This window comes from Rhamphochromis longiceps, linkage group LG18 (genome assembly GCF_057381845.1).
Source record: "Rhamphochromis longiceps isolate RC_006_pf linkage group LG18, R_longiceps_female_GT1.1, whole genome shotgun sequence".
NCBI classification, from domain to species: domain Eukaryota; kingdom Metazoa; phylum Chordata; class Actinopteri; order Cichliformes; family Cichlidae; genus Rhamphochromis; species Rhamphochromis longiceps.
The window spans coordinates 4,205,938-4,344,216 of NC_140574.1; the positions used below are offsets into that span (position 1 = coordinate 4,205,938).

The window sequence follows — 138,279 nt, forward strand, 5'->3', positions numbered from 1 at the left end:
CCTGTGTCTTAGGCTCCATTTCTATTTGAAATACTTCCTTCTCCTCCGTCGTTAAGTCCTCATTGGTAATCATTTGGGAGGGGGGCACTTCAGCTTGTTCCCCACCCCAGCTGAAGGTCGTTTGATCCTCAACCTCTTCCTGCTGGAACTCGTTGACTTGATTGTTAATGACATTTTCAACAGCTGGCAGACTTCCTCCAATTAAACTTGGCATCTCCTCTAATTGCTGTTGATGAGGTCTTTTCACTTTATTTGCGTAGGATTGGGGGCATGCCCTAAAGGTATGTCCTTCACCCCCACAAAGATTACATTTCCGCGGGAAAGGACAGTCACTTGTAGTGTGCTCTTCACTTTTACAGTTTTTGCAGACTACATTTTCACACTCTGTGGCTAAATGGTCATTAACGCCACATTTACGGCATGTTTTTGGTTGCCCTGGGTAGAAAACATATCCTCTGATTGCCCCCAATTGGATAGTTGGGGGCAGATGGATCAAATCACCAGAGGTCTCATCTCTATGCAGGTGGATGTAAAAACGATATGCTCCAGTTCTAATTCCATCTTCGTCGTTTAAGTCCAAACCTCTCTTCACCATACATTTGAAAGACAACCAGGTCTTAATGTCTTCCACTCTCACATATTCAGAGTGCATAATGACTGTCACAGCTTTGGGCTCTCTACCCGATAACGGTGTCATTTTGATGTTCTCCAGCTGAGGCCTAGTTTGCCTGAGTCTATTAAACTTATCCAGACATGATTCGTAGAAGGTACTGGTGGCAAAAATCACCTCGTAACTTTTCTTTCCCGGCAAGCCAAAGATATAGTCGATCTGCGTCGGCGAGAATCCCAACTCTTTCTGGATAACAATCCTGCTGAACTGTTGTCGGTCCATTTCGCAATCTCAAAACGCACAGCAATCCTCCTGGAACCTGTCATGTTAGCAGTCGTTGTCGCCATGGTGGGTCTGGGTGAACCAATCAATTTTTTTTCAATTTTCAAAATTTTTTATTGTTCATAACACAAAAACCACTACAAATTCTTAACTTTGAACAGAAACAAGACTAAACCCCCCCCCCCCAAAAAAAAACAAACCACAAACTCTCCAATGAAGAATAAAAGAAAAAATAAAATTAAACCTTAAAAAAAAAAATTAAAGATTTCCATAAGGGGTCCCATATTCTAATTTTTTCAACTAAACAACCATGTATTTTTATACTCCCTTCTTCAAAGGGATATTTTCTCTTAGAAAATAATCATTCAACAAATTAAAGGCACCATTTACCACAACTCGTGCAGGAATTTCATATTTTTTAAAAAGGCAAATATTTCTCGCTCTCCATAATGCATCTTTAACACAATTCACAATTATCCACCAACGATCTTCCTCCCCCCCCCCCCCCCTTACCTTTCAAAATCCCATACATTATACATTCATATGTTAGGTCTCCTTTATATAACTCTTTCAACCGGTGTCGTAATAAACACCATACCTTCTTAGCAAAAGGACATTCCCAAAACAAATGCTTAACCGTCTCGTCATTTCCACATCTCAACCTTGGGCACTGTGCACTCTTCGTGCACGCTCTTGCTTTCAAAAAGGCTCTTGTAGGTAAGCATTCCAAAACTGCCTGCCAAGCTAAGTCTTTATGAAGATTTAACAAAAGCTTATTATTAACGTTAAGCCATGCCATTTTACAGAGGTTTTCTGGAAGTTTCCCTACTGGAGTCATTCTATCTGTTGGGAATAATAGTTCTTCTATATTAGTCCTGGTTATAGCCTGGGGCATGATTTGAGATGAAAAACACTTTAATGATTTTATCACTATGTCGTAGACAACAGAATATTGTTCAGAAAGGGGGGTACTAAGGGGGCATCTCCTGCCCCGTGCCTTCAAAACTCTCTGTCCAATCCAAAATCTTGTAAAATATGGCCAGATCAAATCATTAAAGTCACTAAAACAAGCCTTAAGGACTGGAGTAATAAACATTGCATTAAGTTTAGATGCAATCTCTGGAACAGCTCTTCCCCCCATTTTTATTGGTCTATACATAATGTCTCTCTTCAATCTTTCATGTTGGCTTCCCCAAAGGAAGCGAAACATGGCCTTCCGCAGGGAGGCCAACATTGTATAAGGAATTGGCAATATAGTTGCTAAACAAGCTAAAGACACGATTACTTCGGCTTTCAACACCAGAACTTTGCCTACAAAGGAAAGCTCTCTGTCTTTCCATCCCAACAGCTTCCCCTGTATTTTGGGTAGTTTCATATTCCAATTCTTAAATTGCATATCCATTCCAATTTCCACCCCTAAAATTTTTATTGTTTCAAATTTTTCGGTCAATCCCCAATTTTCTTTAGTCTCACGCCAGTTAAAATAAATAACTTTGCTCTTACTTTTATTAATTTTCATTCCAGAAGCTGCCACAAAGGTTTCACAAACCAACAGACTTCTGTCTATCGACATATTATCTGTGAGTACCAAAGTTGTATCGTCCATGTACATAGTGAATTTTATTTTCTTCCCCCCACTACCTAGGGGGATTAACCCTGTAATTGAATTATCCAGTCTTAAAGCACATGCAAGTGACTCCATTACCAATATAAACAGAATAGGGGACAACGGACATCCCTGACGTACCCCCGACTTGATCGCAACTGGATCAGTAAACATTCCATTAACAACAACCACACTACTATAGCTACTATATAACACATGAATCCATCTCCTGAAACCTTCCCCAAAACCCAAAATTTCAAGAACCTTCATCAAAAACATGTGATTAACATTATCAAAAGCTTTTTCTAGATCAATTCCTAAAACGCAAAGGGGAATATTCTGCTCCTGGCTATAAAAATAACTATCTCTTATAATAGCCAAGCTGTCTGTCATCTTCCGTCCCAATATCCCACATGTTTGCTCTACACCAATAAGTTTAGGTACAACCGCCTGCAACCGGAAAAATAAGGCTTTTGTTAAAATTTTTATGTCCACACCTAACAGTGTTAGGGGTCTCCAATTTCTTAAATCTTTTTTTGAGCCCTTCTTCCACAACAGCGAAATCATCTCTTTATTCATAGACAACGGTAATACCTTTTTGTCCCAAGATTCTTTGTAAACTAAAAGCAAAGAGGAGCTAAGCTGTTCCCAAAAGGTAAAATAGTACTCTTTAGGCAAACCATCCAGTCCTGGTGCCTTATTATTTTGCATACTTAGCATTGCTCTTGTAATTTCCTCTACAGTTACATCTTCTTCTAACAAAATACTATCAGCCGAATCTAATGTTTATGATAACTTTGAAAGAAAGAATGTTGCTATTTCTTCATCAATACCTTGTTCTTTATATAAATTGTTGTAAAAGGAATGAGTCAGTTCAAGAATTTCTTGTGCTTTCCACTTCCTTCCCTTCATCATCCCTCAAACAATCAATAATTAGTCTGGATTTATGCAATTTCTTAAAGAAATACCTTGTACATTTTTCGTTTTCTTCAAAATGCTTTACTCCTTATTAATACCCCTTTGCTTTTCTCATTCAGACACACCATCATCTCTTTTTTTAATCTCGTGATCTCCTCACCCACATCAAAACCCAAAACAAGAAGGTTATAATATCTTTGCAAACGAGCCTGTTTTCTTCTTTCCCATTGCTTCCTCCCTTTTGCCAAATTCTTCCCCTGCAAACAAAAAAAGGCCTAGCTTTAATGCTCTCCCACCACTCACCCACAGACTCATATAAAGGTTGGAGAGAAAACCATTGTTGTAACTTAATTTTATATTTCCCAACCACTTTTTTATTTTTTAATAAATTTATATTTAACTTCCATGGTCCCGAAACCGGGTTAAAAAAGGACTGCACTTCAAAAGTACCTTTTAACCTATGATGATCTCAAAAAGGCACTAGCTCCACCTCACAAGAAATAGGATTCAGAGCTTTTGATACGAACAAAAAAATCAATTCGGGAAAAGGATTTCCCATTGGACCAAGTATATCCTGGGTCTTTTAAATTAAGTGACTTATAAACATCATTCAAATTACCATCAATAATTAAATTTTCTAACACACAGGAGCTCCCATCCCCTCTATCCACAGGGTTCTCACTCCGTCTAGCTCTTTTTTCGAAGGTACAATTAACCCCCTCATTACTATATTTCTTCTACTACAAAGAAAGGGTTGCAAAGTTTGAAAAAGTGCAGTTCGTTCTTTTTTGTCAGTATATCCATAAACATTGATAATCCTAAATTTGACCCCACATCTTTCCACATCAACAAGTAACACTCTCCCATCCACCACAGTCTCCACATTTTCTATATTAAAGGTTCTATTATTAAATAACACCCCCACTCCAGAAAAACGGTTTTGGTTATCCCCTGACCAAACAGATTGCCCATATACCCATCGTTTCTCAAACTTTGCATAGTTGTCCATGTAGGATATTGCACACTCCTGAAGTAAAAAAATGTCACTACCAGCTTCATGTAACAAGTTAAAGACTGACTGACATTTCACAACGTCATTCAGCCCTCTCGTATTTATAGTAGTTACTTGAAGTGTGTTCATTGACCCCTAAAGGAGAAATGTTAATTCTGCTGGACCTTTGCCTTTTTCTTCTTCTTCTTTTTGGATACTAACCAAACCGCTGATGTTACTTTCCCTACTTTATCCCTCACTTTGGTTATCTGGGTAGTTTCCTGGGTGACTTTCGAAACTTGCTCCTCAAACTGGGGTACTGGTGAGGGGGTGGGGTGACTCGTACCATCCAAATCCACCTCTCCGGTTGAAGATTCCGTTGACGTATTTATTTGTCGTTTGAGTGAACTTGACACATCATTAGACCCAGGTTGTATTAGAAGTTCTGGGGGAAGGGGGGGGGGGCTTGTCTTTGCTTGCATGCACAGGTAGAGGAAGAAAATCTTCGTCAAGCTTTACAGCATGTTTTGTTTCCCTCCATAGGAGGGTCCATATAGTCCAACAAATCTCTACACTCTTTCGATGTTGAAGGAAGCGCGAGGTCTGGGGTTCTTAGAAAAACTTCCATCTCTTCCTGAATAGTTTCAATTCTATTGGACTCTCTAACATTTCCTGCTTGACAAGATGAGCTCCCAGCTGTTTCACCGTCCTGGTCAGCCCCCCGTTTGGTTCCCAACGGCTTCCAGCTGAGGTTCATTACTTTGATTGTAACCTCTATCCGCATTCGTTGGTGCAGAATTCCCTGTTACCACTGGAGTTTCTTCTGCTTGCTGAACCTGGGGCATTCTCAACCAATTTGCATAAGACTGTGGGCATGACCTAAAGGTATGATCTTCTTTCCCACATAAATTACAATTTTTTTGGGTAAGGGCAATCTTTTATAATATGTTCACCACTTTTACAGTTCCTACAAACCACGTTGACACACTCCATGGCCAGATGGTCATTAGAACCACACACATATCCTCTAATTGCATCAGTTCTCCAGAGTTCTCATCTCTTTTCAGATGTACATAGAAGCGATATGCTCCAGTTCGAATCCCATCTTCGTCTTTTAAATCCAATCCTCTTAACACCGAACATTTAAAGGACAGCCATGTTTTAATATCTTCGACTCTCACATACTCTGAATGCATACTGCTTTAGTCACTGCTTTAGGCTCTCTGCCTGATAGTGGAGTCATCTCGATATGAGCCAGCTGGGGGCTGGATTGTCTCTTTCTATTGAAGATGTTAATACAAGACTCATACAAAGTTGTCGTGGTAAAAATCACTTCATAAATTCTTCTTCCAGGCAAGCCAAAAATGTAATCCAACTGGTTAGGTGAAAAACCCAGTTCCTTCTGAATAACAGTCCTAAACTGCAATCGATCCATTTCACAAACCTCTTGTAGCTCAAAACGTACAGCGTTCCGCCTGGAACCTGCCATGCTAACAGTAGCATCAGATGTTGTCATCATCATGGGGGCGAACCATCTCCATTGAATGAACCAATTTCAATTTTCAAAGAGTTTTATTGTTCAAAATCAAAATTACATCAGTTCATTCATAAAGAATTAAAACAAATAAGCAACCAAGACTCTGAAATCAAAAACCCAAAATGGGGAAACCCACAAAGGGAAAAACCCCCCACAAAAAAAGTCAAGTAAACAACAACTAATACTCTCACATTTTCCTACATACAAATATTCAAATACTTCCTTGGTACTTTCCAGATCTTTCTTTTGTCTTCTTCGCTATCCCCAACTGAGATTCTCATAATGTAATCCTTTAACAAACAAACCATACTATTGATTACAACTCTTTCAGATATTTCATATTTTTTAAATACACAAATGTTTCTCGCTCTCCACAGAGCATCTTTAACACAATTCACCATTATCCACCAACACGTTTCCCTTTTCTCCCAAGTTTTTTGAAAAAACCCATACATTATAAGTTCATATGTCAACTCTTCTTTACTTAACTCATTCAACCACTGTTTTAATAGGCCCCACACTTTTTGTGCGAAGAAACATTCCCAAAATATATGTTTAATCGTTTCGTCACCCCCACACCTCTTTCTTGGGCATTGTGCACTCCTCGTGCACTCCCTTTTTTTCAAAAAGGCTCTTGTCGGCAAACATTCTTGAACAGCTTGCCACTCTAAGTCTTTATGAGGATTTAGCAGGCATTTGTTATTTACATTACCCCAAGCCATTTTAGTGTGGGTTTCACGCAATTTTCCTATCGGTGACATGCTACCTGTTGGAAACAATGTCTCCTCTATAGTTGCGCGCGTTATCTCCTGAAGGGTTATCCTAGTCGGAATACGTTTCAGCAAACTAAACACTACCTTGTAGATTACAGGATATTGTTCAGAAAAGGGCACGTTAAGGGGGGGGCGCACACCCCACGCCTGCAAAACTTTCCGACCCACCCAAAACCTAGTAAAGTATGGCCAAAGTTTATCTTTAGGATCACTAAAACATGCCTTAAGAATTGGGGTGATAAACATCGCATTGCACTTGGACTCTAATTCTGGTACTGCTCTCCCCCCTTTCCCTACTGGTTTGTACATAACTTCCCTCTTTGCTCTCTCATGTTGACCTCCCCAAAAGAAATGAAACATCGCCTTCCTCAGTGAAGTTAATATTTCATAAGGGATTGGCAACGTCGTTGCCAAAAAGGCTATAGAAGCTATTACTCCAGCTTTTATTACCAGAACCTTACCTATAAAGGAGAGTTCCCTATCTTTCCAGTTCAACAGTTTCCCTTGTATTTTTTGTAATTTTGAATTCCAATTCTTATGTAGCCTGGGAAATGGTTAGCCACGCAGGACACAATTACTGGGGTTCTTAATGTGCAGTTTTATTGTCAATGACGACTGGATAAACAAAAAAAAATGTCCTTTGACCTTTACTTTTGTCAAACAGCGGCCATATGGACTTGTACTGAACACCTACAGCACGAGAGGTAACGTGGCAACGTAACAGAATGACCTATTAAACAAAGATGCGCCACTACAATACGAGGAATAAAAGAAATGAAATGAAATACAAAATACAAAAATACGGCAGTGGCCTCTGTCTGTGCAGAACAAAATACAAAGAACTAAATCACACAAGGCTCCTTTAAAAAAATGTGGAAGGGTTACATACATGTTTATAAACACTTACATTCCACAGAAATCTCAGCTCACTTGCAATACTGGAGCACACAGATGATCTCGCAGCTTATCCCTTGCATGGAGAAAATGGCCGCTCCACGCTGCACATACAGGTCCTTTGCATCATACATTTAAGAAATACATCATCTTGTTAAAATACTGACGTTTTGCCACTGCACTACAATTATAACAATATGTTTCAATGAGTTATGTGCATATTTAACAATTCCTTACCAACAATTTAACTCCTTCACAACATTCCCGTTCCACATCCACAACAAAAAGAAAAGTAAACAGGAAGTCCCAAGACTCATTTCTTGTTAAGTTTTTTTTTGGAAAACTGCAGTTAACCCTTAAGCACTGCCCCCCCCCCCCCCCCCCCCCCCCCCCCCCCCGTGACCACAATATGCAACTACACTAACCTATAAAATTAACAGCTTCAAGTGCACACAACATGCAGATAACCAAAGAAATAGCACCAGCAATAACATTAAATTACCCAATAACATTCTTGTCTTACCATACATGGAAACAAAGAAACAACATTTTAAGACCCCTTTTTGAACCTTAAATGGATATTTGGTTAACTGAAATGGAAAATATTATTATTAATTTACCACTCGGCTACACTTAATTCTCATATTTTCTCCTATTTCCACCCCTAAAATTTTCAACGTTTCTGGTTTTTTCTTGCAATCCCCATTTTCTTTAATCTCCCACCACTTAAAGTAAATCACCTCACTCTTCTCTTTATTAATTTTCATCCCTGAGGCTTTTGTAAAAGCTTCACAAACTGCCAAACTTGCTTCAATCGACTTATTGTCTGTAAGCAGCAGAGTTATATCGTCCATATACATGGAGAATTTTATTTCCAACCCTCCGCTACCCGGTGGGATCAGCCCCTTAATTAGATCATTAGCTCTTAGTGCGCATGCCAGTGGCTCCATCACCAATATAAACAAAATAGGGGACAAGGGACATCCCTGTCTTACTCCAGATTTCACTGGGACCGTAGCGGTCTGTACCCCATTCACAACGACAACACTACTACATCCAGTATATAACACCTGGACCCATCTCCTAAAACCTTCCCCAAATCCTAAACTATCAAGAACTTTCATCAGAAAGGCGTGACTGACGTTGTCAAAGGCCTTTTCTAGATCCAGACCTAACATACAAAGGGGGATGTTCCACTCTAAACTATAGAGGTAACTGTCCCTTATAATCGCTAGACTATCTGTCATTTTACGACCTTGTATCCCACATGTTTGTTCCGTTCCAACTAACTTAGATACTACTGTTTGTAGACGGAAAAAAAGGGCTTTAGATAAAATCTTAATATCTACCCCTAACAATGTCAGTGGTCTCCAGTTTCTCAAATTTTTTTTGGTACCCTTTTTCCATAGTAGGGAAATCACTCCGGTATTCATGGACGTTGACCATACGCCTTTATCCCACGCTTCTTTGTAAAACCTTACACAACGAGGGGCTAAGTTGTTCCCAAAAGGCCTGGTAGTATTCCTTAGGTAAGCCGTCCATACCTGGTGACTTATTATCTTGCATACTTTCCATGGCTCTTGTGATTTCCTCTAATGTTATATTTTCGTCTAAAATTATACTATCTTCTGGGTCTAATTTTTGTGTTAACTTAGAGATAAAGGATTCTACAGTCTCCTCATCAATACTTTGTTCTTTGTACAAATTGGTGTAAAAGGAATGTACTACCTTTAAAATTTCTTGAGTGCTTTTCACTTCTTTCCCTTCTTCATTTATAAGGGTGTCAATTGCGGGCTTAGCTTTATACAATTTTTTAAAGAAGTATCTCGTGCATTTTTCATTTTCTTCCACATGTTTTACTCTACTCCGTATTAATACTCCCTTGCTTTTCTCGTTTAAAGAAACCATCATTTCTTTTTTCAGATTCGTAATCTCTTCGCTAACATCAAAGCCCAAATTCAGAAGGTTATAGAACCTTTGTAATTTTGCTTGCTTTCTCAATAACCATTGTCGCCTCCTCTTTGCCTGCCTTTTCCCTTCAAGACTAAAAAATACTTGGGTCCTAATCTTTATACTCTCCCACCATTCCTCTACAGATTCATATAGTGGTTGTAGGGAGACCCATTGCTGTAATTTAAGTTTATATCTTCCCGTCACTTTACCGTCTTTCAAAAGATTCAGGTTTAGTTTCCATGGGCCTGGGGCCGACTGAAAGGAAGTTTGAATCCTGAATCCACACATTACCTTATGGTGATCAGAAAAAGGTACTGGTTCCACTTTACATGATAGGGGTATTAAGCTTTCACTGGCAAACAGAAAGTCAATCCGTGAAGAGGACTTATTATTAGACCAGGTGTATCCAGGGTCTGACGGGTTAAGAACTCTGAACACGTCTTTTAATTTACCGTCTTTAATTAGGTTGTCTAAAGCACAAGTACTTGAATCTTTCTTCACTGTTGGGGCCACACCCTGGATTCCACTTATTTCCGGTGTACAGTTAAAATCCCCACCCAATATTACCTGTCTTCTATTACAAAGAAATGGTTGTAACAGTTGAAATAATGCTGCCCGTTCTCTCGAATCTGTGTGTCCGTAGACGTTAATAATCCTGATTTTACTCCTGTTTATTTCTACATCCATACATAAAGCTCTTCCGTCCACCACAACCTCCACTTTTTCTATCTTAACTGTTTTATTGTTGATCAAAATACCTATACCAGACATCTGATTTTGATTATCCCCTGACCAAAGAGATTGGCCATATGTCCATCGATTTGTGAACTTTGTATAATTGTCCATAAAGGGAAGGGCACATTCTTGTAGAAGACAAATGTCCCCACCTGTTTCGTGTAACACGTTAAAGACGGATTGACACTTCACTGCATCGTTCAACCCCCTTGTGTTGATTGTCGATACATAGAAGGAGTTTATGTTTGTACTAAATAGGGGGAATCTTTTACTCTCTGGCTTTATTAATAAAGTCTCTTACTATGTTTTTACCTTTTTCTTTTTCCGTGGGAGCCATGCCGTAAAGGGGGCGCTCACGTCATTACCTTCCTGTTGACTTTCACGAACAACTCCCTGAGTAGATATCAGTCTTTGTTCTTCCAGTACGGGTATTGACGAGGAGTCTATTTGGTCCCCACTTTCTGATTCCAAAATCCCTGTAGACGATTCCGTTGAAGTGTTTATCTGTCGTTTTTGTGATGTCGGTGCTACACTTACATTTACTTGTGGTAGCAATTCAGAAAAAATAGTTATGTTATCTTCAATGTCACAAGGTGGTAATGAAAAACCTTCTTCTTCCAAAGTGATAGTTTTGTTTGATTGTAACGTTGAAATCTCAGAAAACATGTAGTCAAGCATGTCTCTGCACTCTTGGGATGTCGATGGCTGTGAAGTGGTATGAGTACCCGAAGGCACGGTCATCTCCTCCTGGACCTCGTCCTGTGTCTTAGGCTCCGTATCTATTTGAGATACTTTCTTCTCCTCCGTCACTACATCCTCGCTGGTGATCACTTGGGAGGAGGGGGGGGGGGGGGCACTTCAACTTGTTCCCCACCCCAGCTGAAGGTCGTTTGGTCCTCAACTTCTTCTTGCTGGAACTCGTTGACTTGATTGTTAATTACCTCTTCAACAGCTGGCAGACTTCCTCCAATTAAGACTGGCATCTCCTCAATTAGTTGTTAATGAGGTTTTTTCACTTTATTTGCGTAGGATTGGGGGCATGCCCTAAAAGTATGTCCATCACCCCCACAAAGGTTACATTTCCGCGGAACAGGACATTCAATTGTAGTGTGCTCTTCACTTTTACAGTTTTTGCAGACTACATTCTCACACTCTGCAGGTAAATGGTCATTACCGCCACATTTGCGGCATGTCTTCGGTTGCCTCGGGTAGAAAACATATCCTCTGATTGCTACCAATTGGATAATTGGGGGCAGGTGGATCAAATCACCCGAGGTCTCATCTCTCTGCAGGTGGACGTAGAAACGATATGCTCCAGTTCTAATTCCGTCTTCATCTTTTAACTCCAAACCTCTCTTCACCATACATTTGAAAGACAACCAGGTCTTAATGTCTTCCATTCTCACGTATTCAGAGTGCATAATCACTGTCACAGCTTTGGTCTCTCTACCGGATAACGGTGTCATTTTGATGTTCTCCACCTTGGTGATCATGGTATCTCCCCTGCCAGGTAAGTATCATGGATCTTGCTTTTGGACACAAGAGTGAGGGGAGAGCGCGAACGCAGTCCCCCACTACCACAAATTATGCAGTTGAGATTCCCGCATTTGGGGAATTCACAGGGGTCAGCACAACCGCAGTGCAATGGTTGAGCCTCGCCCTGGGTGAACCACCTTCGTGATCATGGTATCTCCCCTGCCAGGTAAGTATGAGTTGCCAGCGTGGGAGACAGGGGTCCCCTTTCCACATCCAGCACTCTGGCTGATGGTGCCTAACACACATTTTGTGCCAGTTTAAAGGGCACACCGAGAGAAGAGCAGACACATCGGCTGTATCCCAATTCAGGGTCTGCAGCCTTAAAGTACGCAGCCTCAACGATCCTCAAGGGCCGCGTACTTAAAGACCGCTAAGGCCGGAAGTGCGAGGCTTGTGAAATGTGACGGTCTAGCCTCCGTTGCGATGCCCAGGTTGCCTAGCAACCATGATACTAACAGCTGGAAACGCTACATACAGCATTGTTTGAAGGAATTGAAGGAGAAAATCTTTTGTACATTTGTTTGTTTGTTTCTACATGAGCTTTGATCATTCTCTGTAAGATTAAGGTCAGCTATTGAACGGCGTATTTTTTTTAAAGTAAAGGCTTTAAAACCAAGTTAGTACAAACGTCACTAATGTCACATAACTTTGCCGACATGTGGCCAACAGTAATGTTTTCATGTTCTTCGTTATTAAACATTTGCACATAAATAAGTGACATAATATTCAGTACTTACTTAAAGTTTACTCTTCGGCTGCCCCTCGTCCGCCGTTTTTTTTTCGGCAAAATTATCCACACCCACTGAGGCGCTATGCATTCTGGGATATGTTGGGCCGAGAAGTCTACACCGCCACGTCCTTAAAATTCAGGGAAATGAAGGACGCATTTGAGGGCCGCATTTCGAGCAGCCTTCGAATTGGGACAGCCTTTGTCGCCTCACGGTGACGTAATCGGCCTTAAAATGCGGCCTTTAAGGCTGCAGACCCTGAATTGGGATACAGCCATGGATCTTTGCTTTTGGACACAAGAGTGAGGGGAGAGCGCGAACGCAGTCCCCCACTACCACAAATTATGCAGTTGAGATTCCCGCATTTGGGGAATTCACAGGGGTCAGCACAACCGCAGTGCAATGGTTGAGCCTCGCCCTGGGTGAACAACCTTCGTGATCATGGTATCTCCCCTGCCAGGTAAGTATGAGTTGCCAGCGTGGGAGACAGGGGTCCCCTTTCCACATCCAGCACTCTGGCTGATGGTGCCTAACACACATTTTGTGCCAGTTTAAAGGGCACACCGAGAGAAGAGCAGACACATCGGCTGTATCCCAATTCAGGGTCTGCAGCCTTAAAGTACGCAGCCTCAACGATCCTCAAGGGCCGCGTACTTAAAGACCGCTAAGGCCGGAAGTGCGAGGCTTGTGAAATGTGACGGTCTAGCCTCCGTTGCGATGCCCAGGTTGCCTAGCAACCATGATACTAACAGCTGGAAACGCTACATACAGCATTGTTTGAAGGAATTGAAGGAGAAAATCTTTTGTTCATTTGTTTGTTTGTTTCTACATGAGCTTTGATCATTCTCTGTAAGATTAAGGTCAGCTATTGAACGGCGTATTTTTTTTTAAAGTAAAGGCTTTAAAACCAAGTTAGTACAAACGTCACTAATGTCACATAACTTTGCCGACATGTGGCCAACAGTAATGTTTTCATGTTCTTCGTTATTAAACATTTGCACATAAATAAGTGACATAATATTCAGTACTTACTTAAAGTTTACTCTTCGGCTGCCCCTCGTCCGCCGTTTTTTTTTTCGGCAAAATTATCCACACCCACTGCGGCGCTATGCATTCTGGGATATGTTGGGCCGCGAAGTCTACACCGCCACGTCCTTAAAATTCAGGGAAATGAAGGACGCATTTGAGGGCCGCATTTCGAGCAGCCTTCGAATTGGGACAGCCTTTGTCGCCTCACGGTGACGTAATCGGCCTTAAGGGATACAGCCATGGATCTTTGCTTTTGGACACAAGAGTGAGGGGAGAGCGCGAACGCAGTCCCCCACTACCACAAATTATGCAGTTGAGATTCCCGCATTTGGGGAATTCACAGGGGTCAGCACAACCGCAGTGCAATGGTTGAGCCTCGCCCTGGGTGAACCACCTTCGTGATCATGGTATCTCCCCTGCCAGGTAAGTATGAGTTGCCAGCGTGGGAGACAGGGGTCCCCTTTCCACATCCAGCACTCTGGCTGATGGTGCCTAACACACATTTTGTGCCAGTTTAAAGGGCACACCGAGAGAAGAGCAGACACATCGGCTGTATCCCAATTCAGGGTCTGCAGCCTTAAAGTACGCAGCCTCAACAATCCTCAAGGGCCGCGTACTTAAAGACCGCTAAGGCCGGAAGTGCGAGGCTTGTGAAATGTGACGGTCTAGCCTCCGTTGCGATGCCCAGGTTGCCTAGCAACCATGATACTAACAGCTGGAAACGCTACATACAGCATTGTTTGAAGGAATTGAAGGAGAAAATCTTTTGTACATTTGTTTGTTTGTTTCTACATGAGCTTTGATCATTCTCTGTAAGATTAAGGTCAGCTATTGAACGGCGTATTTTTTTTAAAGTAAAGGCTTTAAAACCAAGTTAGTACAAACGTCACTAATGTCACATAACTTTGCCGACATGTGGCCAACAGTAATGTTTTCATGTTCTTCGTTATTAAACATTTGCACATAAATAAGTGACATAATATTCAGTACTTACTTAAAGTTTACTCTTCGGCTGCCCCTCGTCCGCCGTTTTTTTTTCGGCAAAATTATCCACACCCACTGAGGCGCTATGCATTCTGGGATATGTTGGGCCGAGAAGTCTACACCGCCACGTCCTTAAAATTCAGGGAAATGAAGGACGCATTTGAGGGCCGCATTTCGAGCAGCCTTCGAATTGGGACAGCCTTTGTCGCCTCACGGTGACGTAATCGGCCTTAAAATGCGGCCTTTAAGGCTGCAGACCCTGAATTGGGATACAGCCATGGATCTTTGCTTTTGGACACAAGAGTGAGGGGAGAGCGCGAACGCAGTCCCCCACTACCACAAATTATGCAGTTGAGATTCCCGCATTTGGGGAATTCACAGGGGTCAGCACAACCGCAGTGCAATGGCTGAGCCTCGCCCTGGGTGAACAACCTTCGTGATCATGGTATCTCCCCTGCCAGGTAAGTATGAGTTGCCAGCGTGGGAGACAGGGGTCCCCTTTCCACATCCAGCACTCTGGCTGATGGTGCCTAACACACAGTTTAAAGGGCACACCGAGAGAAGAGCAGACACATCGGCTGTATCCCAATTCAGGGTCTGCAGCCTTAAAGTACGCAGCCTCAACGATCCTCAAGGGCCGCGTACTTAAAGACCGCTAAGGCCGGAAGTGCGAGGCTTGTGAAATGTGACGGTCTAGCCTCCGTTGCGATGCCCAGGTTGCCTAGCAACCATGATACTAACAGCTGGAAATGCTACATACAGCATTGTTTGAAGGAATTGAAGGAGAAAATCTTTTGTACATTTGTTTGTTTGTTTCTACATGAGCTTTGATCATTCTCTGTAAGATTAAGGTCAGCTATTGAACGGCGTATTTTTTTTAAAGTAAAGGCTTTAAAATCAAGTTAGTACAAACGTCACTAATGTCACATAACTTTGCCGACATGTGGCCAACAGTAATGTTTTCATGTTCTTCGTTATTAAACATTTGCACATAAATAAGTGCCATAATATTCAGTACTTACTTAAAGTTTACTCTTCGGCTGCCCCTCGTCCGCCGTTTTTTTTTCGGCAAAATTATCCACACCCACTGAGGCGCTATGCATTCTGGGATATGTTGGGCCACGAAGTCTACACCGCCACGTCCTTAAAATTCAGGGAAATGAAGGACGCATTTGAGGGCCGCATTTCGAGCAGCCTTCGAATTGGGACAGCCTTTGTCGCCTCACGGTGACGTAATCGGCCTTAAAATGCGGCCTTTAAGGCTGCAGACCCTGAATTGGGATACAGCCATGGATCTTTGCTTTTGGACACAAGAGTGAGGGGAGAGCGCGAACGCAGTCCCCCACTACCACAAATTATGCAGTTGAGATTCCCGCATTTGGGGAATTCACAGGGGTCAGCACAACCGCAGTGCAATGGTTGAGCCTCGCCCTGGGTGAACCACCTTCGTGATCATGGTATCTCCCCTGCCAGGTAAGTATGAGTTGCCAGCGTGGGAGACAGGGGTCCCCTTTCCACATCCAGCACTCTGGCTGATGGTGCCTAACACACATTTTGTGCCAGTTCAAAGGGCACACCGAGAGAAGAGCAGACACATCGGCTGTATCCCAATTCAGGGTCTGCAGCCTTAAAGTACGCAGCCTCAACGATCCTCAAGGGCCGCGTACTTAAAGACCGCTAAGGCCGGAAGTGCGAGGCTTGTGAAATGTGACGGTCTAGCCTCCGTTGCGATGCCCAGGTTGCCTAGCAACCATGATACTAACAGCTGGAAATGCTACATACAGCATTGTTTGAAGGAATTGAAGGAGAAAATCTTTTGTACATTTGTTTGTTTGTTTCTACATGAGCTTTGATCATTCTCTGTAAGATTAAGGTCAGCTATTGAACGGCGTATTTTTTTTAAAGTAAAGGCTTTAAAACCAAGTTAGTACAAACGTCACTAATGTCACATAACTTTGCCGACATGTGGCCAACAGTAATGTTTTCATGTTCTTCGTTATTAAACATTTGCACATAAATAAGTGACATAATATTCAGTACTTACTTAAAGTTTACTCTTCGGCTGCCCCTCGTCCGCCGTTTTTTTTTCGGCAAAATTATCCACACCCACTGAGGCGCTATGCATTCTGGGATATGTTGGGCCACGAAGTCTACACCGCCACGTCCTTAAAATTCAGGGAAATGAAGGACGCATTTGAGGGCCGCATTTCGAGCAGCCTTCGAATTGGGACAGCCTTTGTCACCTCACGGTGACGTAATCGGCCTTAAGGGATACAGCCATGGATCTTTGCTTTTGGACACAAGAGTGAGGGGAGAGCGCGAACGCAGTCCCCCACTACCACAAATTATGCAGTTGAGATTCCCGCATTTGGGGAATTCACAGGGGTCAGCACAACCGCAGTGCAATGGTTGAGCCTCGCCCTGGGTGAACCACCTTCGTGATCATGGTATCTCCCCTGCCAGGTAAGTATGAGTTGCCAGCGTGGGAGACAGGGGTCCCCTTTCCACATCCAGCACTCTGGCTGATGGTGCCTAACACACATTTTGTGCCAGTTTAAAGGGCACACCGAGAGAAGAGCAGACACATCGGCTGTATCCCAATTCAGGGTCTGCAGCCTTAAAGTACGCAGCCTCAACAATCCTCAAGGGCCGCGTACTTAAAGACCGCTAAGGCCGGAAGTGCGAGGCTTGTGAAATGTGACGGTCTAGCCTCCGTTGCGATGCCCAGGTTGCCTAGCAACCATGATACTAACAGCTGGAAACGCTACATACAGCATTGTTTGAAGGAATTGAAGGAGAAAATCTTTTGTACATTTGTTTGTTTGTTTCTACATGAGCTTTGATCATTCTCTGTAAGATTAAGGTCAGCTATTGAACGGCGTATTTTTTTTAAAGTAAAGGCTTTAAAACCAAGTTAGTACAAACGTCACTAATGTCACATAACTTTGCCGACATGTGGCCAACAGTAATGTTTTCATGTTCTTCGTTATTAAACATTTGCACATAAATAAGTGACATAATATTCAGTACTTACTTAAAGTTTACTCTTCGGCTGCCCCTCGTCCGCCGTTTTTTTTTCGGCAAAATTATCCACACCCACTGAGGCGCTATGCATTCTGGGATATGTTGGGCCGAGAAGTCTACACCGCCACGTCCTTAAAATTCAGGGAAATGAAGGACGCATTTGAGGGCCGCATTTCGAGCAGCCTTCGAATTGGGACAGCCTTTGTCGCCTCACGGTGACGTAATCGGCCTTAAAATGCGGCCTTTAAGGCTGCAGACCCTGAATTGGGATACAGCCATGGATCTTTGCTTTTGGACACAAGAGTGAGGGGAGAGCGCGAACGCAGTCCCCCACTACCACAAATTATGCAGTTGAGATTCCCGCATTTGGGGAATTCACAGGGGTCAGCACAACCGCAGTGCAATGGCTGAGCCTCGCCCTGGGTGAACCACCTTCGTGATCATGGTATCTCCCCTGCCAGGTAAGTATGAGTTGCCAGCGTGGGAGACAGGGGTCCCCTTTCCACATCCAGCACTCTGGCTGATGGTGCCTAACACACATTTTGTGCCAGTTCAAAGGGCACACCGAGAGAAGAGCAGACACATCGGCTGTATCCCAATTCAGGGTCTGCAGCCTTAAAGTACGCAGCCTCAACGATCCTCAAGGGCCGCGTACTTAAAGACCGCTAAGGCCGGAAGTGCGAGGCTTGTGAAATGTGACGGTCTAGCCTCCGTTGCGATGCCCAGGTTGCCTAGCAACCATGATACTAACAGCTGGAAATGCTACATACAGCATTGTTTGAAGGAATTGAAGGAGAAAATCTTTTGTACATTTGTTTGTTTGTTTCTACATGAGCTTTGATCATTCTCTGTAAGATTAAGGTCAGCTATTGAACGGCGTATTTTTTTTAAAGTAAAGGCTTTAAAACCAAGTTAGTACAAACGTCACTAATGTCACATAACTTTGCCGACATGTGGCCAACAGTAATGTTTTCATGTTCTTCGTTATTAAACATTTGCACATAAATAAGTGACATAATATTCAGTACTTACTTAAAGTTTACTCTTCGGCTGCCCCTCGTCCGCCGTTTTTTTTTCGGCAAAATTATCCACACCCACTGAGGCGCTATGCATTCTGGGATATGTTGGGCCACGAAGTCTACACCGCCACGTCCTTAAAATTCAGGGAAATGAAGGACGCATTTGAGGGCCGCATTTCGAGCAGCCTTCGAATTGGGACAGCCTTTGTCGCCTCACGGTGACGCAATCGGCCTTAAAATGCGGCCTTTAAGGCTGCAGACCCTGAATTGGGATACAGCCATGGATCTTTGCTTTTGGACACAAGAGTGAGGGGAGAGCGCGAACGCAGTCCCCCACTACCACAAATTATGCAGTTGAGATTCCCGCATTTGGGGAATTCACAGGGGTCAGCACAACCGCAGTGCAATGGCTGAGCCTCGCCCTGGGTGAACAACCTTCGTGATCATGGTATCTCCCCTGCCAGGTAAGTATGAGTTGCCAGCGTGGGAGACAGGGGTCCCCTTTCCACATCCAGCACTCTGGCTGATGGTGCCTAACACACAGTTTAAAGGGCACACCGAGAGAAGAGCAGACACATCGGCTGTATCCCAATTCAGGGTCTGCAGCCTTAAAGTACGCAGCCTCAACGATCCTCAAGGGCCGCGTACTTAAAGACCGCTAAGGCCGGAAGTGCGAGGCTTGTGAAATGTGACGGTCTAGCCTCCGTTGCGATGCCCAGGTTGCCTAGCAACCATGATACTAACAGCTGGAAATGCTACATACAGCATTGTTTGAAGGAATTGAAGGAGAAAATCTTTTGTACATTTGTTTGTTTGTTTCTACATGAGCTTTGATCATTCTCTGTAAGATTAAGGTCAGCTATTGAACGGCGTATTTTTTTTAAAGTAAAGGCTTTAAAACCAAGTTAGTACAAACGTCACTAATGTCACATAACTTTGCCGACATGTGGCCAACAGTAATGTTTTCATGTTCTTCGTTATTAAACATTTGCACATAAATAAGTGACATAATATTCAGTACTTACTTAAAGTTTACTCTTCGGCTGCCCCTCGTCCGCCGTTTTTTTTTCGGCAAAATTATCCACACCCACTGAGGCGCTATGCATTCTGGGATATGTTGGGCCACGAAGTCTACACCGCCACGTCCTTAAAATTCAGGGAAATGAAGGACGCATTTCGAGCAGCCTTCGAATTGGGACAGCCTTTGTCGCCTCACGGTGACGCAATCGGCCTTAAGGGATACAGCCATGGATCTTTGCTTTTGGACACAAGAGTGAGGGGAGAGCGCGAACGCAGTCCCCCACTACCACAAATTATGCAGTTGAGATTCCCGCATTTGGGGAATTCACAGGGGTCAGCACAACCGCAGTGCAATGGTTGAGCCTCGCCCTGGGTGAACCACCTTCGTGATCATGGTATCTCCCCTGCCAGGTAAGTATGAGTTGCCAGCGTGGGAGACAGGGGTCCCCTTTCCACATCCAGCACTCTGGCTGATGGTGCCTAACACACATTTTGTGCCAGTTCAAAGGGCACACCGAGAGAAGAGCAGACACATCGGCTGTATCCCAATTCAGGGTCTGCAGCCTTAAAGTACGCAGCCTCAACGATCCTCAAGGGCCGCGTACTTAAAGACCGCTAAGGCCGGAAGTGCGAGGCTTGTGAAATGTGACGGTCTAGCCTCCGTTGCGATGCCCAGGTTGCCTAGCAACCATGATACTAACAGCTGGAAATGCTACATACAGCATTGTTTGAAGGAATTGAAGGAGAAAATCTTTTGTACATTTGTTTGTTTGTTTCTACATGAGCTTTGATCATTCTCTGTAAGATTAAGGTCAGCTATTGAACGGCGTATTTTTTTTAAAGTAAAGGCTTTAAAACCAAGTTAGTACAAACGTCACTAATGTCACATAACTTTGCCGACATGTGGCCAACAGTAATGTTTTCATGTTCTTCGTTATTAAACATTTGCACATAAATAAGTGACATAATATTCAGTACTTACTTAAAGTTTACTCTTCGGCTGCCCCTCGTCCGCCGTTTTTTTTTCGGCAAAATTATCCACACCCACTGAGGCGCTATGCATTCTGGGATATGTTGGGCCGAGAAGTCTACACCGCCACGTCCTTAAAATTCAGGGAAATGAAGGACGCATTTGAGGGCCGCATTTCGAGCAGCCTTCGAATTGGGACAGCCTTTGTCGCCTCACGGTGACGTAATCGGCCTTAAAATGCGGCCTTTAAGGCTGCAGACCCTGAATTGGGATACAGCCATGGATCTTTGCTTTTGGACACAAGAGTGAGGGGAGAGCGCGAACGCAGTCCCCCACTACCACAAATTATGCAGTTGAGATTCCCGCATTTGGGGAATTCACAGGGGTCAGCACAACCGCAGTGCAATGGCTGAGCCTCGCCCTGGGTGAACAACCTTCGTGATCATGGTATCTCCCCTGCCAGGTAAGTATGAGTTGCCAGCGTGGGAGACAGGGGTCCCCTTTCCACATCCAGCACTCTGGCTGATGGTGCCTAACACACAGTTTAAAGGGCACACCGAGAGAAGAGCAGACACATCGGCTGTATCCCAATTCAGGGTCTGCAGCCTTAAAGTACGCAGCCTCAACGATCCTCAAGGGCCGCGTACTTAAAGACCGCTAAGGCCGGAAGTGCGAGGCTTGTGAAATGTGACGGTCTAGCCTCCGTTGCGATGCCCAGGTTGCCTAGCAACCATGATACTAACAGCTGGAAACGCTACATACAGCATTGTTTGAAGGAATTGAAGGAGAAAATCTTTTGTACATTTGTTTGTTTGTTTCTACATGAGCTTTGATCATTCTCTGTAAGATTAAGGTCAGCTATTGAACGGCGTATTTTTTTTAAAGTAAAGGCTTTAAAATCAAGTTAGTACAAACGTCACTAATGTCACATAACTTTGCCGACATGTGGCCAACAGTAATGTTTTCATGTTCTTCGTTATTAAACATTTGCACATAAATAAGTGCCATAATATTCAGTACTTACTTAAAGTTTACTCTTCGGCTGCCCCTCGTCCGCCGTTTTTTTTTCGGCAAAATTATCCACACCCACTGAGGCGCTATGCATTCTGGGATATGTTGGGCCACGAAGTCTACACCGCCACGTCCTTAAAATTCAGGGAAATGAAGGACGCATTTGAGGGCCGCATTTCGAGCAGCCTTCGAATTGGGACAGCCTTTGTCGCCTCACGGTGACGTAATCGGCCTTAAAATGCGGCCTTTAAGGCTGCAGACCCTGAATTGGGATACAGCCATGGATCTTTGCTTTTGGACACAAGAGTGAGGGGAGAGCGCGAACGCAGTCCCCCACTACCACAAATTATGCAGTTGAGATTCCCGCATTTGGGGAATTCACAGGGGTCAGCACAACCGCAGTGCAATGGTTGAGCCTCGCCCTGGGTGAACCACCTTCGTGATCATGGTATCTCCCCTGCCAGGTAAGTATGAGTTGCCAGCGTGGGAGACAGGGGTCCCCTTTCCACATCCAGCACTCTGGCTGATGGTGCCTAACACACAGTTTAAAGGGCACACCGAGAGAAGAGCAGACACATCGGCTGTATCCCAATTCAGGGTCTGCAGCCTTAAAGTACGCAGCCTCAACGATCCTCAAGGGCCGCGTACTTAAAGACCGCTAAGGCCGGAAGTGCGAGGCTTGTGAAATGTGACGGTCTAGCCTCCGTTGCGATGCCCAGGTTGCCTAGCAACCATGATACTAACAGCTGGAAATGCTACATACAGCATTGTTTGAAGGAATTGAAGGAGAAAATCTTTTGTACATTTGTTTGTTTGTTTCTACATGAGCTTTGATCATTCTCTGTAAGATTAAGGTCAGCTATTGAACGGCGTATTTTTTTTAAAGTAAAGGCTTTAAAACCAAGTTAGTACAAACGTCACTAATGTCACATAACTTTGCCGACATGTGGCCAACAGTAATGTTTTCATGTTCTTCGTTATTAAACATTTGCACATAAATAAGTGACATAATATTCAGTACTTACTTAAAGTTTACTCTTCGGCTGCCCCTCGTCCGCCGTTTTTTTTTCGGCAAAATTATCCACACCCACTGAGGCGCTATGCATTCTGGGATATGTTGGGCCACGAAGTCTACACCGCCACGTCCTTAAAATTCAGGGAAATGAAGGACGCATTTGAGGGCCGCATTTCGAGCAGCCTTCGAATTGGGACAGCCTTTGTCGCCTCACGGTGACGCAATCGGCCTTAAGGGATACAGCCATGGATCTTTGCTTTTGGACACAAGAGTGAGGGGAGAGCGCGAACGCAGTCCCCCACTACCACAAATTATGCAGTTGAGATTCCCGCATTTGGGGAATTCACAGGGGTCAGCACAACCGCAGTGCAATGGTTGAGCCTCGCCCTGGGTGAACCACCTTCGTGATCATGGTATCTCCCCTGCCAGGTAAGTATGAGTTGCCAGCGTGGGAGACAGGGGTCCCCTTTCCACATCCAGCACTCTGGCTGATGGTGCCTAACACACATTTTGTGCCAGTTCAAAGGGCACACCGAGAGAAGAGCAGACACATCGGCTGTATCCCAATTCAGGGTCTGCAGCCTTAAAGTACGCAGCCTCAACGATCCTCAAGGGCCGCGTACTTAAAGACCGCTAAGGCCGGAAGTGCGAGGCTTGTGAAATGTGACGGTCTAGCCTCCGTTGCGATGCCCAGGTTGCCTAGCAACCATGATACTAACAGCTGGAAATGCTACATACAGCATTGTTTGAAGGAATTGAAGGAGAAAATCTTTTGTACATTTGTTTGTTTGTTTCTACATGAGCTTTGATCATTCTCTGTAAGATTAAGGTCAGCTATTGAACGGCGTATTTTTTTTAAAGTAAAGGCTTTAAAACCAAGTTAGTACAAACGTCACTAATGTCACATAACTTTGCCGACATGTGGCCAACAGTAATGTTTTCATGTTCTTCGTTATTAAACATTTGCACATAAATAAGTGACATAATATTCAGTACTTACTTAAAGTTTACTCTTCGGCTGCCCCTCGTCCGCCGTTTTTTTTTCGGCAAAATTATCCACACCCACTGAGGCGCTATGCATTCTGGGATATGTTGGGCCGAGAAGTCTACACCGCCACGTCCTTAAAATTCAGGGAAATGAAGGACGCATTTGAGGGCCGCATTTCGAGCAGCCTTCGAATTGGGACAGCCTTTGTCGCCTCACGGTGACGTAATCGGCCTTAAAATGCGGCCTTTAAGGCTGCAGACCCTGAATTGGGATACAGCCATGGATCTTTGCTTTTGGACACAAGAGTGAGGGGAGAGCGCGAACGCAGTCCCCCACTACCACAAATTATGCAGTTGAGATTCCCGCATTTGGGGAATTCACAGGGGTCAGCACAACCGCAGTGCAATGGCTGAGCCTCGCCCTGGGTGAACAACCTTCGTGATCATGGTATCTCCCCTGCCAGGTAAGTATGAGTTGCCAGCGTGGGAGACAGGGGTCCCCTTTCCACATCCAGCACTCTGGCTGATGGTGCCTAACACACAGTTTAAAGGGCACACCGAGAGAAGAGCAGACACATCGGCTGTATCCCAATTCAGGGTCTGCAGCCTTAAAGTACGCAGCCTCAACGATCCTCAAGGGCCGCGTACTTAAAGACCGCTAAGGCCGGAAGTGCGAGGCTTGTGAAATGTGACGGTCTAGCCTCCGTTGCGATGCCCAGGTTGCCTAGCAACCATGATACTAACAGCTGGAAATGCTACATACAGCATTGTTTGAAGGAATTGAAGGAGAAAATCTTTTGTACATTTGTTTGTTTGTTTCTACATGAGCTTTGATCATTCTCTGTAAGATTAAGGTCAGCTATTGAACGGCGTATTTTTTTTAAAGTAAAGGCTTTAAAACCAAGTTAGTACAAACGTCACTAATGTCACATAACTTTGCCGACATGTGGCCAACAGTAATGTTTTCATGTTCTTCGTTATTAAACATTTGCACATAAATAAGTGACATAATATTCAGTACTTACTTAAAGTTTACTCTTCGGCTGCCCCTCGTCCGCCGTTTTTTTTTCGGCAAAATTATCCACACCCACTGAGGCGCTATGCATTCTGGGATATGTTGGGCCACGAAGTCTACACCGCCACGTCCTTAAAATTCAGGGAAATGAAGGACGCATTTGAGGGCCGCATTTCGAGCAGCCTTCGAATTGGGACAGCCTTTGTCGCCTCACGGTGACGCAATCGGCCTTAAGGGATACAGCCATGGATCTTTGCTTTTGGACACAAGAGTGAGGGGAGAGCGCGAACGCAGTCCCCCACTACCACAAATTATGCAGTTGAGATTCCTGCATTTGGGGAATTCACAGGGGTCAGCACAACCGCAGTGCAATGGTTGAGCCTCGCCCTGGGTGAACCACCTTCGTGATCATGGTATCTCCCCTGCCAGGTAAGTATGAGTTGCCAGCGTGGGAGACAGGGGTCCCCTTTCCACATCCAGCACTCTGGCTGATGGTGCCTAACACACATTTTGTGCCAGTTTAAAGGGCACACCGAGAGAAGAGCAGACACATCGGCTGTATCCCAATTCAGGGTCTGCAGCCTTAAAGTACCCAGCCTCAACGATCCTCAAGGGCCGCGTACTTAAAGACCGCTAAGGCCGGAAGTGCGAGGCTTGTGAAATGTGACGGTCTAGCCTCCGTTGCGATGCCCAGGTTGCCTAGCAACCATGATACTAACAGCTGGAAACGCTACATACAGCATTGTTTGAAGGAATTGAAGGAGAAAATCTTTTGTACATTTGTTTGTTTGTTTCTACATGAGCTTTGATCATTCTCTGTAAGATTAAGGTCAGCTATTGAACGGCGTATTTTTTTTAAAGTAAAGGCTTTAAAACCAAGTTAGTACAAACGTCACTAATGTCACATAACTTTGCCGACATGTGGCCAACAGTAATGTTTTCATGTTCTTCGTTATTAAACATTTGCACATAAATAAGTGACATAATATTCAGTACTTACTTAAAGTTTACTCTTCGGCTGCCCCTCGTCCGCCGTTTTTTTTTCGGCAAAATTATCCACACCCACTGAGGCGCTATGCATTCTGGGATATGTTGGGCCGAGAAGTCTACACCGCCACGTCCTTAAAATTCAGGGAAATGAAGGACGCATTTGAGGGCCGCATTTCGAGCAGCCTTCGAATTGGGACAGCCTTTGTCGCCTCACGGTGACGCAATCGGCCTTAAGGGATACAGCCATGGATCTTTGCTTTTGGACACAAGAGTGAGGGGAGAGCGCGAACGCAGTCCCCCACTACCACAAATTATGCAGTTGAGATTCCCGCATTTGGGGAATTCACAGGGGTCAGCACAACCGCAGTGCAATGGTTGAGCCTCGCCCTGGGTGAACCACCTTCGTGATCATGGTATCTCCCCTGCCAGGTAAGTATGAGTTGCCAGCGTGGGAGACAGGGGTCCCCTTTCCACATCCAGCACTCTGGCTGATGGTGCCTAACACACATTTTGTGCCAGTTCAAAGGGCACACCGAGAGAAGAGCAGACACATCGGCTGTATCCCAATTCAGGGTCTGCAGCCTTAAAGTACGCAGCCTCAACGATCCTCAAGGGCCGCGTACTTAAAGACCGCTAAGGCCGGAAGTGCGAGGCTTGTGAAATGTGACGGTCTAGCCTCCGTTGCGATGCCCAGGTTGCCTAGCAACCATGATACTAACAGCTGGAAATGCTACATACAGCATTGTTTGAAGGAATTGAAGGAGAAAATCTTTTGTACATTTGTTTGTTTGTTTCTACATGAGCTTTGATCATTCTCTGTAAGATTAAGGTCAGCTATTGAACGGCGTATTTTTTTTAAAGTAAAGGCTTTAAAACCAAGTTAGTACAAACGTCACTAATGTCACATAACTTTGCCGACATGTGGCCAACAGTAATGTTTTCATGTTCTTCGTTATTAAACATTTGCACATAAATAAGTGACATAATATTCAGTACTTACTTAAAGTTTACTCTTCGGCTGCCCCTCGTCCGCCGTTTTTTTTTCGGCAAAATTATCCACACCCACTGAGGCGCTATGCATTCTGGGATATGTTGGGCCACGAAGTCTACACCGCCACGTCCTTAAAATTCAGGGAAATGAAGGACGCATTTGAGGGCCGCATTTCGAGCAGCCTTCGAATTGGGACAGCCTTTGTCGCCTCACGGTGACGCAATCGGCCTTAAGGGATACAGCCATGGATCTTTGCTTTTGGACACAAGAGTGAGGGGAGAGCGCGAACGCAGTCCCCCACTACCACAAATTATGCAGTTGAGATTCCCGCATTTGGGGAATTCACAGGGGTCAGCACAACCGCAGTGCAATGGTTGAGCCTCGCCCTGGGTGAACCACCTTCGTGATCATGGTATCTCCCCTGCCAGGTAAGTATGAGTTGCCAGCGTGGGAGACAGGGGTCCCCTTTCCACATCCAGCACTCTGGCTGATGGTGCCTAACACACATTTTGTGCCAGTTTAAAGGGCACACCGAGAGAAGAGCAGACACATCGGCTGTATCCCAATTCAGGGTCTGCAGCCTTAAAGTACCCAGCCTCAACGATCCTCAAGGGCCGCGTACTTAAAGACCGCTAAGGCCGGAAGTGCGAGGCTTGTGAAATGTGACGGTCTAGCCTCCGTTGCGATGCCCAGGTTGCCTAGCAACCATGATACTAACAGCTGGAAACGCTACATACAGCATTGTTTGAAGGAATTGAAGGAGAAAATCTTTTGTACATTTGTTTGTTTGTTTCTACATGAGCTTTGATCATTCTCTGTAAGATTAAGGTCAGCTATTGAACGGCGTATTTTTTTTAAAGTAAAGGCTTTAAAACCAAGTTAGTACAAACGTCACTAATGTCACATAACTTTGCCGACATGTGGCCAACAGTAATGTTTTCATGTTCTTCGTTATTAAACATTTGCACATAAATAAGTGACATAATATTCAGTACTTACTTAAAGTTTACTCTTCGGCTGCCCCTCGTCCGCCGTTTTTTTTTCGGCAAAATTATCCACACCCACTGAGGCGCTATGCATTCTGGGATATGTTGGGCCGAGAAGTCTACACCGCCACGTCCTTAAAATTCAGGGAAATGAAGGACGCATTTGAGGGCCGCATTTCGAGCAGCCTTCGAATTGGGACAGCCTTTGTCGCCTCACGGTGACGTAATCGGCCTTAAAATGCGGCCTTTAAGGCTGCAGACCCTGAATTGGGATACAGCCATGGATCTTTGCTTTTGGACACAAGAGTGAGGGGAGAGCGCGAACGCAGTCCCCCACTACCACAAATTATGCAGTTGAGATTCCCGCATTTGGGGAATTCACAGGGGTCAGCACAACCGCAGTGCAATGGCTGAGCCTCGCCCTGGGTGAACAACCTTCGTGATCATGGTATCTCCCCTGCCAGGTAAGTATGAGTTGCCAGCGTGGGAGACAGGGGTCCCCTTTCCACATCCAGCACTCTGGCTGATGGTGCCTAACACACATTTTGTGCCAGTTTAAAGGGCACACCGAGAGAAGAGCAGACACATCGGCTGTATCCCAATTCAGGGTCTGCAGCCTTAAAGTACGCAGCCTCAACGATCCTCAAGGGCCGCGTACTTAAAGACCGCTAAGGCCGGAAGTGCGAGGCTTGTGAAATGTGACGGTCTAGCCTCCGTTGCGATGCCCAGGTTGCCTAGCAACCATGATACTAACAGCTGGAAACGCTACATACAGCATTGTTTGAAGGAATTGAAGGAGAAAATCTTTTGTACATTTGTTTGTTTGTTTCTACATGAGCTTTGATCATTCTCTGTAAGATTAAGGTCAGCTATTGAACGGCGTATTTTTTTTAAAGTAAAGGCTTTAAAATCAAGTTAGTACAAACGTCACTAATGTCACATAACTTTGCCGACATGTGGCCAACAGTAATGTTTTCATGTTCTTCGTTATTAAACATTTGCACATAAATAAGTGACATAATATTCAGTACTTACTTAAAGTTTACTCTTCGGCTGCCCCTCGTCCGCCGTTTTTTTTTCGGCAAAATTATCCACACCCACTGAGGCGCTATGCATTCTGGGATATGTTGGGCCGAGAAGTCTACACCGCCACGTCCTTAAAATTCAGGGAAATGAAGGACGCATTTGAGGGCCGCATTTCGAGCAGCCTTCGAATTGGGACAGCCTTTGTCGCCTCACGGTGACGTAATCGGCCTTAAAATGCGGCCTTTAAGGCTGCAGACCCTGAATTGGGATACAGCCATGGATCTTTGCTTTTGGACACAAGAGTGAGGGGAGAGCGCGAACGCAGTCCCCCACTACCACAAATTATGCAGTTGAGATTCCCGCATTTGGGGAATTCACAGGGGTCAGCACAACCGCAGTGCAATGGCTGAGCCTCGCCCTGGGTGAACAACCTTCGTGATCATGGTATCTCCCCTGCCAGGTAAGTATGAGTTGCCAGCGTGGGAGACAGGGGTCCCCTTTCCACATCCAGCACTCTGGCTGATGGTGCCTAACACACAGTTTAAAGGGCACACCGAGAGAAGAGCAGACACATCGGCTGTATCCCAATTCAGGGTCTGCAGCCTTAAAGTACGCAGCCTCAACGATCCTCAAGGGCCGCGTACTTAAAGACCGCTAAGGCCGGAAGTGCGAGGCTTGTGAAATGTGACGGTCTAGCCTCCGTTGCGATGCCCAGGTTGCCTAGCAACCATGATACTAACAGCTGGAAACGCTACATACAGCATTGTTTGAAGGAATTGAAGGAGAAAATCTTTTGTACATTTGTTTGTTTGTTTCTACATGAGCTTTGATCATTCTCTGTAAGATTAAGGTCAGCTATTGAACGGCGTATTTTTTTTAAAGTAAAGGCTTTAAAACCAAGTTAGTACAAACGTCACTAATGTCACATAACTTTGCCGACATGTGGCCAACAGTAATGTTTTCATGTTCTTCGTTATTAAACATTTGCACATAAATAAGTGACATAATATTCAGTACTTACTTAAAGTTTACTCTTCGGCTGCCCCTCGTCCGCCGTTTTTTTTTCGGCAAAATTATCCACACCCACTGAGGCGCTATGCATTCTGGGATATGTTGGGCCACGAAGTCTACACCGCCACGTCCTTAAAATTCAGGGAAATGAAGGACGCATTTGAGGGCCGCATTTCGAGCAGCCTTCGAATTGGGACAGCCTTTGTCGCCTCACGGTGACGTAATCGGCCTTAAAATGCGGCCTTTAAGGCTGCAGACCCTGAATTGGGATACAGCCATGGATCTTTGCTTTTGGACACAAGAGTGAGGGGAGAGCGCGAACGCAGTCCCCCACTACCACAAATTATGCAGTTGAGATTCCCGCATTTGGGGAATTCACAGGGGTCAGCACAACCGCAGTGCAATGGCTGAGCCTCGCCCTGGGTGAACAACCTTCGTGATCATGGTATCTCCCCTGCCAGGTAAGTATGAGTTGCCAGCGTGGGAGACAGGGGTCCCCTTTCCACATCCAGCACTCTGGCTGATGGTGCCTAACACACAGTTTAAAGGGCACACCGAGAGAAGAGCAGACACATCGGCTGTATCCCAATTCAGGGTCTGCAGCCTTAAAGTACGCAGCCTCAACGATCCTCAAGGGCCGCGTACTTAAAGACCGCTAAGGCCGGAAGTGCGAGGCTTGTGAAATGTGACGGTCTAGCCTCCGTTGCGATGCCCAGGTTGCCTAGCAACCATGATACTAACAGCTGGAAACGCTACATACAGCATTGTTTGAAGGAATTGAAGGAGAAAATCTTTTGTACATTTGTTTGTTTGTTTCTACATGAGCTTTGATCATTCTCTGTAAGATTAAGGTCAGCTATTGAACGGCGTATTTTTTTTAAAGTAAAGGCTTTAAAACCAAGTTAGTACAAACGTCACTAATGTCACATAACTTTGCCGACATGTGGCCAACAGTAATGTTTTCATGTTCTTCGTTATTAAACATTTGCACATAAATAAGTGACATAATATTCAGTACTTACTTAAAGTTTACTCTTCGGCTGCCCCTCGTCCGCCGTTTTTTTTTCGGCAAAATTATCCACACCCACTGAGGCGCTATGCATTCTGGGATATGTTGGGCCACGAAGTCTACACCGCCACGTCCTTAAAATTCAGGGAAATGAAGGACGCATTTGAGGGCCGCATTTCGAGCAGCCTTCGAATTGGGACAGCCTTTGTCGCCTCACGGTGACGTAATCGGCCTTAAAATGCGGCCTTTAAGGCTGCAGACCCTGAATTGGGATACAGCCATGGATCTTTGCTTTTGGACACAAGAGTGAGGGGAGAGCGCGAACGCAGTCCCCCACTACCACAAATTATGCAGTTGAGATTCCCGCATTTGGGGAATTCACAGGGGTCAGCACAACCGCAGTGCAATGGTTGAGCCTCGCCCTGGGTGAACCACCTTCGTGATCATGGTATCTCCCCTGCCAGGTAAGTATGAGTTGCCAGCGTGGGAGACAGGGGTCCCCTTTCCACATCCAGCACTCTGGCTGATGGTGCCTAACACACAGTTTAAAGGGCACACCGAGAGAAGAGCAGACACATCGGCTGTATCCCAATTCAGGGTCTGCAGCCTTAAAGTACGCAGCCTCAACGATCCTCAAGGGCCGCGTACTTAAAGACCGCTAAGGCCGGAAGTGCGAGGCTTGTGAAATGTGACGGTCTAGCCTCCGTTGCGATGCCCAGGTTGCCTAGCAACCATGATACTAACAGCTGGAAACGCTACATACAGCATTGTTTGAAGGAATTGAAGGAGAAAATCTTTTGTTCATTTGTTTGTTTGTTTCTACATGAGCTTTGATCATTCTCTGTAAGATTAAGGTCAGCTATTGAACGGCGTATTTTTTTTTAAAGTAAAGGCTTTAAAACCAAGTTAGTACAAACGTCACTAATGTCACATAACTTTGCCGACATGTGGCCAACAGTAATGTTTTCATGTTCTTCGTTATTAAACATTTGCACATAAATAAGTGACATAATATTCAGTACTTACTTAAAGTTTACTCTTCGGCTGCACCTCGTCCGCCGTTTTTTTTTCGGCAAAATTATCCACACCCACTGCGGCGCTATGCATTCTGGGATATGTTGGGCCGCGAAGTCTACACCGCCACGTCCTTAAAATTCAGGGAAATGAAGGACGCATTTGAGGGCCGCATTTCGAGCAGCCTTCGAATTGGGACAGCCTTTGTCGCCTCACGGTGACGTAATCGGCCTTAAAATGCGGCCTTTAAGGCTGCAGACCCTGAATTGGGATACAGCCATGGATCTTTGCTTTTGGACACAAGAGTGAGGGGAGAGCGCGAACGCAGTCCCCCACTACCACAAATTATGCAGTTGAGATTCCCGCATTTGGGGAATTCACAGGGGTCAGCACAACCGCAGTGCAATGGCTGAGCCTCGCCCTGGGTGAACAACCTTCGTGATCATGGTATCTCCCCTGCCAGGTAAGTATGAGTTGCCAGCGTGGGAGACAGGGGTCCCCTTTCCACATCCAGCACTCTGGCTGATGGTGCCTAACACACATTTTGTGCCAGTTCAAAGGGCACACCGAGAGAAGAGCAGACACATCGGCTGTATCCCAATTCAGGGTCTGCAGCCTTAAAGTACGCAGCCTCAACGATCCTCAAGGGCCGCGTACTTAAAGACCGCTAAGGCCGGAAGTGCGAGGCTTGTGAAATGTGACGGTCTAGCCTCCGTTGCGATGCCCAGGTTGCCTAGCAACCATGATACTAACAGCTGGAAACGCTACATACAGCATTGTTTGAAGGAATTGAAGGAGAAAATCTTTTGTACATTTGTTTGTTTGTTTCTACATGAGCTTTGATCATTCTCTGTAAGATTAAGGTCAGCTATTGAACGGCGTATTTTTTTTAAAGTAAAGGCTTTAAAACCAAGTTAGTACAAACGTCACTAATGTCACATAACTTTGCCGACATGTGGCCAACAGTAATGTTTTCATGTTCTTCGTTATTAAACATTTGCACATAAATAAGTGACATAATATTCAGTACTTACTTAAAGTTTACTCTTCGGCTGCCCCTCGTCCGCCGTTTTTTTTTCGGCAAAATTATCCACACCCACTGAGGCGCTATGCATTCTGGGATATGTTGGGCCGAGAAGTCTACACCGCCACGTCCTTAAAATTCAGGGAAATGAAGGACGCATTTGAGGGCCGCATTTCGAGCAGCCTTCGAATTGGGACAGCCTTTGTCGCCTCACGGTGACGTAATCGGCCTTAAAATGCGGCCTTTAAGGCTGCAGACCCTGAATTGGGATACAGCCATGGATCTTTGCTTTTGGACACAAGAGTGAGGGGAGAGCGCGAACGCAGTCCCCCACTACCACAAATTATGCAGTTGAGATTCCCGCATTTGGGGAATTCACAGGGGTCAGCACAACCGCAGTGCAATGGCTGAGCCTCGCCCTGGGTGAACAACCTTCGTGATCATGGTATCTCCCCTGCCAGGTAAGTATGAGTTGCCAGCGTGGGAGACAGGGGTCCCCTTTCCACATCCAGCACTCTGGCTGATGGTGCCTAACACACATTTTGTGCCAGTTCAAAGGGCACACCGAGAGAAGAGCAGACACATCGGCTGTATCCCAATTCAGGGTCTGCAGCCTTAAAGTACGCAGCCTCAACGATCCTCAAGGGCCGCGTACTTAAAGACCGCTAAGGCCGGAAGTGCGAGGCTTGTGAAATGTGACGGTCTAGCCTCCGTTGCGATGCCCAGGTTGCCTAGCAACCATGATACTAACAGCTGGAAATGCTACATACAGCATTGTTTGAAGGAATTGAAGGAGAAAATCTTTTGTACATTTGTTTGTTTGTTTCTACATGAGCTTTGATCATTCTCTGTAAGATTAAGGTCAGCTATTGAACGGCGTATTTTTTTTAAAGTAAAGGCTTTAAAACCAAGTTAGTACAAACGTCACTAATGTCACATAACTTTGCCGACATGTGGCCAACAGTAATGTTTTCATGTTCTTCGTTATTAAACATTTGCACATAAATAAGTGACATAATATTCAGTACTTACTTAAAGTTTACTCTTCGGCTGCCCCTCGTCCGCCGTTTTTTTTTCGGCAAAATTATCCACACCCACTGAGGCGCTATGCATTCTGGGATATGTTGGGCCACGAAGTCTACACCGCCACGTCCTTAAAATTCAGGGAAATGAAGGACGCATTTGAGGGCCGCATTTCGAGCAGCCTTCGAATTGGGACAGCCTTTGTCGCCTCACGGTGACGTAATCGGCCTTAAGGGATACAGCCATGGATCTTTGCTTTTGGACACAAGAGTGAGGGGAGAGCGCGAACGCAGTCCCCCACTACCACAAATTATGCAGTTGAGATTCCCGCATTTGGGGAATTCACAGGGGTCAGCACAACCGCAGTGCAATGGTTGAGCCTCGCCCTGGGTGAACCACCTTCGTGATCATGGTATCTCCCCTGCCAGGTAAGTATGAGTTGCCAGCGTGGGAGACAGGGGTCCCCTTTCCACATCCAGCACTCTGGCTGATGGTGCCTAACACACATTTTGTGCCAGTTTAAAGGGCACACCGAGAGAAGAGCAGACACATCGGCTGTATCCCAATTCAGGGTCTGCAGCCTTAAAGTACGCAGCCTCAACGATCCTCAAGGGCCGCGTACTTAAAGACCGCTAAGGCCGGAAGTGCGAGGCTTGTGAAATGTGACGGTCTAGCCTCCGTTGCGATGCCCAGGTTGCCTAGCAACCATGATACTAACAGCTGGAAACGCTACATACAGCATTGTTTGAAGGAATTGAAGGAGAAAATCTTTTGTTCATTTGTTTGTTTGTTTCTACATGAGCTTTGATCATTCTCTGTAAGATTAAGGTCAGCTATTGAACGGCGTATTTTTTTTTAAAGTAAAGGCTTTAAAACCAAGTTAGTACAAACGTCACTAATGTCACATAACTTTGCCGACATGTGGCCAACAGTAATGTTTTCATGTTCTTCGTTATTAAACATTTGCACATAAATAAGTGACATAATATTCAGTACTTACTTAAAGTTTACTCTTCGGCTGCCCCTCGTCCGCTGTTTTTTTTTCGGCAAAATTATCCACACCCACTGAGGCGCTATGCATTCTGGGATATGTTGGGCCACGAAGTCTACACCGCCACGTCCTTAAAATTCAGGGAAATGAAGGACGCATTTGAGGGCCGCATTTCGAGCAGCCTTCGAATTGGGACAGCCTTTGTCGCCTCACGGTGACGTAATCGGCCTTAAAATGCGGCCTTTAAGGCTGCAGACCCTGAATTGGGATACAGCCATGGATCTTTGCTTTTGGACACAAGAGTGAGGGGAGAGCGCGAACGCAGTCCCCCACTACCACAAATTATGCAGTTGAGATTCCCGCATTTGGGGAATTCACAGGGGTCAGCACAACCGCAGTGCAATGGCTGAGCCTCGCCCTGGGTGAACAACCTTCGTGATCATGGTATCTCCCCTGCCAGGTAAGTATGAGTTGCCAGCGTGGGAGACAGGGGTCCCCTTTCCACATCCAGCACTCTGGCTGATGGTGCCTAACACACAGTTTAAAGGGCACACCGAGAGAAGAGCAGACACATCGGCTGTATCCCAATTCAGGGTCTGCAGCCTTAAAGTACGCAGCCTCAACGATCCTCAAGGGCCGCGTACTTAAAGACCGCTAAGGCCGGAAGTGCGAGGCTTGTGAAATGTGACGGTCTAGCCTCCGTTGCGATGCCCAGGTTGCCTAGCAACCATGATACTAACAGCTGGAAACGCTACATACAGCATTGTTTGAAGGAATTGAAGGAGAAAATCTTTTGTACATTTGTTTGTTTGTTTCTACATGAGCTTTGATCATTCTCTGTAAGATTAAGGTCAGCTATTGAACGGCGTATTTTTTTTAAAGTAAAGGCTTTAAAACCAAGTTAGTACAAACGTCACTAATGTCACATAACTTTGCCGACATGTGGCCAACAGTAATGTTTTCATGTTCTTCGTTATTAAACATTTGCACATAAATAAGTGACATAATATTCAGTACTTACTTAAAGTTTACTCTTCGGCTGCCCCTCGTCCGCCGTTTTTTTTTCGGCAAAATTATCCACACCCACTGAGGCGCTATGCATTCTGGGATATGTTGGGCCACGAAGTCTACACCGCCACGTCCTTAAAATTCAGGGAAATGAAGGACGCATTTGAGGGCCGCATTTCGAGCAGCCTTCGAATTGGGACAGCCTTTGTCGCCTCACGGTGACGTAATCGGCCTTAAAATGCGGCCTTTAAGGCTGCAGACCCTGAATTGGGATACAGCCATGGATCTTTGCTTTTGGACACAAGAGTGAGGGGAGAGCGCGAACGCAGTCCCCCACTACCACAAATTATGCAGTTGAGATTCCCGCATTTGGGGAATTCACAGGGGTCAGCACAACCGCAGTGCAATGGCTGAGCCTCGCCCTGGGTGAACAACCTTCGTGATCATGGTATCTCCCCTGCCAGGTAAGTATGAGTTGCCAGCGTGGGAGACAGGGGTCCCCTTTCCACATCCAGCACTCTGGCTGATGGTGCCTAACACACAGTTTAAAGGGCACACCGAGAGAAGAGCAGACACATCGGCTGTATCCCAATTCAGGGTCTGCAGCCTTAAAGTACGCAGCCTCAACGATCCTCAAGGGCCGCGTACTTAAAGACCGCTAAGGCCGGAAGTGCGAGGCTTGTGAAATGTGAGGGTCTAGCCTCCGTTGCGATGCCCAGGTTGCCTAGCAACCATGATACTAACAGCTGGAAACGCTACATACAGCATTGTTTGAAGGAATTGAAGGAGAAAATCTTTTGTACATTTGTTTGTTTGTTTCTACATGAGCTTTGATCATTCTCTGTAAGATTAAGGTCAGCTATTGAACGGCGTATTTTTTTTAAAGTAAAGGCTTTAAAACCAAGTTAGTACAAACGTCACTAATGTCACATAACTTTGCCGACATGTGGCCAACAGTAATGTTTTCATGTTCTTCGTTATTAAACATTTGCACATAAATAAGTGACATAATATTCAGTACTTACTTAAAGTTTACTCTTCGGCTGCCCCTCGTCCGCCGTTTTTTTTTCGGCAAAATTATCCACACCCACTGAGGCGCTATGCATTCTGGGATATGTTGGGCCACGAAGTCTACACCGCCACGTCCTTAAAATTCAGGGAAATGAAGGACGCATTTGAGGGCCGCATTTCGAGCAGCCTTCGAATTGGGACAGCCTTTGTCGCCTCACGGTGACGTAATCGGCCTTAAAATGCGGCCTTTAAGGCTGCAGACCCTGAATTGGGATACAGCCATGGATCTTTGCTTTTGGACACAAGAGTGAGGGGAGAGCGCGAACGCAGTCCCCCACTACCACAAATTATGCAGTTGAGATTCCCGCATTTGGGGAATTCACAGGGGTCAGCACAACCGCAGTGCAATGGTTGAGCCTCGCCCTGGGTGAACCACCTTCGTGATCATGGTATCTCCCCTGCCAGGTAAGTATGAGTTGCCAGCGTGGGAGACAGGGGTCCCCTTTCCACATCCAGCACTCTGGCTGATGGTGCCTAACACACAGTTTAAAGGGCACACCGAGAGAAGAGCAGACACATCGGCTGTATCCCAATTCAGGGTCTGCAGCCTTAAAGTACGCAGCCTCAACGATCCTCAAGGGCCGCGTACTTAAAGACCGCTAAGGCCGGAAGTGCGAGGCTTGTGAAATGTGACGGTCTAGCCTCCGTTGCGATGCCCAGGTTGCCTAGCAACCATGATACTAACAGCTGGAAACGCTACATACAGCATTGTTTGAAGGAATTGAAGGAGAAAATCTTTTGTTCATTTGTTTGTTTGTTTCTACATGAGCTTTGATCATTCTCTGTAAGATTAAGGTCAGCTATTGAACGGCGTATTTTTTTTTAAAGTAAAGGCTTTAAAACCAAGTTAGTACAAACGTCACTAATGTCACATAACTTTGCCGACATGTGGCCAACAGTAATGTTTTCATGTTCTTCGTTATTAAACATTTGCACATAAATAAGTGACATAATATTCAGTACTTACTTAAAGTTTACTCTTCGGCTGCACCTCGTCCGCCGTTTTTTTTTCGGCAAAATTATCCACACCCACTGCGGCGCTATGCATTCTGGGATATGTTGGGCCGCGAAGTCTACACCGCCACGTCCTTAAAATTCAGGGAAATGAAGGACGCATTTGAGGGCCGCATTTCGAGCAGCCTTCGAATTGGGACAGCCTTTGTCGCCTCACGGTGACGTAATCGGCCTTAAAATGCGGCCTTTAAGGCTGCAGACCCTGAATTGGGATACAGCCATGGATCTTTGCTTTTGGACACAAGAGTGAGGGGAGAGCGCGAACGCAGTCCCCCACTACCACAAATTATGCAGTTGAGATTCCCGCATTTGGGGAATTCACAGGGGTCAGCACAACCGCAGTGCAATGGCTGAGCCTCGCCCTGGGTGAACAACCTTCGTGATCATGGTATCTCCCCTGCCAGGTAAGTATGAGTTGCCAGCGTGGGAGACAGGGGTCCCCTTTCCACATCCAGCACTCTGGCTGATGGTGCCTAACACACATTTTGTGCCAGTTCAAAGGGCACACCGAGAGAAGAGCAGACACATCGGCTGTATCCCAATTCAGGGTCTGCAGCCTTAAAGTACGCAGCCTCAACGATCCTCAAGGGCCGCGTACTTAAAGACCGCTAAGGCCGGAAGTGCGAGGCTTGTGAAATGTGACGGTCTAGCCTCCGTTGCGATGCCCAGGTTGCCTAGCAACCATGATACTAACAGCTGGAAATGCTACATACAGCATTGTTTGAAGGAATTGAAGGAGAAAATCTTTTGTACATTTGTTTGTTTGTTTCTACATGAGCTTTGATCATTCTCTGTAAGATTAAGGTCAGCTATTGAACGGCGTATTTTTTTTAAAGTAAAGGCTTTAAAACCAAGTTAGTACAAACGTCACTAATGTCACATAACTTTGCCGACATGTGGCCAACAGTAATGTTTTCATGTTCTTCGTTATTAAACATTTGCACATAAATAAGTGACATAATATTCAGTACTTACTTAAAGTTTACTCTTCGGCTGCCCCTCGTCCGCCGTTTTTTTTTCGGCAAAATTATCCACACCCACTGAGGCGCTATGCATTCTGGGATATGTTGGGCCACGAAGTCTACACCGCCACGTCCTTAAAATTCAGGGAAATGAAGGACGCATTTGAGGGCCGCATTTCGAGCAGCCTTCGAATTGGGACAGCCTTTGTCGCCTCACGGTGACGTAATCGGCCTTAAAATGCGGCCTTTAAGGCTGCAGACCCTGAATTGGGATACAGCCATGGATCTTTGCTTTTGGACACAAGAGTGAGGGGAGAGCGCGAACGCAGTCCCCCACTACCACAAATTATGCAGTTGAGATTCCCGCATTTGGGGAATTCACAGGGGTCAGCACAACCGCAGTGCAATGGCTGAGCCTCGCCCTGGGTGAACAACCTTCGTGATCATGGTATCTCCCCTGCCAGGTAAGTATGAGTTGCCAGCGTGGGAGACAGGGGTCCCCTTTCCACATCCAGCACTCTGGCTGATGGTGCCTAACACACATTTTGTGCCAGTTCAAAGGGCACACCGAGAGAAGAGCAGACACATCGGCTGTATCCCAATTCAGGGTCTGCAGCCTTAAAGTACGCAGCCTCAACGATCCTCAAGGGCCGCGTACTTAAAGACCGCTAAGGCCGGAAGTGCGAGGCTTGTGAAATGTGACGGTCTAGCCTCCGTTGCGATGCCCAGGTTGCCTAGCAACCATGATACTAACAGCTGGAAATGCTACATACAGCATTGTTTGAAGGAATTGAAGGAGAAAATCTTTTGTACATTTGTTTGTTTGTTTCTACATGAGCTTTGATCATTCTCTGTAAGATTAAGGTCAGCTATTGAACGGCGTATTTTTTTTAAAGTAAAGGCTTTAAAACCAAGTTAGTACAAACGTCACTAATGTCACATAACTTTGCCGACATGTGGCCAACAGTAATGTTTTCATGTTCTTCGTTATTAAACATTTGCACATAAATAAGTGACATAATATTCAGTACTTACTTAAAGTTTACTCTTCGGCTGCCCCTCGTCCGCCGTTTTTTTTTCGGCAAAATTATCCACACCCACTGAGGCGCTATGCATTCTGGGATATGTTGGGCCACGAAGTCTACACCGCCACGTCCTTAAAATTCAGGGAAATGAAGGACGCATTTGAGGGCCGCATTTCGAGCAGCCTTCGAATTGGGACAGCCTTTGTCGCCTCACGGTGACGTAATCGGCCTTAAAATGCGGCCTTTAAGGCTGCAGACCCTGAATTGGGATACAGCCATGGATCTTTGCTTTTGGACACAAGAGTGAGGGGAGAGCGCGAACGCAGTCCCCCACTACCACAAATTATGCAGTTGAGATTCCCGCATTTGGGGAATTCACAGGGGTCAGCACAACCGCAGTGCAATGGCTGAGCCTCGCCCTGGGTGAACAACCTTCGTGATCATGGTATCTCCCCTGCCAGGTAAGTATGAGTTGCCAGCGTGGGAGACAGGGGTCCCCTTTCCACATCCAGCACTCTGGCTGATGGTGCCTAACACACATTTTGTGCCAGTTCAAAGGGCACACCGAGAGAAGAGCAGACACATCGGCTGTATCCCAATTCAGGGTCTGCAGCCTTAAAGTACGCAGCCTCAACGATCCTCAAGGGCCGCGTACTTAAAGACCGCTAAGGCCGGAAGTGCGAGGCTTGTGAAATGTGACGGTCTAGCCTCCGTTGCGATGCCCAGGTTGCCTAGCAACCATGATACTAACAGCTGGAAACGCTACATACAGCATTGTTTGAAGGAATTGAAGGAGAAAATCTTTTGTACATTTGTTTGTTTGTTTCTACATGAGCTTTGATCATTCTCTGTAAGATTAAGGTCAGCTATTGAACGGCGTATTTTTTTTAAAGTAAAGGCTTTAAAACCAAGTTAGTACAAACGTCACTAATGTCACATAACTTTGCCGACATGTGGCCAACAGTAATGTTTTCATGTTCTTCGTTATTAAACATTTGCACATAAATAAGTGACATAATATTCAGTACTTACTTAAAGTTTACTCTTCGGCTGCCCCTCGTCCGCCGTTTTTTTTTCGGCAAAATTATCCACACCCACTGAGGCGCTATGCATTCTGGGATATGTTGGGCCACGAAGTCTACACCGCCACGTCCTTAAAATTCAGGGAAATGAAGGACGCATTTGAGGGCCGCATTTCGAGCAGCCTTCGAATTGGGACAGCCTTTGTCGCCTCACGGTGACGTAATCGGCCTTAAGGGATACAGCCATGGATCTTTGCTTTTGGACACAAGAGTGAGGGGAGAGCGCGAACGCAGTCCCCCACTACCACAAATTATGCAGTTGAGATTCCCGCATTTGGGGAATTCACAGGGGTCAGCACAACCGCAGTGCAATGGTTGAGCCTCGCCCTGGGTGAACCACCTTCGTGATCATGGTATCTCCCCTGCCAGGTAAGTATGAGTTGCCAGCGTGGGAGACAGGGGTCCCCTTTCCACATCCAGCACTCTGGCTGATGGTGCCTAACACACATTTTGTGCCAGTTTAAAGGGCACACCGAGAGAAGAGCAGACACATCGGCTGTATCCCAATTCAGGGTCTGCAGCCTTAAAGTACGCAGCCTCAACGATCCTCAAGGGCCGCGTACTTAAAGACCGCTAAGGCCGGAAGTGCGAGGCTTGTGAAATGTGACGGTCTAGCCTCCGTTGCGATGCCCAGGTTGCCTAGCAACCATGATACTAACAGCTGGAAACGCTACATACAGCATTGTTTGAAGGAATTGAAGGAGAAAATCTTTTGTTCATTTGTTTGTTTGTTTCTACATGAGCTTTGATCATTCTCTGTAAGATTAAGGTCAGCTATTGAACGGCGTATTTTTTTTTAAAGTAAAGGCTTTAAAACCAAGTTAGTACAAACGTCACTAATGTCACATAACTTTGCCGACATGTGGCCAACAGTAATGTTTTCATGTTCTTCGTTATTAAACATTTGCACATAAATAAGTGACATAATATTCAGTACTTACTTAAAGTTTACTCTTCGGCTGCCCCTCGTCCGCTGTTTTTTTTTCGGCAAAATTATCCACACCCACTGAGGCGCTATGCATTCTGGGATATGTTGGGCCACGAAGTCTACACCGCCACGTCCTTAAAATTCAGGGAAATGAAGGACGCATTTGAGGGCCGCATTTCGAGCAGCCTTCGAATTGGGACAGCCTTTGTCGCCTCACGGTGACGTAATCGGCCTTAAAATGCGGCCTTTAAGGCTGCAGACCCTGAATTGGGATACAGCCATGGATCTTTGCTTTTGGACACAAGAGTGAGGGGAGAGCGCGAACGCAGTCCCCCACTACCACAAATTATGCAGTTGAGATTCCCGCATTTGGGGAATTCACAGGGGTCAGCACAACCGCAGTGCAATGGCTGAGCCTCGCCCTGGGTGAACCAATTTCAATTTTCAAAGAGTTTTATTGTTCAAAATCAAAAATTACATCTGTTCATTCGTGAAGAAATAAAAACAAATAAACAACCAAGACTCTGAAATCAAAACCCAAGATGGGGAAACCCAGAAAGGGAAAAAAACAAACACAAAGGTCAAGTAAAACAAACGCACAATACTCTCACATTATCCTACATGCAAAATATTCAAATACTTCCTTGGTACTTTCCACATCTTTCTTTTGTCTTCTTCATTATCTCCAACTGAGATTCTCATAATGTAATCCTTTAACAAACAAACCATACTATTGATTACGACTCTTTCAGATATTTCATATTTTTTAAATACACAAATGTTTCTCGCTCTCCACAGAGCATCTTTAACACAATTCACCATTATCCACCAACACATTTCCCTTTTTTCCCCGGTTTTTTCCAAAATCCCATACATTATAAGTTCATATGTCAACTCTTCTTTACTTAAATCTTTCAACCACTGTCTTAATAGGCCCCACACTTTTTGCGCAAAAAAACATTCCCAAAATAAATGTTTAACCGTTTCGTCACCTCCACACCTCTTTCTTGGACATTGGGCACTCCTCGTGCACTCCCTTTTTTTCAAAAAAGCTCTTGTCGGCAAACATTCTTGAACGGCTTGCCACGCTAAGTCTTTATGAGGATTTAGCAGGCATTTGTTATTTACATTACCCCAAGCCATTTTAGTGTGAGTTTCACGCAATTTTCCTATCGGTGACATGCTACCTGTTGGAAACAATGTCTCCTCTATAGTTGCGCGCGTTATCTCCTGAAGGGTTATCCTAGTCTGGAGGCGTTTCAGCAAACTAAACACTACCTTGTAGATTACAGGATATTGTTCAGAGAAGGGCACGTTAATGGGGGGGCGCACACCCCACGTCTGCAAAACTTTCCGACCCACCCAAAACTTAGTAAAGTATGGCCAAAGTTTATCTTTAGGATCACTAAAACATGCCTTAAGAATTGGGGTGATAAACATCGCATTGCACTTGGACTCTAATTCTGGTACTGCTCTCCCCCCTTTCCCTACTGGTTTGTACATAACTTCCCTCTTTGCTCTCTCATGTTGACCTCCCCATAGGAACTGAAACATCACCTTCCTCAATGAAGTTAATATTTCATAAGGGATTGGCAACGTCGTTGCCAAAAATGCTATAGAAGCTATTACTTCAGCTTTTATTACCAGAACCTTACCTATAAAGGAGAGTTCCCTATCTTTCCAGTTCAACAGTTTCCCTTGTATTGTATTCCCTTGCCCTGGGTGAACCACCTTCGTGATCATGGTATCTCCCCTGCCAGGTAAGTATGAGTTGCCAGCGTGGGAGACAGGGGTCCCCTTTCCACATGCAGCACTCTGGCTGATGGTGCCTAACACGCATAATGCCTGAATCCAGTGACGTGAGCACGCCATCGCATTTTGTCCCAGTTCAAAGGCCACACCGAGAGAAGAGCAGACACATAAATCTTTGCTGCTGGACACAAGAGTGAGGGGAGAGCGCGAACGCAGTCCCCCAGTACCACAAATTATGCAGTTGAGATTCCCGCATTTGGGGAATTCACAGGGGTCAGCACAACCGCAGTGCAATGGCTGAGCCTCGCCCTGTACTAAAACGGGGGCCAATATAGTCCCAAGAAGCATTATTAGTATACGTACTAGGTGAGGTATACTTGGGAAATATAATTGAAGTATACTTATTTTTTGTATGGCCAGCAACAAAAACTAATGGCTACATTTAGAGAAATGTTTAAAAATGACTTCATTTAGCAGGGTGTTCCTTTTTTCTCTTCTTATTCTTTCTTATACTGGACCTTCATTTGTTTTGTATAAGGTGGTACTTTTTAAGACACCTCTGCCTAACTACAGTGAACTAACCTAATAATATGCTCTGGTCGTCATTTTACACAAGTTAAGGTGTCACATCCATGAAACCTACACCACTAACCAGCATCAGTCCTACAATTCACTCTCAAAATTAATAAATTCTGGGACAAGCAGAAACTGTATTTTTAGAGGTGCATTTTGTGGCAGGCCAGACTGCTATTAAATGCACTCTCCTAAAGAAATAATTCCTTTGTAGCACCACTTCGTCTAGGTTCAGAAGAGATGTCCTGGATATATGTGATAATGTAACATATTATAACAGTTTAGCGCGTTGGGTTGTGTTTTTAAAGCAATTGTTACGTTTTTAAAGCTTTTTAATGTGACTGGTGCGATAGCCGACACCACACCTTCTTCTTACATACAACGTGACGTATGACGCACACGTCGGGTATTCACTTTCTAAACAACAATGGGGATACAAAATATTGCTCGAGGTGGTTAATGCTCCTTTTGCTGGTTGCCAACCACCATTAAATAACAACAAGAAGAAAATTTTGATCTGCTTTTCTTAGTTTTGCACGTTTAAGCCGCAATTCAGACTCAAACAAAGCTGCAAAGCAGGAGAACAACATGGCCATCAACTATTCTGTGCCACAGATCCAGTTCGCTGCAGCACAGAGTGATGATGAGACCGTTAACATGTACAACTTAGAAGTAGTCTGAGGTAACTGGATGTTCAATTGGGTTAAATGCAAGGTTGATTGGATTATATCTGAAGATCATATGCTATTCGTGATAACTCTGCTAGACTCCAAATCGCTCATCCATGCGGGAGTATTTCAAAATTAAATGAAACCACTTAACACTTTTTCCCTAAAACGGACTGACATGGAACACATTAAAGTTGGATTGACACCAGCTAATCAGTCTGAAGGTAAGTGTTTTTTTCACTTATTCGAGAGAAGTCTGAAATGCGTTCTTATTACTGTTTGTTTTGAATTTAAGCTACCTTACCAGGATATTTTAATTCAAATGCTAAGACAAAATGTCAATATCTATGAATGTGGAGACTCAAAAGACTAGTTAGGTAATAGTTGCCGATGGATTTATGAGACTTGATAGAAAACTTTTGCAACAGGTGAATCGGTGAACTACCGAGGTTGCGCCCAAATGCTTAAAGCTGTTAGCTGGTCAGTGTTTTCAGGTGTGCTTGTACTACCTGTACGGTGCGGAGTGCTGACTAAGTCATGTTAAACCCATTAAAGCGTCAAGCTCAGATATCTTTTCATTTTTGTGCACTGCTCTCTTGTCGACATACATTTTCTGTTTATTGAAGCCTTTTGTGAATAATTTTGATCATGTAAAAACTGGGAATTGGTCCCTATTGACAATACTCTTATTTTTTGCATTGCATATGTCATTTAGGAAAGGTAATTGGTCACTGAACTTTTTGCAACTGTGTGTATTTCTAAATTTTGTGGCTTCAGTGCACGGAAATTTATATTGTTCAGTTTGCATGTTAAAAGCCACAAACATGTAGCTAACTATAGGCTTTCTTGTGGAACTGAGAACTGCCCTGCCACTTTCAGAACATTTTCTGCCTTCATTCACATATGCCTAGGAATCACAGGACAAGAAGGGAGACCACTGAGGAGGAGTTTTATAAGTTCACTGGTGACCTCAGCTGTCAAGTTCCTGGATGTGGGTATGCTGCACAAAACTTCACAGCTCTTTGTGCCCCTCTCAGATTTCATATCAAACATGGGGGGGGAGTATTATGTCCATTTGAAGGTTGCTCTAAATACTTCAGTGTCCGAACATCATTTTCCAGCCATATTTCTCAAAAACATAAATAGACAGTTCAGCAGTCAAGGAAACAAGAAATTGGGGGATTTGCCATAATACAAGGACAGGAAACAATCTATTAGAAGACAGTTGACTTTGTGTCATTTAAAAATGCAGGCTAAAATGCTCTTGCCAACCAGCACTATACAGAGCATCATAGAGGAATTTCAGGATCTTTGAAGCTGTGCAATGCACGAAGCAAAAGTAGACACTGAATCTAACACCATTAACCTTTCGTTGGTAATGGTAGGACTAAGGTTGGAAATTGTGACAAACTGTAAAATATACTGTATTTTACGATGTATTTTTCAACTTTTCAATGCAAGACCTTGAGTTTGTATTTCTTTTGCAGTCCTGGGATTGATTTTCATCTTCAGACAAGGTCCCCAAAACTGCCTTTCTGTTAGTACTCAATCCTAATTGCAGGGTTCATCTTTTAGTGAGGACATATTTGTTGAAATAGCCATATAAAGTTGCTTTTCCAATGATCTCTCTCTCTCTTTTTTTTTTTTAGATGGCAGACCAAAGAATTTGAATGACACCATTACTCTGGAGGAATCTGGAGAACTGGTGCCAGAGGAACAACCTCCTTCTAAACGTCAGTAAGACAAAGGAGCTGATAGTGGACTTCAGCACTAAGCAGGAGAGGAACTACCAGACCCCCGTCATCAACGAGTGCCCAGTGGAGAGAGTGGACAGCTTCAAATACCTCGGAGTTCACATCACGCAGGACCTGTCATGGTCCTGTCACATCAACACCGTGGTGAAAAAGGCCCGACAGCGTCTCTACCACCTCAGACGCTTGAGAGACTTCCAACTGCCCTCCAAGGTGCTCAGGAACTTTTACTCGTGCACCATAGAGAGCATCCTGGCGGGAAACATCTTAACCTGGTTCGGGAACAGCACCATGCAGGACAGACGAGCTCTACAGAGGGTTGTGCGGTCAGCTGAGCGCACCATCCGCTCCGAGCTCCCTGACCTGCACTCAATCTACAGCAGGCGGTGCTGGACCAAGGCCAGGAAGATTGTGAAGGACCTCAGCCATCCCAACAACAGACTGTTCTCTCTGTTGAGGTCAGGAAAGCGATTCCGCTCCCTGAAGACCAACACAGAGAGACTGAGGAGGAGCTTCTTCCTGCAGGCGATACGGTCTCTCAATCACACCACCACACAGTACTGACCCACACATATGGTTCTTACACACACACTGGACTTTCTGGACTTTGGTTTTGCACAACACTGGTCACTATATTCTTCATTTCCGGTTAATACTTGTACAGCTGCTGTTATTGTGTATATATTTATTTATATTTATATTTCTTCATACATTCTTATATAGTTCTATATTGTGTATTGTGTATTTTGTTGTACAGTTATTTTATTTTCAACTTTAATTTATATATTTATCTTTATCTTATTCTTCCCAGTCAAATTTACCCTTCATTCTAATTTGTGTTGTACAGTTATTTCATTTTTAACCTTAATTTATATTTTATTCCTTCCTAGTTAAATTTACCCTTTTTAATTTTTCATATTTATTTCCTATCTTATTCATAGCCTTTTCCTTTTTTGTTCTCTTTAGGTCACGAGCAGTTGTCCAAGCATTTCACTACATATCGTACTGTGTATGACTGTGTACGTGACAAATAAAATTTGAATTTGAAAAAAAATTTGAGCTTGGGAAAGATTTCCACTCCAACTGTCGCATGCAATCACAAGAGGAGACAGAGGTCATCCAGAGGACAGGAGAAGTATGGTTAGAATTGTTGTGGAGGCCATGCAAGTTAACTGCAGAAACCCTAAACGTTGCATCTTGTGAAGAGGTTGCTAAGATCATTGTTAACAGATACCCTCAAACATTTGCAGATTTTACTGAAAAGGGAGAAAGACTGGGTTGTGGACGTTATTCACTACTAAGAAGCATCAAATCTAGAGTTGAACATGTTAATCAAGATAATACAACACATAGACTTCGTCAAACAAAGAGAACCAGGAATGAGGAAGACTTTAGTCCCAACAAATTAGATTATTAGCTGATCCATAGTAAGTACATCTGATGTTATGTCAGATTTTAAGTCCCAGTTTTGTCAGACAGTCGATTATTATTTTGGTCATAAAATCATCTTGATTAAGCTGTTAAAAGTTTGATTTGAAATATAGCCATACATTTAAAGGAAGATTCTACTATATTACTTGATGTTAAAGAAAATGTAAAAATCTGATGAGTTCTGAATTATGATCTGCACAAGGTTTTATTTATTTATTTATTTTACTTATAGAAGACATGAAACACTACACATAAAAATGCTAATTTAAACCTTTGAGCCCTGATCTCAAAAACAGATATAGATATAATGCTGTCTGTGAAGCTGGAATTAAGAAATAAGTGCTCAAAGTTTTAAAAACATATTTAGTGCCATATTCTGTCAGTATGGAACATCATCCAATGTCATGTTGTTGGTTTGTTAGTTGCAGCTAATAGACTTAGATTAGTTTATGTTAGCTAACTAGTGGCAGAATGGATAACTCAGAGGAAAATGAATAACACTAAAACTAAAAATCAGTCTAAGGGATCACTTTTTGGGCCACACCTGTCTGCAACAATGAGTGTTATGTTAAGAAACCAAGGATATACTGTTCACTTTCACTGTCTCTCTCTTTAGGAGTAAGTGGCTCTATGTTGTTTGGCTATTTGAATTAAAACACAAATATCCACCTGTTAGTAGTCGTGTTCGGATTTGTAATGCACTTTATAAATAAGAACAGTGTGGAAAAGAGCCTGTTTGAGTTACCAGACTGACAAGCTGCAGCCCAGCACTCCAGCTTTTCCACACTAGGCCGAGTGTACATTAAATTCACAACTCACCATATTTACCTTAACTTGAGTTAATGGATGATCCAGTTTTGGGTTTCTTGTTATTGAATGTCCTTCTGTGTTTGTACAAGTAGAATTCTGTTAAATAATATTAAAAACAGTTAAATAATTGAGGAGAATCTTGATGTTCATCTGAATGGGCCCTAGGACATATAAATGTCATCAATTTATTTCAGACAAATTAACTTTATTAACAATGTTATACATCTGTGTTGTGTTTCAGCCCACAGCTCATTGCTGTTGATCTCATCTTTGCACACTGTCTCAGTAAAATAAGGTAAATGCAATTTTGTGCAAAAAGGTTTTGCAGAACATCTGGAATCGTGGGCTTATCTTGAAAGTTAATCCAGTACAACAGAATCCGTCTCAGTCATTTAGTTTTTTTCTTTTTTCAACACTGTCTGTATTTTATATATTTGTAAAATATAAATTATGAGTTAATGATGCAGTGTTTTCAGTCTGTGTTGGTGTCTCTTCTGATGTCATGTACAAATGCAAATGGATGACCATAGAAGAGTCAGAAGGGAAAAGTAGGATGATACTCTGTGAAATGCACTATACACAGGTACACACACACACAGGTCTTTATCACCAGTCTGACAGCTGTCGGTCCCAGCTGATTTCCCTCTCTCTCCGCTCCTCTCCGTCTCACTATAAAAAGGGAAGGAAACCACATACTCAATTTCAGGTTAGTTGTGAGCCACAAGGTTCATCTTCTTCTCTTTTAAAGGTTTATAGGTACTGTGTCTAGTTTGCTCACTAATCTTAAGGAAAGGTCCTCCTTGTGTGAAGTCAGCCTCAATAACATACAGGGTTTTTGCTCAGAACAGGCTTTTGGGAGATGATGCAGGATTTGTCTGGCTATAGAAATGGCAATGATTCTGTGTTACCTCGCTTGGGGTTGTGGACTTCCTTGTTCTTCCTGAGCATTTGGCATACAGACATTTATTTTATGCTTGAATAAATTAAACCCCCACTGGGTGAAATATGCTTTATTACAATGTTCCTTTGACTAGAGGCCAAAACCTCTTGGGAGGGGTGTTTAGCAGAGGGTACAGTGAACAGGGATACACTAGAAGTCCAAAAACTCAAAACCTTTCAGGATCCAGGATTATGACCAAGAAGAAACAAGCAAATAAGATTTCTTTTCTTTTAAGGGGTACATAAAAATTCACACTTTCATATTGATTATATTATATTTTTGGTTCTTATTTAGTGGGTATGAAAGTAAACAGTAGAAAGCTGTGTGGTGAAGATGCACAATTTGTTGTACATCTTCTGGAGTTTGTGGTTTCAACGTGGCAGTAAGATGAGGAAGACATGAGTCCATGGAAAAAGGTCAGTTAGTAAATATTCTGTTTTTGAAGGAAATGTTTCTATAATATTACATGATACAGCTCCAAATTAATTAGCTAATGACAATTTGATTCTTTTTACCATGATTTGCAATACAATCGACTCATAAAGGGTTTTATCAGGCTAAAAACATGTCAGAATCTAAAAAATGTGGACAAACTGAGCTGAGGTGTTTTAACCTCCTCTACATCCCTGTTAGCAGGATGAAGGTGCCCTCTTGTGTTGTGCATCAATTTTAAAATTAACCTTCAGAAAAACATTTAAAAAAAAACTTCACTGAGCTTTCAGCATCTTCAGCAACATCAGCAAAGAGACATTTGTAAAACCACACCGTGTCAGTTTGTTCACAGGAGTCACAAGAAGTGATTGTTTTTATGGCTAGACAGACACAGTAAAGAGCTCAATCTAACAAGACCTCAAAAACATCAAGAGAACATTTAGAACATGTCAAGGTACCACCTGTAATGTGTAACTGATTTCTGTGCATTGCAGAATGCCACAATAATGATGGAAATAAAAAAAGAAATGGAAACTAAAATACTGTTTTAATCCCACAACAGTATGAAAGGATTCAGTCTATTTCAGTTTAACAAACTCAGCAATGTCCCCATAAGAATAACAAAGCCAAAGTCCAGCATAGAGCGGCTGAGTGAATGTGGTCTGGACTCTGTGGAGGAGAGTCATGGTTTCAGAGACGCTGTAGAAGGACAAAATACCTGCTCTGTGATCCAGGTACACTCCTACTCTGGAGGAACGAGGACCTGAGACACGAGTTTGGATGTTGTTGTACTGAAATGTATAACTATTTTTCAAACAATCTAATGCCCAAGATTTGTCATTATGTCCAAACCAACATCCAGTTTCTACTCTGCTGATATTCTTGTACGCAGCTGCTACAATAATTCCTCCACCTCTCCACTCCACCTCCCAGTAACAACGTCCAGTCAGACTTTGTCTACTCAGGACCTGCCACCATCCAGTGAATCTGTCTGGATGATCAGAATAAGACTGTTTCTTTGTGGATGTTGCTTTTCTGTTCTCCTCTGATAATAACAGATATGTGTTTGCTGTGTTTGGATCCAGTGTGATTTCACGTGAATATTTTAAAAATTCCGCTCTAGTCTTTGGCTCTGCTTGTGGATCCGACAGTAAAACATTCACTTCAGTGACTGTCAGTGAGATGTTTGTCCATTCCTCTCTCAGAATGTCCTGTAGTTTATCTCTGACCTCTGACACAGCTGCTGTCACATCCTCAAAGTAGCTCAGAGGACGGATATTGATGCTGGATGAGTCTGTAGACTCACTGAGTGCTGACAGTGAGGGGTAGTTGTGTAGAAACTGGATGTGATCCTCTGTGTGTGAGAGCTGCTTCAGCTCAGCATCTTTCCTCTTCAGCTCAGTGATCTCCTGCTCCAGCTTCTCCTGAAGCTCTTTGACTCGACTCACTTCAGTTTCCTGCTGGGATCTGATCTGCTGCTTCACATCAGAGCTTCTTTTCTGGATGAGATGGATCAGCTCAGTGAAGATCTTCTCACTGTGCTCCACTGTTTGATCAGCAGACTGATTGATGGCCTCCACCTCCTGTTGAAGCAGCTTCACATCTTTCTCTCTGTCCTGGATTCTCTGCTGGATGTTTTGTCGACTCACCTCCAGCTCTCTCTGCCTCTCAGTCCTTTCTGCTGCAGCTGAGACTGTGTCGTGGCCTTTATGTTCATCCACAGAGCAGAGATAACAGATACTCTGCTGATCAGTACGGCAGAACATCTTCATCACCTCATCATGACGAGAGCAGATGTTCTCCTGGAGCTTCTTGGAGGGCTCCACCAGCTTGTGTTCTTTTAATGTAGGTGAATAATAATGAAGCTTAAGGTGTTTCTCACAGTAAGAAGTCAGACAGATTAAACAGGATTTGCGGGCTTTCAGTTTTCTTCCAATACAGAGACCACAGGCCACATCTTCAGGTCCAGCATAGCAGTGATCAGCAGTAGCAGCTTGGAGTCCAGTCTTCTTCAGCTCCTCCACTAAATTTGCTAAAATGGTATTTTTCACCAGCACGGGCCTCACTGTGAAGATCTGCCTACATTGAGGACAGCTTTGGATTTTCTTTACCTTCTCGCCATTCCAGAGTTTTGTAATACAGTTCATGCAGTAGCTGTGTCCACAGGGAATAGTCACTGGATCCTTCAGTAGATCCAAACAGATCGAACAAGTGAAGGTTTCTGGGTCCATTTGATTTTCTTGCTGCGCTAATTCCCTATTTTCTCTCTGACTGTCACGTAGGTTTCACGTTCTGTGAAGACAAACAGCCTCTGTGCCCTGAAGGGAAACTGAGCTCTTTTTTACTTCTTGCAATCCACCCTTATACAGGGGAAGTATTAACAGTGTGACAAAGAGCGTGTTGTGACAGGCATGGTGTGTTATGCTTGACTTACTGAATACAGTAACAACTATGACCCAGTTAAACAGTTTACAGGAATTTAAACAGGAATTTTTACACTCAGAGCTTTAACTTTTAGCTCCTAACATGTGAATTGAATTGGATCTCTTATCTAGGAGGGTTTTTCGGTTCTGACTGACTTGTGGTGATTTGGGATTTAAGCTCTGTAGGATCTACTGAGGACTTTGATATGTCTTGGGTCACTGTGCTTCTGGCTGTTGTAACACAAGTCAGTGGATTTTTTGTGAGTCATGTCATTGTTTAGTGAAGTACATGGGAAAAGACAGGTTTCGAGAATGATTGAAATGATTGGTTCCCTTACTTTAACCTATGCTTACATGTTAGTTATCTGTTTTGAATATTAATAAATATGACTTAAAACATTGTCTAATCACCTAGTCAAACTACAGAACAGCGATTAGAATCATACAGTCTATCTAAAAATCATTTTACATTTTTGCTCTGTCTTGCCTGCTTGGTGCCCTGCAGGCTCACTGAGGGCCCTCGCGCTCACTTTTCGCTTATATGTGTGTGATAGAATTCAGAAAACAGATCGGTGCAAATTATAAGTCTATATCATAATGTCTTCAGTTTTTGTGTTTGTTGTAGGGTTGTAAACTTCAACGCGTTAAAGGGGGGACGGCAGAGGATTCTCTGGCTGGCTGGAGCGGGATCTAATAACTTGCTCGCAAAATAAAACAAAATAAAAACAAACCAACAAACTAGGGCTGTCAACATTAACACCCTCATCACGATTAATGAGATTACAAATTTTAACGCAATCAACCCATCTAGAGCGCAGAATGGACAAACTTTGGACAAACTGCCCGAAATGCGTTGACAGAGACATTTCAGGGATTTTGAGTCATTCTGCACTCCAAATGGTTTAATTGCGTTAAAATTTTCATTCTTGTTTCTGTGACGAGAAAGAGGAATGAAGGCGACCAGGTTTTTTAAATATTCTGAGATAAGGATCAGCTCTTGGGAGTTAAAGTTTGTTCCTCGCCTTTGCCTTATTTTTCTACATTAAGTTTATGTGAAATGTTTTATTGGCAGTTGTTGATGGTTCCATGTTTTTCAAAGTCATCCAATGTCAGTCAGCGAATGTACCAATTTTCAGGTAATTATCTGCCAGAGTCACTGAGTTTAATATATGCAGTATTTTCACTTCTTTATGGTTTTAACAGTTTCTATACTCTGACCTATGCTGTTTGTTTCTTGTTCACTCTCTCATTTGATTTTGTTTCCTTCTCATCATTTGATCTCATTTTTGTCAGGTGTGTGAAGGGAAGGGATCAGCTGTGAGAGAGCAGAAAGCAGAGGGAGTGTTTTCAGGCTTTACCACATTCCAGGACGAGGAGCAGCAGAGTTAAAACTCATAAAACAACCGTTTTTTTATCCTCTGCAGTGTCGTTGTTCCAGCACAGTGACAAATAGGATAAGAGACACAAGTCATAAACTGTAGGTCAGCAGACATGAAAAATATGCTTTAAAAACAACAGTAGTTACACAAACTATCACATGAGGAGAGTCACTCTGGAGACATCAACATAACAACAACAAAAAGCAAACAGTCATCATGGGTTTTCAGTAAGCAGAACCTGTGCTCACACTCTGGACGACCATCAGTAAGCAAACATTTAAATATTTTTCTGTCAGTTTGTTCACAGCAGTCACAGCCTGTAACAACGATCCTGCATTAAGGGACCATGGGAAAGATAAGAGAAAAGAGTTTCCAGTTTACGAAAATCCTAAAATACTTCCAAGTTCAATGTACCCAGGATATCTGTCTGTTATCTGGATTCACGTCCCCTTTTTCCACGAGGATATGTGCTCACATGAAGCTGGTTATCAAATCACTAAGTTAAACCAGGGTTTCCACTGCATGTTCACATGAGAGTGGTGGCATTGGCACCATCTAACCAATCACAAACATTGGTATACATACTGTATACTAGCAGCAGAAGAGCTGAGTTTTGCAAAAGAAGAAAGATATTTTTAGTTTTCATCCTTACAGCTGCAGCCTTAGTGGTGTCAGTGGTCTAACAGTCTAAGACCAAGTAAAGATTAAAATAAAATGGGGCTCATTTATTGGGTCAAGTCTATGCTTCAGCATAGCAGTGATAAGCAGGAGCAGCTTGGAGTCCAGTCTTCTTCACTTCTTCACCAAAACTGCTACAATATAGCACATTTAAAATCTGAGATAACCCAAAGTGTTTTACATTTGAGGCATATGACAAAGAACATTAAAAAATATCATGTTTCACTTAAACACAGATTCGAGTCTCAAACTTCTAAATTTAACCAATGATTCACAATTAAATAAAACTATGTTTTTCATAAAGCAAACACATTTACTGCCACAAAAACTTTCTTCATTTTTGAATTGAAGCAATGAAAGAATTTTCTAACTTCATCTTTATGTTCACGAAGGAAGAGAAACATGAAACATGTCAGAATATGTTTTTTCTTTCTATGGTCAAGCTGATCACAACTTCTGTAATAATCTTTAACAGGTTCTTGGCTAAATTGTGTGCTTAGGGTAGCATCTCTGCTCTTGAAATTTGATTTATCTGCCCATGAAAATTACGAACTATCAGGGTACTAGGTCTTTGACTCAGTATTTGAGTCTTATTTTGTATTCAGTATTCAGCTTTATGAAGATGTTTTAAGTTCAAGTTTATACAGTTTGGTCTTGAGTCCAAATCTTTTATGTCTGAGTTTTTTGTATTTCTACTTATGTTGTCTTGTCTTTGTCTCATCCTTGTGTCTCTTGTGAGATTCTGTCATGTCCTCTATGTATGTTTCCCAAGTCATGTCTATGTTTATTCCCTCTGTCTCATGTTTGTTTTCGTATTTGTGTCTCTCTCCATGTTTCTGGCTCCCTCGCCCTCCCACGTTCCTCCCCTTTGCGTTTCATCCTCAATCTTCACTTCATCCTTTGTGTTTCCACTTTCCTCGTCACCCTTTAGTGTATACATTGTCTCCGTCTTCCTCAGCCTTTTGTCAGACCACCAGTTAATCCTCTTTCGTGTTCCTGTGTTTTCAAGGTATTTCCAAGTGTTCCAGGTTTTCATGTGTTAATTTTCCCACTTTAGGCTTTATGATTAGTTTCTTGTCTAGTTGGTTTTCTTGTTTGGTTTATGCTTGTAATCAGTCACAATAAAAGGCTCGCTTTTTGTTAAGTTTAGTTCTGCCTCTGTTTGTCTCCAACAAAACATTGATTCTTTAAAAAGGAAACTTTGTCTAAATTTTACAACTCAATACCAGTAAGGCTAACGATGAGATAATCAGTTTCCGAAGAGGACTAAGGACAGACCCAGAAGCAAGATAATGCATAAGGATATTTAATTTCACACAAGAGATTCACAGACTTAAGCACTAACACACTACAACTTTTTCAAGGAATGTTCTAACAATAGTTGGGAAAAACGTGGGGTAGTGGACAGGATGGTGATATATTTTTTAAATATATTCTCAGTCTTTTCCATCCAAAACAGGGTTCCAAGGGAAAATGTGAAAATGTCTCCTTCAACTCCACAAGACTGGTTGGTAAACTTCCACACATCTTTAAATATCTTCAAGAAAATCAAGAGCCAATCCACTTTTCCATGATCAGGAAGAAATCCGCATCGTTCCTTCAGAATCCTGGTTTCAACTAACAGGCAGACTCTTCTCTCCCGTGTCCAGGCATATACCTTTCCAGGATTTTATATCATATCTTATTATATATGCTATTCAGACACATTATTATTATTGTTATTGTTAATAATAATAATAATAATAATAATAATAATAATAATAATAATAATAATAATAATTCCCACTGCAGAAGAACTTTCCAAATATGAGATAAATATCTCCTCTCATCCTCATTTTTAAAAATTCTCATTTTACTCTCTGAGGAGTAGTGATGAGTGACAGATGGTTTCTTCCACTGAAAACACTACGTCCAGATGAACAGAATCAACCTTTTGAGTAATTTGCCTGCTTGCCTGTATTGGCCCTGTCATAAACCCACTTTTACAACTAACAGCTATTCCAGATTTTATGTGAAATTTTCAACTTGTGTGAAATCTCATGTGTCTTTTCAAGTGTATCATCTGAATGAATCTTTTCCCACAGGTGCTACAACAATGTGGCTTCTCACCTGTGTGAATTCTCATATGAATTTTCAAGTTTATCATCTGACTGAATCCTTTTCCACAGGTACTACAAGAATGTAGTTTCTCACCTGTGTGACTTCTCTGATGTCTTTCCATTGTTGGTTTATGACCAAATCTTTTTCCACAGGTGATGCAAGAATAAGGCTTCTCACCTGTATGAATTGTCATGTGTTTTTTGAATGTCGATTGGTCTCTAAATCTTTTCCCACAGGTGCTACAACAATGTGGCTTATCATCTGTGTGAATTCGCATATGTCTGTTGAATGCTGACAAAGCACAAAACTCTTTTCCACAGATGGTACAAGAATATGGCTTCTCACCTGTGTGAATTCTCATGTGAGTTTTAAGGTTAATTAGCTGACTGAAACTTTTTCCGCAGGTATTACAAGAATATGGTTTCTCACCTGTGTGGATTCTAATGTGATTTTTCAAATGTATCATCTGACTACATCTTTTTCCACAAGTGTTACAACAATATGGCTTCTCATCTGTGTGGATTCTTATGTGAGTCTCCAATCCTGATTTCCTACTGAAACCTTTCCTGCAGGTGGTACAAGAATAAGGTTTCTCACCTGTGTGTGATCTCAGATGTCTCGTTAGGTTGGATTTATCATGAAAGGATTTTCCACAAATCTCACATTTTGCAGACTTTTTACTTATTTCAGATTTACACTGAGTCTCTGACAATGGAGAATTTTCCACTCTGTTACTGTTATTCGTGTCATATGTCTTCTTATTCAGCTCCGCATATCGAGTTGATTCTGAGTTGATGTGCTTACTTTTTTCCTGATCTTGACTCTCTGGTTCAGGAGAGCTGTGAGAAAGGAGCTGATCACTGTGTGGCTCTGAATCACTGTGGTCACCTCCATCATAACCAAGAGTTACAAGAAAGGTTTCAGTCTCCTGCTTCAATACGAGCTGCTCTCCCTCCTTGCTGGTGTAGAGTTCCTCGTGTTCTTCTTTAATCTGCAGACTCCCTGGATCCTCCTGGTTCATAATGTGGCTATTCTCCCTGTTATCCATCTGCTGGTCTGTGAAATCCTCTTCATCCTTACAGACATGTTGATATGGAAAATCTGAAGCGGTAAATAAACAAAACAAATGTCAGAAAATTTAAAAAATGTGATGATGTTGAGGCAATGATCTAAATGAATCAAGGGTGAGAAAGCCAAACTCCAAATCACACAGAGATTTTAACTGACAAAGAAAAATAGGAACCAACGGAAAGTAACAAATATTGAATGAACGTAGAAATGAGGGAACTAAACACAACTTCACTAATATTAAACTAGGATTAAAATATAACAATAACTAAAATGCATATATAACTAACTAAACTAACAACACAGACTCAGGATGAAGCCAATATATTTTTCCAGACCCGGATGCTGTTGAAATCGAATTTCTATGCTTACAGCAAAAACATGTAATTCTAGAACTTAAATGGATGACAGAACAAAATGAAACTTCTGGTGTTGGGTTTGTGTCTCTGCACGGGCACAGATTTAGTGTCAACAGCAAGTGGAAATGTTAAACTCGTAAAAATCAAGCGCGTGATAATTAAAAGAACAAGAAAAAGTAATGAGATAAAAGCAATGAGGCTCTCAGTCAAACATTTGACTCTTCTAAGTCTACACATATAGATATAATTTACTTAGTTCTCTTATTTTTCTGATAACAGATGACTGCTGAGTTTTTGTGTGTGTGTGTGTGTGGGGGGGGGGGGGGGGGGGGTGCACGTGTCACCTGGTCCCTTCAGTAATTATGGAGGACCACAAGAGCCACACTCATCAAAATAAAGAATTCTGTGCATAAATTGTACAGTAAATTATGCATTTGTAAATTAATTTACAAATTCCTTTTTTAAATTATTTTATTTATTCAAACATTACATAAGTAATTTATTATTTAATACGTTTATTTAAAATAAAAATGTAAAATAAAAACACTAATCAATATTTCAAAATGAATAATTAATTCATTAATAAATACTTCAAATCAAAAATTGTTACTGGTATCGCCACATAACCTGGCTTGAGTCATACAAGCTTTGGTTAGATAGTTTAGTTTTCTACCGAAGCTGGGTCTGTTTGTAGATGTAAAGCCAACGGTACTTAAACGTTTTAGAGTAAACCAAGCAGACAGTTCAATCTTTAAGCTAAGTGTATTCACAGGGACCAAACATCTGTCCCATGAGCTGTGGTGAGGAAACAGACCCAACCATGCTGTGCTTGGTTTATAGTTAAAAGAACTCTCATCCTGCATAAACCACTAATAATAAGTCCTCCTCCATGTTTTGTCATGCTTATATCATACAACCTGAGTCTGTCACCTTTGTAATAAAGCCCAACATTTCTGCAGGGTCACATGTCCTGTTTCCCCTTTTTTTGTTTTTAAAATACATAAAGAGTAATTCTATTAAAAACTGTGTTTTCATCCTGCAAGTTAACAGATATTTGATAAACCTCTGCTGTTTTTGTTGTTAACTGTCATGGTTGACTTCATTCTGCAGGTGTCTAGAGTCAGAAAAGACTGACAAGGTGAGAGGTGAAGGCTCTCCACCCCTGATGAAACACCAGGACAAATTCAGCTATGTGTGAGGAAGAGGAGGAAAAAAACGAGACAGCAGCAGGTGAGAGATGGAGAGGAGAACAGGGGAAGAAAATACATCTGTTCTCTGTAATTTGGGGACTGGTAAAAACATTTGAGACAGTTTCTAGATATTTGCTTCCTCCACTATCACTGAAGCTGAATAAAAACAAGAAGAACAGGGAACATTCCCTCAGTGACATTTGGAAAATTAGAAACTAGTCTTTAAAGCTTCACAAAACATTTGTGACCTTTGACATTATGGTGCTATCTGTACTCAGCAAATATTTTTATGAGGGAAACAAATCATTTCTAAAGGCTGTATAATCAGAGTGACTCCGTTTTTCTGCAGCTCCAAGGAAGTGAACTCTTCAGTTTCATCATTTCCACTGCACCAGTAGAAATGTTGTTGATGTTAAATGTTTAAGAAACACATGCACTATTGCTACTGATTGCAGCTGATTTTTAGGTTCTTCCTGTTTCTCTAAAAATAAATGTAAATTTGAGCAGTGAGTAGGATCCTAAATTATTCAAATTCATTTTTTATTAAGACCGATACAGGTTTGCATACCTGTTCTGTGTAAGTTTATTTCAGGTTTCCACATATCATCACTGAGTTTGAGTTGTTCATCCTCACTTTCGGCCTCCTCCTTCAGTTTAAGCTGCTCTCCCTCTCCCTGATTGGTGGAGATTTCTTCCTGTTCCTCTTTTATCCGTGGGGCCTCTGGGTCCTCCTGGTCCAGACTGGAGTTTTCCTGCTGGATCCAGACCTGCTGGTCATCCAGACCTTCCTCCTCCTTACACTTCATGCTGCTATTAGAGGTCTGAGGAACAAAAGCACACATGAAAAAGGTTACTAATGTGATGACATGAAAATACACCTCTAAACAAATATAATCCAGTACATATTGAGTTCTTGAATCACTACCCGATTAGCTATTCTTATTGTTGTTTCCTGTGATGCAGTGATCTTTTGTATGTTATCACACCAAGTGGGTAATTTCCATGGGCAGATGGCTCAAAGAGCTAAGATTAGTTAGATTATTAGTAACTTTGGCTCTATCCTGCAACTCATCACTCAGTCCTCACCCTGCATGTTTAGAGCCAACCCCAAATATTTCTTGTAATGTCAATCCTGATGTTTTGATTAAACAGTGCTGAACTCTTGTTGTTGTCAACTGCTCGTGTGTGTTCCTAGTTCATTCAGTCATTTATGTTCAGTTCATTCAACCTAATAATAAATCTATGAGTCCAGCATTTTGGTCCTCTGTCTCCATTCTCCACACACCTGACCTACCAGAACGAAACACTGGGTCAATGACCCAGGTACTGTGACAGTGGGTCAAGGGCGTAGATTTGGCATGGACGGAAGGGACATGTCCCCACCAATATCCAGCGATTATTGAATTGTCCCCACCAATAATTTGGTCTCTTCTAGTAAAGAAAAATAAACCCGATAGAAAGAAAAAAACGATCTGTCAACCTCTCATTCACTTAGCGGTGCAGAAACAGTTAAATTACGTTCTCTACTGGAGTCCTACCTCATGTGACAAATATGGCCAATGTGATTGGTTGTGCCTTTCAGGGAGCTCTTTTTAGTTTCACTTAGTCATTTGTTTAATAGTAATTTAACATTATATAATTCACATATAAAACTATGAATTGTAATTTTAAATGGTTTAAAAGTATGTAGAATAGCATATGTAGGCAAGTATATTTCTCCTTTTTTTTATCAAGAAGCAAAGACAAAAAAGGAAAAAAAAAAGAAACAGGGCAGGGCTCGGTGGTTGAATCATCCCCACCAATGCTAAAACCAAATCTACGCCCTTGCAATGGGTTTGCAGTGTTTCGGGGTTTTTGTCAGATTTGGGACTGTATTAGTGCGTTAATACAGATATAAAAATATATAATACTGACTTAAATACCTACAGCTTACAAAAAAAGAGTAATGCATGCATTTATGAAGGTGGCAAAGCAACTTCATTAACATACAAATACATGGGGATCTGCTTCACTAACATGTCAGGTTCATACAGTGGCACATTAGTAATAATGCAGCTCTCCTCTAGATAAATCCTAGTATCCACTTGAGTCTCAGTCAACACACAATCCCTACAGCATCCACAATGTGGCAAAAAAGGGTAACCTCATTTATTCTTGATGTGAGATTCAGTGCTATGATAATAAAGTGAAGAAACAAAATATGGTAAATGCATGCATGCAACAAAGACAGAAACCAAATCCTCTGTTCATCAATCCAACGGCATGTAGTACAAGGCAGGAGTAAGTACACAGAAGGTTTGGCAGGGTTGCTTCATATGCCCTAAGCCTAACCTGTTCAGGTGTGCTGCCTCCTAATGTAGCTCAGTTTCAACCACCAATGAACTGTCAACAAGGAATGTAAGGCCAGCCCTGTAGCCACCGCATTAGCATTTTCCAAAAAGAGAGTTTGTTTCTTTCTCTGTGTGTACCCCTGCAACAGATTGTCAATTCGTGAAGGCTGCACCCTGCCTCTCTCCCTGTGACACCTAAGATGAGCTCCTGTTTTGTGAATATTTTTATTCACATACAAATGGTGCCACATCACTCCAGTGCGTTCTGGAAGCACTACGCAAATGCCAAAGAAGAAATGCCTTTTCTTAAATCCAAAAGAAATTATTTTCTAAAAAATGACTGTAGTATAAGTGTATAAGTTTAGATGCTGTTGAACAACATTCTGTATTTTATTTTTGCCAAGTGGGATTTCTGACCGTTTTTCTATTATCTGAGTTTTCCACATTAAAAGCTTGGAGCAGCGGACTCTCATTTAGCCAAGGGTTGGCAAAAAGAGTAAATAAAAAGAAAGGGGAATCGGGTGCTGCCATCTAATAGACTGAGATTTCGTTTGGATCTTTTTAGTCTAAGTTAATGCTGAAGTCACAGTTACCATAATTTTGGCCAGTATGACCATTTTAATTATTTAACATTTTATATTTAAAACAAAAATAAGCGAGGGTGGTGGGATCATCATCTGGTTATCTGGTCCAGACTTGAAGCCCCTCTCTGAAAGCAAAATTCCTGCCGGCCTGCTGGGCGAAGAGAGCCACAGGCGGCAGCGGGCTCTTGTGTAGCCACCGACCGGCAGACAGAGAGCCGAAGCGGACATCCAACTGGGGGCACCCTGCAAACTGCTTTCCCTTACTGCCTCCTCTATCGTAATCTCTAACGCCATCCTCTGCTAACGTAAATTTCCCCTGTGTCTCCTTGGATGCTTAATGCCAAAAGTTTACTGTTAAAGAGAGAGAGGGTGGTGGCGACTTTATTTGGTATATCTATTTAAAAAAAAATAGCTCATAGCTGCTGCTTCATTATTGTCTGTTAGCCTGCAGACTGAGCTCCGATCAGGGTCCTTACACGTCTTACTCCTGTGTAAGCGTCACATACCTGTTATCTGTGACTTTATCCCGAGTCTTCGGCTGATAGCTGGCAGTCCGCGTTAAAGGCTGATCTCCTCTTCATACTGTACGATCGTGTTTTTAGCCTCTGAGCAGATTTTTTCAGCAGTTAATCGCTCGGACACTGAATTAAAGGCAGTGCTGCTCGGACAACTGAAATATTTCTCTCATACCACCAAAACAGGCTCTTCAAGCTAACCGTCTACCGCACATAAAACACCATCCATCAGAGTCCTTGAACTGCACAAAGCTTTTGACCCACCTCATCAGCTGCATCCTTTCAGGCCGTGAAGGCCGCACTCAGCGTTTTTATATCTCTTACGTCGCGCTGGTCCTGTTGCCTAGCAGCGATGGCAGAAAATTGACACCCATTACTGAAAAAAACAAAGACCATGCTGGTGCTTTGAACCTGCTGTTTGTTCTGTTTTTAACACTCTGTGCTGAAGCTGAAGGAATGTGATGCAGCTTCAAACTAAATTACTTTGATGGGACACAGTGTGCTGTGACAAAGAGTTGTATCATCCTAAAAATATGTGGACAAGCTCAGCTGAGGTGCTTTAACCTCCTCTACACCCCTGTTAGCATGATGACGGCGCCCTCGTGTGTTGTGCATCATCAGACTTCAGTTAACTTAGCAGAAAAAGATATAAAAAACTTCACTGAGCCTTCAGCAGCTTATACATCATCAATAAAGAGAGGTTTAAATATCTGTGTGTGACACAGTGAGTCAGTTTGCTCACAGGAGCCACAACATGTAACACTGCTTTTTCTCTCTTTGCCTGAAGCTCTTATGTTATTTAGCGCTGGAGTTACATTTCTCATGTGCATGGTGTAAGTGCTTAATCGACAACAGTGCCTGCAGAGGATGTGGGTGTGATCCACAGTTGCTCTCCAGGATGAAGGAAAGGTTGGACATCTTTGATTGAAGGTGTGTGTTCTTAGCATAGTTTCACAAACTAGTTTCATTTTTTCCCCTCTAGCTTTAAATACTAAAAACTCACAATAAAAAATATTAGGTGACTTATTTGTAAGTAATTTCCCCATGCACCTTTGCACTAGAACTATAATTTCCCCTACCTGCCAAATCCTCATGGTGGCTACATCCATCTTTTATATTGTTATGTCGCTAAAACTGACCGCATAAATATATAATTAAGTCTGTGATCATTTGCTCACTGACATTCACACCAGTGGCCTGATTTAGGTTATTTTGTATCATCCTGTTCCTCCTTGCACAAAGGAGCAGATATCAGTACTGCTGATGGAATAAGGACCTTCTATGCCATACTCAGCTCTCCTACAGTGCCTGTCTCCCAGAACCTCCTCCATGCTCTTGAGAATGTGTTTGGCAAACACAGCAAAGCTTCTGGTAATTGCACATATTGATGTGCCATCCAGGAGGACTCAGGCTACCTGTGGAAACTCTTAATGGTCCAAGTATCCGCTCGTGCTACCAGTAGTGACACTGGCAAATGCAAAACTCTAGAAAAGATGAGGAGGGGGAAAATGTCAGTGGCTCCTTTTGTAAAACTATTCCTGTTTCAGGGGTTGTGTCATTGTTGCCCTTCTAGATGTTGTTAATTTCATTAACACCAAAGCAGCTGAAACTAATTAGCAACCCCTTCTACTACTTAACTAACCAGATAAATATCCCAGAGGTTTAACTGATTTGATGCTATACTCTGATTAAAAAGTGTTCTTTTAATATCTGAGCAGTGTATTTTTATGCTGTATGAACTGTCAATCTGCAGCTACTCTACACAAATATCTTCAATGAAGCAGCAACGCTCTGCAGCCAGAGCAGCTCAGGAACGGTAATACACACAGAAGCATGTTTCCTCAAATAATCAAAAACTCAGTTTCAAAATACATATAAAATAATGACAGGCGCAACCAAAGCTTCATATTTTAGAAATGACACTTCAGAAAAAAATTGTCACGTTTTACAGAAATTTTTATTTAAATTTTAAGAATAAAGAACCCACAACAATAAGGAACAGAACTAAATAAATCAGGATAAATAAATCAACAGAAGAGGTCCATATGGAAGCTTATTTTTTATGAAAAGTATTACAACATAAGGTGACCTCAAATCCATAAAGGCACATTGTTTTTGGTCTTGTAACTGTCAAGCTTTTAATTTTCTTTAAAGAGATTAAAGACTCTTTATTAGACAATAAAATAATAAAATCTTGGCTATAAAAAAAGCCAAGTACCCACAGAAAAATATTTTTTCTGTAACAACGCTGTCAAGTGAAAAAACTGAAGAATCTGGATCTACAATTAATATTTATCACCTCACCAGCACTAACACAATATATAAATTTATAATATACATATGTACACAAACTGACCAAGCATAAAACTATGACCATCTGCCTAATATTGTGTTGGCTACCCTTTTGCTGCAAAAACAGCCCTGACTGTTCAAGGGATGGACTCCAGACCCCTGAAGGTGTACTGTGGTATGGACTTGTTTGTCCGACACATCCCACAGATGCTCGACTGGACTTATATCTGGGGAATTCGGAGTGCAAGTCAACACCTCAAAATTCTTGTTGTGCTCCCTGCAAGCATTTTTGCTTTTGGTGGGGCACATTACCCCACACAGAGAGGCCACAGGCTTCTTAAGGTTTCTTCACAAAAGGTAAAGAGGTCCAGTTACTTTCTTTCCAAACTCCTTAAACTAACATGCCTGGATGATTGAGAAACTACACACATCAGAGAATACCATTTCCATGAATGGGTGTTCATGGTCTACAACAATACTAGGTAGTTGATACGATCTTCACATACCCATTGTCCACATGGCCAGGGATAAGCATGGACACTCCGACTGGTATGCAGTAATTCAATGTTATTTGTATAACACAAAAACCCCAACAATCAGTCAACTCCCTATAAGTAAGCACTCTGTGACAGTGGGAAGAAAAAAAACCTCCCTTTTAACAGGAAGACATCTGCTGCAGAACCAGGTTCAGGGAGGAGGAACAATTGACTACGACCAGTTGGGGTGAGGGTAAGACAACTATGCAGCGCCCAAACTGCAATGCACTGTACTGGGAGTGCAGAATTATTAGGCAAATAGCTGTATAGGCTCGAAAGCCTACTATCAATTAAGCATATTAGGTGATGTGCATCTCTGTAATGAGAAGGGGTGTGGTCTAATGACAGCAACACCCTATATCAGGTGTGCATAATTATTAGGCAACTTCCTTTCCTTTGGCAAAATGGGTCAAAAGAAGGACTTGACAGGCTCAGAAAAGTCAAAAATAGTGAGATATCTTGCAGAGGGATGCAGCAGTCTCAAAATTGCAAAGCTTCTGAAGCGTGATCATCGAACAATCAAGCGTTTCATTCAAAATAGTCAACAGGGTCGCAAGAAGTGTGTGGAAAAACCAAGGCGCAAAATAACTGCCCATGAACTGAGAAAAGTCAAGCGTGCAGCTGCCAAGATGCCACCAGTTTGGCCATATTTCAGAGCTGCAACATCACTGGAGTGCCCAAAAGCACAAGGTGTGCAATACTCAGAGACATGGCCAAGGTAAGAAAGGCTGAAAGACGACCACCACTGAACAAGACACACAAGCTGAAACGTCAAGACTGGGCCAAGAAATATCTCAAGACTGGTTTTTCTAAGGTTTTATGGACTGATGAAATGAGAGTGAGTCTTGATGGGCCAGATGGATGGGCCCGTGGCTGGATTGGTAAAGGGCAGAGAGCTCCAGTCCGACTCAGACGCCAGCAAGGTGGAGGTGGAGTACTGGTTTGGGCTGGTATCATCAAAGATGAGCTTGTGGGGCCTTTTCGGGTTGAGGATGGAGTCAAGCTCAACTCCCAGTCCTACTGCCAGTTTCTGGAAGACACCTTCTTCAAGCAGTGGTACAGGAAGAAGTCTGCATCCTTCAAGAAAAACATGATTTTCATGCAGGACAATGCTCCATCACACGCGTCCAAGTACTCCACAGCGTGGCTGGCAAGAAAGGGTATAAAAGAAGAAAAACTAATGACATGGCCTCCTTGTTCACCTGATCTGAACCCCATTGAGAACCTGTGGTCCATCATCAAATGTGAGATTTACAAGGAGGGAAAACAGTACACCTCTCTGAACAGTGTCTGGGAGGCTGTGGTTGCTGCTGCACGCAATGTTGATGGTGAACAGATCAAAACACTGACAGAATCCATGGATGGCAGGCTTTTGAGTGTCCTTGCAAAGAAAGGTGGCTATATTGGTTGCTGATTTGTTTTTGTTTTGTTTTTGAATGTCAGAAATGTATATTTGTGAATGTGGAGATGTTATATTGGTGTCACTGGTAAAAATAAATAATTGAAATGGGTATATATTTGTTTTTAGTTAAGTTGCCTAATAATTATGCACAGTAATAGTCACCTGCACACACAGATATCCCCCTAAAATAGCTAAAACTAAAAACAAACTAAAAACTACTTCCAAAAACATTCAGCTTTGATATTAATGAGTTTTTTGGGTTCATTGAGAACATGGTTGTTGTTCAATAATAAAATTATTCCTCAAAAATACAACTTGCCTAATAATTCTGCCCTCCCTGTATATTCTAACTTTCTTTCTATTAAAACCAGCATTAACTCTGTTTTGGGGGTTGTTTGTTGGACCGGACCACATGGGCCAGCCTTTGATCCCACTTGGATCAGTGAGCCGTGGCTGTCTATGAGACCATCACTGGTTCACCACTTTTCATTCTTTGGCCCACGTTGGATACATGCTGACCACTGCAGACCGGGAACATCCCATAAGAGCTGCATTTTTGAAGATACTCTGACCCAGTTGTCTGACCCAAAGTCAACCTCACTCACTCAACCATTTTTCCTGTTTAGCTCATCAACTCTGAGAGAAGAATGTTTACTTGCTTCCTAATATATCCTACCCCCCAACAAGAGCCAAGATGTAGAGATGTTGTTCACTGGTCATAATACTATGCCTGATAGGTGTACATATATATCTGCTCAGACAAATGTAAAAATCTGGGTTTCCCCTACATCATAAGTATAAGGCAAACAAACAATACAAAAAGTGTTTTTACTGTCCAGGAGATAAAATGTAGCTCATTGACCTGAATGTAAGTTCATCTCTTCCTTCTGGTTTTGGGGTTATTTGGTTTCTCACTAGTGTGAGTTTTACCATTAACACACTGCTATGTCTAACGGCTCTGATAGACTCTAAGGATGAAACTTTTAAGCTGTGTGAGTTTCTATGTTTGTCTGACTGCATCTTTTCTCACAGGTGTCAAAAGAACATGGCTTGTCCCCTGTGTGGGTTTTGATATGTTTTCTTAATGTTGACTGATCTCTAAATTCTTTTCCACAGGTGCTACATGAATATGGCTTTTCACCTGTGTGGATTCTGATGTGAGTTTTCAAGTGTTTTCTCTGAGTAAATCCTTTCCCACAGGTCCCACAAAAATAGGGCTTCTCGCCTGTGTGAATTCTCATGTGAGTTTTCAAGTTTATCATGTGACGGAAACTTTTCCCACAAGCAATGCAAGAATAAGGTTTCTCACCAGTGTGAATTCTAACATGAACTCTGAATGCTGATGAGTCACTGAAACATTTCCCACAGGTTTCACAAGAATAGGGCTTCTCACCTGTGTGGATTCTCATGTGAGTTTTCAAGTGTATCGTCTGACTGAAACCTTTGCCACAGGTGCTACAAGAATAGGGTCTCTCACCTGTGTGAATCCTTTCATGATGATCTAAAGTTGATTTCTTTGTGAATCTTCTCCCACAAGAGCTGCAAGAATATGGCTTTTCACCTGTGTGAATTGCCATATGGCTTTTCACATGTATGAGCTGACTGAATCTTTTCCCACAAGTGCTGCAAGAGTAAGGTTTCTCACCTGTGTGAACTCTTAGATGCTTAGTCAGCCTGTATTTATACTGAAAAGTTTTTCCACAGGTGTCACATTTTAATGACTTTTCACTTATGTCAGTTTTGCACTGACTCTCCGTCACTGGACAGTTATCTGTTTTGTTACTGTGATGTCTTCTCTTCTTCGGCTCTGCATATCTAGTTGATCCTGTCTGCACATGCTCACTTTCTTTCTGATCTTGGCTCTCTGGTTCAGGAGAGTTGTAAGAAAGGAGATGGTCACAGTTTGGTTCTGATTCACTGTGGTCACTTTCCTTATAAATAGGAGTCACTATAAAGATATCAGCCTCCTGCTTCAGAACAAGCTGCTCTCCCTCCTGACTGGTGCAGAGTTCCTCCGGTTCCTCTTTAATTTGTGGAGGATCTGGGTCGACCTGGTTCAGACTGGAGTTTCTATCTTGGTTATCAACCTGCTGGTTATTCATAGCTTCCTCCTCCATACACATATATTGTTGCGGGAGATCTGATGTGACACATGGACAAAAATGATATGAAAAAAAAAAAACACAACTGGGTATTTCAGGTTGTAAATCTAGTATTCAAAATTATCACACGTTCATACTAGAATATTATAGAACAGCACTGAAGGACACTTTATTTTAATTCTCATATAATGTCTCACCTATTTAGAAGTAATGTATTCATCTCACATATGGGCTGTTTCAAGCACTTCTATATGTTGTATTTAGGTATCTGCACTAGTAGACTGTTTTCTGTCCAGGCAGTCTTCTTTCATGTAGTAGAAGAAAGATAGCACTTAGGTTCCTCAGATGGGACACAGGGCACTTCAAAGGGGGAATGCTTTGACAAGGGGGGATATTTAATAGATTTTCAGGTCAGAGTGACCACGCTAAAAATAATAAACAGAAAACTGGACAGTTTTCAATCTTTTGAAGCTTAATGTCTGCCATGGGTGAAGTCATGAGTTGAAATTAATAAGTGGGCGATTAAAAGACCACCCTCTAGAAATTGAGAGCCCAAAAGCTTGGGGCAGCTTGTCCATCTTTGATTATGCTTGAATCTGAGTACTTCCTGCAGAACGTCATGGGAGAGAGTTTTACTTTCTGCCTTTGGTTTTTGAGTTTCTTTTTTTTCACCAAACCGTCCTGCATTTGAAGTTGCATTAAAAATTGCCAAGTATGGTTCAGAGGCCAAGGACCTGGGAAGTGAAATCCTCACCAGAACGAAAGAAGTCAGTTTCCACTTTGGCTTATGAGAATGTAGGTTTAATGTTCAATGTTAAAGGTTTAGGGGAAAAAATACATAAATGGTATTTTGAAGTTTCACATACCTATTCTGTGTAATTTTATTTCAGGCTTCCACATAATATCTAGCTCTCCCCCAGTCCAGATGATGATGCCTTCAGTCTCCTGCTTCACTACAAGCTGTTCTTCCTCCTGACTGATCCAGAGTTCATCCTGTTCCTCTTTAATCTGTGGAGGCTCCGAGTCCTCCTGGTCCATACTGGAGGTACTCTCCTGGTTACACATCTGCTGGTCATCCAGACCCTCCTCTTCCTCACACTTCATGTTGCTGTGGGAGGTCTTAATGAAAGGGACACTAGAAAGAGGTTATTGATGTGATGACAAGAAAACAAACATTTTAAAAAATATCTTCCAGTATGCCTCTACACAATGAGCATGTCTCTCATATATGTGAATAAGTGCACAAATGTTTCAAGAGCACCTGTGCGAGTCACTCTTGAGTTCTAGCACCCTTAATAGCAGAGTACAAAACATTAGGGGAGGTTCTAAGAAACTTATGTTTTAAAACACTTTTTGGTTGTCACTTTTGTGAGATAACAAACATCAGTAACTACATGACAGAAAATCCTTTCCATGAGAAAAAGAAATCTATATTTAATGATTACTAGCTGCAGATTTTAATGTAGGTGAAGTGAAAAGAGGAGACAAGGAGGTCTTGGGTTGGTATGGTGTTCCTGTTAAGTAGTGCAGGAAAGATGATGGTGGGTTTCATGAAAAGGATGGAAACAACTGTAGTGAACACATGGATCAACAAGGAGGAGGAATTTAGGGTGACAGATAAGAGTGGAGAAGGGAGCACACAGGTGGATTACAGCTTATGCAGAATGTGCGGTCTGAAAGCAAAGACACCCGAAGGTGGTGTTATTCGAGAATGCAGCTAGGCAGCATCGGATGGCAGTCTATGGTATGGCTTCAAATATCAAGAAGAGGAAACAAGTGAAGGAAGAAGCAAGGATTAAATGGTAGAAGCTGAAGAAGGAAAAATGTTCCACAGAGTTCTGGAAGGAGTTGAGACAGGCTCTGGGTGGTAGGGACTAGAGGTGGGTTTTGATTATTGATTTTCCGATTAAAATCGATTCTAGCTTGAATAATGTGATATCGAATCCTGAATCGATTTTTAAATATAAATTTAGTTTGCCCAAAATGCTAGAGTCTCAGGTTAAACCTCACAAAATTTCGAGAACCACCAAACGGCTAAAGCAGTAAATGAGAGCGTGGACTCGCCAACGCATCGGAAACAGTTTCTCACCCGACGGCATGGACACGCCGTCGGGGCTGAAAGCCGAGAGCTCACAGATTCTGATGTGTCAGCGGGGCTGCACTTTGTGCTTAAATCTTGTTTTGTGCTAGATTCTGAAGCTTCAGGTTTTGTCTCTCTCCAAACAAAGTTGATTGAACCAGCCACAAAAGAAGATCCAAACTACGCTTTACATGTCGCTTCACATAAGCATCATCGTTAATTCCCTCTTCCTGTTTTGCTTCCACCACGATAAAAAAATATATATATATCACACTTCCTGCAGCGCTCTCTCGCTCACTCTCTCAGTGTACTTCAACAACAGTTTCCCATCTAAACAGCTCTGTTTTCTGCATTATTTGCTTGCTTATTACCCACCAGTCTACCGTTATGTACAGCGCTGTCGGGCACTGTTTTTTTGTTGTTGTTTTTGTTAATCTAACTGACTTCCAACAAGAAAGCCTCATTTCTGCTGTTCAATACTGAAGAAATTTAAACTTTTTAGAATTATGCAAAATTGCAAAACGCTTAGCTGTGTCTCTAATAAAACCTCTGTAACTTTACTCTGCTTCACTTCATCAGCATCAGGCAATGTTTATATGTTGATTCATGGGTTTCTTCAGTTTTTGTTCTACTACATTTTTAAGGTTATCTGCTATAAAAAGCCAGGCCAGGAAAATCGCCTTCATGTTTTTCCGTGTTTAATGCTCAGTTACTTTGACACAAAGGCATCTGCTGTGATGCTTACACCTCTGATAAAGTCTCACAAATGTCAGCTTTCTTTTTATAGATATAAAAATATGGATATGTACTGATAAATGATCAGAATTATAATATTTCTGACTGTCTGAGGCAAAATTTCCCCGATTCAAGTCGAATTGAATCGATTCAGGACCTTGTGAATCGGAATAGAATCAATTCTAGAAATCAGTGACGATACCCAGCCCTAGTAGGAACGTGTTGCCAGATGAATGGGAAGGTACAGTTGTAGTCGTGAGGGAAACTCACAACCAGGTGATTGATGTATCCTTTGGAGAGAGGAAAGAGAACAAAGAGACTTGTTGATGGACAGAGGAACTACAGGAAAGTATTCAAAGGAAGAGGTTAGCAAAGAAAAAGGAGGATAGTCAGTCAACAGGAACACATCGGTGGCTAGGCAGAGATCAAGCTGGAAAAGATGTGCAGCAGGTTAGCATGTTTAAGGATAAATATGGATATGTACTAATGAGTGAAGGGAGTGTATGGAGAAAATGGAAGCAGTACTTCGAATGAAGCTGCAAAGCAGTAAGAAAAAGGTAGACCACAGAGAAGATTCATGCATGTAGAGAAAGAGGATATGCAGAAGGCTGGCAAAATTATAGACATTCTCTACTTAAGTCCAATTCCACCTGAATTCGACCAGATGTTTCATGGTGTCAAACTCCAGTCCTCAAGCGCCGGTGTCCTGAAACTTTTCCATGTGTCCCTGCTGCAACACACCTGAATAACATAAGTAGGTCATTAGCAACACTCTATAGAAATTGACTGCATGCTGAGGTGGCAGTTCAGCAATTTGATTCATGTAACAGCAGCTCATGACTGAATGAACATGGTGCACGTAGTTTTAGAAGTACATCTTTCCAAACACTTTACGTCACTTCAGTTTACTTGAGTAGGTTTAGGGGTTGCTACCGCAGCATGCAGTCAAGTGTTTTGCTAATGACCTACTAAGTTTATTCAGGTGTGTTGCAGGAGGGACACATGGAAAAGTTTCAGGACACAGGCCCACAAGGACTGGAGTACGACACAACTGCTCTACACTGACAGTATACAGTTTGTGCTGTCTTTATACTGGACGGCCACTGTACACCAGTCAAACACACTGATCTTTACTTTAAATCCATCACAGTACAGCAAACTAACCTGTTTATCTATTTTAATGCAGCCTTTAAATAACAGTCTACCTCATGTTTGTTTTGCAGCATGTTTTACAATATATATTAAAAAAACAAAAAAAAAACAAAAAAAAAAAAACAGTGTCACATGTACAAACCCAATATCTGATAAAAAGCACAAGGACTTAAATGTAAGCTTTAAATGAGCAGTCCTTCCCTTTAAATCTAAGCTCTCTTTATCCTCTCCTGTCCTATCTCTCTTATCTTTCTCCATCTCTGAGTGAAGTTAGCTCTTTCTTTTCATTCCCAGTGCAATACAGCAGCTGGACCTTTAGCTTGCAACACACTGTGAGACAAACTCCACACAAACAGTTTGTGTGTTAGCTGATGTTTGTTGAGCCAATAGAAATGCTGCATTTGAAATCACCTGCCACTAAAAAACATTGCTCCCTTTATGCTCACTACTCTTCTGCAGGGCTAGTTAGAGGCTGAAGTATCACACTTGCAACTTATGGACACCTGCAGTTGTTCTGGTGTTGTGCCAAAAATAAGAAAAGAAGAAGAAAACGCAACCCACTTTAAACCCTGACTATCAGACACCATTGTGCCTCTTTAATGCCTTTTTATCAACATACCCTGGTGATTAATACACGAACAGGATTGCCCCTCATGTGTTACTGTTCACGCTTAAATCAGTTTGATGTTTGAAGGCGTGCAGTGACATGAAATAATAGCTTCCCTCATATCCCTTAAACCAAAAGTAACAAGCCTGTTTTGAAAATGTAAGAAGTAAAAGTAAAAAGTACTCAAGTAAGGCACAGAAGGCCAAAAATTCTATTTAAGTACAGTAACAAAGTATTTGTACTTTGTTACTTCCTATATAAACATATTACCAACAAAGTGTTCTTATATTCTTAGACTGAGATTTTATCATTTTAGCTGGCTTTGGGACAATCTGCTTTTTTCTGGACTTTTTATTGCATTTTAGTGTTTGGCTTTTGAGCGACTTCTTCAGCTCTGTTTCTATACTACCGTAATAATTAAGAGACCTCACAAGGGTACCACATAATGATGTGAAGCCAAAGAGCTTCAGCACCATGGAGCAGCAGCACATCCAAAGCTCAGTGCAGTGCAGTCACTACTGTAATCCTTCATACTGTCCATATTTAATGTAGGGTTTGAATCAGGCCATGAATTTCCTCATAATAAGTATTTTTACCAATTGGTGAACTACAGATCTAATTAGGATGTATAAATAGCCTATCTCACATAACTCACCGAACTTCCCAACATATAATGATGGAAAACTTAAAACAGATACCAGTGATGTGCAAAAGTCTTCAGCCAATCTTTATATTTTGCATCCAAGGAGCCAGTTTCTGGTAATGTTTTACAGAGGTCTTGAGTAATACTTCTCCAGCCTTTCAGAAGGTCTTTAGAAATTGGCTGCTCTTTCACTTTTTTCAGTCCAGCCCTTGTACCTGACAATTATCAGAGGATTTTTTTTCCCAATCAAGCATAAAACAGGCATCTAACTCAAACTCAGTCGAGAGCTTTGGACTGTCATTCAAGAAGAAAGCTAATTTTAACAGATTTCAGGCTGTGTTGAGGAACACAGGTGGTCATACCAAGTGTTGCCTTTCAAGCTCATAGAATTGTACAAACTCTGTTTTAGCCTTACATACTGGATTTCCATGCATGTTTGCATGTGTTTTAATAACCGTTTTCCAATTTTCTTCTCATAATATGAAGAGATGAGGGGTGGCTCGAGACTTTTGCATGGTACCTTAACAAGTCACAAGCACTCTCACTTCAGTGTGTCTGACATTAAATAGATATATTTAGTCTGCCATTTACCTTCACTCTTAACTGCAAAGCGTCACTAGTCAAGTTTACACTTATCAATGCTCTTCATAATTTTCAGGTCTACTGTTGGTCGGAGGTTTGAAATAATATGACATAGAAACAGAATTTTATACTTAATTGTTGTCTCTAAAGGGAATAGGTCTGTTCATATTACAGTTTGAAAGACAGGCTACATCTATCTATGCAAAAGTGAGGAGAAAAAGCAAGAGAGAGCTGGGGGCTTTATCTCTTCAGCGCGGCAGTAAAACAAGATGTAAAATAATCGCAGCGTTGAACAAGATTTTTTGTTTGTTTGTTTGTTGAAAATTTTAATAGTTAATATATTTAAAGATTTAAAGAGATGGAAAAGTAATGTAAATAACTCTTGGCTGAAGTATTAAAATCACAACAGTAAACTGAAAAAAGGGGAATAACATGCGCATATCACAAACAAGTATATTTAAGAATAAGAAATTTGTATGGACCGAATTTCTGACTTTACGGTGTATACGTAAAGGCACCACACAAACGATTTGTGGAGGTGCGTTTAGCCGTAAACAGCAATGTAGACGCGCACTAGGTTTTATTTTTATGTTATTTTTTTTGTGCTTCTCCAAAGTGTATATGGTAGCTGGGAAGACCTGCACAACAGCCACATGGCGATGTTGAGAGAGACCTACGGTACTGTGCAGAAAGCAGAAGCTTTCTTTGTCTCTGTTTGACTTTAATACACGAAGCCTTCCAGTAAAATCACTTCCTCGTGTGTAACGCTAAAAGAAGTTTACCGTTTAAAAGGGAACTTGTGTTATTTCTATACAAACAGGTCATAGTTGCTCATTGATTTACTCTTTCTGTCTACAATCTGGGCTCCGATCAGTGTCCTACATGAGTCGTATTTCTGCGTTAGTTCATTGTGATCGTCACAGTTTTACATACCAATTTATGTGTAACTTTATCTCGAGTTTCCGGCTGATATCCAGCAGTCTGCGGTGATGATTGATCTCCTCCTCATACCGGACGATTGTTTTGCAACCTGAGAGAACGTCTTCGATAACAGCAGTTAATCTCGCCTCGATAAACTCTCACTTGAACACAGAGGTAAGTAGTAAGCGTGCGTCATTTCCGTTCTTATTGTTTTCTTGTTAATTTCCGGCAGATTAAACGCATCAAAATGTTATTGCTGCCCCCTTCAGGCCATTCGTACAATTTCAACGAGTTACTTACGAGCCCCTCACTGGTACTTTGCAGAAACCTGAATGTATGACTTTACAATAATCCAAGTTAAATATTGATCCAAGGAATAGTCTATGCATAAAGTTTCTTTCTCAGCATAGGTCGAGCCGATCATAAAAGCATGCCTAGCACATTCTGCCTTTCCACATGTGCATTTTTTCAATATGATGACCAATAATAAGTGCCAACCCATAACTGAAATCACAGTGCACCAGCCTAAGTCTGGTGAATAGCCTGTTTATGGCTTATGTTTATCATGCCAAAGCAGCTCAGTGTAATTTAAATTCAGACTTTGGTTTAGGTTTGGATAGCTTTATTCCTTTAATACATGAAATCATTGTTATAAAAATTCCTTTGTGGATTTACTTGAGTTATCTTTGCATATTAATACAATTTGTTTAATGATCTGAAACATGTAAATTTGAACAACAAATATGCAAACAAATATGCAAAAACAAATAGATATATAAATAAGAGAGAAACCAGGAAGGGGCCAAATACCAGCTCTGTACACCATAAGTTATATTAAAAAGATCTTATTGCATGTTTCAGAAAATCTGTGCATTTTCTGAAACATATTTTCAACCATTGTCACGTCTGTGCAGTTTACTTTTTTTGTTGTCATGTCTGTGTTTACCCACCAGGTGACGCCTTTTCTGCACTTCCTAAAGCCTCCCTGGTCAGTTTAATGCTTAGTCCAAGTTTAGAGCAAGAGAAGCAGTGATAGGCTCCATGGCAAAAAAAAAAAAAAAAAAAGGCACAGAAAAGAGCTCCATCTAAAAAATCAAACAAAAACAAAAAACAAAGCAAAAAACAGATGTCACAGTACTTCTCTCTGTCCTGGATTCTCTGCTGGATGTTTTGTCGACTCACCTCCAGCTCTCTCTGCCTCTCAGTCCTTTCTGCTGCAGCTGAGACTGTGTCGTGGCCTTTATGTTCATCCACAGAGCAGAGATAACAGATACTCTGCTGATCAGTACGGCAGAACATCTTCATCACCTCATCATGACGAGAGCAGATGTTCTCCTGGAGCTTCTTGGAGGGCTCCACCAGCTTGTGTTTCTTTTCTTTTTGTTTTTAATGGAACAACATCACACTGTGGCTGAAGGTGATTCTAACAGTAAGAAGCCAGACAAACTAAACAGAACTTGAAGCCTTTTTTGAAGTTTTTTTTTATCTGTGTAAAAATCAAAGGCAACATCTTCAGGTCCAGCAGTGATCAGCAGGAGCATCTTGGAGTCCAGCATTCCTTAGCTGTTCCACTAACATGGAGTTTTTCAACAGAACAGGAGTAATGTCAGTGACTCTAAGGCTACGTTCACACTGCAGGCGAAAGCGGATCAAATCCGACTTTTTTGACCCTATGCGACCCATATCCGATCATGGTATGACAGTGTCAACAGCACAAATCCAATATTTTCAAATCCGATCTGGGTCACTTTCCTATGTGGTACTGAATCCGATACATATCTGATGTTTCAGAAAACGACTGCTGTTTGAATGGTCATGTCGCATTAAATCCGTCTTTTACGTCACTGACACAAGACAGACCAGCTCCGAAGAAGCACCCGATAAGACACGAACGCTTCCTGGCCATCCAGTGAAGCTGTTGGGAAGACAACGTTGGAGAAACATGAACATTTTATTTGTACTGTATAATCTGCAGATTCTGACAGAAATTTCCAACTATCCTTTGAAGCACCGCTCCTCTCTAAAATAACAATAAGGATCATTTTTAAATAACAAAATAACAAAATAACTTAAAGCAAAATTGGGAAACGTAAAGTCCGAAACAAGTCTTTATATTAAGGTCATCAGTCAAACAATACTGTTTGGTCTGGGTCTAAACAGAGCGCGTTGTGTGTAACGTCTGCTTTTGCGCATGCGGGCCGCTTTAAGGGTTCACACTAGAGCGCGTTTGCTGTGTAGACCTGCAATGACCTGCAATGTGAATGTAGCCTTAGTTTCACTTCCTGAAACTAAAACTAGACTGAGCTCTGATCAAAAGAACATGGGTTTCTGCTGTGAATGGGGTCTGTCAGCTCTTATATGTCACAACGTGTTGGTTCCACCATCTACAACCTCCAGATCTGACGAGCAGGAAACGAGAAAGTATGTTGACAGTAGTGTGAATTTTGTTCACTGGTAATTTTCATCATTTTTGTCAACAACCTTTTTTTCTGGCAAAAACAAGACGATAACCAAATAAAAACTAATGCACACACTTCTTGTATTCACACTTTTGTAAACAAATACAAACGAAATCCAATCAGAATTCAGTTGTGTAGAAAGGTGTGAGTTTCACATTCGATATCAATGAAAATAAGATGCTTTGTAAGCTGTGCTGAGCAACTCCTACCAGTAAAAATATGACATCATCTGTTGCAACATAAAAAAAAAACCCTCTTTAAAAAATCATTCTTCTCAGTTTCTTGTGCAAATCTGCTGAATGCAGTATTTCTCTTCCTTAAAATAATTCAAATATTCCAAATGAACAGAGAAAAGTTAGCTGATAAACAGGGAGACTGTTTAAAAAATACATTAGTGTCATAAGTTAGTTTGTTTGTTTTGTCTTTTTTGTCTACTTCTCAGTACAAACCAGTAGTACAGTGTAACTACACTGCCAGAAAAAACAGGTGTATAGGTGACAACACATAAAAAAAAATTTGCACCACTGCAGAGCACAACACTTCAGGACTCCAAACTGAAGAACTCTACACAATTAAAGTGCAGTCAGGTCTCCTAGATGCAGTCACCTGAGGGCATGAAGCTTTCCCTGCTCTACACCCAAACACATTATTAAGACTGCAGCTGTTCTTTTTTTAAAATAGGTAATATTTACATAAAACACACTATTGATTTTACGTTCCCCTAAAAGGTCCAGTGGAAGTGGGGGGAAGACACAAACGGTGTTTGGTTTGAAAAAAGGAGACAGGGGTGCAAAATTGTTAAAGAGTTTTATTAATTTTCCTATTCATACTATAACTAAAAGAGATGAATAAGCCACTAAACCTTTTAAAGAAGGAAAACAAAGAAACCCAGGAGTTGGTCACTAAACTGAAAAGTAAGTCACCGAAACACACTCCTCACCACAGAGCAGGACAAAACACCATAAAATTGACTGACAGCCCAGATATTCTGTGTTAAAGTCATGCAGACTATCCGGGCTGTCAGTTCATTTTAGAGAAAGACATTGCCCTTCAATGAAACTGCAGGTGCATCTCCACTTGGCACAACAGTAATGGGAAACAGTGACAGCAAGAGAGAGAGAAAGAAAAATGGAGCAGAGAAAGTAACGTAGATAGACCTATCCATCTATCTCCCCCGTCTATCCGAGTTCACAGAGCTCTGCAGCTGTTACAGTTCTGTATAATCGGTCCATAGAGTGGCTGAGTGAATGTGGTCTGGAATCTGAAGGAGAGCCATGGTTTCAGGGAGGCTGTAGAAGGATAGAATATTGGCTTGTAAATAAAAAATCATCATGGGTAGTGATAGCCTCCAGGAAACAGGAAAGAGCTCGACCTAAAAAAAAATGGCCCTGAAAAACATCAAGAGAATAACAAGAAGACGTTAAGGTACCACCTATAATGTTTGACTGACAGCTGAGCTCTGTGCAGTGCAGAGATGTCACAACAATGATGGAGAAAAAAGAAATACACACCAAAATGAAATACTTTAGTCTATTTAAGGTTAATGAACTCAGCTTTGTTTCCGTAATCAGAGTAAAGCCAAAGTCCAGCATAGAGCGGCTGAGTGAATGTGGTCTGGACTCTGTGGAGGAGAGTCATGGTTTCAGAGACGCTGTAGAAGGACAAAATACCTGCTCTGTGATCCAGGTACACTCCTACTCTGGAGGATGGAAGACCTGGGACAGGAGTTTTATAATTGTTGTACCAAAATGTATAACTCTTTGTATCACAGTCTAATGCCCAAGATTTGTCATTACGTCCAAATGCACATTCATTTCCTGATCTTTTGATATTTTTGTACACAACTGCTAAATAAACTCCTATCCCTTTCCTCTCCACCTCCCAGTAACAACGTCCAGTCAGACTCTCTCTACTCAGGACCTGATACCATTCAGTGAATCTGTCTGGATGATTAGAATTAGACTGTTGTTGAATCATTGCTATTGCTCTTCTGTTCCCCTCTGATAATAACATATGTTTGTGTGCTGTGTTTGGATCCAGTGTGATTTTACATGAATATTTTAAGAATCCAGCTCTGGTCTTTGGCTCTGGTTGTGACAGTAAAACATCCACTTCAGTGACTGTCAGTGAGATCTTTGTCCATTCCTCTCTCAGAATGTCCTGTAGTTTATCTCTGACCTCTGACACAGCTGCTGTCACATCCTCAAAGTAGCTCAGAGGACGGATATTGATGCTGGATGAGTCTGTAGACTCACTGAGTGCTGACAGTGAGGGGTAGTTGTGTAGAAACTGGATGTGATCCTCTGTGTGTGAGAGCTGCTTCAGCTCAGCATCTTTCCTCCTCAGCTCAGTGATCTCCTGCTCCAGCTTCTCCTGAAGCTCTTTGACTCGACTCACTTCAGTTTCCTGCTGGGATCTGATCTGCTGCTTCACATCAGAGCTTCTTTTCTGGATGAGATGGATCAGCTCAGTGAAGATCTTCTCACTGTGCTCCACTGTTTGATCAGCAGACTGATTGATGGCCTCCACCTCCTGTTGAAGCAGCTTCACATCTTTCTCTCTGTCCTGGATTCTCTGCTGGATGTTTTGTCGACTCACCTCCAGCTCTCTCTGCCTCTCAGTCCTTTCTGCTGCAGCTGAGACTGTGTCGTGGCCTTTATGGTCATCGATTAAACACTGATGACAGATACTCTGCTGATCAGTACGACAGAACATCTTCATCACCTCATCATGACGAGAGCAGATGTTCTCCTGGAGCTTCTTGGAGGGCTCCACCAGCTTGTGTTTCCTGAATGTAGGTGAATCATAATGAGGCTGAAGGTGTTTCTCACAGTAAGATGCCAGACAGACTAAACATGAATTAAAGGCTTTCATTTTTCTTCCAGTGCAGACATCACAGGCCACATCTTCAGGTCCAGCATAGCAGTGATCAGCAGGAGCAGCTTGGAGTCCAGTCTTCTTCAGCTCCTCCACTAAAACTGCTAACATGGTGTTTTTCACCAGGACAGGCCTCGGTGTGAAAGTCTGTCTGCACTGAGGGCAGCTGTAGATTTGCTTTGTATTCTCTGTATTCCAATGGATTTTAATACAGTTCATGCAGTAGCTGTGTCCACATGGAATAGTCACCGGATCCTTCAGTAGATCCAAACAGATTGAACAAGAAAAAGTTTCTCGGTCCAGCTGAACTCCTTTCGTCGCCATTTCTTCTCTGAGTGTCAGTGACTGTGTGAGTTTCACTTCCTTATAACTGAAACTATTCTGAACTCTGATCTAAAAATCTTGTGTTTCTACAGTTAATGGGGCCTGTCAGCTCTTACAAGTCACTATATTCCGGTCAAAGTGCAGATCGGAAGGGGAGGGAACATGGATAGAGAGGAGGTGCTGAGTTTCATTTTGGGTTCTTTTTTTGGGGTTGTGTCTTTTTTTTTCTTCATTTTTTAGTTTTTAGTTATAAAAACAAACCAACAGGGAAAATATAAAGAAAGAAATTTCCAAACTGCTCCTGGCAATAAAAGAAAACATTACCCATTACATTATTCTACATTACTTACTTTCCTTCAGTTAGGAAGACTAGATGTACACTGGCCTTTCGCTGTCCTCTACTGTTTCTTATTCAAGTTATTGTTGACAGTTAAGCTCTATTTGGGGAGTGTGAGAATTAGAACCCAAGACGCAGGCACAGCTTAAGATGTGAGTGAGCTTTATTTAAACGGTGGAAATACAAACAGAAGTGGCGATGGGATGAGCAGAACCTAAAGATAACCTATACCGGAAAAAACTAACAAAAGTAACCTGAAACCTTAAACAGAGATGCAGGGAAACACAGGGAGATAACACAGATGAACCAGCAACAAGCAGGAGAAAACACAGTGCTCATATACACAAAGGAGCAATCAGGGAATGAGAAACACGAGAGAGACAGAGCTGGGATTTATTCGACATAACAAGACAAGGGGAAGCAAAACTAGACACACTAACGTAGGACATGGCACTGTCAAAATAAAACAGGAAATGACATGAACACAGTGACACAATACTAACACACTACAAAGGAAACTAAAACCTCAGAACTAGAAAATCTTAAACAGAATTAAACTGAAACAAAAGATAATAACAATCAAAACAAAACCACTGAGTCCACAAACTCAGGACCATGACACTATTGTAATAAAACTTGTCTCATGTGTGACACTGAAGAGATCCCAAAACTTTGTTCTAGTTACATTAATGCAGCACTTTGCATTGTACAGAAAGTATACCTTACAGTATGTACAGTACAGTATGTAGTATGACACCGATATCACCTTCAATGTAACCACACCGGTTAGAAACAGGTACAGGTGATCAACACAGAGAACAAATGTACCACTGCAGGGCATCACACTACAGCACTGCAAACAGAAGAACTCCACTTAGCTAAACTGTACAATCAGGTCTCACAGATAAAGTCATATGAATACATCAAGCTTCCCTGCTGTACCCCCAATCACACTATTAACTGCAGCTGTTCTTTAAAATTCAGTAACATTTAAGAAAACACTATCAAACCTTCTCCTCTTCATACAGGAACCTTGCCTTCCAGCATATTTTTTACCTTCACCACCAGCAGCTCCGTATAGTGTAAGAACTGCTCCTATTCTCTGATGATGAATGTAGCATTGGTTGGCCTGAACCTTTCGTATCTGTACATTTACCACTGAAAACAGAGGATTAATTACATGTATATCAGGGCAAAACCAAATATATTTATTAGTGTGCTAACCACACCACAGCCATGACAAAACACATCTTTTGCAGTCTGCTTCCTGTCCTTTAGCCTACATCTTACTTAAGCTCTGTTTAAACTGTTCAGGTGAATTATCTGATAACTTATACAGTTTAAAACCTGTGTTGATTTAGCTGGGGTGGTGCACCCATGTTTTCAAATTTTACCTGGAAGATATGCCTGTGAAGGTTTTCAGTCATCCAGGTCATCGTAGTTTAAAGAGCTTGGAAAGAAAAGTGTCTTGACTTCTTTAAGTTGCTTGAAGACATTTCACCTCTGATCTGAGAAGCTTCTTCGGTTTTAAGGTCAAATGGTGGGGAGTCCCAGATTTAAGAAATTTAAGAAAGACAACTCAGGAAATTCCACACTTTACTAACAAAAACATTTACTTCTCAATCAGAACCTACACTACACAGAGAAGAACAGGAAGACTTCACACCTGAAGACAGTCAGGAAAATGGGTGAAGAACTTTTCAGACAGTAATCTCACTGAACCTGACAAGAAAGTACTAGCCAAAGGACTCAATTTTGCCATTTCTCCTTAACAGATTCCCATAGTGAACCTCATCACAGCCACAGAAACCACCATAATGAATAAAATATCACAAACAGAAGTAGAGCAAATTAGGATGTTTCAGCCACCCTCTCCAGTGCTAAAGTTCCTCCATCTAACCATACAATACAAGAAAAGAAGGCCGTTGCTTCCCTAAGCAAAGACCACTACCACACAAAGATTACTACACTCCTCAGTGTCAACAATACCCACGAGACCAGACAAGCAGCTACAAAAAGAAAGTTATCGCTTGCCTTCAAGAATTTGAAAAGGACAAAATCATTGACCGACCTACATATCATCATCTATACCCAGGGGATGGCATACCCAAGTGTGGGTATAAAGACGGGATCCCACTCAGACCCATTGTTAGCAGCATAAACTCTCCCACTTACAGCATTTCTAAACACCTTGCTACCATCCTAGCACCCCTTGTGGGGAACACCCCAAATCACATCAAAAACTCCACCGACTTCACGAACAAGGTCCAGAAACGTATGCTGGGCTTACACTGTGTGATTTTTGGCCCATTTTGTGCCGATTTTTGAGTCGTGCAACCATTTTGGTGATAGGCCCGAGTTTGGCCTTCATTGTGCGTTGTGCATCGCATAGTATACGTGGGGTAACGAGAAGCGATTAACACCTCACGACCAGCTCCCGATCATCAAGCGCTTGGTCGGGAGGATTTCAAACCTGTTTGAAATCCTCACGACTGTCGTGAGGGTGTCGCCACAGCCGCTCACACTGCGCACAATGAAACAATGGTGTCCTTTGATATAGTCTCTCTCTTCACTTACATACCCACCACGGAAGCAGTGGAGACTGTCAGAAAACAACTACAAGAAGACAGCAGGAAGACAAAACCAGCTTCACCCCAACTAGATTTGCACACTGTTAGACTTCTGCCTTACCACCACATATTTTAAATACAACGAGGGTTTTTACAAACAAAAACATGGATGTGCCTTGGGCTCCCCGGTGTCACCTATTGTAGCCAACCTTTACATGGAAGAATTGGAAAGAAAGGCTCTTGGCTCTTTTAAAGGCAGAGTACCTAGCCACTGGTACAGATATGTAGATGACACCGGGGTCAAAATCAAAACCCAAGAAGTAGAAGCCTTCACTGCTCACATCAAAGTTGTGGATAAAAACAGTCAAGTCAGCAAAGAGGCACAGAAAAGAAGATCAAACACCAGCTAGGGAGGATCAGAAAGACAAACGCAACAACATTGCCATCCCCTATGTTGCCGGTTTATCGGAAAAACTCAGGAGAGTCTTCTCCAAGCGCGACATCCCAGTGTACTTCAGACCCACCCACACACTCAGACAAAAACTGGTTCATCCCAAAGACAGAACTTCTAAACAGAAACTTAGCATCGTAGTATATGCTGTACAATGTAGTGAGGAATGCTCAGACCTCTACATTGGAGAAACCAAACAGCCACTTAACAGCATGGCATAACATATATATAAGAGACACCTCCAGGGGGCAAGACTTGGCTGTCCATCTGCATCTAAAGGTTAAAGGTCATTCTTTTGTTCACATTTTGGACAGAGAAGAAAGATGGTTTGAAAGAGGAGTGAAAGAAGCCATCTATGACCACTGTGAATGACCATCTTTGAACAGAGGCGGTGGTTTACGACACCAACTGTCTGCCATCTATAATCCAGATTTAAGATCCCTTCCCAGACGCCTTAATGCCCACTCACACCCTGGGCCTTTTGCCCTCAAGAAATCACATGATAAGGTGGGGCTAGGGTTCACCTGAAACCTTGGCTAATTGTGACCTACACCCATTTTAACACCTTGACTCGTGTGATTAGGTAGAGGATTAACAGGGGGTTCATGACCCCCTTTGGGGGACACTCCCCTAGGACTTAAAGCTGGGACTCTCCACCATTTGACCCTAGAACTGAAGAAGCTTCTCAGATGAGAGGTGAAACGTCTTCAAGCAACTTAAAGAAGTCCAGACGCTTTTCTTTCCAAGCTCTTTAGACTTTTACCTGGAAGGTTTAAAAAAACATAAGAAATCCAACAGAACAACAAACAAGTGGATATCACCATTATCCTACGATGGGATCAATGCTTTTGTTTCTCATTTTTTATGTTCAATATGCACACTTGGGTTATGCAGCAGGACAATGATTGGAAACACACAACCAACCACCTCTAAATGGTTTTTTTTTTTAAAGGAAAAAGGCTTTAGGGTCACCTGGTACTGGCCTAGTGGATTTAAATTGGGTTGAGATGCTTTGGCATGACATTAAACAAGTTGTTTATGCTCTAAAACTTTCCATCACAACTGAATTAAAACTATTCTTGATTTGACCTGAAACAAGTGTAACAAATATGCAAAAAATGAGAAATTATAAAAGAGCCAAATACTTTTTCATAACATTGTATATAGGTTACTGAAGATTCAGTGAACCTTAAGTGAAAGTTACAGGTATGGGAGTCTAAACAATTTAAAAGCTTGACCAAAAACAAGACAATAGCTTATCTAGCTCACAATATAGCTTTTTTTGTTGGACATTTAAGAGGTTTTTTTTAGAGAGAAAAGCTCCTTATTTGTGCACATGCATCCACATAACTGGCTAAATGTTTTTTAATAGGACCCTAAATTGGATAAATGCAAGAAAATGGTTGGATGAATGGATGAAAAAAGTCTCCTTGTTTAAAAACAATTATGTGTTATCTTTATTTTTAAGGATTCAAGCACTAGGCAATAAGCTACTTCTGCCATCTAGTGGTAAAATTATATATTTTTGTACAGCTCTTAAGTTGGTATTTGTTTGTTAAATTTTTTAAATTTTAAGTTGAAAAGTGACCTTTTAAAACAGTTTTTTAAAGGGTAAATGACAAGGTAAGACGATAAGCACTGTACACAAAAATTACCAAAAAAGTGGAGGTTTCATGACATTTTTGAAGTGCTTTTCCAAAACTAATGTCATCAATCTCAATGTGACCTGAAAGAAAGCTGTTTATTTATTAACAATTTCTTCTTGTCAAGTCATTCACTTCTTTTCAGTTCATAGTGGAATGAAATGCAGAGGTAAATGCCTTTTCATGAAAAGTCATATAAACTTAATTTATGATAAATGGCATTGATACTGTGAAGACTACTAAAAATAATTTTGACAAATTTGATATTGTCTGGTTGCCACATATTGTCTAAGTTTTTTAACTAGTTGGGCCACCACATCTGGATATGTCTTCACCTTTCTGCACGCCTTCCTGGATGAAGATATTATTACTTCTATAATTATCAAATTATTCACCATTGGCTGACAATTACAAGTGCCAAGAGATTTTTTTATAACCACTACTAGCAGACGTAGTCATACCACACATCCAAACACCTTTTTATGAGCCAAACTATTACAGCTGAACTGTTCTTAAGGTATCAAAAGAAAATGTGGTTATTCTGCAGAATTCAGTGGTTATATGGTTTAATAATACTGCTGCAGATGTCTAAGGCTGAGCTTGCTTCCAACAATAAATTATGCTAAGCTATGTAAGACATTCCTTGTAACAAAAGTATCTGTTATGATCCTGGGTCGGTGACCCAGTGAGGATCAGGACTGTCCGGCCTTCGGTTAGCCATTCTGAGTGTCTCTCGTCAACTAGCAGCTGGCTCATTTGTGCTGCCAGGCGCTCGTGGAGTGCAGTCAGCTTCTTCAGCCAGAAGGCGCGAACCATAACAGGACCTGGTGCTGTCCAACTCTTCATACTGGAGACCCTTTCTTGGATATCTGCCACTGTGATGGTTACTGGACCCTGTTCGGGGAGGTCGCTGTGGTCTGCCCTCAGATCCACTAGCCACTGAGCACTGCTGTTATGGGTTGCGTCCTTCTCCCATATGCTCTTCCAGTATTGTTCTGTCTCCAGCCTTGGTGGTGCTGTTCTCATATTGTTCCCCTGCCCCTGTACACCTTGGCTAGTTCCGTGGAGAACAGCTGGTTTATTCTCCTGCCTTCTATCTCTCTGGTGTACCTCTTCAAGCGGCTGGCCAAGGACGTGAGTCATTGCATGGCAGTTTCCAGGGCCTCAGATATGGACAGCTTCCTGTACTTCTTAGGCACCTTCTTCATTGTGCCTTTTTGCAACTCCGATAGTTGGTAATCGTGGCTGTAGGTATCGTTTGTAGTGCTGCATTAACATCATATATAACTTTCAAAGTAACTAGTTACTAGGGAAAGTAACTTTGGTTTTACTCAGAATTCTCTTGTTAATGTGTTGCTTCTGTAACTGGATAGCCAGCATGATTGCCAGTCCTCTAGCTTGCTTACTTGCCACAAGTGCACTGTGCCACCTACCAATAGAAAGATAATGTGCATATTTCCATGAGAGAAATCCCCACGCCTGGACCGTCGTTGACCACCGCCATGATTCTAGCCTGCTTTTTACATCCAACACAAAGTGCTAAACAAGAAGAGTTCCCAGATGGTACAGTGGACACATGTGTGACTCCTGTGATTAAAGCATCTTTCTTTCAGCTTAACGAGTGAACCGTCAGCTCGTTCAAACACACGTTAAAGTCCGTTTGGCTCGACACCACCGAACAGAGGCAGCAATATAACATAGCTAACATTAACAGTGCAGTGAATCCTGCTTGTGCCGTGATATTCAGGACTGCAAACCGAGCAGCATTCACTGACTTTCAGCTTGTTGTGTTTGTGGATATATGACTGACTTTAATTATCCATAAAATCATCACATTCTCTGTAAAATTAAGGTCAACTATATATATATTTTGAAGTAGAGGCTTTAAAACATCACTAATGTCACATAACTTTGCCAACATGTGGCCAACATTAATGTTTTAATGTTCTTCATTATTAAACATTCGCACATAAATAAGAGACATCATATTCAGTACTTACTTTTGACAGTTCAGTCTTCGGCCGCTCCTTTCTGCCTTCTGCCGTATTTTGCGGCAAAATTATCCACACCCACCGCTGCGCTATGAATTGTGGGATATATGGGACCACGAAGCGTGCACCGGACCACGCTTGATATTTGGGAAAATCGACGGCGCATTTGGAGTATGCATTTGAAGTACACTTCGAATTGGGACAGCCGTCGTCCCGTGGCGGTGACGTAATCGTACTCAAAATGTGTACTTCAAGCGTGCGGTCTCTTAATTGGGACACAGCCATAGTGTGTGTCCTCTCATGTTCGTTGCTTGTCCATCTGTGTTTCTTCCCTGCGTTTTCTACCACAGTTGTCTGTTTAGGTTAGTTTTGTTAGTCATTACCAAATTAGGTCACCTTTAGGTTTTGTTTTCCTCCCCATGTTTCTGTTTGTGCCACCAGTGTGTAAATAAAGCTCGCTCACGTCCAAGACAGTGCCAGCGTCTGGGTCCTCTCTCACAGTCACCACAAGTCTGCCACCGCAGCCGTGACGGTATCATTCTAAGATCTGAGTAAAAAAATCCTTCTCATTCTATATCTCTCTCTGGAAGAAATAAAAACCCCACATTTGCAAAAAAAAAAAAAAAAAAAAGAGAGATATGTTTATTTAAATAATTAAAACAACATTTTCTGATTTCATCTAAGCAGTGTCAAACATAAAGAAAACATTGGGAAATAACGGACAACACTGTTCAAATCCATAATGACTTTTACTTATTTGTGTCACTTTCCAGCTTTTGGATAGAGTGATGTAATCTTGGCTATAGAATACAAGTGTCAATAAATTATTTATCCATTCTTGTTTTTCTATAATAAAGTACATTCCACATTTTAAAACTTAACTAGTATGAATTCTCATGTGCCTTTTCAAGTGTATCAGCTGAACAAAACTTTTCCCGCAATTGCCACAGGAATGTGGCTTCTCAGGCATGTGAATTCTCATGTGAGTTTTCAAGGACGTCATATGACTGAAGCTTTTCCCACAGGTAATGCAAGAATGTGGCTTCTCACCTGTGTGAATTTTCATATGAATTTTCACTCCAGATTTCTGACTGAATCCTTTCCCACAAGTGTTACAACAATATGGCTTCTCACCTGTGTGAATTCTAATGTGAGCTTTCAAATTCGTCATGTCACTGAATCTCTTTCCACAGGTGTTACAAGGGTGGGGCTTCTCACCTGTATGAATCATTTTATGTTTTTTGAATCCTGATAAATCGCTAAATCTTTTCCCACAGGTGCTACAAGAATATGGCTTCTCACCTGTATGAATTCTCATGTGGGTTTTCAAGTTCATCATATGACTGAAACTTTTTCCACAGGTAATGCAAGAATGTGGCTTCTCACCTGTATGAATTCGCATGTGAGTTTTCAAGGACTTCATACGACTGAAGCTTTTCCCACAGGTAATGCAAGAATGTGGCTTCTCACCTGTGTGAATTTTCATATGATGTTCCAGTCCAGATTTCTGAGTGAATCGTTTCCCACAAGTCTTACAACAATATGGCTTCTCACCTGTGTGAATTCTAATGTGGGTTTTGAAGGCTGACAAGGCACTAAAGGTTTTTCCACATGTGCTACAACAATATGGCTTTTCACCTGTGTGGACTCTCATATGAGTTTTCAGGTTTATCATCTGACTGAATCCTTTTCCACAGATACTGCAAAAATGTGGCTTCTCACCTGTGTGAATTTTCATGTGAGTTTCCAGTCCTGATTTCTGACCAAAACATTTCCCACAGGTGCTACAAAAAAAAGGCTTCTCACCTGTGTGAATTCTTACATGTTTTGTCAAGTGACATTCGTACTGAAAAGTCTTTCCACAAGTGTCACAATTTAGAGACTTTTTACTTTTGCCAGTTTTACACTGATTCTCTGGCACTGGAGAGTTGTTTACACTGTTACTGTTCTTCAGCTCTGGTTTTCTAGTAGATTCTGATTCCACATGCTCATTTCCTCCTTGATGCTGGCTCTCTGGTGCAGGAGAGTTGTGAGAAAGGAGCTGGTCTCTGTTTGGTTCATGTTCACTTTCATCAAAAGTCACCATAAAGGTATCAGTCTCCTCCTTCAATAAAAGCTGTTCTCCTTCCTCACTGGTGCAAAGTTCCTCTGGTTCCTCTTTAATCCATGGGAGTTCTGGGTCCTCGTGGTTCAAACTGGAGTTCCTCTCCTGGTTACACACCTGCTGGTCATGCAGATCCTCTTGCTTAAAGACACACTGTTGCGCAAGATCTGAAGGGACAAGTGGACAAAAATATATTCTAATTTTAACGATTAGCAGTACTTTAATGGTTGTGAACTATGAACAGGTTGCTCACATGTACCACTGAAATTTAGAGTGTACAAATGTGACAAATTATTTGGACACTGAAGCAAATTGTTGAGTATTTGGATGTTTGTGATACTAAATATGTATGAATTTTAAAGATATTGGTTTTCTTCCAATTTAATTTAGTTTGGGAATGCTGGCTCTGACCTCTTATATCGTGGTAAACACTTTGACTGCACACGTCCAAACACCATGAAAAAAACTCTTCTTATATGATCAACTTCAACTTTAGAAATTCTGAATTGTATATTATGAAAACTGAATCTAAAAATTAATCCATTAATTAATCCTGGGAATTGATCAAATTAAATTTCACACATTTCCATTCTACAGAGAAAAAAACTTAATCTTTAACTTAAACTGATGACAAAAAAAAGAAACTTCTGCTGTTGGATTTGTGTCTCTGTAGGGGTGCAGACACTTCACTTCTTGCATTCTGGTGAATTTTTTTCACATGAATTAACATTTTTTTGCATCCTTAAAATGCAATGATGGGAATAATGGCGTTAAGTAACAATGTTACTAACGCTGTTACTTTTGTCAGTAACTAGTACTATAACTAATTACTATTTCTATGTTTACAACGCTGTTACAGTTACTAATAAGAAAATGTGGTGCGGACACGTTACTATTTTTCATTTAACCAGGAGCTGGGGGGGGGGGGGGACAATCACACGGGTGCTGCTGATTGGCTGAGGAAGAATAAAGTAGCCATGGTAAACCAATCACCTGACCAATTTAAGATGACACATAGCAACAAGATGCTATTTCAACCCAAAACAACCCTGAGTGTCCATTTTTGTGTTAAAAGTGGTAAATGTGATAAAAAAAAAATTTAAAAAGTGATAAATAAAAAATATACCCCATAATTTTTTCCGGAATACTATTGTCACATTTACTGTCTAAGGTCAGTGGTAGGAAGAGAGAGATTGAGTTTTGAGATGTGAGAGATTTGTGATGTGTAGCATGTTTGGAGTGTAGTTAGTGTGTTGATATGTAGTTTGTGTGGATAATTGTTTGTTTTGTGTAAAAGAACAGTGAAGCCACTGCTGCATGTCAAAGTTACTGTCAAAGAGCCACCAAGCCACCATTTACACTGCAGTCTGCAGAGGTGCATTAATTTTACTTATTGCAGATTCCTGCTATGCTAAGAAAAAGAAATGTTACTTCATTATTTTTAAGGGCAGTTTAGCATACCTTTACTGTATGTCGTTATTTCAGGTTTCCAGATGGTATCCAGCAGTCTGAGCCGCTCTTCTCCAGTCCAGATGATGATGCCCTCAGCCTCCTGCTTCACTACAAGCTGCTCTCCCTCTTTAATCTGTGGATGCTCTGGGTCCTGTGGGTCCAATGTGGAGTTACTCTCCTGGTTACAGACCTGCTGGACATCCAGACCCTTCCCCTCATTACAGTTCATGTTGCTGTTGGTTGTCTTAGATGAACACAAGAAAAAGATCTAATGTGATTATAGGAGAACACACATAAGCAAATATATCTCAGCAAGACTATGAATACGTTGCTCAAATAAAAACTACTTTCAGCAGCTTGCTTATTGATAAGCGATACCTGCTAAAGCAGGAAGCTCTAGGAATTCAGGTGTAGGTGTGTCACAGGTTAATATTGTTTAGGCAATGGCACTTCCCCACAGGTGCCACTAGTGGAGTGGACTCTGCTTTTGATGTAAACTGGACGCTTTGTCTGTCAGTTTGACAACCCTCAGGTCACATCAGAGTAATAACAATATGTGGGAAAATAATAATGAAGACTAGAACATTTTCTATACTGTTAATTAACTTTCGCCTGTTTTGAATAGGCACTGTTATTTGCTTATTGCTGTATTCGCGGTATGCTTACGCGTGGGAGTATCACCAGTTAAACTCTGAGGTTATTTTATGTTTCTTTTTCAAAACAATATGAATGACAGATTGTTGTGTTTAGCCAACCCCACAAAGTGCCATTTGTAGGCGACGTATTCACACTGATTACTTCCTGCTTTGTCGGTATCAAGTCCTGGAAAGCCGCTGTTCCAGATCTACTGGCGTTTAGATCAACTGGCGTTTAGATCAACTGCCGTTTAGATCAACTGGCGTTTAGATCAACTGGTGTTAGTCGAACAGATGTGTGGCAGTCTTGCGTTTCAGGAGCTGCTACCGACAAACCAGCAAAAAAAACGCCAAATGTGTCATCTGTGACACTTGTGAGGTTATCTCAAACACACTCCGTCAGTCTTGATGCTGTTGAACAACAAAATGTATAAAAATGTGGCGAGTTTACCTGGTGATATCCTTACGCGCGACACGATCGCGAAACAGCAAACAATTAACACCACGCCGATGTTGTTCACAGGACAGCAAGAGTAAACGATCGGGAGACTCTTGTCGTTCCCCTCGCACGTTTTATTTCTCCGGTTTCAGCGTTTTTGCTCCACAACTAAAGCGAGCAGTTTACTTTGTGCCCTAACATGGACTCGAGTCAACCAGCGCCACCTCTGGCCAAGTGCCACAGCCTACAGCCAGATCAACCTGTGACACACATCTGCACCACGTTTGAATTCGTTTCATGCACATTTGTACCTTTCAATTGTGTCTGTTTGTGCGTCTGCAAATAAACCTTTGAAATGAATGACATGACACTAATATTTCACTAGTGTTGTAACATCACATGTCGTTAGCGTAGTCTGTCTGTGTCTTTTCTCTGCGAACAAACATTTTAGAGTTGGTTGTTATATACAGTCTGTATAAGTGTGGTTAATCTAATAAACATGTGTAAGGAGATGGCAGTTACTGTGAATGTACAGCAGGTGATTAGTAATAAACAGTCAGACAATGACTCTGACAATCTCATTCAATCTTGCAGACTGAATGCACCTTCTGTGGAAAGTGGTACCACACAGTGTGTGTGGACGTCCCCTGTGCAGAAGGCGACTACAAATGTTGTGGGTGCTAAATAAACAGAAACAAATGATCCCTGTTGTCTTTGCTTACTGATGTTTTTAGTGTTGACAATCCACATTGCTGGAATTGCATCTGTCAACATGTTTGTGGGTAGATTTGGATGTACCAGGGGTAAGTGCAGCCACTCAGCCTCTACTCAATGTGATCATAGCAGCAGGTGCAGATGTGTCACAAGTTAATCTAGTAGTAGGCTGTGGTAGTAGTGGACTGACCTCCATTTGAAACTGCTCCAGCTGCTGTGTGATAGTGGATCTGCTACAAATTGAAGATCATAAGCAAGTTTTGAGAGTTGGAGGCAAATAGGGACCCCTCTTCTTGCCTCAGATGTCTCTCCTTTCTGAGGCTCTTCTCGGGTGGGGGCAGATGGAGCTCCTCCTCAAGGTTTCTGCTGGGCTTTGTCTGTTCTTGGAGTACTGTTTGTTCCTCTTTATGAGATAACTCCTCGTTTATCTCAGCCTTGGCACCAAGCACAGATGGATGACGTATGGAATAAAACAAGTTGGACGTGAACAGTTTAACCCCCGACTTGTTAAAATTAAATCCATTTGCTTTAAACAGATGCCTGCATTCCCAAAAAATATTAAAGTTGTTGATAAAATGCACTGAGTGGTCAGCACATGCTGATATAAGCCATTTATTCAGTGTAAACAACCTGCTGAATCTCTCGTCTCCTCCTCTGACCGGTGTTCCAGATCTACTGGCGTTTAGATCAACTGGCGTTGGTCGAACAGATGTGTGGCAGTCTTGCGTTTCAGGAGCTGCTACCGACAAACCAGCAAAAAAACGCCAAATGTGTCATCTGTGACACTTGTGAGGTTATCTCAAACACACTCCGTCAGTCTTGATGCTGTTGAACAGCAAAATGTTTAAAAATGTGGCGAGTTTACCTGGTGATATCCTCATGCGCGACGCGATTGTGAAAACAGCAAACAAGTAACACCACGCCGATGTTGCTCACAGGACAGCAAGAGTAAACGATCGGGAGACTCTTGTCGTCGTCATCGTTCCCCTCGCACGGTTTGTTTCTCCGAATTCAGCGTTTTTGCTTCACAACTAAAGCGAGCAGTTTACTTTGTGCACTAACATGGAGTCGAGTCAACCAGCGCCACCTCTGGCCAAGTGCCACAGCCTACAGCCAGATCAACTTGTGACACACATCTGCAGCACTTTTGAATTCGTTTCATGCACATTTGTACCTTTCAATTGTGTCTGTTTGTGCGTCTGCAAATAAACCTTTGAAAAGAATGAAATGATATCATATATTCCTTATTGGCCTACATTTGTACAAAATTCCAAATTATATACACAAATTCATAGAAATCACTACTCCAATTGGTGATCATGATTTTGATATTCTCTTTTTCCATAACAATGAAATACGCCTTGGACAAATATGACACATCAATATTTCATTAGTGTTGTTGTCACATCACATCCTGTAAGCATCGTTTGTCTGTGTCCTTTCTCTGGAAATGAATATTTCCAGCCAATATAGGCAATCCATCAACATGGCTGGAGTTATATACAGTCTGTATAAGTGTGGTTAATCCAATGAAGATTTGTAAGGAGACGGCAGTAACTTTGAATTCACAGCAGTTACACAGTGATTAGTAATAAACAGCCAGTGAGAGTGAGTGGATTTAAGAAAGTCAGTGACTCAGGTGTGTCGCTTGGTTTGTCATCTGTTTGTGAGACTGGAGGAGACGTAGAAATCTTTTGTTTTAAATCTTAGTTAGGAAGATTCCTGTTTGAAAACAAGCACTTTTTGTGAGAAATGCAAGAACCACATCTGCAGAAAGCATACCGTTACATTCTGTCCATCATGTGGACAAAATCGAAAATGTTGAGCATTGAAAAACTGAGAACGTCGGGCAAGTTCAACAGAAATGTGTTTGTAAGAACGAAAAACCAAATTGTTCCTAAAATAGTTATGGGCAGTCTAACTGTTGTATGTCTGTGTTCTACATGTTTATCTGATGGGAAATAAAGTTGCTATTGTTTTATTGCAGTTTCTTGACAATTCTGAGTGGATTTACACAGTACGGGTCAAAATTACCTGCAACAAAATCAATGTCACTTTTTTGTTTTTCAACATAATACAAGGGTTAATTTCCAAAACTTCCATATGATCTTCAATTTGTAGCAGATCCACTATCACACAGCAGCTGGAGCAGTTTCAAATGGAGGTCAGTCCACTACTACCACAGCCTACTACTAGATTAACTTGTGACACATCTGCACCTGCTGCTATGATCACATTGAGTAGAGGCTGAGTGGCTGCACTTACCCCTGGTACATCCAAATCTACCCACAAACATGTTGACAGATGCAATTCCAGCAATGTGGATTGTCAACACTAAAAACATCAGTAAGCAAAGACAACAGGGATCATTTGTTTCTGTTTATTTAGCACCCACAACATTTGTAGTCGCCTTCTGCACAGGGGACGTCCACACACACTGTGTGGTACCACTTTCCACAGAAGGTGCATTCAGTCTGCAAGATTGAATGAGATTGTCAGAGTCATTGTCTGACTGTTTATTACTAATCACCTGCTGTACATTCACAGTAACTGCCATCTCCTTACACATGTTTATTAGATTAACCACACTTATACAGACTGTATATAACAACCAACTCTAAAATGTTTGTTTGCAGAGAAAAGACACAGACAGACTACGCTAACGACATGTGATGTTACAACACTAGTGAAATATTAGTGTCATTTCATTCTTTTCAAAGGTTTATTTGCATGACGCACAAACAGACACAATTGAAAGGTACAAATGTGCATGAAACGAATTCAAACGTGGTGCAGATGTGTGTCACAGGTTGATCTGGCTGTAGGCTGTGGCACTTGGCCAGAGGTGGCGCTGGTTGACTCGAGTCCATGTTAGTGCACAAAGTAAACTGCACGCTGTAGTTGTGGAGCAAAAACGCTGAAACCGGAGAAATAAACCGTGCAAGGGAACGATAACGACGACAAGAGTCTCCCGATCGTTTACTCTTGCTGTCCTGTGAACAACATCGGCGTGGTATTACTTGTTTGCCGTTTTCGCGATCGCGTCGCGCGTGAGGATATCACCAGGTAAACTCGCCACATTTTTATACATTTTGTTGTTCAACAGCATCAAGACTGACGGAGTGTGTTTGAGATAACCTCACAAGTGTCACAGGTGACACATTTGGCGTTTTTTTTGCTGGTTTGTCGGTAGCAGCTCCTGAAACGCAAGACTGCCACACATCTGTTCGACCAACGCCAGTTGATCTAAACGCCAGTTGATCTGGAACACCGGCGGTACAGGTCCACTGATGAATACAGCTGCCTTCAGAGAGTTTGCAGTATTTAATAATCCAGTAAAGTCCCGTTTCTGCACGGAGTGGACCGTTTTTTCTCATTATGTGAGTTTAAAGTGTGATTTCATCTCCTGCTAACGTCACTTGTGTGTGTTTCACTGGATGTTTAAAACTCAAAGTTTACAGTTTAAAGAAATGGAGCGTTTCTACGCCAGGTTTTAGTCTGTTAGCCTACAAACTGAGCTCCGATCAGGGTCCTACACGAGTCCTACACCTGTGTTAGTTCAGTGACCCCCAGGGTCCGTTGATCGGCGGACAGAGGCGGTTTCTCGCAGCTTAAGTACACTTTTTTGTTTTACGGCGGTACTTTTGCGACTTTTTCCCGAGGTCGCAAAAGTATGACGTCACAACATTCTGATTGGTCACTTGCAATGTTGATCCTGGAACAACATTTACTATGTTGATCTGGGAACAACACCAACACGACGATATCAGATCGCGCCCCGGGCAGAGGTTTTTTTTTCCATACCTGTAATTCTTCAGCATCAGTCAGCCTTTCTTTTATAAACTCGCACTGTTGCTTCAACAGCTAAAGAATTTCGCTGTTAAGCGAGCTAACGGTACATGAACACGTCGAGCAAGTAAGGGTTGTGGCATCTTCCGCTGTTCTTCTGAATTTCCGGGAAACTGGTCATATCAGTGGCGTATTGCTGCCCTCCTCAGGCCATTAGTAGAAACTGGATGTGATCCTCTGTGTGTGAGAGCTGCTTCAGCTCAGCATCTTTCCTCTTCAGCTCAGTGATCTCCTGCTCCAGCTTCTCCTGAAGCTCTTTGACTCGACTCACTTCAGTTTCCTGCTGGGATCTGATCTGCTGCTTCACATCAGAGCTTCTTTTCTGGATGAGATGGATCAGCTCAGTGAAGATCTTCTCACTGTGCTCCACTGTTTGATCAGCAGACTGATTGATGGCCTCCACCTCCTGTTGAAGCAGCTTCACATCTTTCTCTCTGTCCTGGATTCTCTGCTGGATGTTTTGTTGACTCACCTCCAGCTCTCTCTGCCTCACAGTAGGAAGAAGAGTGAGGGTTATCAGACTTTATTCCAGGAAGAGAAGCACTAAATGATTCCTATGTGTTTACCCATTTTCTGTTCAAAACCCATAGAAATATAATGTCATGCTTTTCAGTTCATCATGTAAATCTGCTAAATTAGTAATTCTGTTCTCTACAATAATTCAGATAACAAAAATGAACAGAGAAATTACTGATAGTGATAAAAACAAACAAAGGAAAAATAAAAAAACTTGCCGATAAAATAAAACTCAGCACACAAACTGACTTTTACACTTCTTTTCTTCAGTTACACAGACTGGATCCCACACTAGTCTTTTGCTGCCCTCTATTTCTCATTGAAGTTGTAACTATGAGAATATAGAAAGCCCAAAACTGTGTTCCACAGAAACAGAAACTTTATTGTTACAATTCATGCAGCACTTCACCTTGTATATAACATATACAGGACATAGAATGAGACTAATATCACCTTCAGTTTAACCACAGCTGGAGGATCCAATTGGCTGTCTGTCAAGAAACTAGACGAACCTCAACCTAAATTAAGGCCGTTACTGGTGCTGACTGCAGCCCCATAACCATCAGATAGCATCTGAGACCGCAGGGCTTCAAAAACAAAAAAAAAGTCTTCAAAGGCCTCGTCTCCTTGAATGCCACAGAACTGTCCGTTTGGACTTTGCAAGAGAGCACCAAACATGGGACATTGAAAGGTGATAGAAAGTTTTATTGTCTGATGAAAAATATTTAACCTTGATGGTCCTGATGGTTTCCAACATTACTGGCATGACAGGCAGATCCCACCTGAGATGTTTCCTATGTGCCACAGGAGGTGCATGCGCGTCAAACGCTGGCTATGTCCAGATGTTGCAGAGAGCATGACTGAGGGCCCTCGTCTGCGTGGTAACGACTGGGTTTTTCAACAGGATAGCGCTACAGTACACAGTGCCCACAGGACAAGGGACTTCTTCCACTCTTTTTGGCCCATTCTCCTGATTTAAATCCAATTGAGAACCTTTGGGGATGGATGGCAAGGGAAGTTTACAAAAATGGACAACAGTTCCAGATAGCAGATGTCCTTCATGTGGCCGCCTTCATCACTTGGAAAAATGTTCCCACTCACCTCATGGAAGTGCTTGCATCAAACAAATATTTGAAGTATCAACAACATAATGGTGGAGCTACCCATTACCAAGTTTATGTTTGGAACTTTGATTTTTGCTTTGGGGGGGGGGGTTACAGATTTTTTTGGAGGTGTGGTCCTAAACCTTTGATAAACTGTAAAACAGCCTGTTTCAGTTTAAATGTGGTTTTCAATAAATTGCATGCTCAAAATGTTTTGTCTCACTCCCATTTCTTCTTGTTGCAAGTTGAAGCTCTATTTGGAACCTTGTTAAGATCCAACCATGCAAAATATAATTTTTTTTGCCATTTTTCAAGTGGTCTTAAACTTTTGATCAGGACTGTATGAGGAGATTCAAGTGGGGAATAGACCACAACTAGCTTTGCACACACTCACATAAATGGGGATACATCATATGACTCTTTTTCCATAGAAAGTGATTCCTATATGAGTGCAGCCTTCTCCAATCAGATAATAATGATAAAAGGCCGTAAAAATCTATAAAGTACAAATCAGTTTGTCAGTAAAATGCAACAGTGTTGCAAAAAAGATAAGACTTTTGGTAAATCTGATGATCTAGCCCACAGATAATACATTTCAATATACATTGTACTAAAAACATACTCTACGTAAAAAGTCAGTGAAAGTGTGGCACTTCCAGCTGATTTTTAAATCAAACCTCAGAACATAACCTGCTACTGAGCAGGGTTTGTGTTCAGAATCAGTTACCTTGGTGATTTAGCAAGGGAAAAAAGAGAGCCACTGACACAATCTAACCTTTTAATCTCCATCCATGGTACATCCCTTTGTACTACAAAGCAGGGTTATCATATTCATGTTAGGTTAACCTAGTCTCAGTATGGGTTTTTTGTACTAGAAAGGCGGTTTACATCTTATTGAGGTATATCACCATGGTAACACATGCTGTAAAAGTAACCTGAAATCACTGCCCACTGACCAGTCTGATGGAAAATCAGACTGGTCAGTGGTGAAAATCAACAATGATGTAAAATAAAATAATTGTCCCCTCACTGATCTATTTTGTACGTATTTGTTAGACTTCCATTTTAAAATGTCTGATTTAGGGTCAAAAGCATTGATGAGACTAACGTATTAAAAGTTATTTACTGTCACATTTACATGCAATTTCCACTGTAAACCAGCAGTTATAGCACATAAATATCATATGTGTGCATCATTGATTAAAGTAGGCTTATAAAACAGAGTGAGGCAAGTTCAAGTAGTGAAAAAAGCATTTTCTGAATTTATGTAAAACAATATGAGAAAAAAAAGTGTGAAACAAGACAGAGCGCTCTGATATTTCAGAGATTACACCTTAAAATTTTCAATGAATTAATTAATTGAAATACTTAAGTTAAAAAAAAACAAAACAACAACAGTTGTAAATACAGTTCAAGAGGACAGGCACATGCTGAAGTTTGCGCCTCAAGAAAGTCAACACCACAACACATGAAGTGACCTTGAATCCATAATGATACAATATTTTTGGTCTTGTCTTACTTTCTAGCAGCTTTTAAACCTGTTCAGAAAATGACTAAGGAATAAATATAATTAACAATTATTAGATTATTACTGTGGAGATAATAATAATAATAATAATTATTATTATTACAACTAAAGCTCTCCCAAATTTTGTAAGTAAGTAAAAACCTTTAAACTGTATGAATTTTCATATGTCTTTTCAAATGGATAATCTGAATGAATCTTTTCCCACATATGCTACAAGAGTGTATCTTTTCCCCTGTGTGAATTCTTATATGAGTTTTCAATGTTGATGAAACCGTAAATTCTTTCCCACAGGTGTTACAAGAATAGGGCCTCTCACCTGTGTGAACTCTCACGTGGGTTTTTAATGTTGATTTTCGACTGAATGTTTTCCCACAGGTGCTACAAGAATACGGCTTCTCACCTGTGTGAATTCTCATATGACGTTTCAGTTCTGATTTCCAGGTAAATGTTTTCTCACACGTGCTACAAGAATGTGGCTTCTCACCTGTGTGGATTCTGATGTGATGTGCCAAAGTTGATTTCTGACTGAATGAGTTACCACAGGTGTTACAAGAATATGGCTTCTCGCCCGTGTGAATTCTCATGTGAGTTTTCAAGTTTATAATTTGACTGAATCTTTTTCCACAGGTGCTACAAGAATGTGGCTTCTCGCCTGTATGAATTTTCAAATGTTTAGTTAGTCTGGATTTATCGTGAAAAGCTTTTCCACAAGTGTCACACTTTACAGACTTTTTACTTGTGTCAGTGTTACACTGACTCTCTGGTCCAGGAGAGTTGCAAGACAGTTTCCGGTCACTGTGTGCTTCTGGTTCACTGTGATCACTTTCCTCGTGGGTCACCACAAAATTATCAGACTCCTGCTTCAGTCCAAGCTGCTCCCTTTCCTGACTGGTACAAGGTTCCTCCTTTTCCTCTTTAATCTGTGGAGGCTCTGAGTCATCCAGGTCCAGACTGGAGTTCTTATCCTGCTTACAGACCTGCTGGTCTGTGAGATCCTCCTCCTCCTCCTTAGAGACATGCTGATGTTGGAGGTCTGAAGGGACAAATTGAAAAAGAAAAAACTGAAACATCTGAAAAAAAAAATACATTTTAATCTTCATCCGTAGGAGTCTCGATAAAGCATTGCTTGACTCTAAAATAATGCCACTGTCTACATTCAGGAAGGAAGGATTGTTCATGATGGTAGGATGAAGAAGCATCATTAATGCAGCTCTACAGCAATCACTGAGCATAAACGCCAAAGAAAAACTCCCTTTTACCATGAAGACAAGTGGACTGGAAAATGGTTTATAAATAAAGGCTGCTTTTGATTTTTCCAAATGTGCGACTTTTGTGTCACTATTTTATGCCTGCATAGTCATGTGACAGCAAAAACAGGTAAGTATGTAAAATAGAAAAATTTTATCGTGAAATTGGCTCATCAAAATATCAAAATATTGATAATGTTCCCAGAGGAAGTGTAAGATTAAGCGTTAGCTGCAGATGATTCTAACAGCAATAAACATGTTGGATTTCCTGCTATAATTACATTCTTATTAGAAACGAAAGTTAATCTGTTGGGTCTTTATTTTCTCTGATACTGAGAGGGCACAGTAAGGACTTGGACACAGATGCTGAAACATTAACCTTGTCATAACGAAGGCTTGTGAGCTTACTGTTCGAAATCGGGCATATTCAAGTTCATGTTCTGCATCTTTAACCGCTGGGTGTTTGAGTAACACGTTTGCTGAATGCTTGGATTTTTTACACTCAGGCATAATTTTGTTTCTTGTGGTTTTATTTTGACGGGTGTCAAAAATTCTTCAACGTAGGAAAAACCTTCACCTTGTTACACTGTAGCTTTTTCTGCCATTAACTTGTGTTTATGTTTTGCTATATTTATTGAGCACTTTGCCACAAAGGGGATGAATTAAAATCCACTGAATCTCATTTTCAGCTTATAGTAGTATAGTAATCTCAAAACTATTTCTTCTCAACCAACAGATTTCAGCTGGACTTCAACTTGTTTTAGTAACCTTCAACAGCAAACATAAACATATTTAAAATAATTTTAGTGAAATAAACAAATCCCTATATTCAGATTGGATAAGGTGCTTTTACCTTCAACTGACACAAACTGTAGGTTTAATGTTAAATGTTCACAGTTTAGGAAAAAAAAAATGCATTAAAGTTACTTATTGCAGTTAGTCCTTAAATTCTTCCTAAAAGTAACTCTGAGCTCTGATTAGCATCCAAATTGAGTCATATTTATTTTTCTAAGACCTTTACAGTTTTACATACCTATTCTGTGTGAGTTTATTTCAGGTTTCCAGTTGGTGTCACTTAGTCTGTCCTGGTCTTCCCTGGCCCAGACGAGGATGCCTTTGCCTTCGTGCTTCAGTACAAGCTGTTCTCCCTCCAGACTGGTGCAAATTTCCTCCTCTTCCTCTTTAGTCTGCTGAGAATCTGAATCCTGCTGGTCCAGATTGGAGTGACTCTCCTGGTTACAGACCTGCTGGTTATCCATATCCTCTTCTTCCTTACATTCATCTTCGTCTGGGAGGTCTTGAGGAACAAAAACACACAAGAAAACATTTACTAATGTGATGATGGCAAAACACCCACCTGAGCAACTATATCCCAGCATATGTAACCATTTCCCTCACATATGAGTGAAATGAGTTCTGACAGTCTTATTAGCAAAGTTGTCACACTTTCAGTCCCCACTTATGTTGGGCACTGGTGCCTTCACAAACAGAGGCCCACACCACAGTTATGTCAGAACTGCTTTTGTGTTGTTGGAGGGGAAGACACTCAGAGTAGGTAAGTGGCACATTAAGGAAGTCACATACCTGTGAACTATATTACTGAGGTCCACAGGCATGAGTCTGATCAGTAGGGTTCATTAAATCTATTTATTTTTAATCAAAACATTGTTTTGTAATGCTGTATATACATTATAATAACATGAACATGCATTTAGTATCAACAGGTGATTGCAATTGTAATGCAAACAGTGCAGCTCCATGCTAAACTTTTGCACGATCGCATGTGTTTCATGAGACAGATCATACACATTTATTTCCTGAATTAAACAGCCTACTGGAAGCAAAATATACCAACCTAAAGAAGTAGAAATGAAAAAATTCTATGTAAATGTATATTAGTATTAGATATTAAAGGAAAGAAAACCACAACACATCAACACTCGGTTGATGTCGGCCCTTGCTGTCTATCTTCAATCTTCTCCTGGCAGATAGACTAATAACAGCACAAACATGAGTAGACCAAAGACTAGTGGTACACACAGATGATCTCTGCAGACAGATGGGCTATGAGTAGTTGCCCACAGTCTGCCAACGGACTGCTAAGGCACTGCCATTGCCGAACCATAATTTTGCCCCAAGGGCTTCTCGAGGACAAATGTGTTGGTTGCAACTACAATATAGAAAGCAGCTAAATTAAAAGAAATTAAATTAAATTATAAAGTTTGATTAGCTGTTGAAACAAATATGTGATCTTGTTAAGTGTGTAATAACGTAGTGTAAAAGTGTAATAAACAGCTAAACCTACTTGGAGCAGAGACTGCTGAGCCACTGCTGAGGGCAATGTAAAATGACCCTGAATGATAAAGATCTGGAAAAAGTTTGTGGAACATCTGAAAAACTGTCATTTTTGCCTCAAACCAACGTTGCCCTGATGCCAAGAAAACTTTCCTAGACAACGGTCGAGGAATGTAGCCAGAGAGATGCCGTGAACTTTCCCCGATCCCTCACTTGCTTTTTTTTTACACTGTATTCTGCTGTGTATTCCATATCTTGTGACACAGGCATGATATTTTACTCAGTTTCTGTTATACTGGACCTGCAACCATTTATTGTGTTGTTTATGAGATTTTTTACACCAGAAGTCTCAGTGGAGAAGCACATTTTGTCATGAGAATTGTTTTAGTTCACCTGGAAATAAGTGCATTCATTTTAATTAGGCATTCACGCATTTGTTTGTTTGTTTTACAGCAGGAATACTCTGTCAGTTTCTTGGTCAAATTAAAGTGCGGATGCAGCAAATATGATCTCAATTTCATATTAAATACGGGCGTTAGAGATGAAAACTCTGCCTATTATTGTTTCTTTGAAAGCGATTGTATTTAATGAACTTACAGCACAGTTTGCTCTGTTTGTGTTGATACAGCTCAACTAACAGCCTCAGTCTCCATCTCTCACTTACACGAAAGTTATCAATGAAATGAGAAGAGTAATTATTATACTTGGTTGTTAAAGTAAATGGATGGTTGAAATATTAATAACAGATCGGGTATTGTTTCCATAATCTCCACACTCACGTGTATCCGCTGGGAATAAACAGAAGCGGTGGTATTAAAAACATTAACTTTAAATTACAAGGCCCAGCCTAAATACTGCCGCTAGCCGCTTATCGTTTAAGACAAAGAGAAGCACTTCTATTATTTATGTAAAAAATAAAAAAAAAACCTCAGAGCTGCGCCTTCATTTTATTCTACAAACTGGGCTGTGATTTAGGTGCTGCGTGAGTCATCCCAGTTTTACATACCGATTATGTGTAACTTTATCTCAGGTTTCCGGCTGATATCCAGCAGCCTGAGCTGATGGTTGATTTCCTCCTCATACCGGACGATCGTTTTTTTAACCTCTGAGAAGATTTCTTCAGCAACGCCAGTCAATCTATCCCTGATGAAGTCTCTCATATACTGAACTGAAGACATTGCTGAGCCGTAACACAGACGCATCGTTTCCGTTCGTCCTCGTCTTGTGTTGGATCTGCGGAAAGCTTAAGGAGCGCCCCCTTCAGCTCAGGCTGAGAATTCCAATCAGAAACAAATCCTTACAGAGCAGCTAGTAACGTGGACACAGGCACCAAAACTTCATGCTTGGAGCAATGACTGTAGTCATTGCTTTGGAGCCATTATCTTGAAAATGTATTTATTTATTTTTGCTTTCAATCTTAGGAAACAGTTGTTTTCTAAGCCTCAGATTTAAACTAACTACAACATGAAAGACTGAAGTTTAATTAACTCAGCAATGTCTCTAAGCTAAAGTCCAGCATAGAGCGGCTGAGTGAATGTGGTCCGGATTCTGTGGAGGAAGTCATGGTTTCAGGGAAGAAGGACACAATACCTGCTCATCTGGAGGACTGAGGACCTGAGAGTCTCAGAGCTCTGACACAAAACCTCAGAGGACGGATATTGTTGTTGGACGAGTTTGTAGACTCACATCTTCTACAACTGAAATAGTTCTCCATCACAGCACCAGCCCACAGACTTCCAAATAACATAAAAATCATACATGAAACTGGTTCCCTCATTTTACAGTAAAGGGTGTTTCCTTGATAACATGTGGATGCTTTGCTTTGCTCCATAGACTGCTATTGTTCCTTCAGCACTGGTGTGATCACATTATAGAGAGAGATTACAGTAAATTATATAGTTTCAAAAATAAGGCAAATATTGGGCTGGCGGTAGAGGTGCTTCCATATTTTTATCCTTTAAGTAAATTGGGATTGAAATGAGCCTCTTTCATCAAAGTATCACTGAGAAATTACAAAGCCCCCCCACAAAATATGAGTTAAAACAAAACATACTGGAAATCTCTGACAGAAAGTCCACGTTAGCACAAAAAGTTTTCCATCACATGTTGTTCAGTGCATTCATCTCATTAGAGTTTTCATAATTACTAAAAAAAAATGGTAAATGGTCTGTATTTGTATAGCGCTTTACTTAGTCCCTAAGGACCCCAAAGTGCTTTACACTACATTCAGTCATCCACCCCATCACACACACATTCACACACTGGTGATGGCAAGCTACATTGTAGCCACAGCTGCCCTGGGGAGCCCTGAGACTTACTATTACATTTTTATGCAGTTTCTACTGCTGCACTAAATAAACATCATATGTGTGTCTCATTGCATAAAATGCTGGAGCTAGGACATTTAAACAGGAACTGTAACACAGACTGAGGCACAATTAACCAAAAAACAAACATCAGTATGTGAATTAATCTAAGACAATGTCAGGCAAAGAAAAGCTTGTGTGAAATAAGGCCCAACACTGTTAGGTTTCTCCCATATTTTACACATAAAGAAATCTTTATTTAAACTTTAAAGAAATCACAACCTTTCAGTGCATGCTGAAATCTTGTGAAAATAACTTTTGCATTACCAATGTCCATATAGATCTATCTATCTATCTATCTATATATAAAAAACATGTCCCTTTCCAGCTTTTAGTCCTGTGTATCCTCCTCACTGAACAACAAAGGAATCGAAACCTGGTTGCAAATGTTTTTGCCATAACACAGATGTTTAGTGAAACAGGATAGAAATCTCTCAGCCTGTGGAGATATTGGACTGCCACTGATGCAGAATCTCATCTCAGTGTAACTGAGCATTAAGGTCCAATGATGACAACCCTTGTTTTTCCAGTGAGGGGGATGTAGTCCCAGTCTTCCATATCCTCTTGCATACCTTTATTTCAAATCTACTGGAGCCAGCCCACAAAATGATGAATTTTAGATATGGTGCGGTTGTGTATGTGTTGTGTGCCAGGTATAATGTCAATGAGAGGACTTGAAACGGCTCGCATTTGATTATTAATTCAGGCGTTGCATTAAGGCCTAGTGTAAAATAGCAGCGAATCATGGCCTCTAGTAAACATCAAGAATATAAATACAGAGCTGAGAATGAGCCTGTTTCTCCTTCAAAGTACCATTGATAAAATATAATATCCAACCTTAAAACATTAAAAATGTTTTGTAGGAAAACCAACCCAAATGCAGGACTCAAAAAACAGGCAGGAGTAACAAAAACCTAACATTTAATTAGGTCAGCAACCAGCTTTCAAAATGAAACACACTGAAACGTGATAGAAACCCATAGCGGAAGGCTAGGGGGGGGGGGGGGGGGGGGGGGAAACAAAAACAAAAAAAGAACTATATTTTAAAAAAAAATTAGCTGGAACACAAAGGAGAAAAAGAAACTCAATGATTACAATAAAACAAAAGCATAAAAATAACAAAAATGTTTTAAACAATAACAAAACTCCAAGACTAAAGCACAACCCCCCCCCCCCCCCAATTAACAAAATATTAAAGACAATTTGCATACAAACGAAAATCCTTTACAAACAGTTAATCTCAGTGAAAGAAACATTTAAGTCCTCGTTGTCGTAAAAAGTTAATTTTATCACCACTTGATTATTTCAGTGGATGAAACTTTAAAGCACTGCAGAGGAAAGTTATTTAATATAAGACAACTGGTCATATCATATGCTAATCATCAGGCTAAATATGACAAAAGTGCTTATTTGAAGACCAAAAGCAATGACAAACCATATAAACATATTAAACATCTTTTACCATTACACTTTCATGCAGTTTAACTGTAAACCTGCAGCTACACTACGCAAATGTCTCGTCACCAGAAGTGTTTCATGAAATCTTTAAACTTTAAAGATAAATAACATACTAAGCACATCGCTAAGAACACAATAAACACCACAACACATTCAGTGACCTGAAAGTCTCGTCTGTCTCTTGCTAGTGGAGCTTTTCCTTGATCTGTTGCTTAGCCGGGCAGCTTTTTAGTTTACAGCATCAATAAGTACGCATAATTTACTTACTGCGCATAAGCGTAGATATACACATTATAACAGATGGACTCCTATGTTGTTGTAAGCCGTTTGACGTTTCTTAGTTGCCCTCCATCCTCAGTTGGAGTAAATGATCGAGTCCATTCACCAACCGCACCATGCTTTGCTTAGAATGTCTGGATAAACTCATATTAACTTTAAGAGTCATGTTTTTGTCAAACCATATGAAGGACCGAAATTTCATTTGACAATCAAATCAAATCAAATCACTTTTATTGTCACATCACATGTGCAGGCACACTGGCACAGCACATGCGAGTGAAATTCTTGTGTGCGAGCCCCACAAGCAACAGAGATGTGCAAACACAACAACACAAACGAGCAAAATACAAGAATGGCCAACCTGAAACTAATAAATATATGTACAATATATAATAGTAAGATAAGATAAGATAACCTTTATTAGTCCCACACGTGGGACTCGAGTCCTTGATGATCCTCCCCGCTTTCCTCAGGCACCGCTTCCTGTAGATGTCTTGGAGGGAGGGAAGCTCACCTCCAATTATCCGTTCAGAGCACCGCACTACTCGCTGGAGAGCTTTACAGTTGTAGGCGGTGCTGTTGCCATACCAGGTGGTGATGCATCCAGTGAGGATGCTCTCAATGGCACAGTGACAGAAGGTCCTGAGGATGCGGGGGCTCATGCCGAATCTTTTCAGTCTCCTGAGAAAGAAGAGGCGCTGCTGCGCCTTCTTCACTGTTTTGTTTGTGTGTACTGACCACGTAAGATCCTCAGCCAGATGTACGCCAAGGAACCGGAAGCTGCTCACTCTCTCCACAGCAGCGCCGTTGATGGTGATGGGGGTGTGTACTTCTCTGCACCTCTGGAAGTCCACTATCAACTCCTTTGTCTTTGCGACGTTGAGGGTGAGATGGTTGTCTTGACACCAGTGGGTCAGGGCACTGACCTCCTCCCTGTAAGCCGTCTCATCACCGTTGGTGATAAGACCCACCACTGTAGTGTCGTCCGCAAACTTCACAATGATGTTGGAGTTGTTAGTGGCTGTGCAGTCGTAGGTGTAGAGTGAGTACAGGAGAGGGCTCAGTACACACCCCTGTGGAGCACCAGTGTTCAGTGTGATGGGGGATGAGGTGATGCTGCCCAGTCTGACCACCTGGCGTCTGTCAGACAGGAAGCTAAGGATCCAGCTGCAGAGGGAGCTGCTCAGTCCTAGATCCTGCAGTTTCCTGTCCAGCTTCGAGGGAACGATGGTATTGAATGCTGAGCTGTAATCTACAAACAGCATTCTCACATACGTGTCTCTCTTCTCCAGGTGTGACAGGGCAGTGTGTAGTGTCAGGGCTATGGCATCATCAGTGGACCTGTTGTGGCGGTATGCGAACTGTAGAGGGTCCAGTGAGTCGGGTAGTGCAGAGCAGATGAAGTCCCTGACCAGCTTCTCGAAGCATTTGCTTACGATGGGGGTCAGGGCTACAGGTCGCCAGTCGTTCAATGAGGAGATGGTGGAGGATTTGGGTACAGGGACGATGGTGGCCATTTTGAACTGCCATGTTACAAATCATGTTGCTTGTCAATACTGCACTGCAACTTCCATAAGCGTACATATTTATTTACCAGCCCAGAGACATTATACACACCTCCTGCCGTCAAGCCATTTGTAATGAAATACAGGTTAGCCATTTAAAAAAATAAATAAATAAAAATGATACAATACAGAAGAAAAACTGGAAAAAACCCTCAAAGAATCAAATCTTTACTATGAAAAACAAAACTAAACAAAAATGAACATTTGTTTAAGCTTTTTTTCTTTTTAAAACAACAAAGCTATTTAGTGAATCAACTTTAAGGACATAATTCTACAATTAATTTTTGTGTATTATCTCTACAGGCTAAAAATATCATTTCTAGATTTAAAAACAAACAAACAAAAGGCTTTCCCTACAATTCCTAAAAGAGTAAGCCAGTATTAGAATATATGAGATCATTTTTTCCTCACAGGTGTTGCACTGATTTGGCGTCTCACCGGTGCAGGCTGTGCTATGAACACAGTGCTAAAAATCTAAAGGATGACATTTTCAACCAGTATGATTTCTCATGTGTCTTTTTAACTGCGTTTTCTGCTTGAATGTTTTCCCACATGTGCTACAAAAATGTGACTTCTCGCCCGTGTGAATTCTCATCTGTGCTTTCAATCCAAATGAGTATCTATATCTTTTGCCACGGGGGCCAGACGATAATGGCTTCTCACCTGTGTGAATTTTCATGTGAGTTTTCAAGTGTATCATTTGACTGAAGCTTCTCTCACATATGGTGCAAACATATGGCTTCTCACCTGTGTGAATTCGTGTGTGTTTTCGGAATCCTGATAAGTCCCTGAATGTTTTTCCACAGATGCTACAAGAATATGGCTTTTCACCTGTGTGAATTCTAGTGTGAGTTTTGAATGATTTTAAATCTCTAAAACATTTCCCACAAGTACTGCAAGAATATGGTTTCTCACCAGTGTGAATTCTCATGTGAACTTTGAATGCAGATGAGAAACTAAATTTGTTTCCACAGACACTACAACAATAAGGCTTCTCACCTGTGTGAACTCTCTGGTGTTCATTTAGTCCAGATTTAAAATGAAAGACTTTTCCACAAGTTTCACATTTTAAACACTTTTTAAATGTGTTTGTTGTATACTGGCCCTCTGAGCCGGGAGACTCATCTGCTCCCTCACCGCGAGGTTTCCTCTTTATCGGCTCTGCTCTTCTAGTTGATCCCAAATCCACATGCCTGCCTTCTTCCACATCTCGCCTCTGTGGTTCAGGTAAGTTATGAGAGAGAAACTGCTCACGCTTTGGTTCTGGCCTACACTGCTCATAAGTCTGAGTCACCATAAAGGTATCACTCTCCTGCTTCAGTACAAACTGCTCTCCCTCCTGACTGATGCACAATTCCTCCGGTTCCTCTTTAATGTGTTGCGGCTCTGGGTGCTCCTGGCCCAGGCTGGAATACCTCTCCTGGTTACACACCTGATGGTCATGCAGACCCTCTTCTTCCTTACAGTCGTGTTGTTGTGGGAGGTCTGAAGGGACAAATATGAAAACACATCTTTGGTTCTGGATGTCTGGATTCGGAGCAGTTGCAGTCATGGTACAAAAAAACCCAGAATTACATATTAAATTAAAATAAAATGTTGTTAGCAGGTCTTAAATTAAGCAGATACAGTCTCAGATAATAAAAAGTAAACTTTATTAACTGATCATCTTTACGTGTGACCACCTCTATAGCTTCTTTGGCATTTTCTGGACTGGAGGTTAAAGATGTGTGTTTTTGCAGATTGCAGAACATTCAAAATTTTACAATTATTCCAAAACAGAAGCTTTACAAAATATTTGTTTCATAAAGTTTTCTACAACAGGATAAAATGCAGAATTAATTAAATGTTCATTAAAAATTACTCAGCAGCCTTTCATTGCCCCCTTTTCACAAGGAAAACTAGTTGATCTTTGCTGGTTTCAGACACTAAACACTTTGTCCGCTGACAATTTTAGACTCACATCTCAAATTTGATAAGCATGTAAAGAAAATGTCATAGTAGTTATGGCTAATCTGAATGTTTTAACTTAGTTTGACACTGTATAGCGACATTAGCATACCTACATTATCTAGTCTAGTTTTCAAGTGTATAAATACTCTGGGGCCAGAGTGTCTTGGCTAGATAAATTCAAAGACGAAACAGTAATCGCAGTACTAGGAGCACAGTTAATGGGAAAAGTAAAATGCCATATTAAAGATCTAAATCAGGATTCTCTATAAAGGCCTCAGTCTTTCATATCATTGGCCCACTCGTCTTTACAGCAGTACTTCAGTTCACTGAGACTTACAGGCTTTGCTTGTATGCGCTCCCTCAAGGTCCTACCACAACATTTTAATAACATTGGGTCTGGGCCATTGCAACACTGTGACCGTTTTCTTTTCAGCCATTCTGTTGTAGATTTGGTGGTGTGATTGGGATCATTGTCCTGTTATATGATTCATTCTCCTCCAAATTTTATTAATTAGAAAGACCGTTTCAAATTTGACTCTACAGGGTGGGCCATTGTTTTTCTTGTGACATTACCAATAAGTTTGATGTGTCACATGGCCCTCTTCCTATTGAAAAAACAAAAGTTGTATCCAAGATGGCCGACTTCTAAATGGCCACCACCCATCGTGAGGAGTTTGCCCCCTCACATATACTAATGTGCCACAAACAGGACTTTAATATCACCAACCATTCCCATGTTATTACGGTGTATCCACATAAATGGCCCACCCTGTACAATACTTTGTTATGGTCCTGTAGCTGGAAAACAAGCCCAAATCATCACCCATCCACTACTGTGCAAAAGAAGTGGTATGAGGGCTTTTGTAAAATATGGTGCTGTGTATTATAGCAAACCCCTCCACTTTTTTCCCCTATTCTGTCCAAAGGACATTGCTCTAGACATCTTGTGGTTTATTCAGATTGAACACTGCAAACCTAAGCCATGATGCCATGTTCTTTTTGGGGGCGAGATTAGCTTTTCTCCTGGCAACTCTTCCAAACAACCCCAATTTTTTTTTAGTCTTTTACTAATTGTACTGTCATGAACTTTAACATGCCAACTAAGGCCTTTACAGTCTGGGATGCATCTCTTGAATTTCTTGCAATTTCATTGACCATTGAGATGTATTTGCTAGGCTATCAATAACTGGAAAGAATGGCAGCTACCTTGAATGTTTTCCACTTGTGACTAATCTTTCTCATTGTAGAATGATGGACTCCAAATTGTTTAATGACCTTTTCCATATGAGTAGACAACAGCTGCTTGCGTAGGATCATTGCCAATGTCTTTTCTAATACTACAGCTGAAAATTACCTGCCACTTTAACTGATTTTTTTTGTACCACCTCAGCTGGATCCTTTGAAGAAAAGTAAGTTCACTCAGAGTCCGTCTCAAATTACAGAGGTCCTTCTGGGCTGAGCCTAGAAACCCACTGGAACAAGCTCATTTCCACAAATATGCCGACATTTAGAGGAGATGTTGAAAATTTATGTTTTTACTGAGGTAGTATTCTGTAGCATTTTATTTTTGTCTCCTGGTGCCTTTGTGAGCTCTTTTCACAAGCAGTCATACTTGCAAATGACTGACATCCCAGTTTGTTTACTTGGATTTGTTGAAGCATCACTTTCACTTGTTTTGGTCATATACTTATCATGTTTATATTCATTTTATTTAAAAGAGAGTGCATATTAATGAATATGCCAAATTTAGCTATATAGGCTAATTTTCATCTGCACTCTTTACAGTTTGTTGGTGCTTTCTTCAGGTTTGTGGTGTTTCACCATGACAGTTCCTGTGTGTGTGTGTGTGTGTGTGTGTGTGTGTGTGTGTGTGTGTGTGTGTGTGTGTGAGAGTGAGAGAGAGAGAGAGATCTCTACAGCACAGCTGCACACCTGATCTGTGTAATGAATTTCTTTCAGGACTCCAGATGACATCCAGCAGCCTGAGGCGCTCTTCCCCGGACCAGAAAATGATGCCATCGGCCTCCTGTTTCACTACAAGCTGCTCTCCTGCCTGAGCGATGCAGAGTTCCTCCTGTTCCTCTTTAATCGGTGGAAGATCAGGATTCTCCTGGTCCACACTGGAGCTCCTCTCCTGGTTACAGACCTGCTGATCATCACAAACTTCTTTGTCCTTAGACTTCATGTTGCTGTGGGATGTCTTGATGAACAAAGTGACACAAGAAAAAGTTACTAATGTGATGACAGGAAAACAGATCTGAGCAAATACATTCCAGCAAATTTAATAATAATAATGGATTGCATTTATATAGCGCTTTACAATTCCACTATTCAGTCACTCTCACATTCACACACTGGTGGAGGCAGCTACAGTTGTAGCCACAGCTGCCCTGGGGCAGACTGACTGTTTCTATTAAGGAACAACTTCAGAATATCAAAAATTCCCCAGAAGCTTTTGCTTTTTCACAAACAGATACTATTACACTGGTTACTTACATCCAAACAAACTTTCAACCATAAAAATTACATTTAAATCAACAATGACACTTTTTTTTTTTTTTTTTTTAAATCAAAAGCTTGTTCGATAAAGGACTAGGCCTAATTAGCCAACTCTTTAATTCAGATGGTTGCCTGCTTTCATATTCAGAATTTGTCCTTTTACCAAACATGTGATACCAAAATAATATGCAAATGTTTGCGATGCAAGTCCAGATTGTGCAGTGAGACATTTAGTATTTGCAGCACAGATGGAAACTACATCACACCACCCTTTGATCTCGGCTCTCCCACGACTGTGTCTTTAATCAGCAACAAAGCATCAACAGAATAATCAGAAACAAAAAAAAAAAAAAATTATTTTACCCAGAAAGTTCTTACTGACCAACAAATTAAAAGAGGTGACATTTAACACCATTAAACGTTACCTCACAGTGACCAGACTTGTTTACATTTCTTTTATCCGACAAGCTTCTCTAGTTCTAAAACCTAATGGTGAAGAAACCCGGGTATTTCAACTCTAGTGGGAGTTGTCCCTTAGGAACTTGACCCACTATTGATTATGTGAAAAAGGGCGTAGGTCATTATCAGCAGAATTTTCATTTAAAACCATTGTAAGATCTGCCCTCACCCCATTATGGCCTTTTGAGATCAACTGATGCAAGATGTGAGTGGGCCCTGAGGTGCCTGAAGTGATCTTAAAACTGTATTGTAGGTGCAGACGGTTGATGTCGTAAGCCACCCCCTCTGTTCAAGGATGGCAACAATGGAATCCTCGAAAGAGCGACCTTTGACCTTTAGATGCTGATGTACACCCAAGTCTTGTCTTGTCAATGTGGCTCTTCTATGCTGTGCCATGCATTTGGCTGCTGCACTGCACCGCATGCACCATGTTGTTTTGTAAAGGAGCGTATGCGGTGCAGTGCAGTGAAGAGTGCTCAGACTTCTACATTGAAGAAACCAACTTTAAAATAAAATATTTGTAAGTTAAAATAAAAAGATCAAATAATGAAAACTCTGACAAGACTCAAACCTGTTTCTGTGACCACAAGCTAACATTCTCTTTCTGATACCACTAAGCAGCCCAACGGAGTCTCGAGTTTACTTAATACATCCTGTTCAAAAGCTTGGTTGATAAAAGACTGGGCCTAATTAGCCAACTCCTTAATTCAGATGGTCTCCTGCTCAGTTTAACACAGGCGGCTTCCTGCTCAATAAAACAAAACATCACTTTATTTTGTATATAATTAGCAACTGGACGCTTGTGTTTACACAGCAGAAATTGATGAATCCACGGATGTAATCCGAAACACGGACTGGAATAACTAAACCAATCTAGTTCAGGTAAAAACCAGCTAACCCGGAACACCTGCGTTTACATTCTGGTTTTCTGTTAACGGGTCCTGAATGCTGCTTCTGTTTCACTGTTTGGCCGTGAATGCGGTACACCGGCCTGCACACACACCGCATGGAGTCCGCAAGCACGAAGGTTTTCATTGCGATGTTTTAGTAAAGTCACTTTCTGCTGTGTCTCTCTGGATGTTTAGTGTTAAACGTTTACCTTTTAAAAAGACAGAAGCACTTGTGTGATTAGCTGCTCCCTGATTTTAGTCTGTTAGCATACAAGCTGCGCTCAGATCAGAGTGTCAGTTCAATGAGACCGTCACAGTTTCACAAACCTGCTTTGTGTGACTTTATCTCGGGTTTCCGGTTGTTCTGCAGCAGTCTGAGCTCACGGCTGACCTCCTCCTCATATTTCGTTTGTTAAGCTGGCAGGATTTCCTCAGCAGCAGCAGATAAACTCTCACACAGCGAACTAAATATAATGTTGAGTAATAAAAGTCACGTCATTTCCGTTCTGTTTCGTCTTCCGGTAAATCACGCGCATCGAAGTCGCACTGCTGCCCTCCTCTGGTCATTCTTACAATTTCAACCAGAACGAAGTCATTACATAGTCTTTTGCAGAAACCTGGATACAGAATTTACACTTCTCCAGTGATCCCAGTTCAGTGTTGATTTAAAGAATAGACTGTGATGTCATCCCTGACAGTTCCGCATGCATGAGGTTTCTTTCTGAAACCTGTAATGCCAGCGAGAACCTGGTCAAATTCACCTCATCCCTCCTCCTGCTTGTTTTTACACATAACAGATTTTCTGTATCTTAACGGTCATTTATAATGAGAAGTAATGGCACTCCTTCATTCTCCCACTGCTTCTGGCACAACACTGTTATGTTTTCTTTGATGATTCAGTACAGTCCATCCTTAGCTCTTTTAATTGCCCCTCAGGGTGTGGTGACTCAGGCCCTTCTGTGTGTTGGTATCTACAGAAACCCTACTGATGCTCCTGTGTTTTCAGTACTATATAAGTAAATCTGATTGGACTCTAGCCTGAATTTCTTTCTTTCTGTAGTATAAACAGACAACCGCCTTCAGTCACCTAAGCTTTACATTGCCTGTAGGTCTGTTATGTCAAAATCAAAGTCTCATTTACTATTTTGTGGACCTTCTGGCCATCTGCATAACTCTGGGGTGTAGCTGAATAGTCACTTTCATTTAGGAAGGTTCCTAACTGAGTGACATGACAAGTATCTGTGTGGGAGCTGTAATAAGAGCTCATCTCTAGGTATTAAGAAAGCTGCTTCACTGATTGCTTTATAACGTCATTTAGCAGAGGATACAGTGAATCCACCTTTATGAAAGGAAAACAGATAATATCATCTCATAGTTCACAGCAACACAGTGTCTGACCACTCATGAAAAGAATCAACTGTCAAAGTGGCATGCACATGTAAATGCTAGTTGTATTTTTCAGTTTTCAACAGCAGACCTTAAAGCCACAGCTGAACTATGGCCACAATAATAATAATAACATCTGCTTCTTGTTGCATGAGGGCCCTGCATGTATATAGGCTCTCTAAATCCAGATGAAGAGCATTAAAATGATCAAAATGCTTTTACTGTCACGGTTTACAGTGGCAGACCATGTGTTGGTGAGTGGGGACCCAGGTGCAGACACAGGCGAGGAAACCAAACTAACTTGAACAATAGGCGAGCCTTTTATTACAGCTTATAATCAGGTCAACAAAACAAGGGCAAAGCACAGAGGCAAAGCTAAACTGGGCAAGCTGAATACTGAGACTATGAAAGCTAGGAAGGCAATGACAAAGAGACTGTGAAGACTATGAACAGGACTTTGTGCAGGAACATGAAGGAACTATGAACTCATACACAAACAAGCAACATGACCTGCACAGTGTCCTGAAACCTGACATGACATGAGGGCTGGAACACAGACAACGCAACAATGAACAAAGGGAGACAGAGGACTTAAATACAAACATGAGGTGATCGGGGGAAGTGGAGACGCCAGAGGAAACAGCTGACACAAATGAATCATAATGACACCACAGGGGAAGAGTAAAATTAAACACAGTAACCATAGAAACACAAGATCTCTTCAAAATAAAACAGGAAACATAATGAGACAGACATGACAACACAAACTTGACAACATAAGACATGCAGACTTGAAACACATGAAGGGCAAGGAAGACTAAAACACAGCGGGAGAAGACATGAGTGGATCTAATGAACAGAGAACTAAAGGCTGAGCAACTTAGGAGCTTAAGCAAAATAGATGAACTTAACATAAACAAAGAATAACAAAATACAAGGACTCAAGTCCCAACTTTTGCAAGCAATCTGGATCGGATTAATTAATTTTTGCTTTGGGTCTTCTGGGATAGACTCCAGGCTCCTCCTCACCCCCTACTACAACCACTCACGACTGAACTGGATAAGAGGTAGATGTTAGAAATTTTGCTCTAAACATAGAAAACAAATAGGAGGAAAGGAATACACAAAATCACCTCTCTAGTAAGCATGTCACAGTGTGTGGAGTGAGAGAACCCAGGTGCAGAGTTTAACAAACAAAACCAAAAGACACATTTATTTAGGGTGATACATTTACTAAAATCAAAAGTCCATAAATGTGAGTAATATATAAACTAATATATAAACTAAACACAAGGAGAACTGGAAGCACTAAAGGTTACTCAGAATACAAAGAGGAAACACAGACAGCCAATCAGGCAGAACAAGCTGTACAGCACAACAGGAAATGGAGGGAAACTGAGGCTATGAATACACAGAGAGAGAATGGAGTCAAAGGAAGTAGAAATATCTGAGGCACACGCATCACAGATCACCTTAATCCAAATAATGAGGCAGAAAGGAAAGTAAAACAACACAAAAGAAGGAACTACCATAACTGAAACTCGGAAATAAACAGTAAATGTGAATAAACTACACAGGAAAACAAGGGGAAACACTGAAGGAACTTCTGAGCGGAGAGTAATGCAAAGTATTAGTGGGACCTATAGAGGTCTAAAAATTTAGAACAAGTCTCAAACCACTATAAAAATATTAACATCTTTCTCTGTTTTCAAACAGTCTTTAAACAGTTGTTATTAAATTGTGTTTGAAACCCTATGTGGTTAACAATCCTTCAAAGCTTGCACTAGCACTCTACATGAGATTCAGACCATTGTTTTCATACCTACATACTGTCTAGCTTAGTATTATTTGCATGTTAGGATATTATATTAATCTGAGGACATTTTACTGGTTTATCTTAGTATTATAGTATATGTTGGTAAATATATATGCATTTGGTTTATATCTGATGTTCGGGTTGTATTTATAATCTGTGATTAGCTTTTGGGCCCAATTTCAAAAATAACTATTTGTATATTATGGTTTTTGAATTTTTATTTTATTTTTATTTATGAATAACCTGAAGCTGATGTAACCAACTTTAAGGTATAAAGGTGAATTACAGCGCAATAATTACTTGGGCTCGTAATAAGACCCTGGCCAGAATCAGAAGACACCAAATTCGTATGGAGCCAAAGTATTGAGCAGCAATAATGACCTGGACACAATGTTAACTTTTGAGTAGCCACTCTTGTATTGTTACAAAGTATAACAGGTATTTGTCCAATTTGTACAGATAAAGTATAAAATAAAATAAATAGTGTGCACACTCAACAAAATAAAAGTACTCGTTGGGGCCCTTTAAGAATTTAGAGTTAAGCTGGCGATAGCCAACTTCAAAGGTCCTTGTGAATGTAACTGGAATGTATGAGTGTGTGGTGTGTATCTTCTTTGGGGTAGATCGTCCTCAAAGTGGTTGGCTCGCCATCTATCACAACCAGAATATCGTCCTGGTCCTTGGACTTTTCCGTCCTCTCCAAAAAACCTGACCGTTGCTCTGTTTCACAAAAGCCCAACACACACTGGCGTTGGAATTGCAGCAGCTCTCCGGATGAAAGGTGAGTGGTTAGCCTGTGAGACACCGAGCTAGCATTAGCATGATCGCGACGGTAAGTCTCTACAAGTTTTTTCCATCAGAACAACACTCGTCTTACCGACGTTGCCTCTCTCCTTCATCCAGCCACTCGACTCCGGACTTCCAGCAGGTAAGTAGGCTGGCTTTCCTTCCTCTCAATCCTGAGTTTTCCTCTCTTTTGTCCGTGGATTTCTCGGTTTGAGTAGCAGATGCCTCCACTCCTCTTGCTGAGATGAGAAAAAACCCGGGACACCATGCACCTCCACCTCACTTCCTGGCTGACAGGGTCAATGCGGCCTGGGTAGGCTCTGATTGGTTGCTGAGCTAGGTGCCCTCACGTGGGGTGAACTGAGAGGTGCATTCAATGGTCATAGGAAATACGACGCTTGTTGATGTGGACAGTTAATATAAAGAGAATAAGTATGATATTTTTCATCTGGGCTACACTGATATCAGGAATGCAGACATTAATTGAAGCTAACATATATCAACACCTGAAGGGTTTTAATACATAGAAATCAAAGTAAAAACCTCATGAAAAGGAAACAGACTCTAGAACTGAGAGGCTCAATAGTACAAGTACATAGTTGAGCTAAGAACAAAGACAAAGGAACCAATAACACAAAATTTTCACAACAAACTAAACACTGTACAAGGGAAACAGGGAACTACAGTAGTAAACCAAAGACCAAACCAATCGAAATAATAATAAACCAACCCTGACTGAATTAACTCAGAGTGCAAAAACTGAAAATCCTGGGTGCAGGATCAAGGATGATGGAAGGAGGAGTGAGAACAAATAAGGAGTAAAAAGCAATGCAAAAATAACGCTATGTTAATTTTTCTTGAAATCAACTATTTTGGAATGTTAATTACATGAGCAGCCTCGACCTCAGCTTCTTCTTAGCTTCTTCACAGTGCCACCTTCAGACATCTCAGGGCTAATTTTATCCCCCCACTGACATGTTTGCCTTGATTGGAAACGAAGAACTCCACAGGTCTGCTGACACGTTTTTAAATCAATCCCTGTTCTTTCACAGCCAAACGGTCCCCGGGTCCTAGTGTCCTTCTACGTATTCATTGTTTGAAACATAAGTAAATTACTGCCAGTTGATTTTTTTCTCCCAAAAATTAAATAATAAAATCAACCAAGAATAATTTCAGAAAAGAAAATTAAATTAAATAACTCATTAAATAAATCTAGTTAATTTCAGCAGTTTAATTAAATAGAAAACCATCTACAAGGTATAACAAAAAAGGGCTGGTGTACAGCAGCATGTGAGGAGAGATAAAGGGAGGAAGAAGAGTGTTCACCTGTTGACTTCATGTAAACGCTGCTACTGTTGCAAGACATAAAATGCATAAATGCTGCATCATTTTAATTGTTATCCACCTTAAACATGCATATAAATGGATTAACTTAATTATTCTGTGAGTTTAAGGAAGTATTTTCAGCTGTTTGTTATCCCTCTGTAGTTTAGTTTGTAGTCGTCATGTCTGAATTTGTCCACTAGATGTCTCCCTTTGCCCACTTTTTCTATGTGACAGCTCTCTACGCCCATGATGAAACGTTTTCGTTAAGGCTCTCTGTTTAATGTTTGAACCAAGTTAAATTGTGTGCTCTTTACACATTTGCTGGTTCTGTTTCGCTGCTGCTTGTTCTTCTTAATAGTCTTGATGTTTTTTAAACAGTCTGTGCTGAAGCTGAAGAAACCAATTCTACAATGTTAGATGATACAGCTTCAGAATAATAACTAAGTAAAACTTCTGCAGCTTCAGCAACATCAGTAAAGAGAGATTTTAGTGTCTGTAATATCACTTTGTGTGAGTTTATTCACAGGAGACATAACGTGAAACACTGATGCTGCATTCAGGGATCATGTAAAAGACGGTAGAGATTTTCCAGGTCACAAATATCCTGAAACACTTTGCCTGTGGTGGTTTGAGAGTGATAGTTAGTGTGAGCAGATGATATAATCAGAGTAACAGAGCAGGAAAGGAGTAGTGATGTTCAAAAGATCAGAGAGTTATGGACGTATGAGATTATGGAGAGACTTTTAAAATTAACATGATCTTTTACAGGAAGCCAGTGAAGCTGTTGAAGGACAGGAGCTTTATGTTCTATGAAACATCTTAATGTTACTGCTGTGTATATTCACTATCCCTCCTCTGCAAACGTGAATAGTGTTATAGAGTTGAAAAGAGTGTCTGACAGGATCTGAAGTTTAAAGCGAGATTAAACTAGAAGGGAAGTGCAGTAGGTTAGGGTGATTAAGGATAGAGCTGGAAATGCACTAATGAGGGCATTTCAAATGCTCCTGAGAGGAGTACTTTTATTAGGTTCACCGGGAGGAGGCCTTGTCTGCTTAGGCTGCTGCCCCCGTGACCTGGCCCTGCATGAACGGAAGAAATTAAATGGATGGCTGGAAAATAAAAAAGAGAGGAGGACAGATGGCAGAGAGACAGTGCATGAGGAAGTGCAGGAGATTGGTAAGGGGCAGGTTACAGCAGCTATGAAGGATAATGAGTGGAAAAGCAGTTGGTCCAGATGACATAACTGTGGAGGTATGGAGGAGAGAGGGCAGTGATAATTACTTTTTCACACAGGGGCAGGTAGGTTTGGATAGATTTTTTCCTTAATAAATAAAATGGGCGTTTAAAATTGCATTTTGTATTTACTCGGATTATCTCGGTCTAATTTTAAAATTTACTTGACGGTCATGTCACATGATCGTGTGTCAAATATACAGAGTGCAGGCAGGGTGGAGTGGGTGGAGATGAGTGTTAGGGTGATTTGTGACAGAAGGATAGCTGCAAGAGTTGAAAGGGAAGGTTTAAAAGATGGAAGCGCCTTGAGGCGACTTATGTTGTGATTTGGCGCTATATAAATAAAATTGAATTGAATTGAATTGGAAGCGAGACCTGCTTTGATTTATGGTTTGGGAAATGTGACACTAACTAAAAGACAGAAGGTCAAACTGGAGAAAGCAGAGCTCAAGGTGCTCAGATTTTCATTGAGAGTTGCCAAGATGGACAAGATTCATACATCTGATGGACAGTTCAGCTCAAGCATTTTGGAGGCAAGGTTAGAGAGGCAACATTGAGATGGTTTGGGCACGTGCAGAGGAGGGCTAGGGCAGAGGGAAAGGAAAGTTAATGACTAGAACTTTAAAGGAGGAGGAAAAGAGGAAGAGAACAGAGGACGTTCACAGATGTGGTGAAGGAGGACATGCAGTGGATTGGTGTAACACAAGATGAATCAGATGTAAGCAGATGATCTGCTGTGAAAATCCCTAATGAAACGATACGCACAGCATATAATAGCTGTGTGTATTGTTTTTATGCCAGGAATTACTTTTGAGAAGCGAGAAGATGGTTTTAATGGTTTATTTTGTTTTGCAACAGATGTGCGAAGTTTGACAAAACAGTAAAATTCCTCGTTTCAGATGGAGGATGAACTGTGGGGCTGCACCAAGGTGCAGTATACAGTATATCAGGTTCATTCCGACCGTGACTCATGCAAAGCTCCTGCAGTGTAACAACTTTCCTGTAACCAAAATACCATTATAAAATTTGATCTATGGTAAAAACACTTTTCCCATCTTGTTGAAAAAAATATTAAATCCACATTTGCACAAAAGGTTTGCTTCTAATCATTTCAGTTGGTTACTTCGATGCATCCCTCTCATTAGACTGCACATTAAACCAATAGAGTAAATATATTTCATATCAAGCAGGTCAAACCCTATGTTACTGAGTTCACATCAAATTCAATACAATTAATTGTTGACATGATCACCAAAATTGATAAAATTTTCATGCAGTTTGAACTGTGAACCTGCTGCTAAACAAGAACTATAACACAGACGAGGACATGTTTATTCAAATAGTACAAATAAGAAAAAAAAATCTGCTTCTACATTTATATAAAAAATATCAGTAACCAAGAAAAATGTGTGAAATAAGGCAGAATTTATGTTTCCTTTATATTTTAGATATTACTACTCAGAAAAATATATAAGGATTACTTTTAAAACTTTACTTGAACTGCATAAAACTCATAACCATTCAACACACACTGAAGGTTAATTTTCATTAATATGAATAGCTCGTCAAGTCCATAATGACGTATTTCTGTCCTATGTGTGGCACTTTCTTGCTAAACTCTGAACAACTGAATTAAAAGTTTTCCATAAAAAGCATGAAGTTCATCTATCCTTGATTTTCTATAAGAAAGGTATTTCTTAAAACACAACCTACATCTACAACTTATGTTTGTCATGTCTACAGCCTAAAACAAAACAACAAAAATAAATTCAGACAAATATAAAATCAGGGTTTCCGCTACATCAGGGGTGTCAAACTTATGCCCCACAAGATAATTATTGATTATCCGAAAAACAGCAAGTGTAGTGATACAGGACAGGTAGACACTGCTGCCATTCATCATAAGAATAGGACAGCAAATTGAATACATGATCGGTACAGTTCGTTAATGTTATGGAAATAAAATGCATATGAGATCAGCTTTTTAAGTGAGTGGGACACTTAACTAGTGTGACTTTTCATGTGATTTTTCAGGTTTGTGGCATAACTGAATCTTTTGTCACAGATGCTACAAGAGTGTGGCCTTTCACCTGTATGCCTTCTCATATGATTTTTTAAGTGTATCATCTGAATAAAACTTTTCTCACACACACTACAGGAATATGGCTTTTCACCTGTGTGAAGTCTTGTGTGAGTTTTGAATCCTGTTAAGTCACTAAAAGTCTTCCCACAGGTGCTACAGGAATATGGTCTTTCACCTGTATGGATTCTCATGTGTCTTTTCATCCCTGATAAGTCACCAAATCCTTTCCCACAGGTGCTACAAGAATATGGCTTCTCACCTGTGTGAGTTCTCATATGTCTTGTCAAGTGATTCACCTGAGTGAATCCTCTTCCACAGACACTACAGAAACGTAAGTTCTCTCCTGTGTGAACTTTGAGATGACTTTTGAATTTCAACTCATCACTGAAACTTTTTCCACAGGCACCACAAGTATGTGGTTTCTCACCTATGTGGACTCTCACATGTTTTCTGATTGCTGATGAATCACTGAAGTTTTTGCCACAAGTTCCACAAGTATGTGGCCTCTCACCCGTGTGAATTCTCATGTGTGTTTCCAGTCCTGATCGCTGAGTGAATCTTTTGCCACAGGTGCTGCAAGAATATGGTTTTTCACCTGAGTGGATTCTCATATGATTTTTGAATCCTGAAAAGCTACTAAATCTTTTCCCACACTCACTACAAGAATACGGCTTCTCACCTGTATGTTTTCTCATGTGTGTTTTCAAGTTTACCCTCCGGCTGAATACATTCCCACAGTAGGTACAGGGGAAAGGTTTCTCACCGGTGTGCGTTCTTAAATGGCCTTCCAATATTGATTTTTTTCTGAATCTTCTCCCACAGGTGCTACAGGAAAAAGGCTTCTCACCTGTGTGGATTGTCATGTGACTGTCCAATCCTGACTTCAGTGAGAATCTTTTCCCACAGGTGCTACATGGATACGCCTTCTCACCTGTGTGACTTTTCATGTGACTTTCCAGTCCCGCCTTTATAACAAATCTTTTTCCACAGACGCTACAAGGAAATGGCCTGTCACCTGCATGATGTTTAACATGAATTTTGAAAGGTGATAAGAAAGTAAACTTTTTCCCACAGGTGTTACAAGTATATGGCTTCTCACCTGTATGGAGTCTCATGTGAATTTTCAAGTTTACCATCTGAGTGAACCTTTTTCCACAACTGCTACAAGTATAAGGTTTCTCACCCGTGTGAACTCGAGCGTGTTTTGCTAAGTGGCAGTCAAACCGAAATCTTTTTCCACAAGTGTCACATTTTATAGGCTTTTTGTTTGTATCAGTTTTACCCTGACTCTCTGATTCGAGAGAGGTGTCTACTGTGTTACTCTGACTTCTATTTGTCTGTTGTGATGTGTTCTTCAGCTCAAAATGTATAATCAATCCTGAGAGCACATGCTTGCTTTCTTCCTGTTTTTGGCTTTCAGTTTCAGAAGACTTGCAAGAAAGGAGCAGGTCAGTGTTTGCTCCTGGAGTGACCGTAAAAGTATCAACCTCCTGCTTCACTGCAAGCTGCTCTCCCTCCTGACTGATGCATAGCTCCTCCTTTTCATCTTTAATCTGTGGGGGCTCTGAGTCCTGGTCCAGACTGGAGCTCCTCTCCTGGTTACAGACCTGCTGGTCTATGAGTACTTCTTCCTCCTTACAGTCATGTTGTAGTGGGAGGTCTGCATAGACAAAAATGATAGAAAACACACACATATTTGAGAAAATATCATGTAATTTGCCATCGGAAGTTCAGTTATCCAGGTGGAAAAAGTTCTAAAGAGTAAAATCTATTTATTACATCCTCACGAAAGCCCTTAGCTGTAATCCTCCACTCTGCAGTAATATAGTTTTTTAAATCAGTATATACCTATGTATTTCTCGGACACATTTTAGATTTTTCCTCTTCTACTTATTACTTTTTATATTACTTAGGGGTGAATTTAATGCTTTAATTGCAATTAATTAATTTGAAAAAAAGAAACGCGTTAAAAATTAAAGCATTTAATCGCACTTTGCGTTCCAAGAAAATCGCAAGTTTTGTCCATGTCATGATTTCCTGGTATACGATTACACTGATGCAAACAGCTACAAAAATGGAAGACTCAGAAGAAAGCATGCTGCTAGGACTGATCGCAGGCAAACTTAATTTCCAAAAGACTACTAAGTAAAGCCTTGATAAAAGTCTGGTTTTGTGCAAACTGTGCACAAAGGAGTTTGCATACCACCAAATCACTTCAAGCTTACAGTACCATCTAAATGCAAAACATGTTGCAGCGAGCACAGAAACTGTGGGAGCTGTTAGCTCCAACAAAAGGTGCCAGCAGCCCAAACTTGATGAAATGACTGGCTTCAGGACCGACATTAGTAAGTCAACATTGGACAACATTTAGCATCAGTTGATCCAACTTTCCACCTGAAAGACTATTCAGGTAAATTCAACAGCTTTATGACACTGAAAAAGCAAGCAAAATTAGATGCATTACACACAGTCCTGCTAATACGATGGAACTACACCAGGAGCAAACACGACTGGGGCAACAAAAAGAGCCACTCATACAGGATATTTCCACACAGTGGAATTCAAAGCGGGATATGGTTTCTTGTCTACTAAAGAATCAAGAGGCTGTTTTTGCTGCTTTAGACAAACAATCAAATCAGACAAACTCCATCTGAGCCAGTAAAACTCCAAAAGCTGACTGTCCTCAAGCCATGCAAGTAAATAAAACTATTTTCAATTTATTGTTGTTGTTTCTTCAAAAAGCTCTATAGTTGACAATTAGTGTGTAGATTAATATTTACTTTCTTGAACTGTCTACTACAGGTTTGTGACTGAACTTCTTAGAGGTGAGACATGTCTCATGTCCAGTGGTTTTACCTGCTTTCTGCCATCTGCCTCACACCATGGAGGTCTCCGATGATGAATCAAACTACATGGTGAAATTTAAGATCCTTCACAAAGGACATACCCCAATGTGTAGCAACACTCAACCATCAGTGGCTCAAGATAGCTACTGTACTTGACCCACCCTTTAAAGATTTAAAGTGTCTTAAAATGTAAAGATGCCACTACAAAGGAGCCAGCAAAGACAAAGAGCCTCCTCCTCTCTTCATTGTCTTCGGACTCTGATTCAGATGAGGAAGCCCTGAGTACCAGGGCCCTGAGTTTGTACAGAGCAGAATACACCATCAATGAAAAAGACTGACCGCTGCACTGGTGGTCGAGTCGAACAGGGACCTACACATACAGCTGTATGTCCTTGCCATGTGAGAGTCCCATGTGAGAGTGTTCCCCACTTGCAGGTCACATAGTAACAAAAAAGAGAGCTCACTTGAGCTCTGAAAATGTGAACAGGGTAGTTTGTCTAAGTAACTGGCTGAAAGAGACAGACAGCAACTAAGCATAGAGGTATTGTGACTCCAATAGGTTTGTTGATTTTTGCACTAAAATGTTCAATGATCACACTGTTTTAGCCTAATGTACAAAATAATTTTGGCTACGGTTACTCAGAGTCTAAAGGTGAAGCTGGTTAAATAACCTTTAATGTTTCTGCTTTATTTTTTTATTAAGAAGAAAAACTGCACTTTATGTTGAAGTTTGTATTACTATTTAAAGACGATACGATTTTGAAAATGTATTTAAAGTACTTAAAATAAGGCTTTATTTTTAAGTCTGTTTAAGTTCTTGTTTCTCTGTTTTGAATTGAAATTCAGTTTAAATACTTTTTTCTCTCAGAAATTAAGAGTTTGCATTTACAGCATTCATCTCCATGTCCATAATTTGATTCTGTCACCCACTAAAACCCTTTTAAATTCAAAAAACCAAAAAAAACCACAACATTTGAGCTTAGGGGAAAATTTTCTTGTGCGAGCAAATGCGATTAATCAAGATTATTTAATTACAAAGCCTCTAATTAACTAGATTAATCTTTTTAATCGAGTCCCACCCCTAATATTTATTCATTTATTTAGAATAAATTGTACAAAGTTGCTATACGTTTTAATGCATCAAGCAGGAGTAGCACTTCTTTTTTGATATTTTTCCACAGTACAATGTGGAAATTTTTACAGCCTTTTTTAAAAAAAATTAATGTGTGGGCAATAATAAGTCCCAATTTTTAATTTTTAAGGGATGGAAACAACATAAACTAATTATTTGAACTCCACTTTCTGCTTTTATTTGGATAGAAACCTCAACTTTTTCAGGGGACCACTGTTGGCGTTCCTAAGCAACAGTGTCCTGGGTCTACCCCAGGTACTCCTCCCAAGTAGGATATGTCCAAAACTCACTGCCTAGAGGGTGTCGTGGAGGCATCCTTTAAACTGTATAATGTTAAACAGGCTGCCTGGAATTATTTTGTTGTTTTAGCTGTGGAGGTGTCATAAAATCTGCTGCGAGTATGTGGTTTGTCCCTTTTTTAGGACTACTACTTCCTTCAACATCTGGTAGTTGTTTTTCTTTACTGTTTGCTATAACTGTGTGATAACAGAGAATAATAACAGGAAAACACAAAACAGGAACATGAAACTTTACAGATTTTTACTGAATAAGGTACTCAGAATGTACATGAAAAAAAAAGATTTGCAATTTGCAATTTGAACTATAAAACAGACAACAAATATGTGAACTTTCGTTTGTTTGTTTCTAGGGGTCTCTAATTTTTTTTCTAAGCAAGTCCAGACATTTTTGGCCTCTGGTGGAACTCCAAAAAGCAGTTCCTTTCGAGCTGCAGGCAAAGGCCTACATTGCACTGCTGGCATTTCCAAGGAGTGCTCCTCTTTCAGACAGTGCACTGCTTCCTTCCCAAGGTTGCCCTGTGCCTCTTTCCCATATCTCTAGTGCTCGTAGGGACAGGAAAGTGTCCTTGACTTGGGAACTCAGGCTTGCCATCCAAGCAAACACCTACGAGGTGTGCAGCAAGCTCCTCCTGGAAGGCCTGCCGTGTCTTGTGTTTCTGTTGCTTGCTGATGCACAACTCTTTGTGAAGAATGAAACTGTTGGTAACTGCAATGTCCAGTAGATGCTGGAAAACTATCATGTTCAATCTTTTGGTTTTGCAAAGGACTGAATTTGTTCCTAGCATCTGGTCTGATGTGTCCACTCCTCCCATGTATTTATTGTATTCGGTCACAGCTGTCGGTCTGGGGACAGAAACGCTCTCAAAATGTCCATCTTCATTTTTCTGCCAGTGTAACACTGTGTCCCCACTGTACACAGGGTGGACGGTGGTACAGATGGCGACTTCTCGACTGTCCACCCACTTTACAAATAAAAGGTCACCATCCCTGATCCACCGAATGGAGCCTCTTGGTGATCTTTTATGGAGAGCATTTTCCTGAGAGGATGGAACACCCAGTCTGCCCTCCCTGTATGTACCACAAGCCCCAAATCCCTGCTTTTTCAAGTGTTGGAAGAAGCCTGGGCTGGTGTAGAAGTTATCACAGTAGACAATATAACCTGATCCCATCTGCATCTGGTACACTAGCTGCACAGGGGCTCAGAGGAAAGCACTCCAAGGGATCATTAACACCGCCCAAAAGATCACTGGCTGCCCTCTCCCCACACTGGAAGTTCTACACAACGCCCACTGTTTTAAAAAGGCCCAAAACATCATAAAAGACACCTCACATCCTGGCCACTCCCTGTTCGAACTGTTGCCCTCAGGCAGACGGTACAGGGCAATCAGAGCAAGGACTAATAGACTCAAACACAGCTGTTATCCAACTGCAATAACACATCTGAATACTACAAAAAAATGTCCATCACGCCACTCTTGTGTTAATCTATGCACGGTCTGAAGCATGTGTGTGGGAATGTATGTGAATGTTTTACTGTTATATCTTATTAGTATTTTAAGTATTCTATCTATTTTATTTATTGAATTTTATTGTTTTATTTATATTTTGATATTGCTAGGGATGATGCAATGATCGGGGACCATTCTTAATTTCGTTGTTCTCATGACAATGACAATAAAGTTTCTGATTCTGATTCTTTGTCCACTAGTGATGTAACCACATCAAAAGAGAGTCCTTTCTCTGATGTAGGGCTGCCACAAATGATTATTTTGATAGTCGACTAGTCACCGATTATTTATGCGATTAGTCGACTAATCAGATCATCATCCACTGGACGTAAAACTACAGCTTATTGCACCAGCAGCATCTGCTCTTATATAACTATCATTAGCTTATAGCTTTAAGCTTTTAAGGTGCTAACTAAAAATAAAGACAAGATGATAGTTTATTCAATTTTAATGAAATTTGCAGATTGTTTCGGTGAAGTTTAATAAACTCCTTGCTATCTAAAATATAACAGGACACCGGAGTAAATTCTCCAGCATCTCACACTTCTGATAATCAGCTGTCTGCTTTACGTTTATACAGCTGTGTAAAAACTATAACTTTAATCTCAGCCAAACCGATTTTCTCAGGAACAAATAAAATACTAAAAAAAAAAAAAAAAAAAAAAAAAAAAAAAAAAGCCAAACAACAACATTTTTAATTTATCTAAGTGACTCATATATATTTAACCTGAGTCGCGAAAGACGGCGGTGGGTTTGAAAACAATTTGCCGGGAGTCCGGTGTTCTCACGGCGCTAGTGACCTAGCCCCCGGCTAGCTATCGAGCTAGTGGGTAACAGACGTCTCCGAAAACGTCGTGCGCTTTTGAAAATATGTGGTGTCCTGATAAACTGAGCAGATATTTGAGGTTTACACAGCTACATTCTCGCCTGAAAATATGTTAAACGTTTATTTTGTGACCCAGAAAGAATAATAAGAGTAATATTAAAACTAACTAGCTACCGCCATTGTTGGAAACTAAGCTGGGCCGCGCTATGAATTCTGGGACACAGCTGCTTCTTCTTCTTCGGGGTTTAACGGCAGCTGGCATCCTTGTATATGCAGTGCTGCCATCTTCTGTTTCAGTCCGTTATTACACTCTTAAATCCTGCTACTTCTGCGTCTTTTGCGATCTTACAAAGCTTCAAACGACACGTCGACTATTAAATCAGTCGTCGACGATTTTGATAGTCGACGTAATTGTGACTAGTCGACAAATCGTGGCAGCCCTACTCTGATGACAACTTTGATTTCCCTGTGTATAGCTTGAAGTCTATGATGTAGCCATTTACATAAGCAAGAACAAAATTTTTTAGCCCCCACTTGGTGGGCTTGGCAACCATCCTCTCTTCAACTGAAATGTGCTGCTTTGGGTGGTAGTTACTCATGCAACGACTTCTCAACATCTCAAGGAGAGGTCTGACCTGGTGAAATGTGTCATAGTCCTCTGTGCCCTTTTTCTTGCCATAGGCCACATCTTCTTCTGGATCACTGATATGAAGGTTAGAATTGATGGCCATAAATCGGTCTTTGGACATAACAGTGGCAGGAAAAGGAACATGAAAAATTGTGTTACTCCTCCAAATGTCTACCATTTTTGGAAAATTGCAGACTTCCATGTAAAGTAACAAGCCCAGGTACTTTTGTAGTTCTTCTGATGTAATTTCCTTCCATGCAAACGTTTTGCCCTTTTCCTTTTTTTTTGCCGCATTCTTGTTTGTGTTTTCACACAAGCATTTTAGTACTTCGTCATCAAAAAATTTGGAGAAGATATCACCTGGGGATTGTGCAGCATTGAGAGGAGGTTGAATACCAGGGGTTCTCTTTGGTCTGAATCTTGGTGGTTGAGGGACAGCATCATCTGGGTCTGCCTCTGTTCTCCAAGCCACTGGACGATGTGGCGACCGGCTGCGAGAGGCATCACCACCAGCTCCACGGCTTTTCTGATGTACATGGCACCGGCCTCGACTTTGGCCACAAATGGCACGGATCCCTGCTGAAGTCCTCAACATGAATGAATGAAATCCACCCCACCCCAGCAAAAAAAAAGAAAAGGAAAGAAAAAAGTTTCTGTTATACTTGCTGACCCTCTTTTCTGTCAACCAACCTTCGTTTTCACAGGGTTGCGTTCACCCTGTGCCTGGGATAATGAACCTAATTTCAATAGAAAGCGCAGAGCCTCTGCTTTCAGAAACTGTTGCCATTTTTTCAATTATGTGAACAGCTCAAAAGTTACGGTAGGTTGAAAAAAACCTGTCACCAGCGACAGGTTAGGGCTTAAAGGGTTTTAAAAGCCTGAGGACTTTAAAGTTGCTCCTTTCAATACAGAGGTGGAAAGGCACTTCTGACCAAACTCCTAATTTCTCTAACATAGAGCCCATATACCCTTCAGAAGATGCTCATTTACATTTCCCATCACCTCCTCGCAACAGATATAACATGCACAGCAAAAGCAGTACGGGTTCCCCTTCAAGTCTCCCGCTCCACTCTGCCTCACTTTCTGAACATTTGAGATATCCAACTTCTTCCACTTGCAGGCGCAACTCATCCCCGACGCAAAATGGACATTCACCCCTTTCTGGCTGAGAACCATGACCTCATTTTGAAGGTGCTAGTTATCTTTCCAAACACTTCACACTTGGCTACAAATGCAAGTTGGATGATAAAACCAAAAATAGTCACATCAACTGTGAAGAGCAGAGAGGAGATTCTGAGGCTACCAAGGCAGAAATCCTATGCCACTTTGCAATGCTAGAAATTCTGTCACTAAAAATTATGAAGATAACTGGTGACAAAGGGAAACCCTGTCAGTTCAACTCCCACCAGGAGTAAACATGAAACCAAGCTGTCACCACAGTTGCACCAAGTCCAACTCCTCTCAGTTCCCAAGATGGTTTTAGAAGGACTAGCAACATCACCTCATCTTAGATGGTTTTCAGATTTTCTGAGAAAAATGCCCAGACATCAGATCGATAAAAATAAGCCATTGAAATTATTCAAATTAAATAACCAAAGTACTGTACTCAGACTGGATAAAATGCTGTAGTAAAATCTAAACTTTACTCCAGGGGTGGGGGAACTCAAGGGCCAGTGTCCTGCAGGTTTTAGATGTGTCCTTGATCCAACACAGCTGATTTAAATGGCTAAATTGCATCCTCAACATGTCTTGAGGTTTTCCAGAGGCCTGTGAATGCACTAATCATTTGATTCAGGTGTGTTGACCCAGATTGACATCTAAAACCTGCAGGATACTGGTGTTCTGACAAACCATCCTACTTTGGCAAAACATCCTACCATCAGTAGTTTATGCACATTTCTGCTGTCACAGAGTAATTCCAGCACAAATTTAAGTAGGTATGACTGTTTGCCACTTAACTTTGCCCATCAGAGTATGCTTGTAGCTCATATTCATAAAGCCAGCATGGTTTGTCACTTAATTTTACCAGTCAGAGTATGTTTCTAGCTAATATTCAAAAAGGTAGGACGGTTCGCCACTTAATTTCGTGTTGTGCGCATGCGCAGAAACAACGGGTAGGATGGTTTGTCAGGTACAGAACACTGGCCCTTGAGGCCTGGAGTTCCCCCACTCCTGCTCTACTCATTGCAGTTTTCCCTTAAAATTTTCCTGTGCCTGTAAACAAATAAGAAACTTTGAGCTCTGATTAAGGTCAAAGTTATTAAGATTCATATTCCTGTGTCATCTCATTAAGAACTTTTTAGTTGTACATACCCAAGTTTTCTTTTGGTTTCCAGATTTTATCCAGAAGACTGAGCCGTTCTTTACCAGTCCAAACGATGATACCATCAACCTCCTCCTTCACTACAAGCTGCTCTCCCTCCTCACTGATGCAGAGTTCCTCCTGTTCATCTTTAATCTGTGTAGGCTCTGGGTTCTCCTTCTCCAGACTGGAGTTCCTCTCCTGGTTACAAACTTGCAGGTCTGGGTCCTCCTTTAACATCATGTTGTTATCAGAGGTTTCCTGCTGATCTGGGTCCTCCTTAATCATCACGTTGTTGGAGGTCTTCTGTTGATCTGAGTCCCTCTTGCTGGTCATGTTGTTGTGGGAGGTCTTTGGGAACAAATGTACACAAGAAAAAGGTTAGTAATGTGATGACATAGTACAATGCAGTAAAACCATTGGATTACCTCTAACAGAATTAGATTTTAAATGTGGGAATACTACACATATGTAATTAGAGTCAATTTTGCATCAAATGTTCTCTGCAGTTTTATAAGAGACCATTTTTAAAAGATAGCGATGAGGTCATAGCTGTAGTGATTTACTGAAACATGGAAAAATACAGAAATAGTGTATACATGGAAAAAATGAGCCTGTCTTACTCTAATAGCTTAAAAATCAATATTTGTGATAAACACCTTTATTCTGAACTCTGTTAGTCAAGCGTTCGCATCATTTCATAGTCTTCAGGAATAGTTCTTCTTGAAGGACACTTCAAGCTTTTCTTTGGATGTTGTCTGTCTTGTTGTGTTGTTCATTGTCAAGAAGTCCCTACACTGCTTCACTAATGCTGAAAAATAAAGCTCTGCTAAGACACTTCTTAGATGTTCTTTTCGTTTTCCTGATCTACTCGGTAAACACTGATAAGAACTTGAGCCAAACTTTTTTTTTTTTTACATTTGGATTCATTACTCGCTTGATGACTCCCTCACTAACAAGTCTCATCATAGGCGATGCTTGCAGATGACAAGAAAGCTCGGCTCACCATTCCCACTACCAGTGTTACTAAAAAAAATGAGCTCATATATGCCACTGCCACAGAAATAATAGAAACACTTTGGTATGAGATCAAGAACGCATGCAGAGAAAGTCCCCTGTGGAGAAGAAGGTTGGAAGCCAAAAATCAGGGAAGCCCAGAGGGGGTTAGTCAGCTAACAGAAGTACTGAACGACAGGTCCTGGATGAATAAGATATACAACAAGGTGCAAATAACTAAGGTTCTAGAAACAAAAGCTCACACCTCTCGGCACTAGGCTGAAGAGACAAGCAGAGGCCAAGAGAATAAATTGCCTCTTCTCCAAACATCAGTCCAAGGTGTACTCTCAGCTACAAGGGAACAATAATAAGAGGGCACCCAGAGATAAAACTGAACAATACTGGAAGAACATCTGGGAGAAAGAGATGTTGTATACCACGAGCGTTAAGTGACTTGTGGACCTGACAGCAGACCACGGCAACCTCCCAGAAAAAGAGGCAGTCAACATTATGGACCTGAGGTGATCCACACCTACTATCTGAAGATGCTAACAGCACAAATAAATGTGCTCATAACAGCAGGTACTCACCCAGACTAACTAACACAGGGCAGAGAACGCCACCATTGAGCTACCAGCTGATTACCTGTGTCTACACAGCATGGAAGCTCATCCCAGGTATCATACCAACCTAGCTAAATAGTAGGGGTGCAACGATACACAAAATTCACGGTTCGGTTCGGTTCGATACTTTGGTGTCACGGTTCGATATTTTTTCGATACAAAAAAAAATGTTCATGCCTTTTTAATTTGTCATTTATTAAAATTATAAATATATATTTTAACACAAAAGTACAGTTTTTAAATTTAACCCTAACCCTTGTGCGTGTTGTTTTTTAGCTCGTCATATTGCAGCCACAGAAATTATTTTGTCCATGAAACCATAAAGCTGCACTTTCTTTTTGCCTTATAGTCTGATTTGTCATAACTTCTCCGTTTTGTGGTAAGCTTTTCTTTGGCTGTCACTTCTTCACCCTGACCTGTCTTATTTGGCTCAGCAGAACTAAAATATATATCTGTCTGTGAAGGTTCTCAGTCATCCAGGTCATCGTAGTGAAATATATATCCTGCCGCACTCACATAAGCTCAGCGATTCTCTGCGCGATCAACCTCTCACATGTTTAAGCTGCGGGAGATTTCACTTGTCATGTTTGCATAGTAAGCTAACAATTAATAAGACGATGTCAGAGGAATTGGTGCACAAATTATCATCACTCACAGATCAGTGCTGTCGCTCTCTATACACAGTTCGCGCGATTGCAAAGTGAAAGCAAAAAAACAAGCGCAAATTCAAACGCGATTTCAATATGTCACATATTGACAGTGGCTCACCCAATGACATAATTACCCAGCTACATTTCTGAAAGAATGCAAAAGCATTGACATATATTTTTCCTTCCTACAATAGCCCGACAGGCAGGGGAGAGATAGCCCCGGGACGTCGGGCTAGCGATTTTGCAAGCCCTGTATCTGATTGAGGAATCACTCATCTTTGGAAAAGAGAGTTTATTACAGAGAAATGTCTCTTTCCAAAATAAAAGCTATACTATCCGCTTCTTCTGGGCTATATTCTCAGCAGCATATTAAACATATCAGGTCTCCATAAGGAGAATCCTGTGCTAACAGCTGTCTAAATGACTCGGCTAAAGTTTGTAGCATGCATGCTTGTTGTTTTTGTCTTTGCACTAGGATGATGTTGGTGTAAATGTGCAGTCATATTCGTTGTGTTCCCACTAGTGCTTTCAGGTTAATCTCGTTGAAATAACCTTAACGCCACAACACGGCAAATCTCCGTTAACGAGCTACCCTATACAGAGGGGCTAGACGGCCAACACGTTAACGAGCTAACTGCGCTAACACACTAGCTCCCACCCATGTAATTGAGCATTGCATGGCACATCCAACATACTGTTTTACTTTAGTTCATGACTCGCTTACCTTCAGGGTCATACGTCACATGAAAACCAAAATAATTCCAAACGCCAGATCTGAATGAGGGTGGGGAGGTCCACTTCTGTCTCGCTAGCTTGCCCTGCGCTCTTCCTTCTGACCATGCTGTCTGTGTTGAGTGCTCAGTGAATCTGCGTTCGACTACTCCGCCTAGGCTGCACTCTCGAGCCTAGGCGGAGTAGTCAAATGCAGATTCACTGAGCGCTCAACACAGACAGCATCGTCAGAAGGAAAGTTGATAAAATAAATTACAAATTTTGTATTGTTCTTTTTTTTTCTCCCCTTTGGTTTTCTTTCTTTCTCTCCCCCTCTTTCTTTCATTCTTTCCCCCTGTCCTATCCCACAGTCATGTCTGTCCCGTTTGCAACTGAAAATAAAATAAATTCATAATTATAATAAAGGTCAATCAAATGGACCAATATGATGATCCACTTAAAATAAATCCTCTTGGCATCTTTCTTGGCCTCAAGACAACAATTCTGATGGCTATAGATCCAAACGGGACACAAAAAAAAAAAAAAAAAAATTGAAAAAAATTGTATTGTTCGATACATATGCGTACCGAACCGAAAGCACTGTATCGAACGGTTCAATATCGATACGAATATCGTTGCACCCCTACTAAATAGGTACATGAGTCAACACATAAGTGCATCTCTAAAAGGAGTAAGGCAATACTTTATCGATACAGGGACACTAAATATTGATACGTTATTATTATATAAATTATCTTATATATTATCATTATTATTTTTGCAAATACAAAGTGAACCTTTTAATACTGGGATACCGTATTTTCACGACCATAAGACGCACTGTACTAAAAGGCGCAGTCTCAGTTATGTGTGCCATTACTGTATTTAACACACACATAAGGCGCACTGGATCATAGGGCGCATACAAGTACCGTATGCGTATTTAAAAATAAAGCGGGAGCAAACCTGAGTTTGGTACTCACATTTTTATTATCAGTAATCGTCATCATCAACAACACACAAGCATACAAGTGTGCGTATTTAAAAATAAAGCAGGAGCAAAACAAAGTTTGGTACTCACATTTTTATCATCAAACCCATCGAAGTCCTCATCCTCTGTGTCTGAATTGAACAGCTGCGCTAAATCTCCATCAAACATGCCAGGTTCACTTTCTTCACTGTCAGAGTCACTTTCCGTGCCGTGCGGCTCCTCGGAAATGATGCCGGCTTTTGCGAAAGCTCGAACAACAGTGCCAGCAGACATGTTAGCCCAAGCATCTACAATCCATTGGCAAATTGTG

General features: G+C 41.5%; 9 protein-coding genes, 1 long non-coding RNA gene, 30 other non-coding genes and 2 pseudogenes across 50 annotated transcripts in view; 1 reads left to right on the forward strand and 41 right to left on the reverse strand.

The window, feature by feature from the left end:
• Positions 1-11,845: 11,845 nt before the first annotated feature.
• Positions 11,846-12,009, reverse strand: LOC146647447 (U1 spliceosomal RNA). Its single transcript, XR_014908654.1, has one exon. It is a non-coding gene; the product is annotated as a U1 spliceosomal RNA (small nuclear RNA).
• An 858-nt stretch (positions 12,010-12,867) lies between these two features.
• On the reverse strand, positions 12,868-13,031 carry LOC146647448 (U1 spliceosomal RNA). The gene has a single exon (XR_014908671.1). It is a non-coding gene; the product is annotated as a U1 spliceosomal RNA (small nuclear RNA).
• An 828-nt stretch (positions 13,032-13,859) lies between these two features.
• LOC146647449 (U1 spliceosomal RNA) lies at positions 13,860-14,023 on the reverse strand. The gene has a single exon (XR_014908672.1). It is a non-coding gene; the product is annotated as a U1 spliceosomal RNA (small nuclear RNA).
• An 858-nt stretch (positions 14,024-14,881) lies between these two features.
• LOC146647450 (U1 spliceosomal RNA) lies at positions 14,882-15,045 on the reverse strand. Its single transcript, XR_014908674.1, has one exon. It is a non-coding gene; the product is annotated as a U1 spliceosomal RNA (small nuclear RNA).
• Positions 15,046-15,893: 848 nt separating this feature from the next.
• Positions 15,894-16,057, reverse strand: LOC146647451 (U1 spliceosomal RNA). Its single transcript, XR_014908683.1, has one exon. It is a non-coding gene; the product is annotated as a U1 spliceosomal RNA (small nuclear RNA).
• An 826-nt stretch (positions 16,058-16,883) lies between these two features.
• On the reverse strand, positions 16,884-17,047 carry LOC146647452 (U1 spliceosomal RNA). The gene has a single exon (XR_014908692.1). It is a non-coding gene; the product is annotated as a U1 spliceosomal RNA (small nuclear RNA).
• An 858-nt stretch (positions 17,048-17,905) lies between these two features.
• Positions 17,906-18,069, reverse strand: LOC146647453 (U1 spliceosomal RNA). Its single transcript, XR_014908670.1, has one exon. It is a non-coding gene; the product is annotated as a U1 spliceosomal RNA (small nuclear RNA).
• An 858-nt stretch (positions 18,070-18,927) lies between these two features.
• Positions 18,928-19,091, reverse strand: LOC146647454 (U1 spliceosomal RNA). Its single transcript, XR_014908675.1, has one exon. It is a non-coding gene; the product is annotated as a U1 spliceosomal RNA (small nuclear RNA).
• Positions 19,092-19,894: 803 nt separating this feature from the next.
• LOC146647455 (U1 spliceosomal RNA) lies at positions 19,895-20,058 on the reverse strand. The gene has a single exon (XR_014908697.1). It is a non-coding gene; the product is annotated as a U1 spliceosomal RNA (small nuclear RNA).
• Positions 20,059-20,916: 858 nt separating this feature from the next.
• Positions 20,917-21,080, reverse strand: LOC146647456 (U1 spliceosomal RNA). Its single transcript, XR_014908676.1, has one exon. It is a non-coding gene; the product is annotated as a U1 spliceosomal RNA (small nuclear RNA).
• An 848-nt stretch (positions 21,081-21,928) lies between these two features.
• Positions 21,929-22,092, reverse strand: LOC146647457 (U1 spliceosomal RNA). The gene has a single exon (XR_014908657.1). It is a non-coding gene; the product is annotated as a U1 spliceosomal RNA (small nuclear RNA).
• An 816-nt stretch (positions 22,093-22,908) lies between these two features.
• On the reverse strand, positions 22,909-23,072 carry LOC146647458 (U1 spliceosomal RNA). The gene has a single exon (XR_014908663.1). It is a non-coding gene; the product is annotated as a U1 spliceosomal RNA (small nuclear RNA).
• An 858-nt stretch (positions 23,073-23,930) lies between these two features.
• LOC146647459 (U1 spliceosomal RNA) lies at positions 23,931-24,094 on the reverse strand. Its single transcript, XR_014908677.1, has one exon. It is a non-coding gene; the product is annotated as a U1 spliceosomal RNA (small nuclear RNA).
• An 816-nt stretch (positions 24,095-24,910) lies between these two features.
• Positions 24,911-25,074, reverse strand: LOC146647460 (U1 spliceosomal RNA). The gene has a single exon (XR_014908673.1). It is a non-coding gene; the product is annotated as a U1 spliceosomal RNA (small nuclear RNA).
• Positions 25,075-25,900: 826 nt separating this feature from the next.
• On the reverse strand, positions 25,901-26,064 carry LOC146647461 (U1 spliceosomal RNA). The gene has a single exon (XR_014908664.1). It is a non-coding gene; the product is annotated as a U1 spliceosomal RNA (small nuclear RNA).
• An 826-nt stretch (positions 26,065-26,890) lies between these two features.
• LOC146647462 (U1 spliceosomal RNA) lies at positions 26,891-27,054 on the reverse strand. The gene has a single exon (XR_014908665.1). It is a non-coding gene; the product is annotated as a U1 spliceosomal RNA (small nuclear RNA).
• An 858-nt stretch (positions 27,055-27,912) lies between these two features.
• LOC146647463 (U1 spliceosomal RNA) lies at positions 27,913-28,076 on the reverse strand. The gene has a single exon (XR_014908678.1). It is a non-coding gene; the product is annotated as a U1 spliceosomal RNA (small nuclear RNA).
• An 858-nt stretch (positions 28,077-28,934) lies between these two features.
• On the reverse strand, positions 28,935-29,098 carry LOC146647464 (U1 spliceosomal RNA). Its single transcript, XR_014908679.1, has one exon. It is a non-coding gene; the product is annotated as a U1 spliceosomal RNA (small nuclear RNA).
• An 848-nt stretch (positions 29,099-29,946) lies between these two features.
• LOC146647465 (U1 spliceosomal RNA) lies at positions 29,947-30,110 on the reverse strand. Its single transcript, XR_014908680.1, has one exon. It is a non-coding gene; the product is annotated as a U1 spliceosomal RNA (small nuclear RNA).
• An 848-nt stretch (positions 30,111-30,958) lies between these two features.
• Positions 30,959-31,122, reverse strand: LOC146647466 (U1 spliceosomal RNA). Its single transcript, XR_014908666.1, has one exon. It is a non-coding gene; the product is annotated as a U1 spliceosomal RNA (small nuclear RNA).
• An 849-nt stretch (positions 31,123-31,971) lies between these two features.
• LOC146647467 (U1 spliceosomal RNA) lies at positions 31,972-32,135 on the reverse strand. Its single transcript, XR_014908681.1, has one exon. It is a non-coding gene; the product is annotated as a U1 spliceosomal RNA (small nuclear RNA).
• Positions 32,136-32,993: 858 nt separating this feature from the next.
• LOC146647468 (U1 spliceosomal RNA) lies at positions 32,994-33,157 on the reverse strand. Its single transcript, XR_014908682.1, has one exon. It is a non-coding gene; the product is annotated as a U1 spliceosomal RNA (small nuclear RNA).
• An 826-nt stretch (positions 33,158-33,983) lies between these two features.
• On the reverse strand, positions 33,984-34,147 carry LOC146647469 (U1 spliceosomal RNA). Its single transcript, XR_014908667.1, has one exon. It is a non-coding gene; the product is annotated as a U1 spliceosomal RNA (small nuclear RNA).
• Positions 34,148-35,006: 859 nt separating this feature from the next.
• Positions 35,007-35,170, reverse strand: LOC146647470 (U1 spliceosomal RNA). Its single transcript, XR_014908684.1, has one exon. It is a non-coding gene; the product is annotated as a U1 spliceosomal RNA (small nuclear RNA).
• An 848-nt stretch (positions 35,171-36,018) lies between these two features.
• On the reverse strand, positions 36,019-36,182 carry LOC146647471 (U1 spliceosomal RNA). Its single transcript, XR_014908685.1, has one exon. It is a non-coding gene; the product is annotated as a U1 spliceosomal RNA (small nuclear RNA).
• Positions 36,183-37,030: 848 nt separating this feature from the next.
• On the reverse strand, positions 37,031-37,194 carry LOC146647472 (U1 spliceosomal RNA). Its single transcript, XR_014908668.1, has one exon. It is a non-coding gene; the product is annotated as a U1 spliceosomal RNA (small nuclear RNA).
• An 849-nt stretch (positions 37,195-38,043) lies between these two features.
• On the reverse strand, positions 38,044-38,207 carry LOC146647473 (U1 spliceosomal RNA). Its single transcript, XR_014908686.1, has one exon. It is a non-coding gene; the product is annotated as a U1 spliceosomal RNA (small nuclear RNA).
• An 858-nt stretch (positions 38,208-39,065) lies between these two features.
• LOC146647474 (U1 spliceosomal RNA) lies at positions 39,066-39,229 on the reverse strand. The gene has a single exon (XR_014908687.1). It is a non-coding gene; the product is annotated as a U1 spliceosomal RNA (small nuclear RNA).
• Positions 39,230-40,087: 858 nt separating this feature from the next.
• On the reverse strand, positions 40,088-40,251 carry LOC146647475 (U1 spliceosomal RNA). The gene has a single exon (XR_014908688.1). It is a non-coding gene; the product is annotated as a U1 spliceosomal RNA (small nuclear RNA).
• Positions 40,252-41,077: 826 nt separating this feature from the next.
• Positions 41,078-41,241, reverse strand: LOC146647476 (U1 spliceosomal RNA). Its single transcript, XR_014908669.1, has one exon. It is a non-coding gene; the product is annotated as a U1 spliceosomal RNA (small nuclear RNA).
• An 859-nt stretch (positions 41,242-42,100) lies between these two features.
• On the reverse strand, positions 42,101-42,237 carry LOC146647477 (U1 spliceosomal RNA; annotated as a pseudogene).
• A 1,502-nt stretch (positions 42,238-43,739) lies between these two features.
• Positions 43,740-43,919, reverse strand: LOC146647478 (U1 spliceosomal RNA; annotated as a pseudogene).
• A 2,271-nt stretch (positions 43,920-46,190) lies between these two features.
• LOC146647479 (uncharacterized) lies at positions 46,191-47,432 on the forward strand. Its single transcript, XM_085390344.1, has 2 exons — positions 46,191-46,322; positions 46,435-47,432. Exon 2 carries the CDS (start codon positions 46,456-46,458, stop codon positions 47,098-47,100), a length of 645 nt encoding a protein of 214 aa, XP_085246470.1. The 5' UTR covers positions 46,191-46,322; positions 46,435-46,455; the 3' UTR covers positions 47,101-47,432.
• Positions 47,433-50,491: 3,059 nt separating this feature from the next.
• Positions 50,492-52,618, reverse strand: LOC146647480 (tripartite motif-containing protein 16-like). The gene has a single exon (XM_085390168.1). The coding sequence runs from the start codon at positions 52,378-52,380 to the stop codon at positions 50,728-50,730; it is 1,653 nt and encodes a 550-aa protein (XP_085246294.1). The 5' UTR covers positions 52,381-52,618; the 3' UTR covers positions 50,492-50,727.
• A 3,716-nt stretch (positions 52,619-56,334) lies between these two features.
• On the reverse strand, positions 56,335-63,306 carry LOC146647481 (uncharacterized). 3 transcript variants are annotated; one of them, XM_085389600.1, is made up of 3 exons: positions 62,767-63,306; positions 59,981-60,167; positions 56,335-57,830 (listed from the first exon to the last, which is right to left on the reverse strand). In XM_085389600.1, the coding sequence occupies exons 2-3, from the start codon at positions 60,150-60,152 to the stop codon at positions 56,650-56,652; spliced, it is 1,353 nt and encodes a 450-aa protein (XP_085245726.1). In that variant the 5' UTR covers positions 60,153-60,167; positions 62,767-63,306; the 3' UTR covers positions 56,335-56,649. The 3 variants fall into 3 exon arrangements, with proteins under 3 accessions (XP_085245726.1, XP_085245725.1, XP_085245724.1); XM_085389599.1 differs by having other exon boundaries at positions 59,915-60,167; positions 63,040-63,305; XM_085389598.1 differs by having other exon boundaries at positions 59,915-60,167; positions 62,767-63,304.
• A 3,433-nt stretch (positions 63,307-66,739) lies between these two features.
• LOC146647482 (uncharacterized) lies at positions 66,740-76,018 on the reverse strand. 4 transcript variants are annotated; one of them, XM_085389595.1, is made up of 4 exons: positions 75,840-76,018; positions 72,573-72,663; positions 69,974-70,226; positions 66,740-69,145 (listed from the first exon to the last, which is right to left on the reverse strand). In XM_085389595.1, exons 3-4 carry the CDS (start codon positions 70,209-70,211, stop codon positions 67,989-67,991), a joined length of 1,395 nt encoding a protein of 464 aa, XP_085245721.1. In that variant the 5' UTR covers positions 70,212-70,226; positions 72,573-72,663; positions 75,840-76,018; the 3' UTR covers positions 66,740-67,988. The 4 variants fall into 4 exon arrangements, with proteins under 4 accessions (XP_085245721.1, XP_085245719.1, XP_085245722.1 ...); XM_085389593.1 differs by having other exon boundaries at positions 69,974-70,242; XM_085389596.1 differs by lacking the exon at positions 72,573-72,663.
• Positions 76,019-79,090: 3,072 nt separating this feature from the next.
• On the reverse strand, positions 79,091-81,487 carry LOC146647483 (tripartite motif-containing protein 16-like). Of its 2 annotated transcripts, XM_085389562.1 has the most exons (2): positions 81,137-81,487; positions 79,091-80,962 (listed from the first exon to the last, which is right to left on the reverse strand). In XM_085389562.1, exons 1-2 carry the CDS (start codon positions 81,485-81,487, stop codon positions 79,817-79,819), a joined length of 1,497 nt encoding a protein of 498 aa, XP_085245688.1. In that variant the 3' UTR covers positions 79,091-79,816. The 2 variants fall into 2 exon arrangements, with proteins under 2 accessions (XP_085245688.1, XP_085245687.1); XM_085389561.1 differs by having other exon boundaries at positions 79,091-81,487.
• A 7,645-nt stretch (positions 81,488-89,132) lies between these two features.
• Positions 89,133-97,762, reverse strand: LOC146647484 (uncharacterized). Of its 3 annotated transcripts, none has more exons than XM_085389577.1 (3): positions 97,628-97,762; positions 92,045-92,279; positions 89,133-90,750 (listed from the first exon to the last, which is right to left on the reverse strand). In XM_085389577.1, exons 2-3 carry the CDS (start codon positions 92,262-92,264, stop codon positions 89,357-89,359), a joined length of 1,614 nt encoding a protein of 537 aa, XP_085245703.1. In that variant the 5' UTR covers positions 92,265-92,279; positions 97,628-97,762; the 3' UTR covers positions 89,133-89,356. The 3 variants fall into 3 exon arrangements, with proteins under 3 accessions (XP_085245703.1, XP_085245702.1, XP_085245701.1); XM_085389576.1 differs by lacking the exon at positions 97,628-97,762 and adding an exon at positions 94,121-94,253; XM_085389575.1 differs by lacking the exon at positions 97,628-97,762 and adding an exon at positions 94,014-94,154 and having other exon boundaries at positions 89,134-90,750.
• Positions 97,763-100,962: 3,200 nt separating this feature from the next.
• LOC146647485 (uncharacterized) lies at positions 100,963-105,564 on the reverse strand. The gene is made up of 3 exons (XM_085389603.1): positions 105,368-105,564; positions 103,100-103,363; positions 100,963-101,852 (listed from the first exon to the last, which is right to left on the reverse strand). Exons 1-3 carry the CDS (start codon positions 105,561-105,563, stop codon positions 100,963-100,965), a joined length of 1,350 nt encoding a protein of 449 aa, XP_085245729.1. The 5' UTR covers position 105,564.
• A 4,955-nt stretch (positions 105,565-110,519) lies between these two features.
• LOC146647486 (uncharacterized) lies at positions 110,520-116,315 on the reverse strand. Its single transcript, XM_085389606.1, has 3 exons — positions 116,155-116,315; positions 113,912-114,179; positions 110,520-111,514 (listed from the first exon to the last, which is right to left on the reverse strand). The coding sequence occupies exons 2-3, from the start codon at positions 114,162-114,164 to the stop codon at positions 110,520-110,522; spliced, it is 1,248 nt and encodes a 415-aa protein (XP_085245732.1). The 5' UTR covers positions 114,165-114,179; positions 116,155-116,315.
• A 3,107-nt stretch (positions 116,316-119,422) lies between these two features.
• LOC146647487 (uncharacterized) lies at positions 119,423-120,255 on the reverse strand. The gene is made up of 2 exons (XR_014908530.1): positions 119,907-120,255; positions 119,423-119,823 (listed from the first exon to the last, which is right to left on the reverse strand). It is a non-coding gene; the product is annotated as an uncharacterized LOC146647487 (long non-coding RNA).
• Positions 120,256-123,198: 2,943 nt separating this feature from the next.
• Positions 123,199-138,279, reverse strand: part of LOC146647488 (uncharacterized) — a 19,085-nt gene continuing 4,004 nt past the window's right edge. Inside the window, exons 2-4 of one of the 3 annotated variants that reach the window (XM_085389512.1) lie at positions 138,060-138,279; positions 134,010-134,349; positions 123,199-126,117 (exon numbers count right to left, since the gene is read on the reverse strand). The exon at positions 138,060-138,279 is cut by the window's right edge and continues 1,389 nt beyond it. In XM_085389512.1, coding sequence (XP_085245638.1) covers positions 124,376-126,117; positions 134,010-134,349; positions 138,060-138,279 — 2,302 coding nt within the window. In that variant the 3' untranslated portion in view covers positions 123,199-124,375. The other 2 variants (XM_085389513.1, XM_085389514.1) reach the window with 2 other exon arrangements.

Bases quoted from the DNA above. Each gene is read 5' to 3' on its own strand.
- LOC146647481 (XM_085389599.1), bottom strand. From the start codon at position 60,152: ATGAAGTGTAAGGAGGAGGAAGGTCTGGATGACCAGCAGGTCTGGATC. The intron at 57,831-59,914 runs GTATGCAAACCT...TTACCGCTTCAG, and splicing joins AATAAACTTACACAGAACAG to ATTTTCCATATCAACATGTC.
- LOC146647485 (XM_085389603.1), bottom strand. From the start codon at position 105,563: ATGCGTCTGTGTTACGGCTCAGCAATGTCTTCAGTTCAGTATATGAGA. The intron at 103,364-105,367 runs GTATGTAAAACT...TTGTTCCTCAAG, and splicing joins GATAAAGTTACACATAATCG to ACCTCCCAGACGAAGATGAA. The intron at 101,853-103,099 runs GTATGTAAAACT...TTGTCCCTTCAG, and splicing joins AATAAACTCACACAGAATAG to ACCTCCAACATCAGCATGTC.
- LOC146647479 (XM_085390344.1), top strand. From the start codon at position 46,456: ATGACACCATTACTCTGGAGGAATCTGGAGAACTGGTGCCAGAGGAAC.
- LOC146647483 (XM_085389561.1), bottom strand. From the start codon at position 81,487: ATGGCGACGAAAGGAGTTCAGCTGGACCGAGAAACTTTTTCTTGTTCA.
- LOC146647486 (XM_085389606.1), bottom strand. From the start codon at position 114,164: ATGAAGTCTAAGGACAAAGAAGTTTGTGATGATCAGCAGGTCTGTAAC. The intron at 111,515-113,911 runs GTGTGCAGCTGT...TTGTCCCTTCAG, and splicing joins AAATTCATTACACAGATCAG to ACCTCCCACAACAACACGAC.
- LOC146647482 (XM_085389593.1), bottom strand. From the start codon at position 72,595: ATGAAACATCTGGTCGAATTCAG. The intron at 70,243-72,572 runs GTGGAATTGGAC...ACCTCTTTCTAG, and splicing joins AAACATCTGGTCGAATTCAG to TGTCCCTTTCATTAAGACCT. The intron at 69,146-69,973 runs GTATGTGAAACT...GTGTCACATCAG, and splicing joins AATAAAATTACACAGAATAG to ATCTCCCGCAACAATATATG.
- LOC146647480 (XM_085390168.1), bottom strand. From the start codon at position 52,380: ATGGACCCAGAAACCTTCACTTGTTCGATCTGTTTGGATCTACTGAAG.
- LOC146647484 (XM_085389575.1), bottom strand. The intron at 90,751-92,044 runs GTATGCTAAACT...TTGTCCCTTCAG, and splicing joins AATAACGACATACAGTAAAG to ATCTTGCGCAACAGTGTGTC.